Source organism: Perognathus longimembris, chromosome 20, assembly GCF_023159225.1.
Source record: "Perognathus longimembris pacificus isolate PPM17 chromosome 20, ASM2315922v1, whole genome shotgun sequence".
Taxonomy (NCBI): domain Eukaryota; kingdom Metazoa; phylum Chordata; class Mammalia; order Rodentia; family Heteromyidae; genus Perognathus; species Perognathus longimembris.
Window position 1 is genome coordinate 29,528,973 of NC_063180.1, and position 143,659 is coordinate 29,672,631.

The following is a 143,659-nucleotide window of genomic DNA, read 5'->3' on the forward strand; positions in this document are numbered from 1 at the left end:
AAGCCAAAACACATCTGTTTCTTTCTCATTCTCTCTCTCTCTCTCTCTCTCTCTCTCTCCCCCTCTCCCTCTCGCTCTCTCTCTGTCTCCCTCTTCTTCACTGTGTTTTTCTTTTTTCTTTTTTCTTTCTTTTTACCAGTCAAGGGGCTTGAACTCAGGGCTTGAACACTGTCCCTGGCTTCTTTTTGTACAAGGCTAGTAGTACTTTACCACTTGAGCCACAGCACCACTTGTGGCTTTTTCTGTATATGTGGTGCTTAGGAATCAAAGCCAGGGCTTCATGTATGCGAGGTGAGCACACTACCAATAGGCCATATTCCCAGCTCCTTTTTCAGGCTCTTTTAAACAAATGTACTTGAAGTAAAAAGTAAGAAAGGACATGCTAATATCTAAGTATCAATTATATCCGTGATATACCTCTCAGCCTCTTAAAAGGCCAAAGTACCCTGAGTATTCATTAGAATTATTGGAAAGAGCAGGAAAATATCAGGGCTTTAATTTTTTTTCCTTTCTTTTTGCTAGTCCTGGTGCTTGACCTCAGGGCCTAAGCACTGTCCCTGCTTCTTTGTGCTCAAGGCTAGCACTCTGCTACTTGAACCACAGTGCCCCTTCTGGTGTTTTCTATGTATGTGGTACTGAGGGATCAAACCCAGGGATTCACAAATGTGAGGCAAGCACTCCAGGCCATATTCCCGCCCAAGGGCTTTCATTTTTATAATATTTACAGTGTTACAAATGATCTTACAACTAGTGTTCAAATAATGAATATACAAATGTATTCAAAAACAGGATCTATTTTATATTCTAAAATATGTGTTATTTAGTTAGGGCTAACTGAAAACTGGAGTAACTAAATATAAGTTTTAGTGTTAAAATTATAACAGCTTCTAAACCCTGGTGATGACTCCATGATAGAGGGCTGCACCCCCACCCATGAGACTAGTTTCTTATAGTTTGACATTTAAAAATGTCGGGAGCACTTATCCACCTCTATACCTGGGTAGCAACCATGGTAATGGACAGTAAAAAATGATCATAGTCATAGACTATAGATATAACCATAATAGTAGTAGAAATGCCATGGTAACTATTGGGTTGGTTTACTTATGATTGAGTACTGAATTGTTTTAGCCCGCTCAAACTTGCTTAGTGGTAATGGGAAAACATGGTTGCAATTGTTAAAATAAAGTTGGTACTAGGTCAGCCTGACCGCAATATTCTGCTTCTGTAAATGGCTTGCTTAGCCCATTTGTGACTTGCTCTACCCCCAGCACTAACCCCCTGGATCAGTGCTACGTGACCACCTGTTGTCAATTCCTGATATCGAGGCCTATTCTCGATATCAAAGCCAAAATAGATAACTGAAAGGGTAGATAGCCAATAGAAATAGGACAAGACTTGCTTGCTAGATACCATCCAATCAAGTATCTGCCAAGTTGGAAATACCCTGCCCCTGTTGTAATCAATAAAAACCCTGTCTATCTGAGGGTTAGGGCTCTCAATCCAGATCCGCTGTGTCGGTGACAGTTGGGAGTCCAGGCTTGAGCTTGCAATAAAGACTCTCGTGTGTTTGCATCGGTATCGGCTCCTTGGTGGTCTTTGGGGACCGGAAATCGGGCATAACATTATAAACAAGTATTCTTTAAAAAGTACTTGTAATTCACATATGCCCTAGAAAAATGGGCAATCCATAGAATTATCTGTGTAATAGAAATATTATTGTCTTATATTCACTCTTGAAGGTCATGGGAATGGCTGAGACTCAGAGACCAGGCCCTTATGATGCAGACCTGCCCTTGTCCTCCCATGACTCCCAGAATTGAGCCCTGTGGTTCAGCTCTGCACGTGGCCACTGAGCTAGAGGACACACTCACCAGAGCCTCTTGGTGCCCAAGCCCCTGGGGCCACCCCTTCCACATAGTCTGCTCTCCACACCTGACTGCTAAGGAATGGGAGAGGGGAAACGACTACCAAATTCCAGGGCAGAGAACTTGGGACTTGGGGTGGCTCTGTCTCTTCTTCTTCCTCTCTCCTTCCTGTCTGTCCCAATCCCATCCCTGATGCCAAGGATTCATCTGAGACAGTGTGGGCTGCTGTTTGGAAGGCCTTAGGTTTCAAATTCCCCCGGGGCCCATCCACCAGACAGAAAAACAACACAAAATGGAGGCTCAGTTCAACAGGGCACTGCCACTGCCCAGCTTCTGTCTCAGTGGAGCACATAGCCACCTCCTCTTGGGAACCAGGAGGAAGAGGCCTGGCTGGAGCCTGCAGGGGTTGGGGATCCCAGGAACTGGCCCTTACTCTGTGTGTGGCTGGTTGTCAATGCCGCTTTGGGAGAGGCTGTTCTTTGGGCCCTGAGTCTTGTCTTGTCCACCCTCCTCCAACCTGTCTCCAGCCATCTAAGCCTCCTCCCCAATACTCGACTCCTGCTCCCTCCCTGCTGTGGATTTCTCTTCTCCCCCTATGCTTTCTTTTCCTATGAGATTGTCACCCTAAGAGAGGTCTTATTCCCCTGAGAGAGATGTCCAATTCCCATATCTCTGTTCACCAGTGGCCCACAGAGGCACTGTCATGTCTAGCCCCAGGCCAGTGGCAGGTGAGGCTCAGGGAAACCAGGAGGATGCCCTGCTCCTTTCCATCCCATCCACCAGCACTGAGGCCATGACAAAGCAGTGAATGTTCTGGCTGATGGATCCTGGGTGTGGCTGAGCAGTCACCTTGGCCAACTGCACATGCAATGCCCGCTCAGGGCGTGGTGATGGCTCCATGCCTGATGGTCACCTCTGTGGTGAGGATCACTTTTCTAGGCAAAGGAATGATGCACAGTGAGTTCAGGACATGGAACACCCTCATGGGCCATTCTGGCCTCTTTGACAGCACAACTACAAGGCCCATGACTTGGAACGACCTCCAGGAACAGCCAGCTTGAAGCCAGGCACCGGTGGCTCATGTCTGTCATTGTAGCTACTTCAAAGGCTGGGCGTCAAAGCCAGCCCAGGCAGGGTGCTCTTGACACTCTGAAACTCCAAAGAAGCACCCAAAAGCCATATTCTGAACATTGCTTAAAGTGGTAGAGTACTCGCTTTAGGCACATAAGCAGAGAGACAGTGCCCAGGCACTGTTAAAGGAATTTCACTTTGTTCGCTCTTTTCACATAGCAGATAGTAGTAGCTCCCTTGTGTTCCCGCCTCTGTTGTCAGCTCCAGTAGTACTTGCTGCCAGAGTCAGAAATGCTTCATGCTTCACACCAAAGATTCACAGAATTACTGTTTCCTACAACCTCTTAAAATTGATGTCCAGGGCTGGAAATATGGCTTATGTTAGAGTGCTTGCCTAGCATGCATGAAGCCCTGGGTTTGATTCCTCAGAACCACATAAACAGTAAAAGCCAGAAGAGGCGCTGTACCTCAAGAGGTAGAGTGCTAACTAACCTTGAAGACAAAAATAAGAAGAAGTCAGGGACAGAGCTCAGGTCCTGAGTCCCAAGCCCCAAGTCAGGCCAAAAATTTGATGTCCATAATATGTGCAAGGCAGCTTGACCTGATTTAACAGATACTCTTAACTGTGGCCCTATGCAGTGGCTTACACTGTCCACTGCTTTCCCTGTCATTGACAAGATGTACTCCAGCTCTTTGTGTCTGAGATTGTAGGACACACTTGGAGAGATAGACAGAGAAAGAAAGAGGGAAAATAGGGAGAGGGAGGTGGTGAGAGAAAAGTGATGGGGGCATGAACTTCCCCACCTTTGCCCCCAAGTTTATTGATTGCTACACCTCTGACCTGACCATTCTCATGGAAGAAGTGTCTCAAAATTTTAGGATGGTCACCCATCTTATTCGAGGATTTCAAAACCAAGTAGAACTTGTCCCTCAAAGTTTTTGGGTCCTGCTGGCCACAGGCAATGGGCCTGTCCCAGACCTGCACATCCCTCTTGTCTGGACTTCCTTTCTGCACTGTTAACAACCTTCTATAAACTGTGCCAACCAGCACTGGCTCTCCTGGCAATTGGAATCAAGAGTTGCATCACATATGTGGGGAAAATGGCTGAAGCAAGTCACCTGAACTGCATTGGTGTGATGAGCTCTCTGGTCTCAGGAATGGGAGGGGAAAGGAAAGGTGGGGTCTCCAATATGGGCCAACTCACTGCTTCTGATCTTAGGAGGAAAGCAGTAGCGATAGGTCAGGAGCTGTGGCCTCCCCAAAATCCAACCCCTGTTGGAAATAAAAGAGACCTTGGACCTAGTGCTGAGCTTCTAAAATGTCATCACTAAGGGGGAAAATATATTCCCACTGCACGTAACCAATAGACTAGGGTCTCCCTGTGACAGACTTGGATGTAGGATGCTTAGACCTGGCCATGTGAAGTGCATATTTATGTAAACAGGTGTGTCTCTTGCTAACATGGATGCACCAGCACTGCTGGAAGGAATCCTGGCTGGCAGGTCTTGGCTCTGGATGGAGAGCGTTTTCATACACACTTGTCACTTCACCAGGGAGCTGTACACTGGAGGATTGCTCCTCTCCTGTTGCTGTTGCCAGGCCTATTCCTCTTTTTTGCCTCTTTCCTTTGGTTAACTTTAGTGGTAGCATCAGAGAGTATAATCTGACAATATGTCATCATCATCATCATATGGGAGAGCAATGCGACTCACTCTTCACTAGTGGCAAAATCCCTGGCCTGGCATTTATGAAGATCACAATTGAGGCTCCTTGACAGGAAGTAAAATCAGGTCAATTTTAGCTCAATTTCTGAAGACTTCTATTATTTGCTTTATTGCACTGGGTTCTTTAAAATGAGTTAAAGTCACATTTTGGTTTCTCATTTATCATCTGGCTGCTTCAGGATAATAGAGATACTTAAAGCACAGGATAATTTGCTTAGGCTTTTTATAGCAGGAGAAATAAGCACAGTTTATTGTAGGCATATTTAAAGCTGAGAGTTGGGGTTGGGAATGTGGCTTAGCGGTAGAGTGCTTGCCCAAGCATGCATGAAGCCCTGGGTTCGATTCCTCAGCACCACATAAATAGAAAAGGCTGGAAGTGGTGCTGTGGCTCAGGTGGTAGAGTGCTAGCCTTGAGCAAAAAAAAAAAAAAATGAAGCCAGGGACAGTGCTCAGGCCCTGAGTTCAAGTTCCAGGACTGGCAAAAAATAACAATAAAAGCTGAGAATTGGATGTGGTGATGGAAGACCCAGTTCAGTGGATATCTTGGTAAGTGACACTCTGCAAAATCTCTTTTGTCCTCAGGAGCTTCGTTTGTGTGTGTGAGTGAGTGTGGCTGACGAGGCAGCGTCACTGCTTTGGAGTGGGTTGAGTTACCCTGAGGATCTTAACAGTTATGTAAGACTCCTGATTTATCTTCTGGGTTGTCCCCCACTTCGTGCTTTTCCAAATTACTGAATCTGATTGCTGCACATGTATTGTTGTAAGCGTGCACGGGTGAGAGGCACAGCCCCTCGTTCGTAATTTTTCTAACAAATCATGGCTTCCAAATTCCCACAGGATTTCCAAAAACCCTTGAGTTCAGAGCAGGGCCATCCCTCTCTCATACCTTCACCTGGCCAGATGAGGCATACTTTACCACCCAGCTCGTTTCTTGTATCTTCAGTGGAAGGACCAGGTGAAGAATACAACTGTCTGTTAAAATGACAGTGGCAGCCCATCTTGATCCTCTTGGAATTGTCTTAAAGCACTAGAGTCCTGGATCCTAGCAGTCTCATTGGTCCTGTGAAAATCAAGACCATTTGGCACCCTATACATCCCAAAGGCCTGCTGGTTAAGGAAGGATGGCTGACTAACATGTTGAAACATACCGGACCTTCCTGGTCATAATGTAACTTAAAAAGTAATTCTATGTTTCCCATCCACTTAAGGTTTACTTGAATAGGTTTTATGAAATTTTCAAAATGTTCTTTCCAACACTAAAATGGTTTTGATGTGAGCACCAGAATTGCTCTTCCCCACTGTGATCACTGGGTGGCAGTGTGGCTCTACAGGTCCTCCAAATGCTGGCTTGGCTTGGTTACAGGATTTTGGTTGGTTATGTCCCACATGTAATTTCAGCAAAGTGAGGTGATGGCTTGGTAATCATGCAGAAAGTTGGTGGGTTTGCCTCACTTCACAACTCATGCATTGTGCTTCCATTTGCCCACAGCATAGACAACTGCTACTGATGGCCTAGTGTCTGAATTCCAAATGGCTTTGTAGAGTTTCGGGTGCATGTCTGTTTCCCCTAGTAATAGGTAGTAGTCTTTAATCTGTTCTTTCCCACCTCCCCTTCTCTTTGTGTAGAGTCATGTTTACCCTCTGGTATTATTGTCCTATTTTCAGTGATCTAACTGCTTTTCATTTTTAGTTTTATCAGTTAGGACAACTTATGTATTAGAACCAGTGATTCCAAATTGACAGAGGATCCCATCAGGTGATCTTGAACTGAATAATGAATGCCTAGACTCAGATTCTGGATGTATACTACATAAAACTACACAAATACGTACTAAAAGATAGTATTTAAAGTGGGAAGAAGGGAGGGAGGGAGGGAGGGAGGGAGGAAGGGAGGGAGGGAGGAAGGGAAGGAAAACACTCCTTTGCTTTATCTGATCACAGTCCTTAAGTCTCCCAAGGTACTGTAATGCCTGGAGAATATGACTTGCCTCCTTAGGTCTCCTCTTGGGCATGCTTGTGTAAAGAGGCCTCGTCCTCTGCAACCTGGCTATTTCCTGGTTGCCTGAGTGTCCTGGGCCTTCATCAAGTCACCTCTTAACCACTAAAACCCAGCCCCGAGAGTCTAGGGGATGGAGTCTCCTCCCTGTGAAGCCAGCAGCTCCATACCTCCAGGTATGGTCTTTAACAGACACTCTACTCTTCCTTATTGTTGATGTTTGAAGCAGGGTCTTGCCATGAAGCCCAGCATTCTACATTCTTACAATGAGCTGCTCAGACAAGAAATTTCTCAATACTAGCTGCCAGATGGTCTTGCCTCCCTCATGTCTGGATCAAAGGAATGGTGCTTCATCCTGTTCATGAGAACCACAGGACACCACTCCACTCAGGGACCCTGGCTTACCCTGGATGTCCAGCAGAGTCAGGACATCTCTTTCATTTCTTGTTTTCTTCATCAAAGGTCGTGGGTGATGCCAATTAAGTCCCTACTTTGCCCTAACATCTTTAGAGTGATATTAACTGAGAATAGAGAGGCTTGGTTTTTGATTGCTTTATTTTTTAGGAGTATGTGGGATGTTATTTAAACAAGTTGCCCATTGATATTTCATTTTATGTTTATATTGAGAGACCAGTAAAGAAGGAATGTAAGTAATTATTTGGTGAGTTTCAGTAAGCACACAGCTAGCCTCACTGGTTTAAGCCCCAAATTACCATCTCTTCCTTAATAGCTACTTGTTTGGTGCTGGAGTTAACAGGACAATGGCCTTAAATGTCCTTTTTACTGAGATTCATCCAAACTTCAAGCCAAATCACAAACAGTTACATTTTCTTTTCCTTATAATTTCTTCATTTCCTTTAATTTTTTTCATTTTAAAAATCCTGGAACTTTAAAAATTTGTTTATATGCCACAAAGTAAAGTAAAATCAATCAATAAAAGGAACTGCCAGTGTGAATAAATGAAGTGGAGGGAAGCAAGTAACCCCAAGGATGCTGATATTTCCAGCCCAGCCCAAGTGAGCCATTGGCAGCCTGGGTTGAGTTCTAGGGGAGAAGTTGGTACTTGAGTACTGCCAACAGTGGGAATGATGGTATCCACAGTGAAGACCTTTGATTATGCTGCCTTCTATCTTGAAACTACTTGATGACTCTGTAGAGATATTGATTTTTAGCACTTAAAAATTTTGGGCGCATTTGATCTCAGTATGATGGGATAAAGATTGCTTTGTTCTTACAGCTCGTCACCAGGTGTTCTTTAAACCTATGACCAGTGCTCAGTTGTGACATTGACTGTTCAGAATGGACTTTGATGATGAAGACGGTGAAGGTCCCAGTAAATTTTCAAGGTGAGTTTATTTTATGTTTCTTAATGAATTCAATTGCCAGCAGTCTCACCTGATTGGAACACAGAGGGATTTACCATGTTTCGATACTAGGAAAGCCATTGCTTGTACTTGGACACCTTGGCTAATGTCTCGTTTTGTGCCAGTATTTGGCCTAGTGGCAGGTAAACTGTTAGCAACCCTGCCAAATCATAGTCTAGATGATAAAGCTTAGTAACAAACAAGGTATGGTGACACATGCCTGTAATCCCAGTACTTGGGAGGCAGAGACAAGAAGTTTGCCATGTTTGAGGCCAGTTTGGTCTATGTAGGGAGACTTTGCCCCACCAAACCCAAACCCCAAAGTATTTTTAAAAAGGAACATGTTCTTAATTCTGTTTGCTTTGTGGGTTAAACAACAACTTTAATGGATTCCCTTTTAAATGATCAAATTTAGAAAAAGGCTATCAAACTGGGTACTTTTTTTCTCCCCATATAATGGAAACTATGAGACACAAAGGTGCACCTCTTTAGTTTTGAGGTCCTCACTGACCACAGGACAGTGGACGTATGGGCTGTTCTGCATGCAGTCAACTTCACAGAAGAGTCCCTGGACATAGAGACCGGTGGCATTACAAATGCTGGATCCACAACGGACAAGGTGGGCCCAGTCCCATGGTTCCTGCTTTTTTTTTGTTTTGTTTTAAGGTATGTTAGGAAGATTGGCAGCAATGAGAGAGAGAAAGTTGAATTCAATTCCATCTTTCTTTGTACAGGTCCTATCTGCATCCAGCATACTTATGGAAGGATCTGCCTTGGTGTTCTACATTGCCCAAGCATCCCAGGCTTCCTATTCCTTAGTTGCTAATGAAGAGTTACCTCAGTGAAGTGGTCTTCCCCCTGCATTCTTGCCCCCACAGCTTGCATTGAAAAAAGTAGGGTTTTGTTGTTGTTTAATGGTACCAGGGTTTGAACTCAGAGTTCTTGCTTGCTTGCTGTGCTTGCTTGCTAGTTTTGCTGGCACGCTACTACTTGAGCCAAGCCTCTAGATTCACTTTTTTCTTTTCTTTTTTTTCTTTTTTTTTTTTTTTTACTAATTTTTTTAAAAGACAGAGTCTCTCAGACTTTACCCATACTGGCTTCAAACCACAGTCCTCCAGATCTCAGCCTCCTGAATAGCTAGATTTCTTTTTTCTCCCTCTCTTCTTCCTTTCTCCTCCTTCTCTTTTTCTTTTTTTTCCTAGTGCTAAGATTCAATCCAAGGCCTTGTTCTAAGCAAGCATTTATCACTTGAGCTATGCCTTTAGCCTGTCCCACAACAGTTATTTTTGGCTATGGTTCTTTCTATCCATGACCATAGAGGCTGTGTCATTTCCTCCCACAATTCCACATGGGCTATGCACTTCATTGCTTTCTGGGAATTGTAAGAGTCCCAGCTCGGTAGTAAATGTCTCGTCATCCCATAAATTTTACCTCTGAGAACATGTCTTTCCATTCTCTGATTCAGCTTTGGGTGAAACAGTAGAGAAGATATGGAGAACATTTCTAATGAGCTTGAGTTTCTAGAGGAAACTGCACAACACAGTGTGTATAGTTTTTCCCCATGCAGACAGGATCCCAGCTTAGGTGTCCCCCTTTTCTTAGGATGCATCTTCACAGCACAGAGGGCTTTGTTCCTGAAAAGGAGCTAGCCTTGAAAATGAGGCCACCTATTTTCCTTCTTTGGCTTGGTCTTGCCATACACAGCCTCCCTTTATAAGAAAACAATGGCATTGATTCTTCTGTGTCAAAATTCCCCTTGAGATAACATTATATTGCATGTTAACCTCCGGAAATGATGACCCAGAGGTCTCAGGACATAAAGAGGAAGAGAGATAAGGAGTGACATTTGCTTGACATTGAAGATCAGTGTCAGTGATGAAATAACAGAGCAGGGTTACAAAGAGTTCATTGTCTAGGAGCCTGAGTGGTTAGAATCAGAAACCCTACACTGTCACTGTCCATGAACCTGCCAGTGAGTCAGACTTCATATAGCCAGGGTTCAAACCTCAGCCTCTGTGCACCATATCCTTTCCTCTGCACTCTAAAAATAATAGAAAAAGCTAGATTGTGTGCAACATATGCTGTTACTGATAGTATAGGGCTGAGTTCATCAGACCCCATGGACTTCTGTGGAGGGCTGTCCCAAAGTCAGTGCCTTGTGTTTCAATATTTGATTTGAGAACCTGGTCCTTATCACATAGGAGCCCAAACATGGTTCCTGTCTTAGCACTGTTGGGCCTATCAGTAAGCCTCAGATGGAGCAGAGTAATAGCAGAGAAGCTCAGCTACCTTATCTCACACATGCACATGCACTTGCATGTGTACTTCAGAATCCTACGATCCCACATACAAATCTACATTCACACATGTACTCCAGAATCCTACTGTACCACCATGTACACACACTCATACATGTACTCCAGAATCCTACCATCCCACATATAGACCTGCATTCACTTGCACACACACTCACACACATACTCCAGAATCCTACCGTACCACACATGTACACACACATGTGTACTTCAGAATCCTACCATCCCACACATGCACACACATTCACATGCGTACTCCAGAATCATCACCCAGGACCACAAAGGCCTTCAGCCTGCTTCCCTACAGACCAAGGCCTGAACTCTGTCTCTGACACATCATCACTGCTGCCCTGGGGCTGTGACCTGAAAGACATGTCTCTGCTGTGTTAGCTGGAATTCGCAGGGACCTACCAGATGGCAGGGGGCTGAGGATTGTCTGGAATGAGAAAATGAGTGGGGACAACTCTGGGCCATTTGCAAGTGGGTAAAAAATGAAAAGAGCATATGGAGTCTGGGGAGTTAGGAGGACCATGAGGGTATCCAGAGGTTTGAAAGATTAAGAAATGAGGGTAGGGGACAAAGGCCAGAAGATTAAGGAAAACTCCAAGTCCACCAAGAAGACTTCTTAACGTCTTAGCTTGAGCATGGGACAAGTGTATTGGGTAGATGAGGTCATAGTGGTTAGAATATCACCAAGAGGATATTGAAGGGATCAAGTTAGAAATGTAGCTGTGGAGGGAGGGAAGCTAGGAGTAGCCTGGAGCCAGAAAGCCACAAGAGCTGATAATTGTGAGAGAAAGGACAAGGAAGCCAGAGACTGTGTGTGTGTGTGGGGGGGGGGGGTCAGGAAATAGTTGTTAGTGGCAATCCAACTGGTGGAGCAGGAAGTTGTGGTCAAGTTGTGGAAGTGGCAAAACTGGAAGAGGGTGCCTGAGGCCTGGGAGAGAAGGACCAGGCCCCAGGGAGAGAGAAAGGTTGGGTCTAGGCTGCCTCAAGCTGGGGCTATCTGAGTGCTTGGTTTCAGCCTGAGTAGCTAGTGGTGACAGTGCAAAGGAACCTTGAGGAAAGGATAGACAGATGGCCTGAGCTCCAGAGGAGGAGGCCTTCTTGACTAAGTGGCTGAAAGGAGTGGAGAGACCGAGTGGCCTTCCTTTCCTGCCTGGCCTCTACTGGCAAGCACCTGGTTCCACTTCCTCTGACGTTACCAAGACATAGGGTCCTAACCGTGGGTGGAGATGAACTCTCTCTCCAGCAGGACTGACTACACACCACCTGTCCCTGGCAAGTGGCATAGCCACACACTCTCCTTCCAAGGTCAGTGCAGCACTGTCCTCCTGGGTGGATGCTCATCCTGCCAGCACATGCCACAGGCCCAAACTCAAGCAGAGGCCAAAGCCTTCCACTGCACTGAGTGGTCCAGTGCCTTCATTCTTTTAGGGCTCATTGAGTCTATGGGTTGTCTAGGGAATCCCAAGATCCATTGCCTATAGTGGGTAGTGACATGCTGAGCATTGCTTCAAAATGGGGCCAGCCGACATCCCAGAACCACCCTCGGTTGTCAGAGTTACACACCAAAGTCTTCCTAGACTCCTGTTTCTTTGTAATATTTCATTGAAATTAAAGAGCAGAAACCTAAGATTGCAAATACAAGGAATCTTCTTTCTGGTCTCAGCCTCTGTTTCCTCCTCCTTTTGAATATTTCCCATCAGTCACCTGCAAGGGAGCATGCCATTAAGGCCCCTCTCAGCCACACCTCATTATAGCTATCTCTTTATGGTCTGGCCCTGTGTGATTTTCACTTAATCTGTGCCTTTAGGAGCATTTGGTCATGTTCTGCTGTGGGTTTCCACTGAGCAGGGCTAACTAAAGCCTGTGTGATGGAGGACAAGGATTGGGTGTTCCTTGTTTTCCCCAATCTCTGATGCTCCTCGGCCTATGTTTTCTGGTCCCCAGGCCTGCCCTTCCCTTCCATCAGGGCCTAGCTCTTTACCACCCTAGGTGCTTCTTCTTTGATCATCCTGATCCCAGAGTATTGTTCCTCTTCCCCACTGCCTTTCCCTCCATTCCTCCTACCTCTGCCAGCCCCTCTGCAGTTCTCTCCCTTCCTCTTAGTGGTTTAATCTGTGCCGTTTGGGGCACTTGATCACATGCTTTTGGTTTTCATTGTGTGAAGTATAAGTTTTACCTTTCCAACTAAAGCCCCTGTGCTTAGTGACAGCGCGTGGTTTTTGTTGTTGTTTGTCATTGTTGTTTTCTCTGCCACCTCTGGCCCCTCATGGATCCTACAGGGCTCAGGACTCTTTGCATGGAGGGCATGCATGCCACAGAGACTCGAGTCATTTCACTTCAGGGCCCCTTATCAGTTCACAGAAGACCCCCACCACACGTGAGTGGCATGCCATCAGGTTTGATTGGCATGATTGTCCTCGAGACAGGGAGGAGGATGGGTGTGAAATTGGTTAATGCATGCAGTGTGTGCAGGTTGTTCCTTTTTTGCTGTGCTGTCATTGTCATTCTCTGAGTACTCTTTTTTTTTTTTTTTTGGCCAGTCCTGGGCCTTGGACTCAGGGCCCGAGCACCGTCCCTGGCTTCTTCCCGCTCAAGGCTAGCACTCTGCCACTTGAGCCACAGCGCCGCTTCTGGCCGTTTTCTGTATATGTGGTGCTGGGTAATCGAACCTAGGGCCTCGTGTATCCAAGGCAGGCATTCTTGCCACTAGGCTATATCCCCAGCCCCCTCTGAGCACTCTTGACACTCTAAATCCTGTAGCAAACATGGAACATGTTTTTAGACCAATCTTTTCTCTCAAGTAAACAGCTTTACCTGCTGAACAGGGTTGGCTGTTACTGTTTTCCAAGACTAAAGGTAATAATCTCAGATGGAAACATTCTACCAGCCCTTCTGTTAGTTTTTAATCTTAACACATTACAGAGATTGGGTCCAGCAGTTCCCAGGAGTGCTTTTACAAAATTGGTTATTTATTGTTTAATAAGCCAGGACACACCTATTCTATTACAATGCTTCAGAAAATTTGCTGGGAATAGAATAAAAGCCTTCTTATAGCCTTATGTAAAGTGAATTTCTGCCATTACTAGTGTGATTAAATACCTAAAAGGAAATGGTAAGGCAATACAAATGCTCCTGTTTTATGATGTGGTATATCTTGCATAACCTATTTTAAGTTGAAAATGTGTTTAACACATCTGACCTACCAGATATCATAGGTAACCTAGCCTGATTTACACAGACTCAGAACACTTACATTAGCTTATAGTATGAAAAATCATCGAGCATAACACTTATTTACTAAAGCTCAAGTATCTCATGTGATTCATTGAATAATGTTCTGAAAATTTTAAATAGAACATTTGTATGGGTTCTTACCCATTAATGTATTATTAATGTATATTAAAGCACAATTTTATTGTGTTTATCACTTTTACAGCATTATAAAATCTTAAGCCAAGACTATTTTCTAGTGTTTCTTACCTTGAGGTATGTAAACCACGTGGAGTCAGTCAGTAATTGCATTCATCGCTATGTGTGCGTATGAACTTGTGTACAACCATGTATAGATTCATATGTGCCCACTGAAAATATCTTATTAGCTTGGCAAAGGATGGTGTATACATTTTTCATGCCTATTAAAAAGTCCATAGGTCCAGGGGGATAGTTACAAGACTTAAATATATAAAGTCTAGAACTAAAGACAGGGGATATCCGTTTCCACACACAGAGACAAGAGCCTGCAGAGGACTCAAGTGCTACTTGCCCAGCATGAATCCGCTTAGCTGTGCAGAGTTAAGGTCTGATTCACTTGGCATTAGTGGAGTGTCATTTACTCCCATTAGATGGTAACCTTGGTCTGATGCTTCTCTTTTCTTCCCTCTTGATTTTGTGCTTTATGGGAAGAGAGAATCATAGTGAGATTGAGTGGCGCAGACGGAACAAGATCACTCAGTACATCACGGTGCTCTCGGACATGGTCCCCACCTGCAGTGCCCTGGCCTGGAAACGGGACAAGCTCACCATTCTCCGCATGGCTGTCTCACACATGAAGTCCATGAGAGGCATAGGAAACAAGTCTACAGATGGTGCATACAAGCCTTCCTTCCTCACGGAGCAGGTACCTAGCCACCCACCTCTGATGGTTTCATTCGTGGAAAGACTACAGGTTACTACACTGAAATAAAATAGGTGGGAGATGAGGTTCAAGGAAAGGATGAAGCCAAGAAATTTTACACTCACTCTTCAGCAAGAAGCTGTCTTTAAGAGTGTCCTATCTTTTCATCTTTTGATTTTTATAATTCCCGTATACCTTGATGAGGTACCCCTAAAAGCTCTACTGTGCACTCAGCTGTGTGTTTAGTTAGTGCCGACCCAGGAAGAAGTTGCAGAAGCCACTTGTGTGCTGGGATGGCGGTGAGGGTTACCATCCTGTGAGTCATGGTAGTAGCCGTGGTGATGAGCAGCACCGCTAGCACTGGCAGGCATCTGCAGTGCCAACTGGGAGTTGTGCCTTATTCCTCTTTCTCTGCCTTGTTTCATTTGCTCCTTACTCTAGTCCAAAGAAGAAGTCCACTGTCTTCCTTACAGGCAAGGAAGTTGAGAATTACAGAGTGAGTAAATTAGCCATATTCAACTGACTGCCTGGTGAAGTGACTAGGTCTATTGCAGACTGGCTGGTGGGATACCAAAACTAGTTTTTATACCTGTATTGGCTTTGGAATAGTTGGGAAACACACGTACTGGCTTTGGAATAGTTGGGAAAGACACACATACACACACACACACACACAGAAGCACGCAAATACTCATGCAGGCACACACAAAATAGTGAGACAATGTTTGGGGAATGGTTTTACATTAGTCAGGAGCCTGTGTTCAGAGTCTTTGACCTTCCATGTGGTAGTCAAAGGGGCATATCAGCAAGTACTCCAAGCCCCTGTTTGCCCTTGTGCATAATGAACGTGAACCTTCTTGATTTTCTGATTTCTAGGGTGAGTGATGTGATAGATTTGAAACACTTTATGTGGTTGAAAGGGAAAAAGTGAAGTTATACGCTTGTCAGACATGTAGTTAGGAAGTGCTGAGTGTGTATAGTATAGAATTTTTGGTAGTGAGTGTTTGAGAAGACAGAATGTGAGGCCAAAGATGTGGAGCAGAAATGGCCCAGTTTTATTAGGGGGAACTGCTCAAGATGGATGTGCAGGCGCCACACGGTGCTCATGACAGGGAGGAGCAGAGGGAGTTTACAAAGTGCAGAGCCTCCGGGTGGCTAGTGACTCGCCTAGTGCCGAATCATCTATTCTCCTGGAGCTGAGAATCTACACAGGCCATGGGAGCAGGTTGGAAGAGCCAACATTTATTGCTGTCTGTTCGGTGGCAGACATTTTTAACAAGTGCTTTATCTACTTGGTCCCTTTTAAGTCCTTCCTGGTGGTCATGTGATCCTTAGAAGTCAAGAAGATATGGCAGTGGTTCCATAAGCCCTGAAAGGAAATGGCAGTTCAGAGCGTGGGTTTGAAGCCTGTCTCTACCTCTAAAAACAATGTCATGACAGACTCTAGATCCAGCAGATTTGCTGAGGAAGGCCACCATGTAGACTGAAAGATTAACAGCCAATGGGCAACCAGACAGAAATGTATTAAGCACTGCTTATGCAAGAGTAAGTAAAAAGTCCCGCCCCCCACTCTATATTTCTTTTTTTTAATTTAATTTATTTATTAATTGAACACAAATTTTTTGACAAGGTATTGTGCAAAAAGGGTACAGTTACATAGTAGGGCAGTGTGTACATTTCTTTTTTTTTTTTTTTTTTTGGCCAGTCCTGGGGCTTGGACTCGGCTTGAGCACTGTCCTGGCTTCTTTTTGCTCAAGGCTAGTACTCTGCCACTTGAGCCACAGCGCCACTTCTGGCCATTTTCTACATATGTGGTGCTGGGGAATTGAACCCAGGGCCTCATGTATACGAGACAAGCACTCTTGTCACTAGGCCATATCCCCAGCCCAGTGTGTACATTTCTTGTGATATCTTATGCCGTTTTTCTTTCCCTTCTCTAGGCCTGGTAGACCTGTATACAATATACAATGTATCAAGAACATATACAGTAGCCGTGTGGCCACGCCCAAGAAAGTTCGCCTAGAACTTTAAATGTAATGTCGATATTAGACAATATGTCAACAGTAGTCTTATATGAACATACATACATAGCTTTTGAGCTATTGTATTCCCCTGAGAGGTCAATTTTTGACCTTTATATGTTGAGTAATTGTTTGGTTTTAGTTACATACTGTTGGGGCGCTGCCCAATCCTGTGGGGAATACTATTTGACAACCAGATTTTTGTTTCACAGACTTAGTCTCTACTGTCTGTCTGTCTCCCTTTCTTAACAGTCATATATCAGGGAGATCATGCCCCTTTGTTTTCTGTGTTCTAGGCTTGTCTCACTCAACATTATTTGTTCGAGTTCTGACCATTTCCCTGCGAATAACAATATTTTACCATTCCTAATTGCTATGTAGTATTCCATTGTGTATAAGTACCATATTTTTTGGATCCATTCGTCTGTGGAGTTGCATCTGGGTTGTTTCCATATTTTGGCTATTGTGAATTGTGCCACGATAAACATGGAAGTACAATGTCTTTTTGAAATCTTGGGGTTTGCTGTTTAGGATAGATGCCTAGGAGTGGTATGGCTGGGTCATAGGGTAGGTCTATATTGAGCTTTTTGAGAAACCTCCATACTGTTCTCCAAAGTGGTTGTACTAATTTGCACTCCCACCAACAATGGGGAAGGGTTCCTCTTTCCCCGCACCCCCTCCAGCATTTGTTGTTGCCTGAGTTCAGAGTATAGGCCATTCTAACTGGCGTGAGGTGGTATCTCAGGGTTGTTTTTATTTGCATTTCCTTTACTACCAGGGATGTTGAGCATTTCCTCATGTGTTTCTTTGCCATTTTTATATCTTCTCTTGTGAAGTCTCTCTTTAGCTCCTTTGCCCATTTCCTAATAGGTTTATTGGGGTTGGAGGGGCTTAGTTTTTTGAGTTCTCTGTAGATGACAGATAACAGGCCTTTGTCTGTTGCTGTGCTGGTAAATATCCTTTCCCATATCGTTGGCTGTCTTTCTATTTTGGTGGCTATGTCCTTAGCGGTGCAGAAACTTTTTAATTTGTAGTAGTCCCATTTGTCAAGTCTTTCCCCTATTTGTTGTGCCCCTGGGACTATATTCAGGAAGTTCCTTCCTGTGCCTATAAGTTCTAGCGTCTTTCGTACTCTGTCCTTCAGTAATTTCAAGGATTCAGGTCTGATATTGAGGTCCTTGATTCATTTTGAGTTGATCTTGGTGCATGGTGATAGGCTTGGGTCTACTTTGAGTTTTCTGCATATGGCTGCCCAGTTCTCCCAGCACCAGTAGTTGAAGAGGCTATGTTTATTCCATTGTATGTCTTTAGCTCCTTTGTCGAATATCAGCTGGCTGTAAGAGTGTGGTTTAATTTCTGGATCTTCAATTCTAATCAATTGGTCTTCCAATCTGTTTTTATACCAATACCATGCTGTTTTTGTTATGATGGCCTTGTATTAGAGCTTGAAGTCTGGTATTGTGATACCTCCTGCATTGCTTTTTTTGCCTAGAATTGCTTTGGCTATTCTAGGTTTTTTGCTGTTCCATATGAATTTATGGATTGGTTTCTCTATTTCAGTGAAGAATGTGGCTGGGATTTTGATAGGGATTGCATTGAATTTGTATAACAATTTGGGCAATATGGCCATTTTCACTATATTGATTCTGCCTGCACATGAGCATGGGAGGTCTTTCCATCTCCTTGTGTCTTCTTTGATTTCCCTTATTAGATTTTTATAGTTTTCATTAAATAGGTCCATCACGTCCTTTGTTAATTTGATCCCTAGGTACTTTATTCTTTTTTTGGCTACTGTAAATGGAATTGTTTCCATAATTTCCTTTTCTGTTTGTATATTGCTGGTGTACAGAAAAGCTGGTGACTTTTGTGGATTGATTTTGTTTCCTGCTTCTTTGCCAAATTGGTTTATTAGGTGTAGGAGTTTGGGTGCTGAGTTTTTTGGGTCCTTCAGATATAAGATCATGTCGTCTGCGAATAGGGATAACTTGATTTCTTCCTTGCCGATGTGGATCCCTTTGATGTCCTCCTCTTGCCTTATTGCTGTGGCTAGGGATTCCAGCACTATGTTGAAAAGAAGTGGGGAGAGTGGGCATCCTTGTCTTCTTCCTGAGTTTAGGGGGAATTATTTAAGTTTCTCTCCATTTAATATGATATTAGCAGTTGGTCTGTTGTATATGGCTTTTATTGTTTTGAGGAATGTTCCATGTATTCCTGTTCTCTCCAAAGCTTTTAATAGGTATGGATGTTGTATTTTGTCAAAGGCTTTTTGGGCATCGACTGAGATAACAATGTGATTCTTGATTTTAGATCTGCTTATGTGGTGAATTACGTTGATTGATTTACAAATGTTGAACCATCCTTGTGACTGTGGGATGAAGCCTACTTGGTCATGATGTATGATTTTCTTGATCAGTTTCTGGATCTTGTTAGCTAATATTTTATTAAGGAGCTTTGCGTCTGTGTTCATTAGTGATATTGGTCTGTAGTTCTCTTTTTTTGTTGGGTCTTTGCCTGGTTTGGGAATGAGTATGATATTAGCTTCATAGAATGAGTTTGGGATTTCTCCCTCTGTTTCTATTTTGCGGAAGAGTTTGAGGAGTATTGGTATTAGCTCCTCACTAAAGGTTTTGTAGAATTCGTTGGTGAATCCATCTGGGCCTGGGCTTTTCTTTGTTAGGAGGTTCTTGATTACCTCCTGTATCTCACTGTAAGTTATTGGTTTATTTATTTGATTTATTTCTTCTTGGTTCAGTTTGGGCAGTTTGTACTTCTCTAAGAATTGATCCATTTCTGTAAAATTATTGCTTTTGCTGAGTAGAGGTTTTGGAAATAGCTCCTTATGATTGTTTGAATATCGTGTGTACTTGTTGTAATTTTTCCGGTGGAGTCCTTGATTTTACGTACATGAGTCTCTTCTCTTCTTTTTTTTGTAAGTCTTGCGAGGGGTCTGTCAATTTTATTTATTTTCTCAAAGAACCAGCTTTTAGTCTTATTTATTTGTTGAATGGTCTTTCTATTCTCAATCAGATTTGTCCTCCTAGTTGTTTTAGGTTCTGTCATTTCTTGTTTCTCCAGTTGTTTTAGTTTCATCGTGAGGTTATTCACCTGCTCTGCTCCCATTCTTTTAATGTGAGTGCTGAGGGCAATGATCTTGCCCCTCACTACTGCCTTACCTGTGTCCCATAGGTTTCTTTGTGATGTGTTTTCATTGTCATTGTGGCTTATGAATTCGTTGATTTCATCTTTAATTTGGTCTGTGGCCCAAGTGTTGGATAGCAGTGTGGGGTTTAGCCTCCAAGAGTGTGTATAGCCTCTGTGTTATCCTTTGTTATTGAGGGTTACCTTTAATCCACTATGATCAGATATAATACATGGGATGACGTCAATACTTTTGTATTTGCTGAGGTTCTTTGTGTGGGCGATGATGTGGTCTATTTAATCCTTTGAAAAATCTTACTTGAATCTGCCCCTCTGTGACTAAAGGTGAGGGACAAAATTAGAGCTGAGAGAGAAAGAAGCAGTCTAGCTGAGTTTTACTGCCTGGGTGTTCCTGCCTTGCTTTCACTGGTGATGATCATAATGTGTATTATTATGGAACTTGTACTGTGTGTCAGATTCTTCATAGTCTTCACATACATGCATTTATTTAACCTCACAAAAACCAGAAGCTGAGGACATAAACTTCCACGTCCAAATTTGCACTACAAGACGATCCTTCAGTCCCCTGCTCTTAGCCCCTTAACCTGAACCTAGAGAAAGAAGACAAAAATCCTCCCAGAAGATGAACCTTAGTGGGGAGGAGGAGATATATAGAAGGGTCTAGGAAGGGGGTGGGGCTCTGCCCCCTGGGACCTTCCTGTAGTCTTCGCAAACAAGTAAAGACATAAATGCATAAATGAAGCCATTTGACCTCCTTCAGTGACAGAGATCTCTCCACTTTCCCAGACATCCTGTTGCATTATTTTATTTTATTTTTTTTTTAAATTTTTTTATTTTTTTTATTAATTGGACATAAATTTTTTTACAAGGTGTTGTGCAAAGAGGGTGCAGTTACATAGTAGGGCAGTGTGTACATTTCTTATGATATCTTACAACCTGTTTTTCTATCCCTTGTCTAGGTCAGGTTGACATATATGCAATATACAATGTATCAAGAACATATACAGTATTCACAGACCTGTTGCATTATTTTAAAAACAGATTTATTCGGAAGATTTTCCTGACACTGAGAATAAAACTGCTGACCCAGTCCTTAGATCTGAGTAAGCACCTCGAGACACAGAACAGCAAAAATGCAAAATAGGGAAAAAATGAGCAAAATAAACTTTTCTTCTAAAAAGTGCTTTTAGTCTGCCCTTACCCTGGTTCCCCAGGCTGAAGATTGAACTCATCCCCAGTAAAGTGCTTGGAAACACTGACAAGGCCCCTCAGGCCCTGCTTTCTGTCTTCCAGGCTTTGGGTCCTTGAACCCCTGGGGAACTGAGATGCAGACAAGGTCAGACAGATTGGTGAACAGATGACAGGAGCCTTTTCCTCTGTTCGGCGATCCCTTACTGTGTTTTATATTTTATAGTAAGACTCCCAGTGCATTGTGCTAACCACAGTCTTCCCTCCCTCCCCCCCACCCGGAACTGAAGCACCTCATCCTTGAAGCAACTGATGGATTTCTGTTTGAAGTGGCTGCTGAGACAGGGCGAGTGATTTATGTGTCTGATTCTGTCACCCCTGTTCTGAACCAGCCCCAGTCAGAGTGGTTTGGGAGCACCCTCTATGAACAAGTGCATCCTGATGACGTGGAGAAGCTGAGAGAGCAGCTGTGCACCTCAGAGAACTCAATGACAGATTTGGTTGAGCTCCTTCTGTGAGGCTTTGACTTTAGGGGGGAAACCCTCTCAATACACATGCCATGAAACTAGAGGCCGTTAAAACTTCTGAAAGGGGGCGGAATACATAAATAATATTAAACATGATGAACATGATTGAACTCTGTGGAATGGACCTCAGAACATGTTGCCGTTTGTATGATACCATAGATGATGGAGGACAGTCCTGTGGAATCAGAGACTTGTACAACAAACATAGATAAGTGTGGTGTATACTAAGCCATGAGCTGGGACTGCTAGTGGATTTCCAGAGTCCCAAGAAGAGATGTGTTCTGTGTGGTTCAATTCAGCTAGATAGAGTTTTCTGTGTTCATCTAGTACTTCTCATAGATAAGCAGACACAGAGTTCACAGGTTGCTCCCTAATATTCTTGTCAAATTGAAACACACACTTTCATAACAGGAGTTGGAGATGAGTTCTATAAAGTATTTGTGTTCTGCTATGTGGATTGTGTCATTCTCCCCGACTAGAATCTCACTTCCAAGGAAGAGGAAGAAGGGATACTGGGCTGGCGATCAGCAGGTGTGTGGTGGCAAGCAGCACATGTTCACTGGCGATCAGCAGGTATACTGTAGCTGAGCTCAGAGAGTGGTTGAGGTGTTCCTGATGGAGAGATGGAGTGTTATGGAAAGTGGCAATTGCCTTCTTTCACTGAAATGCTAGAGAGATATTTGGATTATGGATTCAGAGTAAAGATAGAGAGGATATTGTGTCTGGAAGCAGAGATCATGTGAAAGCATGTGGAGGAAGGGATGGCAGATCGCTGAGTGACCTGAACACCTGCTCTCAGTGGGGATAGAGGGAAACTAAGAGGCCCAGCTCTCTGCTGGTGACAGCAGGGCCTCTGACTGAAACTGGATATGCCCAGAGTTTGGAGAGTGAGCTGGGAGCAACAGAGAAATTCTTGGCAGGGGCTGCCGGGGGGATAATCGAGGGAGACTGGTTGTCTCAGTCTCTCCTGGTGGCTGAACTTTGGAAAACCTTCATCCTGGTGAGCAGAAATGGGAGGTGTCTTGATAGTAACTCAGGTAAATGCATTGGAAGGAGTTGACTAGATTTCCCATGTGATGTCTTCCAGTCAACATTCATTTAGCCCTGAATTGCATTTCTCCAGAATTGTACTGATTTGGTTCAGGTAAGATCTCCCTGCACTCAGGGAATTGGATCCGCATTTTGGGTTACTACTACAAGTAATAACTTCAAAGTAGAATTGTTCAGCAGCAGAAGAGAGTGCCAGCAAAGGCCAATTTCCTTCTGTTTCTCCCTCTCTCCCTCCTTCCTTCTTCCTCCCTTTCTTATTTCCCTCCCTCCTTCCTTCTCTCTCTATTCTTCCCTCCACATTTCCCTTCACCCCTCCTTTCTTCCCTCTTTCTCTCTGTGTCCATGCTTCCCTCCCTCCCTCCCTGGAACTACTTCTTTTAACCACTTATTCTTCCATTCACAAATGCCTGAGGAAAGGTCATGGTGGGATGCAGTGTGCCTTAACCATCAGCCTCTCCAGCTCATCACTGATAAATGCTCCAAGTTACTGTGAATGAATGAAACCCCATTCCACCTCAGGTTCTTTGTGATAATTTTGAGAGTGCCTGAGCCAGTATGGTCCTCAAGGGCTTCAGCTGGAAATCGCCCATGCATGATTCACACGTTCCAATCAGCTGTGATTAAACTTTGCTATCTCCTTAGGAGCTTTGTCAAAGTCCAGAGATACTTTCAGCCTTGGATCACAGGATTTGACAAGGCTGTAGTCTGAGCACAGATAGGAGCTCGTGAGAGCTGGCCACTAGGGAGCCATTCTCAGCAAGCTCTGCCGTTTGCTTGCATACCTTACATTAGGCTATTTGCATGAGAGCTTACAGACATTTACTTCAGAGTACCCCAGCCTATTTGGGAGACGGGATATCTCTAGGACAATGAATGGTGGTTACTTTTATTTTCTTATTCAATCCTAGCATACTTATAATTAATTCACTTGCATTATGTAGTACTTCTTATCTACTACAGGGAATCCAGGCCACCCCAATGCACTTGCTCAGGACTTGGGGACGGCCCTGGCACGGGTGTTTTGTTAAGCTGTCTGGGTGATTCTGATGTACGGGAGAGATGAGGACCCTTAGTCCCCTGCCATCGTCACACTGCCAATAATGTTCTTGGGTCACCAACAGCTAGTTTGGCCAGCAGCTCATAGAGTATTCAGTTGTCCAGTGTATATGGATTGTGAATGGAATCAGTGCTGTGAAACTAAGGCAAATACACCCAGGAGCTCCAGGATTCTGTGTGATAGAATGCAGTGGTTCTGAGTATGTCCCTCAACCAACTGCATGACCATCATATAGGAACTTGCTAGAAGTGGAGATTCTACCATAGAATGATATAATTCTGCAGAAATGCAGAATCATAACCTCATCCCAGGTCTACTGATCAATTCACATTTTAGTAACAGTCCTGCGTTAGTTATATTTTTGTCACCAACATGTACCCAAGACACACCGTTTAAAAGGGGTGTTTATTTTGGCTCAAGGTTTTGGAGGTTTCAGGCCATTGTCGACTTCGGGCAGAATAGGGCAATGGGAGTATGTGGCAGAATCTGCTCACCTTGTGGCAGCCAGGAAGCAGTGACAGCAAGGGGCTGAAGACACCATCTGTCCTCCAGGTCACATGCCTAGTGACCCACTTATCTCAACTAAACCTCGCTCTACAGTTCTACCACCTCCCAATAGTCTATTAAGATTTGAATGGTAGAAGAAGGACCTGCAGTGCCCACATTATCACCCCAGGGAGAGCGAGAGTCCAGCCAGTGGACAGGCTGCTCCAAAAGACAGACAGCATTCTGTCATGGGAAATAGCTGGCAGTTGTCAACATTCAGTCCCAGCCTAACTGAAGCAGCTGGGTCTTCTTCATAACACTCTGCAGAAGAGGGAAGTACAACTGTGAACTTGAGCTGTGCAGTTGAATCCTTCAGGGAAAGAATGTGAAGCAGATAATTGATCCCATAGGGGTCCTGTGAACCATGCAATCCACCCTGCAGTATCAGGTCTGGAAAAAGATTATCTTTTCCCAGTGTCACCCATGAAGGTAACTTTATAGAAACCATACTTTCCGATCTATAGCTTATTTTCTTTAGAATACCAACACTTATTCTGGATTAATGCCAGGATGTGAAGTCCTAAGCACAGTCAGCAATCCATTTCTTGCCATATTAGGTAACATAGCAGCAAAACAAATCTGGATTTTCATCTCAGCTAAAAACACTGTTGACGAGTTTCTGTTGTTTGAAATAAAAATGAAACATTTTAATGGTAAGGAAAGCAAGTTTATTTGAGTTTGGTCCTTTGCAAATTGCTCAAGAGCATAGTAAACTCTCATGTTTCAGGGAAAAGCATTTAGAGCTGGATGTCAGAGGTGCCCGATAAATGCACGTGAGAGTGGAATCTGAGAATCCTGGGCGGTTGTTTTTACATCTTCTCACAGAGACTTTCCCACTACAACCCACAGCCTCCTCAGATCTGTTATCCCAGATGTTTCTTTGGAGCTAGTTCAGTTCTTTCTCTTAAATATTTATACAACCTGCCTTGTTTTGTCTTGCTACATACATAGCATGCTGATGACCCAGAATGTTTGTGTTTTTTGCTCATATTTTGCGTTGAAAGATATTTCACAAATCTGGACTTATTTCTAGCCCAGGCTACTAGGTTCTTTATCACAGCCGATAAAGGAGCCAGAGCAGGTTTTCACGTACTTTGCTGTCCTCAGCAGGGCTGGCTTCCTTAAACACTTGGAGAATTGCCAATGAGCTTAACACTGAGTGTGGAGAGTGAGACTGGGGTGGACGTGGTGACATAGGCAGTAAAGGAAGTGTAGGATCCCTGAATTTACAGTCAAAGGGGCCTGCTGACCAAAGGGCCCTTTACCCTGGATCATGACCAACCCCTGGACCTGGTAAGGGAGTTGAGAGATGGTAAGGCATCAGGAAGGTGGGCATTTATTCCCAGAGCAATCACAGGCCACTGAAGGTTTCCAATCAAAAGAGTGTCAAGGTACTCAGGCTCTAGTGACAGAGCTGGAAACACAGTCTTTTAGGCCCCACGGGCTTGGGAGCAGTCCTGCTTAGTAGGGCGTGGAGGTCATCAGGTGAGAATGATGCAGGCTTGGGTGGAATGGTGTATGTGCTTCTCTGCTGGCTGGAGCAGATGACCACAAACTGGGAAGCTTAAACAACAGAAATTTATTTGGAGGCCAGAGGTCTGAAAGAAAAGTGTCAGCAGGGTTGGTTTCTTTTGGAAGCTCTATGGGAGAGTCCGTTCTGTGTCTCGCTCCTAGACTTTGGGTGATGGCTGATGATTTTACATTCCTTGTAGATAATTTCCAATCTCTGCCTCTGTCGTTACATATTTTCCCTGTGTATCTGAGTCAAGATTTCCTTCTTCTACCAGTCAGTGCCATCTTAACCCAGTGTGATTTCATTTTAACTTTTATCTACAAAGACCCTGTTTCCAATGAGCTACTCACAGGTCCTGAGTGGGTACAGATTTTCAGGACACTGTGAAACCCACTATATGTGGTGACAGTGGAGTTGACCTGCCTTTTGTTCTGACTTATTTCACATCTGATGCTTGAGTTCTGTCTACTTCCCCCTGCCCTGGACCAGACCTGCCTCTTTGCTTTGTCTCATGGATAGAAGCAGACACTATCGAATCCAGGCCAAACCAATTTCCTGGGGAGAGCAGTGGAACCAAGCCACTGCTGAGGATGGATTGAAATGGGCAGCGGGCAGTGGGCCCCAGGGCAGGGCCTGAAGCAAGAGGGGATCGAGATGGGAGATGGTCCATGATGCCAGGGTTGGTGCAGGGGAAGCAGCATATATTTGGGAGTTCAATGGATTTTTCTTTTCTTTTGGTGCCAGTCCTGGGGCTTGAACTAGGGTCTGGGTTCTGTACCTGAGGTTGTTTTTTTTTTCTTGCTCAAGGCTAGCACTTACCACTTGAGTCACAGCTCCATTTCCAGCTTTTTTTGGTAGCTAATTGTGAGAGAAGTGTCTCACAGACATTCATGCTTGGGTTTGCTTTGCACATCGATCCTGAGATCTTAGCTTCTTGAGTAGCTAGGATTATAGGCGTGAGCCACTCACTGGTGCTCAGCTCAGGAGAAATTTTGTCTCAGCTCATGGCACATTCAAAAATGTAAGCATGTCTGGATTTTGCATGGTTTTGAGAATTGTATAACAGGGCCTCTGAATAATTACATTTCTTTCCATTCTGAGCCTTCCTTGGTGAGAGAAGTAATGGAGGTGCATGAAGTCTGCCCAAGAAGGGGCATGTAAGGAGTCATTTGCAGCCAGGGATGCAAATGAAACAGCTATGAGTATGGTATTCACTTCATTTGCAAGCAGCCAACTGGATTCTGCCCTTTGGCATTAGAGAACAAGATTCTGTGTAGCTCAGTTGCAAAGGCTCCCCTCTGTGGAGCTGGACTGTTATGATTCCTGAAGCTATCTGAGCAGGTTAAGGGTATTCTGCAAGATACAGCCTTCTGCAAGATTCAGACTCCTAAGAGCAGAACGTATTTGTCCTTACTAGTGAGAAAGGAGGAGCCTAAGGTTTTTTAACTTAGATTAATACACATATTTTCTATTCTATGAAAATGCATGTGAATTGGACTGGAGAATGCTGAATCTTGCTTTGAATTCCCATAGAGGTTTTTTGTTGTTTGTTCTTTGTCGGTTGTGGGGCTTGAACGCAGGGCCTGGGCACTGTCCCTGAGCCTCTTTGTGCTCAAGGTTAGCACTCTACCAATTGCGCTCCAATGCCACTACTAGTTTTTGAATAGTTAATTGGAGATAAGAGGACTTTTCTGCCTGGGCCAGCTTCCAAACACGGTCCTCAGATCTCAGCCTCCTGAGTAGCTAGGATTATAAGCATAAGCCACCAGCACCCAGCTAAATTCCTATAGAGTTTCAACCACCTAAAAAGAACCATTTATAGCCCGTTGTCAGTGGCTTATGCCTATAATCCTACCTACTCAGGAGGCTGAGATCTGAGGATCATGGTTTGAAGCCAGCCTGGGCAGAAAAGACTCTTATTTCCGATAATCTAATCAGAAAATGCTGGAAGTGGCGCTGTGGCTCAAGTGCCTAGAGTGTTAGCCTTGAGCACAAAGAGGATAGTACCCAGGCTCTGAGTTCAAGCCCATGACTGGCCAAAAAAAACCAAAAGAATCATTTGTGCATTTCTTTTTTTTTTCTTTTTAAAAAAAATTAATTTTATTGTCAAGGTGATGTACAGAGGAGTTACAGTTACATATGTAAGGTAGTGACTACATTTCTTGTTATACTTGTTTCCTCCCCATTTTTCTCTCACCTTCCCTCCCCCAACCCAACCTCCCCCACCCCAAGTTGCACAGTTAATTTCCAACATACTGTCTTGTGAGTGTTGCTATTGCATTGGTTCGCCCTTTATCCCTTAAAAAAAAAAAAATTTTTTTTTTTTGTCTGTTTGTTTTTTTGGCCAGTTCTGGGCCTTGGACTCAGGGCCTGAGCACTGCCCCAGGCTTCTTTTTGCTCAAGGCTAGCTAGCACTCTGTCGCTTGAGTCATGGTGCCCCTTCTGGCCGTTTCTATATATGTGGTGCTGGGGAATCCAACCCAGGGAGGGCTTCATGTATATGAGGCAAGTACTCTTGCCACTAGGCCATTTTCCCAGCCCCCCCCTTTTTTTAAAGTCAGAGTTTTGTTGCTGTCTTTGCCTGGGTTGACTTCCAAGTCACCATCCTGCTGCATGTTTTATTTGAGTTTCAGGTTTACAGGCAGGCAGCATCATACTTGGCAATATTATAAGTGTCTTAAGAACATCTGTTATTGGGTATTATTTATTTGTTCTTGCCTCATGTTTGCTAATTATATTGTTGTTGTTTTTTTCTCAAATTTTTATTATCAAACTGATGTACAGAGAGGTTACAGTATCATACATTGGGCATTGGATACATTTCTTGTACTGTTTGTTGCCTTGTCCCTCATGCCCCCCTCTTTCCCCCCTTTCCCTCCCCCCCCCCCGGGTGTTCAGTTCACTTACACCAAACAGTTTTACAAGTATTGCTTTTGTAGTTATTTCTCTTTTTTTACCCTGTGTCTCTCAAATTTGGTATTCCCTTTGAATTTCCTACTTCCAATTCATTTGTGCATTTCTTTTAAAGGCCAGGATTCACTTTGCAAATATCAGTCCTCTACATTATCATTTTTGTATTATGACTTTTCCTGGAACAAGGAATATCTAACCATTTATTACAACTTTGTAGATATATTTGTCTCTGGGCTCCAACACAGCAGTTTTCTACCTCAATGCACATCAGAATTCCTCTAGACCTTTTAGATGTTTTGATGCTGAGATGTACCCATTTACTGGAATTCACTTATCTTTAAAGAAATCCTGGTCCCTATATTTTTAAAAGCAATCATTGTGATTTCAACTTGAATCAGAGGCTGAGAACTTCTACAAACCTGCTGTGAGGGGCTGTGGATATGGCCTAGTGACAAGAGTGCTTGCCTCATATACATGAGGCCCTGGGTTCAATTCCCCAGCACCACATATACAGAAAATGGCCAGAAGTGGCACTGTGGCTCAAGTGGCAGAGTGCTAGCCTTGAGCAAAAAGAAGCCAGGGACAGTGCTCAGGCCCTGAGTCCAAGCCCCAGGACTGGCAAAAAAAACAAAACAAAAAACCTGCTGTGACCCTTACAAAATGCAAGGGAGAGAAGGGAAGGGAAATGAAAGGGAAAGATAACACAGGTACAGCTCCAACTCTTCCATATCTAGGACAGAGATTTTTGAAAGATGAAAACATTTTTTTAAATTTACTATACCAACAAGCAGAGTGTTGAAAGTATCACTAAAATAATCGCAGAATGCACAGCGTCAGCATTTTAAGGCCTGTTGGCACCAGTTCCTATTTCTTAATGAGATATCTTTTATCTTCCCTTTGATACTCAAAAAGTAAGTTGACAAAGACATTTGTCCTCCTTATATAAAAGAAACTATGGCAAATATAGCAAGAAGTAGTATTGTTTTTCGGCAGATACAATTATTTTTAATTACTTTGGAATGTTTGAAAAAGCATTGAGTCATTGCTTCCTGGAGGTAGGGTTTAGAGTCAGTAAGAGTCTCACGTGATAGTCATGTTATGCAAATGCTGTGGTTAAAAATAGCTTGATTGGGGCTGGGAATATGGCCTAGTGGCAAGAGTGCTTGCCTGCTACACATGAAGCTCTCGGTTCTATTCCCCAGCATCACATATATGGAAAACGGCCAGAAGGGGCGCTGTGGCTCAGGTGGCAGAGTGCTAGCCTTGAGCGGGAAGAAGCCAGGGAAGGTGCTCAGGCCCTGAGTCCAAGGCCCAGGACTGGCCAAAAATAAATAAATAAAATAGCTTGATTGCAACAAAACCCTCAGCATGATCAAGAATATTAAAATAGTTTCCTCTAGCTTTACCAACGAAATGTCCTCTAGCTTTATCTCTGAAATGTCATGACTCACACCAAATAATTAAATAGAAGTTTCATACAGCAGTCAACTTTCCTGTTCATTCCTTTTTCAGTAGAGGCTAATTGAGGAAAACATCTGCAACCAGTTTGCCTTTATTTTTGTAGATTCTTTTCTTCTACTCCAACACAAAGCCTCCTGTACCAGTCCTGTGCTCGGGCGATGATCTGTTGAATAGTAGATGGCTTTCAGTTTTCCCCTTTTGGGTGATGACATAAATTACTCTCCAGGGAACTATTTACAGTGTCATTCTGTGATCTTGAGCTGAGTGCACATATTTTGAAAGCCTAAAACCACAAGAGCTGTGCATTTTGGGGTCACCGGCACCAGCTCTTCAGTAACAAAGTTCCCTTCATGATATGCTGAGATGTGCCCACCTGGATTGAGCCTCTACAGCAGTAGAGTGGCCTCTGGGAGCAGAGACCTTCTCCTTTGCAAAAACATGTGTGTGTATGTGCTCAATTTGGAGTTCTCTTAGCTGTTCTGGTCACTGTTTTCAACAGTACAGCTCACCTTGTTTATGAGGCCTGAGACTCCCCAGACTTGTGGACTCCCTCTCCCCCCCACCCCAATGGTGGACAAAGAGCTGGACACAGATTCTGCCCTGGGTTTGAATCCTGATATCTCCTCTGGCCTGCCAGTGATCTTGAGCAGTTGATCTCTGACCAGTAGGCTGGCCTCCACTTCCCCCTCAAGGACGTTGTGAAGGCAGAGTCGAGACCATGTCTGACCAATGGGATGGCCTCCATTTCTCCTCAATGACGGTGTGAAGGCAGAGTTGAGACCATGCCTGACCAGTGGGCCAGCCTCCACTTATCCCTCTAGGATGGTGTGAAGGCAGAGTCGATTCTGTGTCACCCTCCTTCGTCTTCGGTAGAGCTCTCTAAACAGAAGTTGGAAGGGAGAAGTGGAGAGAGAGATAGAAAGGTCAGGGCAGGGTAGAAGAGAAACCAGGCAAAATATGGTTCAGGAGAGGGCTGACATTCAGGGATGGAGGTTGGAACCACACATTGAGTTAAAGTATGAGTCTGGGAAAATAGCTCTGAGCCATTAGCTGAAGCACCCACAGCAGCTGGAGGAGGGATCCTCACCTCCACTGGTGTAGGATACTCAGGAGGTCTGGTGGGACATCTGCAGTGTCTCCTCACCTCCTTTGCTCACTGAGGGAAGCTGAAGGGTTTCGCTGGTGTCTCTCAGGCTCACACACAAGAGCATCAGAGGTTTTCTCAAGACACCCGGACAAAGCAAGGGTCCAGAGCTGCATCTGGGTTGCTGTGGGTCCCTGGCCCCACCCCTACTCAGGGGTGGCAACAGCCTGATGCACACTCAAGGCCATTCATATTAATGAATGAAAGGAAACCTCTTACAAGAGGTAAAGACAACTGTCTGACTCAATGTCCCCAACTAAACTTATGTCAGCGTATGAGAAATGAAGACTGCAGAAGTGGACAAAACAGACACAGTCACCATCTGTAATATCGCTTCCAGTGTGTCTGTGAAACATGAACAAACAAGTAGCCAAGTGATGCATACAGAATAAAAGAGTGTGTTCTCAGAGAGGAGCCTGAGGTTGAAACAGGAACAGAAGATCTTAATTCCCATGTTAGAGGTGGTGGAGTAGAGTAGGAAAAGAGCTCTCTGAAGCAAAGGCTCTTCAGCTAAGAGCAGAAGGATATAAACGTATAAGGATTAGCAATTGTTGGCATCAAGATGATTCTCAGGGCTGGGGATATGGCCTAGTGGCAAGAGTGCTTGCCTCGTATACATGAGGCCCTGGGTTCAATTCCCCAGCACCACATATACAGAAAATGGCCAGAAGTGGCACTGTGGCTCAAGTGGCAGAGTGCTAGCCTTGAGCAAAAAGAAGCCAGGGACAGTGCTCAGGCCCCGAGTCCAAGCCCCAGCCCTGGCCAAAAAAAAAGATGATTCTCAGCCATAAGAATAACCCTGTGGCAAGATGGAATGAATGAGTCTGGAGAGGAGACGGCTACTGTGGGGCATGATGAGGGACACTAGCCAACCAGCGACACTTCCAGCAGAGGCCCATTTTGCACTTAGAATTACTCACAGTGTGAAAAACAGTCCCTGAAAGGATGTTAGTGTCATTTTTTAGTATATTAAGACCTGTCTGGTTGCTAGAAAGGAAATGTGTTTTTGGAATCTTAAGAAGAAGGGGGAACTAATATTCATATACTATGTGAAGTGACTTCACAGATATTTCTCATTTAATATTCACAGCAGGCTTTTAAAATGTTTTGACTTTGGAATGCTATCAATTATTCTAGCACAGTCACTGAAGTCACTCCTTTCTCCACTCCATGCCTTTGTGTATCTGTGTGTGTGTGTTTGTGTGTGTGTGTGTCTGTCTGTCTGTCTGTTTGTGTTGGTCTGTTTCTGGACCCTGAGCTCTTCTATTTATCCTTGGTAACTGCAGCCTTGTCCTTACCAATGTAGGGAATGATAGTCCTCTACTTTTGTTCTTTTCCACTGTCAGGGATTCCTTCTGTTCTGGTCACCATCCTGGTGACATGTATTAGAAGTTACTCTTTGACAGGTTAATGGCTTCAGAAGAGAGGGTGGATCTGCTACTCTGATTCTAATTGAAGCAGACACTCTTCTGGCATGCCTGCCTCCTCTGTGAGCTTAGTTCTCAGTTCCTGGGCTGCTTCCCTACTCTTCTCTACACATCATGCTTATTACCTCATTTTTCTTTTGCTTCTCTTGTGATTTCTAGGAGAATTTCTCAAACCTCTAATTCATTGAGTTTTCAGGAATATTACTATTTATTACATCATTTTGGACATACAGCCTGTTAGGTTTTTAAAGTAGGTAGCCGGTAAAGGAGAACGCCACGCGGTATTCAGGCAGGAAAGAAAATTTATTACCGAACTGCTGGCCTGTGGCCAAGATGATCCATGGCCGGAGAGAAGGAAGAGAGAGAGAGAGAGAGCGCGACCCCCACCCAGCCCTGCTTTATTTAGGGCAGGGGCAAGGGGTGTGGCCAGGTGGATTAGGAGGTGACCTCAGGGAAAGGGGAGGTAACTGCCTCCAGGTCTGCAGGTTACCCAGGTAACTGGGTGGAGACTTAATGAGGTGGGGGCATCTGCATGTAGCCCTCAGGGAGAGAACCTAACACAGCCCTCAGATCATGAGGTGATCACTGTCTTTTTAAAATTTTTATTTATGAAAGGTCTCACATTTGATAAAATAATTTTGTATTTCATCTTATTGTCTTCTTTCCTGTAATCTGTAGAGTGGGATTGTATTCATTCTAACCTTTCAGACATCTTCCTTTCTTTTAGTATACTGGATCTCTCCTTCATTTATTCATCCTAGATTTCTAGTGCTTCCCAAAATTGAGATGTGTTGGGGATTCATCTTTTCCTTAAGGGGGGAAAGGCGATGAGAGCGCTCCGGAGATGCCGCCCTTCCCCCAGCCCTGGGGCAGTGTGGAAGTGAGCCACACCTATCTCCTTCTGGGTTGGGAACCAGAAGGGATAGCTTTGAGACCATCCCCCACCTTGCGCCAGTGAGCATGTGTGCCCCCTTTTTCACGGGCTTTCCCAGAGGGCGGTATTATGGGAAGTGATGTTAGCCCATGAGGGAGGTCCTTGGGAGCTGCTCTTGGATGGACAAGGTTGCCAGCCTGCTCAATCCTGGTCATCATCATTATATTACTGTAAGCCCCTCCCAATTAAATCAGATTGCTCTCCGAAACGTCTCCGAGATCCATCTGCGCCTGGCTTCCTTGGTGGGTAAGGAGGGAGGAAAAGGGGATCTCGTTTGGCCACGTGCACTTTAGGCTTGCCCATGTCCTTTCACTCCACCTTGGCTGCCCGCTGGTCAGGTGCCCAGGGGAGAGGGTGAAAAGGGGAGCACTGATGAGGGAGTAAGCTTAGCATCCCCACACCAGGGGAGGTAAATCTAGCCCGGCAGAGATGCTTTCAGTTGTGTGCATTTCTTTGAAACAGAATGCTTTGGGGTCCAGGTCCAGGTATCTGGGGGCTGCAGCCCCCAGACTGTGGGGTGGCTGTGTGCAGAGTGCTTCTGGTTGCCTGCAGATGGCAGGAGTTTCCCCACCTCTCACAGGAATGCTGCCCACAGCAGCCTTTGCTTCTCTCTACTCTTGGTTGACTACTCTAAGATGCTGTGATGTGGACCCTGGCCTCCCTTGGCTCAGGTCCTCTTCTTTATTGCTCCTGTGCTTCTTCATTCTGTCTCCAGTTTGTTTATCTGGAGACTTTTGTTAGGGAACTGTTGTATATCCTTCCCAGACAGCCCAGTCCTTGGGCATCTAAAGGGGATAAGCTCTAGAAGCTCTGGGAGTGGCTGGCCCTTATCTAAAATGGCGTCCTGTTTGCATACAACCTATACCATCTTCTGTATTTTTTTTATTTCTTTTGTTTTTGTTGCCAGTCCTGGGGCTTGGACTCAGGGCCTGAGCACTGTCCCTGGTTTCTTTTTGCTCAAGGCTAGCACTCTACCTCTTGAGCTACAGTGCCACTTCTGGCTTTTTTCTATGTATGTGGTGCTGAGGAATCGAACCCAGGGTTTCATGTATATGAGGCGAGCACTTTACCCCTAGGCCATATTACCAGCCCTTCCCATATATTTTAAGTCACCTCTGAGATCCTTGCATTACCTAATACAGTGTAAGTGCTGTGTGCTGTAGTTTGAATCTATCTTAAGTACCCATCAATGGGAGACTGTGTAAAAGGCTGAGTCTGAGGATGGTGTTGTAGAGCTCAGACAGGTTTGGTAACCATGATCACTTAGGGAATGGGGGTCTTGTTTCAAGGACACTTCAGGCAAAGTTAGCTCCATCTGAAAAACAAACCATGAGAGCAAGAACTGTATAAGTGGCTCAAGTGTGGTGGAGCACCAAGTTCCTAAGTTCAGTTATGCATGCATACACACAGAGGACACACACAAAGGACACACATACATGGGACACACACACACACACACACACACACACACAGAGGAAAGGAGAGGAAAGTCTTCAGAATATTAGAAGCATGCTCTTGGAGAGGACTGTGGAATTCCAGTCCCCCTGCTCTTGCTCTCTTTACTTCCTGGCCATGAGTTGAGTAGATTTCCTTCCTCCTCTTGTCATGATGTACTGTATGTCATGCCCATCTTGTCATGATGTACTATAGCCCCAAAGCAATGAAGCACACTGATCATGGACTGGAATTTTCAAAACCATTAGCCAAAATAAATTGATTGTTTCAGGTATTTGTTATAGTGGTAGAAGGCTGATGGTTACACCATGTCATGATTGTTAAATTGTATTTAGGAAATAGTGACAAGAGGAAAGGCTGCCCATGTGTATCACAGATGCATTTTTACAAGTACTTTAGGTCCATGAAGGTGCAGATGTGGATCCGTGAATGCGGAGAATGACTTGCTTCTGTCCCTTCCGTGTACACTGGATTTTCAGAAAACCTTCAGTGTTTCTGCCATTCAGCTAAGGTCTCTTCCACTGCCACTGTATAGGGACAGACTTTTCTACTAGTTTTGTTTGTTTTTACATAATTGTATTACCAAACTGCAAAGGAAAGGAGGAATGACTTAAATTTGCCTTCCTGAACTCCCTGTCAGCCTGGCCTCCTGCCGAGCATCAGCCAGCTCATCTATAACCCAGTGGAACACTCACCCTTAATATCAAAACGCTTAGCCTTGCCTTTCTGGCATTCTTATAGCATGATCCCTGAGGAAGAATGTGTTTCTTTAAATCACGCTCCAGCATATTCTAAACAAGATGAAGAATTTGTACTTTTGTCTACAGATTAAATAGCAGAAGATATGCTAGTCATGAAGAGAATGTGATGTGTTGATTTTATAATGAATAGCAGATTGGAAGGGTATAGGAGGAGGCTTTGGAATAAGAATGCAGGAGCGAGTTCTGGGGCTTTGCTGGGTGCTGAGGTCGCCCAGTTGGCTGAGTGGTAGAGGTGGCCCGGCTTAATGCCCAGTACTGGGGCTCTCTGTGCCTTGGATATAATGTCCAATCACCCCCGATGTGCCTGTCTTGGGTCTTCTCATCACTCATGAGAGACCATCTCTGGTGCTCCCTGAACACAATGGCTGCCCTCCTATCATGCGTTGCCTCACTGCCTGCCCACTTGCCTAGTTAGTGCCTCAGTAGCACTTTTTCTAGATGGTAGGGAGAGGGGAGCAGGCATTAATTCTAATAATCAACCCCCTTTGCCAGTTTAAATCAGTCCCATTCAACCAACTTCTTTCTTTTCTTGTTCCATGGCCACAGACCGGACTCCTAACTTAAACCTAGCACTAGCTTCCTTGGTCAAAAAGCAAGATTTAGAGTGTGTTTTCCCCATAAACATGTTCCTGTCTGACCACAGTTCCACCAGTCTTGTCCAGGAATATGGCACTGCTCAGTAAACACTGTGGTTTCCGTAATTCCTTCTTTCCAGTGTGTGTCTCATATGGACTGGCACTCTCCTGATAGCGGGGCCCCTCAGTCCCTATGTGGGCCATCCTCTTTCTCTGAGTGTCATGGATGGATGTCACTAGATACTAATGCTCACTTTGTGCAAGCCGGGAAGTCCTAGAAGAATAGTTCATAAGCATGCCTTTCCAATGCCCATGCCTGTCTACTGGGCAGGAACTTGCCAGTCATCTGTGATAGTGGGTAGTAAGGGTAAGTTTGTCAATGAGAGGATAGTTTAAAAATCCAACCCCTCGCATCTACTCAAAGCTCTGACTGGCAGTGAGAATTTTAAGCTGATACATCTGTTCAGGAAAGAAAGCTTGTAGACCTGAGATTCTGTCCTTATTGAGATCTGTTAAAGGCCTGCAAAGGTAATTTTTTTAGGTCATCAGAGATCAGTTCCCCAGCCAGTCAGGAAAAAGCTTTTACAAACTAGAATGTTAAAAGGCACAAATTAAACCTGAAGTCACCTATCTGGGCTTCATATTAAAAGAGGGCAAGCGTTGACTGTCAGATGCACATAAAGAGACTGTGCTGAAAATCCCTCTGCCTAAGTCAGCCAGACAAGTCAGAGTTCCTGGGAACAGCAGGCTTTTGCCGGCTGTGGATACCTGGGTTTGCTGAGATGGCCAAGCTTCTATATGAAGCCACCAAAAACCTCCCAGAATTTCATTGGACTGAGCAAATGCAAAAAAGCCTTCTAGAAGCCCCTGCCTTAGGCCTACTTGACATGAATACCAAGACAGGGGGCTACTGACAGCCGAAGGAAAGGCCATTAGAAACAAGCAGGGGATTTTAAGACTCATCTGAGCCCTATGGGAACCAGCAAAGATTGCCATTATGCACTGTCCGGGTCATCAAAAGGGAGTTGATTCAGTGACTAGAGGGAATAATCTCGCCGACCAGGCAGCTAAGGAAGCAGCCCTTCAGCCCAGAGCAGAAGTATTGACTCTAGTAGACCCAGGACCACGAGCTTTGCCTCCTGTGCCCCAGTATTCCCAAGAAGACTTGGAGTGGATAAAGAAAAATCCCATGGCCCACAAAACCCCAAACAGAGAGGGAAACAATGACTGGTGGAAAACTTGTGAAGGGAAACTTATCTTGCCACAAGGGCTGGGTAACGGGATCCTTAAGAGAATCCACCGAGAATGCAGGACTTGCTCCAACACTCCAAAGTAAAAATTAGACAAGGAGACCAACTTATTGAAGATATTGTTAAAAATTGCAAGGCCTGTCAGCTCACCAATGCCTTCAATCAACAAGTTACTAAAGCAACCCCCCTCCATGGGGATAGGATAGGCCAGGCATGTATTGGGAAGTAGATTTCACAGAAATTAAACCTGGAAAATTTGGATACAAATATTTGCTAGTTTTTGTAGACACCTTTTCAGGATGGGTTGAAGCCTATCCAACAAAGCATGAGACTGCGAATGCAGTGGCTAAGAAGATCCTGGAAGAAATCCTACCCAGGTATGGCTTCCCATCCACCACTGGGTTGGACAACGGACCGGCCTTCACCTCAAAAGTAAGTCAGGGAATAGCTGCTGCACTGGGGACGGATTAGAAATTGCATTGTGCTTATAGACCCCAGAGTTCAGGACAGGTAGAGAGAATGAATCGGACTCTAAAAGAGACCTTGACTAAATAGGCCTTAGAGACTGGCGCAGACTGGGTGTCACTCCTTCCTTTTGCTCTGCTTAGAGTAAGAAATTCTCCCTATCAGCTTGGCTTTACTCCTTTTGAAATAATGTACAGGTACCCCCCGCCCATTATCCCTAGCCTTCAGACTGAATTGCTTGCTGATTTGGATGATGCTGAATTTTTGTGTAAACTCGATTATTTGCAGCTTGTGCACAAGAATATGTGACCCCAACTTAAGGCATTATATGATTTTGCTTGTCCCTACCCCCCATTTATTCAGACCAGGGGACTGGGTGTTCGTCCGAAGGCATAACCCCAAATCCTTAGAACCATGGTGGAAGGGACCCTAGACGGCATCGCCACTTGGGTTCATTGCTTCCACGCCAGGCCAGCTGACCTCTTTGCCCTGGACAATGACTACCGTAATAGAACATGGAGGTCTCCAAGCACCTGACTCAGCCGCTTCGCCTTCGCCTCAAGAAAAGAAAGTTAGGGGCTGGGGATATAGCCTAGTGGCAAGAGTGCCTGCCTCGGATACACGAGGCCCTAGGTTCAATTCCCCAGCACCACATATACAGAAAATGGCCAGAAGCGGCGCTGTGGCTCAAGTGGCAGAGTGCTAGCCTTGAGCGGGAAGAAGCCAGGGACAGTGCTCAGGCCCTGAGTCCAAGGCCCAGGACTGGCAAAAAAAAAAAAAAAAAAAAAAAAAAAAAAAGAAAAGAAAGTTAGACTGAATATTGTTATAATTTTCTTTTTGCCTTCTTTCCTTGCTACCCTGGCTAATGTTGACGTTAACCCTCACCAGCCTTTCCAATTATTTTGGCAGCTCACTCCAAAGTGGGGTGACCCCCTTATTTTAGCTGTGTGTGGTGGGTAGGACGAGGCCCGAGTTGCAGCTCGCTTAAATAAAGCCTTGCATTTCAGAATGTCTGAGTCTCGGTGGTCTTCTTGGTGGTGGTTTCGCGACTTGGCATAACACAGGCAACTACAAGGTTGTCAACAGGAGATGCTTCACATCTGCTCCCTTAGGAACCTGGTGGCCAGACTTACTTATGTGATCCGGCCACAAGCAACTGGGATGTGCCAGATCACTTGGACCCAAACCTGAATAAGCGACTTCCCAAGTGTGATGAGCAGGAGTCCTGTCCAGTTTGATGTGTGCAGTCCCTTGGTAAAGTAGACTAAGGTTATAGGTTCCTGGCTAGGTAAGGTCAACGCCCCTCAGTCAGCCTGAAGAAGTTAGAGAAGATGGATGATCTTCACCCATCAGCCCCCCTTTAAAACCGAGGGACCAGAGTTGTTTTTGGGAAGATGAGGCAGGATAAACTAGAGGCATGCAAAACCGAGGTACAGAGACTGTACTTGTGAGAAATGGTGACAGGCCCTTTGAGCCCTATTGGCCCATGCCTTATCTCTATATCATCCCCTAGACATGCAAGCCATTGAAATGGACAGAATGGAGCCATGATTGGCTCCCAGGGCACCAAAGAAAAAAAGGGGAAATGAAGTGCCAGAATTTTAAGTCAGGCCCCACTTTACCACGCAAACCCCACTTTACCACATGAACCTGAGATAAGCAGGCCCTGTGAGCTTATTAGGGCCCAGCCGGTCAAGAACTCTAACCTCTGGGAATGCTTAACTCTAACCGCCCCCAGAGTGCCTCGAGCCCTGAGCCAATCAGATTTGTACCTGTGTCCTAATCTTGCTTGAACACCTGATTGCTGTAACTTTGTTTTTGCCTTTATAAGCCCTGTGTAACCACAGCTCGGGGCTCCCTCCTAACTTCCGCTGTGTGTGGTGGGTAGGACGAGGCCCGAGTTGCAGCTCGCTTAAATAAAGCCTTGCATTTCAGAATGTCTGAGTCTCGGTGGTCTTCTTGGTGGTGGTTTCGCGACTTGGCATAACACAGGCAACTACAAGGTTGTCAACAGGAGATGCTTCACATCTGCTCCTTGACCCCTTAGCTAGATCTGCAGAGCTGGCAGCATTCATAGGGGCCCCTGTTAAAGGAATGGCTCTCCACGACCTGGGGTTCGCTGTCCTCTGTCCTGCATCTGCCCTCTCTAGGTTGGGGAGTTGGAATTGGTCCAGAAGGCATAGGTGAAACCCCCTTCACCTCCCCTTAAGTCACACAACAGCACCCGGACAACAGCACATGAGGGTGGAGCCTCACTGCCTGCTTCCTGTTCACCTGGCGGGGGCACACTGGGTCTTGGAGTCATATGGCCAGCACTCTCGCAGGAGCACCATGCCATCAGCCAGCGAAGTTGAGCAGGGTTGTCCTGCAGTGTTTGGTGAATGGCACCAGTGCCTATCCTTGCTCAGAAGCATTCAGTAGTGCTCAGGCAATACAAATTACTCTCTTCTTCTTTCTCTTCCTCCTCCTCATTTTTGAGATAGGCTCTCCCTTTTTGCCTCAGACCAGCCTAGATCTGATCCTCCGATTTACAGTTTCTGTGGTAGCTGGGATGACAGGAATATGCCACTATGCCCAACATTTTCTATTGAGATGGGATCTTACAATTTGTTTTTCTTATGCCTGCCTGGAACCTCAGTCCTCCTGATCTCAGTGTCTGTGAGATGTACTACCATGGTCAACTACTGGCTGAAATGGAGCCTTGTGAACTCCCGTATATCACTATTACAATAACAATAAATAAAAATATGTGTATATATTTTTAATAAAAAGAATATAAGGTTTAATAGAATTTACTTGTGACTTCCAGACCATGTGGGAGGAGCTGAGACAGGGTGAGGAGAAGTTAAGATTCAAAGTTCTGTGAAAAACAAAGGAGCCCAATAGCTTAGCAACTAAAGGAGCTGTTGATACGAGGCTTCTCATGTGGTGAAAACAGTTTCACAGATATTCTTTCTTTAGGAATGGCCTTGGCCCAGTGAAAGAGGGTGAAGCTCAGTACGCCGTGGTCCACTGCACAGGGTACATCAAGGCCTGGCCGCCTGCAGGTAAGAGAATGGCAGGTGTATTACTGGGAAGCTGAATGCTGCTCACTTCTGACCAAAGAATGTGTGCTCCTAGAAGAGACTGGAAATGACTCTTATTTTCTCTGGTAGCTAGAACATAGCAATCTTTGTCAATGGAAAAAGTCCTGCTACCTGAAGCTAAGATTTCCAAAAAGAGCTTGTATTTAGTGGCTGGGTTCTGCTGTGGAGATGGAGCTTCTAAAACACAAGGCCCTCTCCGTGAGTGATGTGTATCTGTCCATGCCTGACATGTACAGCCTGCCTACAGGGAGCATAGCTAATGCTACTTCTGCTGTGGCAAATGTTGCTTCCTGATGTTCTAAGCACATACAACACTCTTCTGTGCTTACTGTTGAGAAACCTCCAGACCAAAGACATGTTGTGTTCATCTTCTTACCCTAGAAGGTAGCTCAAACTGGACACAGATTATATATCCAGAGAAGACTGAGGAGTGGGATGGAGGGAGATGGGGATGTCTTGCCTTGACAAAAGAAACAGTCAACCTAGAGGGATGGATATATGAAAGAATTTGTTGCCAGAGTTTCTGAGGAGTTTGTAGAGCCCACTTTCCCAGAGGTCTTTTTAAACAGCTTAAAGATACATACACATTTGGCCTACATGAGGTGGCTGAAATAAAGTCATGGCCCTCTTACATTAGTAAGAAGTATCTCTCATGCCTGACAAGGGAAGGAGAGAGATGTTTGGCTTTGCTTCAGTTTTACTGTCACCAGAACAAAAACTCACTTGTCTGTTCATGAGGTTATGGTGGGGGTGGGGACATCTAAAATCATAAGCCCTGGTAGGAAGTGCACCTGCCATTCCTGGGATGCAAGGAATCAAGGTTTTCTCTTTCCTGTAACAGCTCTGCCCTGGGCTTGTCTCAGGTCAGAGTAGCACAAAGCTTATAGCTTGTTCTTGCTGCGGATGCTCCATCAACCCCAGGAAACTTTTCCTTCATATACAGAGAACTGGTGTTTACCTGTCTCTTTCCTGCTTGTTGTCAGGCCCAAACCATGTATTTCAAAACTGTCTCACAATTACCAGCTGCCTGGTTCCCAGTGCTGATATATTCTTCTCCCTATTTATTTATTTGTTTATTTATGTCACTGGGGGGCTTGAACTCAGGGCCTGGGCACTGTCCCTGAGCTTTTATGTTAGTGTTGCACCAGTTTGAACCACAGTGTCATTTCTAGTTTTCTGGTGGTTAACTGGGGATAAAGCATCTCTCCTACATTCCTTGTGGGCTGGTTTTGCACTGTAATTGTCAGATTCCAGCCTCCTAAGTTGCTAGGATTGTAGGCATGAGCCACCGGCACCTGGCAGTTCTTCCTGTTTTAGAATCTGGCAAGTTTCATTGTAATTTAGGAAGAGCTAGAAAGCCCCAGTTGTACTTCAAAGATTTGCTGTGCAAAATGGGGAAATATCTCTGAAATGCAAAATATTTGCAGATCAGTATCTTAAAATGCATCTTCCAGGATCAAAGAAACTTTGCTAATTCTTCTCCTAGCTCATGGTACACAGATGCATATTACATTCTCTAAGAATGGTTCAGTAATGGAAACTCTTTCTCTTTGTTTAAGCAATGTGTACTTACTTTTTGACCCAGCAGTTCCACTCTGGGAAACTACCTAAAGAAATACACATGCACAAGGTTTTACATTGTGCATTATTTCTGATTGTAAAAGAGTGTCTGGCACATTGACACAATCAGGTACTATGCAGTTATGGAAAAGAATTGAGGAAGATTTAGGTCAAGAATAAATATGAATGGACTCCAGACATATTCTTAGTTGTAAAAGCAAAGAGTAGATTTTTGTATACTACTCTTTGTAGAAAAACAAATGTGCTATAAGCAAATATACATCTATCTGCTCATCGTACAAAAGAAACACAGCAAGGATAAAGCCAAAACAAGATAGATTGGCTACCTGCACACAGGTTGGAGAGAAGAGGGAATATGTAGTAGGGAGGGAGAAAAAGGGACATTTTTTTCTGTCTCTCAGAACCATAGTGATGCATGGTAACCTATTGATAAACTTATGAGACCAGCATAGAAATATTGATGCTTGGTTGGAAGCAGTGTGAAAGGAAGGCTTCTAATTATCAGCACCTACCCAGGTGTGAAAATGGAGCACTTGTTTCTCAGCAGTAATTCTAGCTACAGATGTCCAGGAACCTTGCACTATAAAAGGCTCCAGAGCCCACTCCCTTCTGGACTTAAAGGAAGACTCTTCAGACTAGTCAACAAGGAATGCTTTAACCAATTCCTTCCTATCCTGAGTACTAGTTTTCAGTGCTGAGTAAGTGTAACTTATCTATTTCTCCTCCCGAACCCTTAAAATCCTTTACTTTCCTCGACAAGACAAACACAAGCTATCTTCGCCTACAGATATGTAGGCCCCCTTTACTTTCAGTAGTTCTTTGGCTTTTTTCCTCCTCCCTTTTCTTTTTGCCTCTGATGGTGTTTATTTTATTTTCTGTTAACAGGAAATTAAAATGTTTATATGACTTGGGAGAACCACTTAGGCTTCTTATTGAAGTTTCCTTCCTAACTAAATGTCTTGACAAAATTGTGAAAACATACATATGAGCCACTTTAATTATATCTTCCTTCATTGTTTCTGCATCATTCACATAGGCAATGATGGTGACCTTGAAACTGTCAAAAGACATCAAGCAGAGAGAAGAACAGGAAGTGGGAGAGGGGCTGTGAAGGTTATTGGCTAGCTTCCCTGCTCAGAACAGCAGCAGTGAATCTGGATTTGGGGTTGCACAAACTGAAATCATGAGCACTTACCCTTTCTGCTTGCTTTGGGCAAGCTGACGATGTTGGCGTATCTCATTGTAGGAATGACCATCCCTGATGAAGATGCTGATGTGAGACAAGGCAGTAAATACTGCCTTGTAGCAATTGGGAGACTCCAGGTAAGGAAACCCTTCGGGTTATTCCATCTCAAATGAGGCCTTCTTATGGCCAAGGGCAAGGACTGTGGATTTGATGCCTGTGGACTCAATATTCACTGGAATTTGTGTGTCCCTCTGAGATAGGATGAGGCCAAATGATGAGCTGTTAGCAGTGGAGGTCTTGCTGTGTTGATTTTTTTTTATTAGTCCATCACTCATCTCAAGCTGTTTTCTGCAGTCTAGTTTGTCTACATCACACATCCCTGCTTAATCACTCTCGGTGATTCCCCAGGGCCTGTGGGATAAAGACCAGGTTCATTGTTCAATCTCATCTTCCTTTCTCACCACATCCTAGTCCTTGTGGCTTAACCCACACTCCCCGCCCCCTCTGTGGGTATCCACATAATGTTGCTTCTCCTGTCATTTATTTGTCCTTCTTTTAAACTTCCTTTTCCTCCTGTGTACTTTTATCTGCTCATCCTTCAAGACTCAACAAAAATAACTCCTGATGTTTTTAACAAACACCATTGACCCCTCCCCCATGCTCTGCTAGCACTAAGTTCCCACTTTGGGGGTGGGGGCTCTCACTACCTGTTTGCCATAGTTGATTGAGGGCTTGCTCATTTCTTGCAAGGTTCTCCAGAGTAGGGAGTAGGCCTCTTGTGTCCTGTGGAAACCCAGTACATTCAATATCTGACTCATGCAGTCAATAGAATTATTCAGTGTTTTCCATGTGACCCTTCCCCAGACTGACGAGAGGAGTATAACGAACAGTTCTGAGGGCACTAGTCTTCCATCCCCTGCCTTCCCAAGCTTGACCATTTTGTTCAGACAAATAAACAAGCAATTCCATTCATGTGAGACAGGTCCTAGGTACTCCTCACTGATGGGTAAAAATAAGAATATTTGGACGGTAGAGCAGGTACTTAAAAGTGGTGGGGTAGCGTGAAGGGGAAAGGGGCAGATGAATGAAAAGGAGAAGAGGGAGAGAATGCAGTCAAGAATCTTATGTATATCCTACAAAATTAATAAGAATAAGGGGAGGGATGGGTGAGAGTGTTGAAAGGGTGACATTGATCAAGATACATTTTATCTGTAAACTGCTTTGTTAAGTGGCAATTCCTTTGTACAACTACTTAAAGATGACAACAAAAAGGAAAAACAATGGGTAAATTTTGTCTGGAAACCTATACTTTCCAAATATTTTAACCAGTTATGTAAGTTCCTTTGCTGTCTTTTGTGAAAGGCGAGGCAAGGGAAGGGGAGGGTATAAAATGTTTTAAGGTTTAACATGCAGCATCTCTTTTAACCTCCCAACCACTCTAGGACGTGATAGGTTCCATTATTCCCATTATCTAGACATGTAAATTTTTCAGTGGCCCCAGTGGCAGGCAAGGGCATCCACAGGAGCTTCCGGAACACTTGAAAGCTGGCTGAACACTCTCTGTGCCAGTGGCCCAGAAGTTCAAGCCACATGCCTTATTCCCACTCTCTGTCTCTGGCCTCCCTCCTTCTCCGTCTCTGCCATTAAGGTCTCAGCTGTGGACTCCCCTGTTCCAGGTGACCAGCTCTCCAGTGTGTATGGATATGAACGGGGTGTCGGTGCCCACAGAGTTCTTGTCCCGGCATAACTGACGGGATCATCACGTTTGTGGACCCAAGATGCATTAGCATGATTGGCTACCAACCCCAGGTCAGTATGTAATTTCAATTACATACTGTTTTGACTAGAGGCAGTTAACTAGAGACTTAACTTTTCTTAACATGTATTTATCTCATTTGAGATATGGCACTGTGACATTTTGAAGAAACACCATAAACACCACAAAGATCCATGTGCTTTGGATAGGGTGACACCTTTGCAAAGCAAGAAAGCTCACAGTAAACATCTGCACTACTGCAGATTAACTTGTCATCTCTTTTTTCTAACCATTCTGGCTCTCCAGCTGAGTTTTTTTTCACACACCTCAGTTCAGATCAATCCATCTTTATTACAAAGCTTACCAACATGAAGTAGTCTGCAGAACCTTGCTAAGATGCCCGTTTGATTTTTGCTTAATCCTCTTTATTGAGGCACCTTTACAGGTCTTTGCTGCAGATTCTTTTTAGCAAATTGGTGGCTTGAGAAACAGGAAAAGGCAAGAGTAGTTAGCATCAAAGAACTGAAACAACTAAATGTAACAGGAGAGCTGAGCCCTGTGCCAGGCCTGAAGACAACTAGCTAGGGAGGGCCCTTGGGAGGCAAGTTTAATGTCAACATGTACAGAATATTGGGTGACTTTATCAAGCAAGTACTGGTTTTCTTAGGTTTAGTTTTGTACAGTGCAATTTTGTTAGATTGCATCATTTTTTTTTTTTTTTGCTAGTCCTGGGGCTTGAACTCAGGGCGTGAACACTGTCCCTAAGCTTCTGTGTGCTCCAAGCTAGCACTCTACCACTTGAACCACAGCACCACTTCTAGCTTTTTCTGTTTATGTGATGCTGAGGAATTGAACCTGAGGCTTCATGCATGCTAGGCAAGCACTCTACCGCTAAGGCACATTTGCAGCCCCAGACCACATCATTTTTGTGAGATACATGTTAAAATATTTTGAGGAGAAGTGCTATGATCTCTGCAACTAACTGCCAGATGGCTCAGCAAGAAGCCCATACATATGTGGACACGTGAGCTTATATGCTTACATGCAAGGGAGAAAAAACACACACTGTGCATGTATGTCTACGTGCATGGAGAACAATGAAATGCCAGAGTAACAAAAGTAGACAATTCTTCATTCTACATGAAGAACGTACAGCTGTTTGTCATACTTTAGGTCTGTAGAGACCTAAATTTTGGGGCAGTTAAAAAATAAAAGCTTTTTGAAGAAAAGAAAAAGACCTGTATTCTGAGGAACAAACTTTGAGAAATATGGATATGAATGTTTTAATTACATGTATATTTTCATTTTATTTATTTATTTTTTTACTGTGCTGGGGTTCGGGCTCAGAACCTCACACCCACTAGGTATATGTTCTACCACTGAGCTATACCCCAGTCCTACATATGTGCTTCACACTAGAAACAGACCAAACCCAGAATATGAGAGCCCTTCACCCTGCATTTCTTGTCATGCACATCCTGAGACTTCTAGGAGAGTGTTGGCGGTATGTTACCAGCCAGACTCTCCCGTGTCTGCACGTGCTCTGCACATGCTCATGGGACTTCCCTTTGCTGTGGAGTCAGTTCACACTGGAACAGCGTGTGTTCCTGCGGGCTCCAGTGAACAGTTAGCTTACGCCTTGCTGCCCAAAACTTTAACACATTTGAAGCTGCCCTTTCACCGTTTCTGTTATTCTCTGTCTCATCATGAAACACTTCTGTTTTGGGGTAAGGATGAATAAAGCCTTAGATTAGTACAGGTAGATAGCAAAAAGATTTTGAATACCATGGTTATTTTATGATAACCTCATTTCCTCAGCTACAAGACAGCTAGTTTCCACATTTAAGCAATTTCAGTTTTCATAGGCCACACATCTATCCACGTGATATGCTTGTGCTTTCTTTTTTTGTTTGTTTGTTTTTTTGTTTTTTTGGCCAGTCCTGGGCCTTGGACTCAGGGCCTGAGCACCATCCCTGGCTTCTTCCTGCTCAAGGCTAGCACTCTGCCACCTGAGCCACAGCGCCCCTACTGGCCGTTTTCCATATATGTGGTGCTGGGGAATCGAACCGAGAGCTTCATGTGTAGGAGGCAAGCCCACTAGGCCATATTCCCAGCCCCCATGCTTGTGCTTTCTTTTGATGTTTATTAAAATATATTGATGGGGCTGGGGATATAGCCTAGTGGCAAGAGTGCCTGCCTCGGATACACGAGGCCCTAGGTTCCATTCCCCAGCACCACATATACAGAAAACGGCCAGAAGCGGCGCTGTGGCTCAAGTGGCAGAGTGCTAGCCTTGAGCGGGAAGAAGCCAGGGACAGTGCTCAGGCCCTGAGTTCAAGGCCCAGGACTGGCCAAAAAAAAAAAAAAAAAAATATATATATATATATATATATATATATATATATATTGATGGCAGTTTGCCTCTCCAAGGCAAACAAAAATAAAATTACATTCTGAAACCGCTGATCCTGGTGCCTTAGCAAAATTAGTCATTGTTATGGAGCATGAGTAGAAGAAGACAGCTCTGTGGTGGCTCCCAGGGAAAACTGGTGGTCATTGCTTTATTAAAAATCTGTGTGGGAACCGAGTTGCTGGTGGCTCACACCTGTAATCTTAGCTTCTGAGGTTGAGATCTGAGAATTGTTGTTCAAAGCCAGCCCGAGGCCAGAAAGTCTATGAGATTTATCTCCAATTAACCATCAAGAAGCCATCTGTGGCTCAAGTGGTAGAGCACTAGTCTTGAGCACAAAAGTTCAGGGACAGTGCCTAAGCTCTGAGTTCAAACCCCAGGTCTGGTGCACACCAAAAAAAAGCTACCCAAACCCAATACTTGTGGTGGGGCAAATTTAAGATGGACACATAAATGAACACCTTTATCCCTTTGTGAATAGATAAAAAATGGGATTATTGACACCTTTTTTATTTAGGATCTTCTGGGAAAGGACATTTTGGAATTCTGCCACCCTGAGGATCAGAGTCATCTGCGTGAGAGCTTCCAGCAGGTACTGACTGATTGTGGCTCATACGTAGCTGTGCCAGGCATGTGTGTGCATGGCTAGAGAGACCTGATTGCCTCCCTAGATCACACAGCAAGGTGGTAACAGGGTGAGGACTGGAGGTGCTAGGAGGCCTGGTAACATCACCACCACAACCTCCAGCAGCCCATTGGCAACACTGCCACATGCCCCTTCATCCAGCAGCATGTGAGACTATAAACAGTCAGTGCTGTCAGGACCTAGTTGGTTTAGAAAATAAAAAGAAGGAACCTGATCCCACTTGGTGGCCAGTCAGCAACTCTTGCTCTGTGAGCAGGGGCCTCATTTCTCTGGTCGGAGGGAAGCCCAGGCAGGGATGCCCAAGAGCAAGGCCCCAGCCTGGTTCCAGCTGGCAGCAGCCATGCAGCCTCAGGGATGTTGAGGAGCAAGCCTGGCCATGGCCAGAGGAGATCGTGTTTCTTGGGCTCTGGCCACCAGCAGGCAAGGTGGGGGACCAGTGTTGATAAAAAGGAAGTGGCTTGTTTTTACAAAAGCATGGAGAGGGCTGTGTCAGGTAAGAGTCAGCTCTTGACCCTGGAGTGGAGCAAAGGCACTTAGTTGCCTGGACGAGAGACCTTGGAACATGAGTGAGTTGTGAGGAAGTTGAATTTGGTGCAGTGACCGTATGCTGGCATACCCGAGTCCGGGAAACGTGTGTTTTTTCAATTCCCTCTCTGGATCAGTTTACTGAGAAGTCAAACAGAAGAGCTGAGCCAAGGGAAACTTAGGGCAAGCTCTGTTCCCACCCCTCTCCTTTTGGCTCAGATACCTTCCATGTGATGGCCGTGGTGGTGGTGGTGGTGGTGGTGGTGGTGGTGGTGGTGGTGGTGATGATGCGGATGATCTGGGAGGTGAATCTGCTTTCTTGAACAGTGTTTTTTGTGCAGGATGCCTCAAATGCATGCCCGGTCTCAAAGGGGAGCAAAAAGGAGGCACTGCCCCCAGTTAGGCTCGTTCCCTGGCTCCCCTCTTACAATCTTTGGCGGCGGCATCCTGCTGGCCTTCACAGCCACACTGCCTGCCCTGGGCCTCCTCTCCCTCCAGGCAGACGCCATCCTCACCTCCTTCCTACCCCGACTTCCTCCCAAATGTTTTCCCAGGTGGTGAAGCTGAAGGGCCAAGTGCTGTTGGTCATGTACCAGTTCGGCACCAAGAACCGGGAGTGGATGTTGATCTGCACCAGCAGCTTCACCTTCCAGAACCCTTACTCCAACGAGATTGAGTACATCATCTGCACCAACACCACTGTCACGTATGTGCAGCCTGTTCCCTCTGCCGGCCCCTCCCTCCGCTGCCCCACCCTCCAGTGGTCCTGCCCTCTGCTGGCCCTTCCTTCCACTGCCCCGCCCTCCACTGATCCCACCCTCCATTGGCCCTGCCTTCTGCTGGCCCCACCCTTTTCCCCCCTAATGTCCCTGCCCTCCACTAGCCCTGCCCTCTGCCCCTTCTGCCCTCTACTGGCTCCTCCCTCCACTGCCCCCGCCCACCAATGTCCCTGCCCTCCACTAGCGCTGCCCTCTGCCGGGTCCTCCCTCTGCTGGCTCCTCCCTCCACTGCCCCAGCCCTCCAAAAGCCCTTCCCTCCATTGGCCTTGCCCTCCACTGCCCCCGCCCACCAATGTCCCCACCTTCCACTTGCCCTGTCCTCTGCTGGCCCTGCCCTCTACTGGCTCCTCAGTTTTCTGGCCCGGCCCTCCACTGCCCCCACCCTCTACTGCCCCTGTCCTCTGCTGGCTCCTCCCTTTTCTGGCCCCGCCCTCCTATGGCCCTGCCCTCCACTGGCCCTGCCCTCTGATGGCTCCTCCTTCTGCTGGCCCTGCCCTCCGCCAGCTCCTCCATCTGGTGGCCCCGCCCTCCTCTGACCATACCCTCCATGGGCCTTGCCCTCTAATGGCCCTTGTCTCTGATGGCTCCTCCTTCTGGTGGCCCAGCCCTCTGCTGGCCACTCCTTCCACTGGCAATTTTGTATCCTTGCAATATCCAAAGCTGTGGGTTCTGTTTGGTGGCCCTCCCAGGCCCCATCTGCGGCCGAATATCCCTATAAAACTAAGGAGCATGAGGAGATGGAGTTCCCCATGGGGAGAAGTGCTACTCTCTGTTTCTCCTTATTTCCCTTCAGAGTTGTAAGAGCCCAAAGTCTAGAGTGCCACTCTGACAAATAGGGGCTGGTTCAGCATGTCAGTTGCTTTGAGACTTTATTTTTGCACAGCCTGGCTCCTGTGCTTTCTTCATATCCCACTTCTCTTTAGGGACTCGATCCACCAGTCCTGTCCTTGCATCTGCTGGAACCAAAATCCTTGTTCTTGTGATGGCATTGTTCCAAAGTGGTCTCAGGTTCTCATAGGACAAGTGCCTATTTTACTTTCTTTCTCTTGTGCCCATACTATTTTGAGCTTCATCTCAGGGTTTTCTGTGTTTTCACTCACCTTCTCCTGCAGCTTTTTGCAGGTTAATTGGAGATAGGAGTCTCACAGACTTTTCTTCTTGGGCTGGGCTGGCTTTCTTTCTTTTTTTAACTGTATTTTTTTTGTCTTTTCTTTTTTGGTACTGGGGATGGAACCCAGAATGTTGCACTTGCTAGGCAAGTGCTTTGCTACTGAGCTACATCCCAGCCCCTGGGCTGGCTTTCAACCTCTGATCTTTCAATTCTCGGAGCTCAGCCTTCTGAATATCTAAGATTACAGGCATGAGCCACTAACACCCAGCATGAATGTGTTTTCTTAAAGCTCAATTATGCCCTGTCACATTTGAGTCTTTTCAAACTGTTCAATCACTGCCCGTTCTTAGTAATAATTTCTTGGTAATCTGTTAGTAGTAGGCAGAAGGCAGACTGAAAAGGTGGGTGCAAAGAAGGAAAAGGAAGATTGCATTCCAGGTCCTGGCAGAGCTTAGAGGAAAAACCATGCTCCACTACTTAGGGAAGCAACACCAGAGACAGCCCTGAAGTGGGGCCTGGAGGCAAAGTGACATGTCTTCCTCATAAAACCAGTCCCTGCTGTGATTTTCTTTTTCTGAAAACTGGAGTTATGAGGGTATTACAGATGAGAATCAGTAAGGGGCTGAGAGACTACTGAGTCACAAGCCCTACACTTGGGAGTCGTTCCAGCCTCTCCTTCACCTGCACAGAAAGGTAACCTGGCATAAAATCAGAATGGTCAGCACCACCTCATCCACCACACAGAAAGATAACCTGGTACAGAGCCAGAGCTGCCAGCACCACCTCCTTGTGACATCCCCCCTCTGCCTCCTCCATCATGCCCTAATGGAGGCCTTGCTATCATACAGGCTCTTAAGTAGTTTCCCTATCTTTCATCAGGCCCCCGTTGAACCAGCCAAAAGGCCCCAGGAGCATGCCATGCCTGCCCTTGATCAAATCATTCCCAGACCTCTCAACTGAATGAAGTCACCCAGAGTCCTTCACAGTAGGCAGATATAGCTCAGCCTGCAGTGGTGTTACTATCTGCTCTCTGGTCAGCAAGGCTTTCTGAGCCCCAGATGTCTCTGCTGACCAGATCCAGGTTACTCCCTGGGGTACAACTATAACTGCTTCTGAATGCCCCCTAATGGCTTTTGTTACTCAGAGTGAGTAAAACCCTTTATCCAGGGAGCATCAGGGGTGACTGACAGCGTCTGCTTAGCACTCTGTATCTCACCGGCAGGAAGCTGAGCCGGATGCACTGGTTTCTATTCAGAAACCATCATCCCCCACTAATGGAGCACAGCACTCTGCTGCGGTGGGACCATGGCTGCTGTCAGCTCTTTCTCTCTCTGGAATGTGCATGCATATCAGGGTTTATTTTTCTGCTAGTTACACGAAATGTGTAAAATCTCTTCTCAGGATGGGGAAGCCTGGGGTCGGCATTTCTTCCACATGCACTCAGCTACAGAATTGGAAACCCAAAGGCTGTGGGAGAGAGATGCCTACCTCCAGACCCAGAGAAGTATGGGTGAGGTGCTAGGGATTGGTCATCCACGCCTGAGACCTTAATTTCTATTTCCCATAAGAAGCTGTACCTAGTGTAGAAGCCCAGAGAGAAGCAGACATGGAAGGGGCCTCCCAGCCTAATACCAAGGCCATGATGTAGCCATGCAAATGAGAAGCATGCACATTTCCTCCCTGAAGCACCAAGGTGTGCTGGACAAGGGAAAGGGATAGCCTGTGCCCCACTCATCTCAGGGCATGGTCCCACACAGTGGTCCTGTCTACTCTCTTAAGTTCTGGACTTGGTCTGGGCTCTGCTAGCCCAGAAGGAATGGTGGTGGTTAGTTCCTGGGAAAATTCTCTGAGAAAGGGGCGGGTGGGCGGGTACAAGAGAGCCCATGTCCTCCTGCTAAAAGAGTGAGTTCAGTGCTCCAGTCCTACAAAAGGGGGGAAAAATAGAAGGAGCAGCTTCTTTTCCCACTGTGGTATATCTCAAGATGCTGCCTGGCTGAGCCCAAAGCAGTGAAGTGAGAGATGCTGAGGAACAACGCTCAGGACATCTGAGGTTCTCTAAGAACAGAAGGGAAGGTACAAGGTCTACAGACAGAAGGGATTGGAACTCAGTGCCTCGTGTGCCATGGCTAGCTGTGTCAGCCTGGTAACTCGTTTAAACTCTTAGAGCCTCAGTTGCTTTATCTGTTAGAATATTACAGAAATGTAGAAGCTCTACACATGAAATAAGATATAAGATGCCCAAGATATAAGCAAAAAAATAAATCAATAAATTAGGATCAAGAAGTGATAGAGATGGGCTGGGGATATGGCCTAGTGGCTAGAGTGCTTGCCTCCTATACATGAGGCCCTAGGTTCGATTCCCCAGCACCACATATACAGAAAATGGCCAGAAGTGGCGCTGTGGCTCAAGTGGCAGAGTGCTAGCCTTGAGCAAGAAGAAGCCAGGGACAGTGCTCAGGCCCTGAGTCCAAGCCCCAGGACTGGCCAAAAAAAAAAAACAAGAAGTGATAGAGAGCTATTGCAGAGTGATAGCTTTTTTTCTCTTGATTATATGCCTTCTTTTTAATGTTTTGGTTGTTGTTGTTGAAGTATCAATTTGTTTTTTGTACCAGTCCTGAGATTTGAACTGCAGACCCAGGTGCTCTCCCTGAGCTTTTTTGTGCAAGGCTGGTATTCTTTATCACTGAGCTATACAGCTCTACTTCCAGTGGTTAGGGGAAATTAATTAGAGATAAGAGTGTCACAGACTTTCCTGCCCCAGCTGGCTTCAAACTGAGATGCTCAGATCTCAGCCTTCTGCGTAGCTAGGATTACAGGCATGAGCCCCCAGCTCCCAGCTCATCAATTTGTTATGAAAATCATTTTCAACCCCTTGTTTGATGGTGCCACCAGCATATGCTTAGACTCCAGATAGGGAATCATAAGCTTCTAGCTCTGTTCTTTCCTTTTCCCTGGGCTTTCACACCAGAGTAGGGGCAATCATGTGCTCAGGCAGAGCCTCACTTTCCTTGTGTGCCTCAGGATCAGCACCTGGAGTTGCTTGTCTGTTGAAATCTGTCTTCTCTTCAGCTCCGTGAAGGCAGGCATCTCAGGTGTTCTGAATCATGGCTGAGTCTCCATGTGCTGTGTGATTTCACTTGACTCCGTATGGTTCCCTGCACAGATGTCTTCCCTGGGTGGAGTTCTACACAGAGTGCTCACCAGATCCTCCACCTCAAGTTCCCCCCACATGGATTCACCTGGTGTGTTTAGAATTGATGAGGTCCCTTCTATGCTTCTCCATTGAAGGGTCTGCATTGTAGGACCCGATCTCCCTTCAAAGCAACCTGATTTGCACATTTTAAGACTTCAGACTTCCTCTGTAAAATCTTATTTCCCCCAAGTGAAGCACCCTGGCACCTTGAAGAGGGAATGGCCAATTCTGATCCTGGCTCTGCCAGAACTGCTTGTCAGCCAGCTGGTCTTGACAACCACCTAACTTCTTTAACCTCAACTTCTTAACCTTACTATGTGGGCAAAGTAACCACCATGCAATTCTTGTACAGTTGTAGTAGATGATGCAAACTCCTGCCAGTTGTAGATATGAATTAACTGAAGCCAACTGTACGTTCTGCATTAAACCCAACTGCTTTTTTCAGTTTTGTTTTTAAAATATATTTTTTAGGGCTGGGAATGTGGCTTAGTGGTAGAGTGCTTGCTTAGCATGCATGAAGCCCTGCATTCGATTCTTCAGCAGAAAAAGCCAGAAGTGGCACTGTGGCTCAGGTGGCAGAGTGCTAGCCTTGAGCAAAAGAAGCTCAGGGACAGAGCCTAGGCTCTGAGTTCAAGCCCCAGGATGGCAAAAAAAAAAACAAAAAACAAAATAATCAACAAAAATCTTTTTTCTTTTTTTAGCATGATACCTTTTATCCTTCATGAAATGAAATCATTGCCCACTGTGACTTTGGGGAGCAGGTAGGAGTTCTGACTTTAGCTTATTCTTTCCTCTTTTGTTGCATAGGCAGCTTCAGCAACAGCAGGCGGAACTGGAAGTGCACCAGCGAGATGGGTTGTCATCATATGACTTATCCCAGGTGAATTTCTGGGAAGTTCTTCCCTATTTGGAATGACCTCCAACCCCAAGGACTGGGACTCAACAACCCCAAGAACTGGGACTCAGCTTAGCCCCGAGCTTGAGGCGAGTTCCTTCGCCCAAGGGCACTGTGTCCCATCCGCCCTCTATAGAGAAGTGAGTCCTGGTCCCCTGGGACTCCTCAGTGTTCAGGTGAGGCATGGACGGCAGGACCTGGGAAGGCTGAGTACTGCGATCTAAAGGGCTGATTGGAATTGCAAAGACCACGTGTGAACGCTGCTACTCGTGTGCTCACAGGCCAACAAAGTAGACACTGGACCTTTTTGGTGGTCTGGCTTCCTATCCATTTCTACTGCCTTCGGCCCTGTGCCCTTTCTTGTCAGTTTCCCCTTCCTGTAACGCTCTGCTCCCCCTATACTACAGTGTCTCTCCTTTCCTCCTTCCATCTTCTCTAGGCTTCTATTCCCACTCACTCCTCCAATCATACTTCCTACTTCTGATGGTTTCCATACAGAGACACTGCCACATGTTCGTATTTGACCTTGTTCCCAAATTAAACTTTCCTGATGCTTAGAGAAAGTTGAACCTTTTCCATTTCTCTCCAAGAAGGCAGTCAGCTCTGGGATCCTTTTGGTGACTCCTGGTTCATAGCCCCTCCCCGACTATCTTTGGCCATCATAGAGAGAAAACTCGACCCTGTGAGCACCATCAGGCCTGTACTACCCTGACTCCAACTGGAGGAGCTCTGCCAAAGGAGCTCTGTGCCGGAATGATAGTGTGCCTCACAAGTGGCTTTCTGCTGTGTTTTAATACGCCCACAGGTCCCTGTCCCTAATCTACCTTGCTGGTGTTTGTGAGGCTGGGAAATCTGTGGAAAAGGCAGATGCAATCTTCTCTCAGGAAAGAGACCCTTGGTTTGCTGAAATGTTTGCAGGCATCAGTGCATATAAGTTTCTAGATGGCAGTGGTTGTAAGATAAGAAGGTTTACAGTTGCTTGCAGGGCATACGGAGGCAACCACTTTTAGTGAGAGAAGCTGGAAAGATGAGTTTTGAGTAACTGCAGAGCAGGCCCATTGGCTTATGCCTATAGTCCTAGCTACTTGGGAAGCAGAGATTGGAGAATCAAGGTTCAAGGTCAGCCTAGGCATAAAAATTCATGAGACTGAGTCACCTCGGGAGGAGGACGTGGAAGAAGAGAACACTGCTGGGCAAGCGGGACGGAAACCGACTGTAACCCCATGGAGCTAAGCAGTGTGTCGGGGTTTGAAGATGGCTGGGAGCTTAATGGTTTTGAAGGAACTGATGTGAAGGACATGCGGCTAGAAGCAGAAGCAGTAGTGAATGACATCCTCTTTGCCGTTAACAACATGTTCATCTCAAAAAGCCTGTGCTGTGTAGACGACGTGGCCTATATCAACGTGGAGACGAAAGGAACAGATACTGCCTGGAGCTCACTGAAGCAGGGCTGAGGGTAGTAGGTTATGCCTTTGACCAGGTGGATGATGATTTGCAGACGCCCTACCATGAAACAGTCTACTCCTTGTTGGATACGCTCAGCCCCGCCTACCGGGAAGCATTTGGCAATGCGCTGCTTCAGAGACTTGAAGCTTTGAAAAGGGATGGACAGTCATGACCAAGCTTCTTCCTTTAAAGGGGGCTGTTGCTGGTTACGAATGTTAACAGAAAACTTGAAATTCTTGCATATGATCAACGGTAGAAAACACATCCCTGGTTTTGTAAGTTTAATCATTTGCTTCAAATTTAGGCTTTTAACTCAGAATATGATTGACAAATGAGTTGGCTCAGTTTCTGATTCATCAAGGGAATTGTGAGGCCATGGCTAAGACACCATTATTAACATTCAGATTCCTTTATATAATTTCTCAGCATTTCAAACCCTAATCAGTGTCTCATTCTCTTACCACAGGGCTTTGAAGCTGCCAGCACTCTCTTTTACATAGGAAATTCTAGATTTGCACAGTAATATAGGAATTAGAATTACCTAACGTCAAACCTGGATTCAGCCTGCTAAATCAGGGGTTTACTACTTACTAGCTTGGACTGACTTTGTAGTGATTATTTTGCTACTAGCCTTATTGGAAACAAACGATCAACTAGTTTCCCCTGCACAAATTTTGGAATTCACTAGTTCACTTAATCTGCTTATATTAGTAATACAGAATGACAAAAGTGGATTCCTTGTCTAATAATTACTTACTAGTTCTTAACTAATAGTAAGTGAAAAAGGACTGAAATAGTTCTGCATTCCTTGTTTGCAACCACCGGCCAACTAAGCAGAGGACAAACCGTTAGCAAATGAATGTAATAATTACTTGTTTCAAAGATACCTAAGAACATGAGCAAATACAGGAATAGGCTCCATTCTCAACAGAAAGCATCCTCAGTGTGTATTATTTCAAAGAAAGAAGCTTCTGGTTTTCTAGAAGACAATATTTTGGCCTGTGTTGATTCTTATTCTGAATGTTTGTTTACATAATGTACAGTATATATATATATATATTCAGAAAGTATTTTTGCTTCAGCATTTCCTTTCTATGATGTGCTTTGGTACTCCCACGGGACCTCTCCCTCCCAGGTAGAGGGGCAGCGTCCCCTCGCAGTGCTCAGTGTACAGTGTCATATGAGTGCATTGTATGGATTTGAAACCAAAGGATGAATGAAGCATTCAGAGACTTCATAATTGAAAAAGAGATACTCTGTATTTTATATTTTGTTATAAGTACTGATATTTATAAACTTACTAAACCATACCATGCTGCTGTATATTTTTAAATATATGATGAACAGTGAGGACTGAAAAGTTGTTTTTCAGTCACCTAAAGCAGCCGCTGTAGCATTGTTGAGCTAAAATTTTGCATCTGGGTGCACCTTAATGAATATGTCACTTGCAGATCTTTTTAAAGTTATTTGACAGTAGCCAGTTTTAGCCTCCAAAGATCTTGTAGAAGCTCGGGATGTAGCTCAAGATAGAGCACTTCCCTAGCATGCTGGGACCCTGGGTTCAATCCCTAGGACTAGAAAAAGGAAAAGAAAAAGAAAATGATGACCAGAGCAAAGTCAAGGGTTGAAGTTGGTTTGTGTCAGTGTTCACGGGACCATGTTCTCTGGACCATTGGGTTTATATGGTCATGCATGTTCATCTTCCACACTGTTGTCAGATGCTTAACTGTTCAGAAATGAAGTTTAACTTCAGGTTGAACTCTCTCATGCTTAAACTCAGGCTAAGTATAAATGATATTTGTAAAGTTTGAATAAAACCCTGTTTACTCACTTTTGAGTTAAGTATGAAGAAAAGCAATTGTTCACTTAAAATTGAAATTGTTCATTTTGTGATAAATAATTGATTCCAAGAAAAAAAAATTCATGAGACTTCCATGTCTGGACAGTGCATTGGCACACCCTGTCATCCCAGGTGATGTAAGGAATCACATGTAGGAGGATCATAAGATTACAACTCAGGTTGTGAAACCCTGCCTTGAAAATAACCAGCGTTAATAAGGGCTGGAGGTATGGCTCAAGTGGTAGAATGCCTGCCTGCAAGTATGAGGCCCAGAGTTCAATCAACAAGACTGCCATAACAATAATATATTGTTTTTAAAGGGGGGGTCAGAATGGAGCCCTGAATCTCATTTCTAAAATTTAAGGGGCTAAGATAAATGAACTCTCTTAATCCATTGTGCAGTTTAGTTTTATTGACAAAGACACGCTTCTGTAATATATTGTAACCTAAAACAAATCATACAATCAATAGGTAGGCCAATTAATTGATCAGATGGTTCTTAAAAGAACTACAGGTGGCCAAAAAATACATGAAGATATGCTCAACAATCTTAGCCATAAAGGAAGTGTAAATCAAAATGGCATTGAGATTCCATGTCAGCTCCTATTTATACCCCAAACAGAATGACTGTCATCAAGTAAATAAAGAACAACTATTGGAGCCAGGCACTAGTGGCTCACGCCTGTAATCCTAGCTACTCAGGAGGCTGAGATCTGAGGGTTGTGGTTCGAATCCAGCCCAAGTAGAAAAGTTCATGAGACTCTTACCTTCAATAAACCACTCAGAAATAGCTGGAAGTAGTGCTGTGGCTCCAGTGGTAGAGCAGTAGCCTTGAGGACAAAAAGGCTCAGGAACAGCACCCAGGCCTTGAGTTCAAGCCTAGGACTAGCAAACAAACAAAAACTACTGGCAAGGGCTGGGGATATAGCCTAGTGGCAAGAGTGCCTGCCTCATATACACGAGGCCCTAGGTTCGATTCCCCAGCACCACATATACAGAAAACGGCCAGAAGCGGCGCTGTGGCTCAAGTGGCAGAGTGCTAGCCTTGAGCGGGAAGAAGCCAGGGACAGTGCTCAGGCCCTGAGTCCAAGGCCCAGGACTGGCCAAAAAAAAAAAAAAAAAACTACTGGCAAGGTGCATGGGGTTTGGCAGGGTATGGAAGGTATTCTATTGTTTGTGGGCATGTAAATTAGTATAGCCACTATGGAAATCGGTATGAAGGCGTCTCAAAAACTTCAAGAAATAGAATTCCTATATGATCCTGTTCTACTACACCTAGGCATAGATCTGAAGGAAGATAAGTCAGCAAATAGTAGAGATGCCTTCATACTCGTATTTGTTGTTTCACTGTTCATAATAGCCAAACTATGGATCAACCTAGGGACCCATCAACTGATGAATGGATAAGTTATATATATACATATACAATTTATATATTATATATTACCTATGGTATGTTATATATAACAGACTATTGTTCCATTTGTAAGAATATGGATGGAACCGGAAATCATGTTAAATGAAATAAGCCAAATTACAGGAGAAAATATTTGCATATTCTCTCCCATATGCAGATTCTAGACATTAAAAACAGACTGGCCTGAGTGTAAAGCAGGGACTGTTTGGGAGTGTGAACTCATAGGAGGGGTAAAGTTAAAGGAGAAGGTAAAAAGAAGGATAACATGATCAAGGTACTTCATGCACAAGGTTGAGCATAGAAGAATGAAAATTTGTTTTAAAAATAGAGGCAAAGTAAGAATAATTAATTTAAGGTGAATTTGATCAAGGACTATTATATGCATGTATGGAAATATCACAGTGAACCCCCTTTTTTAGTGTACATTAATTTTAAAGGAAAAAATGACACTACAAGTTAATCTGAAACAAAGAACTATTGTTTTGAAATAGCAATATGAAATAAGAAAGAATATAGTAATCCACCATCCTACCACATGCACGTAATCATTTTTAACTTAAATTAGGTCCCATCTTTTTGTACACACAGCAGCCAGGTCTGAGCCTAGTCAGCCAGTCCAAGCTGCAATTCGATGCCTGTCCGAGGATGTGGGCCTCTGGGTTGGTCAAGAGCACTGGGCTGGGGTTCCAGCTTACCCCAGGCCCTGCTTTCATTGCCTTTGACCTTGGACAAAGCAAGACATCCGTTTCCTCACGTGGTACCAATGATAGCAGACATGTCGATGCTGTTTGAAGGTTAGTCCCTTCCTAGCCACTTTGCTCATATTGGCACACTGAGTTCCCACCAGAGACCTGTGAAGACTGGGATTATCATCTTCTTTTTGTAGCAGAGGAAGGGCAAAGCCATGCCTAAAGTAGCACTTGTGGTATGCACAACAGGGCTTAGGTCCAGGGCCTAGGAACTGAGGGCCGGAGTGGGTCCTCTTCTTGTTACCCTCTGGGAGAAGGTCTCTGTGCCTATACCCTTGCACTGAGACCTTCCCAGAGCCCACAGGGCTGGAATGATCACAGAGAATGATGTCTGAAGAAATATTTTCATTCAGTATTCCCATCTCCCCAACTCTTGGAGGCCCTGACTCCAAGTGGCTTGTAGCTGCCCCAGGGAAACAACAGCCTGTTACATCTTCGTAGATAGGAGGTCCTGGGAGATAAGATGCCTAGATGCAGGCAGACGCCTCTGGCCTGCTACATCCACTCTGTACTTATTCTGGACAGCCTTCCCCATGTCTGCAAGCAAGGGACTCACTTGCAACTCCCATTTTTCCTAGTGGAGAAGAAGATGATGAGCTCTTCCTTGGCACCAGGCACCCAAGGGAGCCCATTCCCCTCCGGGCACTCAGGCAAGGCCTTCAGGTATACATCAGGAACTGGGAGGAGTGAGAAGATCTACTGCCCCCGGCCCCAAGACCTTGATCTCAGAGTTCTGTCTGGTAGCTGCAGGCATGGCGCTGGTTCCTGTTCTGTGGATCTCAGAGTCATGTCTGGGAACTGTAGGCAGGACACGGGTTCCTGTTCTGCATTCCTGGGCAGAGCACAGGGTTCTGGAGGTGTTGGCATTGCTCCAAGAGCCTCCGTGAGGTGCCATAGAAGATTGGTATTACTTACTTGTTATCAGAGCAAAAAGGCAGAAGTCAGTCTTTTCTGTAGTGGTACTGGCTGAGGAGGAGACAGACTGGTCTCTAGCCAAGACCAAGGTACAGTAGAGCTGAGAGAAGCTGACAAAGTAGAAGGAAGCATCCTTGGTTCACAGAAATCACAGCCAAATTTGAGAAAGAAAGGAGCCTCAGCCTAAAGACCACTGAAGAGGTTTGAGGGTGCCTAGCCACTTAAAGGCACTGGGGTGCCCTGGAGATCACCAAAGGGATTCCCATGCCATCACTGGAGGCTAGGCCTGGTTCCACTTTCTTCTAGGGAAGCAGGAGCATAAACTAGAGAGAGTGGCGAAAGGAGAGCCCCATGCCTCCTAAAGCCCATGACCAGAGCCTAAGCAGAGCCTCCAGATGCAGGAAGGGACCAAGGTTAGTTAGGCAGGTTGGTTGGCAGCCCCGGGGGATGGCCCTACCAACAGACTGTCTAAGAATAGGCTGCTGAAGATGCATCTATGGCCCAGAGGCCCTGGGTAGTCTGATTTCTATTCTGAGGTCTTAAGTCTCCCGAAGAACAAGTTCTGCTGTTGAGAGAGATGGATGTGTAGGGAGCAGTAGAGACTGAACTGTAGGAGGCTGAGGATAGAGCATAGATGTGGCAGGACTACTGAGCAGCACTAGAGGGCGCCATTCTCCATTGTTTCACTGCCCCGGGGGTGGGGGGGCGGGCGGGGGGGGGGGAGTGCAGACAACTGGCCAGCCAGGCCAGCTGGCTGCAGGGACTCGCAAACCAGCTGTTCCCTGGGGGCAACTGCAATTTCTTCTTTTCTAGCTCCTCAGTGGTTCATGTGCCTGGAGTGAACGATATTCAGTCCTCCTCCTCAACTGGGCAGAACATATCCCAGATCTCCCGGCAGCTGAACCAGAGCCAAGTGGCATGGTCCGGGAACCGTCCACCCTTCCCAGGACAGGTATGGGCACCCTGGGGATAGAACACCCAGCTCTGAAGATGGGTCGGTGCTCCCAGCTGGAGCCTACATCTCTAACAGCAGCTTGTCACTCAGGAGCAGCCACCGTAATTCAGGCACTGTGAGAACAGGGACCCTGCCTTTTCACTATTTCTGATTTCAGCATATCTTTCTCCCTGCAGCCTTGCCCCAGGGAAGCAAACAAGAAGGGATCAGACCCTTAGCCACTCCAAAAGAAGGAGCCCCCTTGTTACCTCTGATAACCAGGAGTGCCTGTAAGAACACAGCCACGTGATATACCAGCTTCCTCCTAGCTGCTGGGAGGATGGGTATCTATTGGCTGAGAAAGCTCTTGGTATTCATCATGCTGAGGCTGCATAGCTTCAATCCAGGGGACCCAGGATTCTATAGCCATGGAGTAGGGAGTAATTTCAACCACACCCACCCTGCAGATCCAGGTCCCCATATCTGGGCTGATCCCAAACCCATGTGCAGCCAGCCAGGAGAGGCAGGGAGTGTCACCCTCGATCCACAGCAAAGTCTTCTTCTGTCTGCTGTACCTGCCTGGACAAGCGGCAACCTGAAGTGTTGACAGCCTGTCTGGGGAGTTGGTATGGAGGTCTGACACTGATATTTCCTTCTCTTTGCTTATCCTGCCTGTAGCAAATCCCATCCCAGTCCACAGAAGTCTCCCTTTGGGATTGGAACGAGCCATGCTTACCCAGCAGACCCCTCTTCCTACAGCCCTCTGTCGAGCCCCGCGACCTCCTCGCCGAGTGGGAGTGCTTACTCCAGCCTTGCCAACAGGACTCCAGGGCTTGGTAGGTGGGGAATAAGGGAAAGAACTCCTGGGAGAGCCAGAAAAACAAGCTGATTTAGAAGCTGAACCCCAGGCTCCGAAAGTGGCTGGGCCAGGTCTGGAAGTCTCCAAGGGACCTCTCCTCTCCTGTATTGCAGGAGGAGGCCTGCGATGCCCCTAAGACACTGGACGCTTAGAGACTTTGTCTTTGTCGTCCTCCAGGCACAAGGACTGTATTTCTGTTCCCTGAGTGCTATTTCAACCCCTTATGGCCTTTGGCAGGGGCTTTTAGGTACCCTCATTTTAAAACCCCATAGTCTTGTTTCAGAAAAAATGAGAGAATATAGGGACAACCAATTGTGTCACTAGCACTATAGAGTTCTCTTACGTTTTTATTACAAGGGGACCCTATCTCACCTAAGAACTTCTTTCTCCATTTTGCTCTTAAAGCCTCAGGCCATAAAGGGTTCTGCACAGGTCTCAGGAGCCCTTGCCAGCTGCTCACTCTCTGTGGATTTCATGAGTCCTTGGTGCTGCTCTGAGGGCCCCGCTTCCACTCCCTAGGTTGTGGTAGACACGTTACACATTTGAATTCTCCCAGGAGGAGTCTAGTCCACTTCCTCCGGGCTGTCCCTGGGAGACATCCAACAGCAATGAGGGTCCAGGGCCTTTCTATACAGAACCTGTTGTCCTCAGATGGCCATGAAACGGGACTCAAACATCCAAATTTCCATTTGTGAAGTTGAAAGTTTCCATGGAGTGGTTCATCCATCAGCCTTATTCTAAAATGCCATACAGCAGCCGACACCCAACACGTGGGATTATCAGCTGCTCCCTGGCCCTCTTCAGCACCCCTACGGAAAGCAGGTCCTGGGCACAGCATTTCCTGACCATTTCTGAAGTGTGACAGCTCCTTGCAAGACAAGCCCTTGGCTGGTTGTCTTCAGTCAAATCCCAGAGCTTGTGGAGGTAGCAGAGGTGATCCCGGCCTCTCCACTGGACTGGCTGGAGCAGACAGGGTGTGGAGCCATGCCACACAAACTTGCAGGACATCCCCTAGTTGGCCAGGAGCAGATACCAGGGCCAGAAAGCAAAACATGTCACTTTGCACAACGCTGCCACAGCAACTGAACTTGACAGGCTGGCTTTGTCAACTTGAGTCCTCATGCTGAATGGGAAAAGGGCCCTCCTAGGTCTCCTTCCTGTCTGTGAGCCATATGATCATTAGTTCAGGAGCTTCAAGAATCAATCCAAAGGGGCTGGGAATATGGCCTAGTGGCAAGAGTGCTTGCCTCCTACACATGAAGCTCTGGGTTCGATTCCCCAGCACCACATATATGGAAAACGGCCAGAAGGGGCGCTGTGGCTCAGGTGGCAGAGTGCTAGCCTTGAGCGGGAAGAAGCCAGGGATGGTGCTCAGGCCCTGAGTCCAAGGCCCAGGACTGGCCAAAAAAAAAAAAAAAAGAATCAATCCAAAGCATGTCTTCCATTTCCTCCCACTGAGCTCCCTTGAGTTGTGAAACTGTGATCTTTATGTTCCCAGTAGTCGCTTCACTTTCATCTTGACTCAGGTCACAGCAAAACCTAGTCATGTGAGATGTAGTGTCTAGAGGCAGAGCAGGAAACCATACCAGCCACTGATGTGAGAACTGAAAGATGTAAGCCTTTATTTCCCTCAGTAGCTCAGTAGGGAAGGTATGTGTCAGGACCCAGGCAAGAGACAGAAACCAGGCCACTGTTTTGAATAGGAAAGCTTAAAGGCTTTATGATGCATCAATGGTGGCGAAGGAAGAGCCGAAGGAACACAACAATAATGAAAGTTATTGGGTTATAGGGTTGAGGTTACATAGACAGGAATGGAGCAAGAACTTGGAAGACAAAACCCTTTTGCACTAAGTCTGAGGTTCAGACTGTGGAGAAGGTGCATCTGCCACAGGATGCACTTCCCGGAAGCCCAGGGCTGCAGCTGACCTGAGACAATGTCTACACCATGACTAGTCTCAGAATTCACCAACCAGGTGGCTGAGAATTCCACCCAAAGTGAACATGAGGTCCAAGTGGCATTGCCGCAAGGCAGGGGTGGGCTGGTTTGCAGAGATTAGCAATGTGGCCCTGCTGTGAGGCAGACTGTAGGAGGAACACAACCACCAGAACCGGGAAGAGACACGCTCCCTCCACGCCTCTCTCCAGTCCAGGTGTGCTTTAGAGAGGATGGAAATAATTCATCCTTCCAAAGTGTCTAAAGGTTCTTCCAGCGAGAAATAGGATGCATAATAAGAGAGGAACCAGGGAGAATGCAACTTCAGCTATATAAAACGTTTTGATGGAGCTGGGGATATGGCCTAGTGGCAAGAGTGCTTGCCTTGTATACATGAGGCCCTGGGTTCAATTCCCCAGCACCACATATACAGAAAATGGCCAGAAGTGGCGCTGTGGCTCAAGTGGCAGAGTGCTAGCCTTGAGCAAAAAGAAGCCAGGGACAGTGCTCAGGCCCTGAGTTCAAGGCTCAGGACTGGCCAAAAAATAAAATAAATAAATAAATAAATAAATAAAACGTTTTGATAATCTAAAATGCTCCAGTAATCTGAAATATGATATGCCTATCTCTCTCCTAGATCTTGCCACCAAGATTCAGCCCTTATACTAGGGCTTGAACTCAGGGCCCCAGCACTGTCCTTGAGCGATTGTGCTCAAGGATAACTCTCTACCACTTGAACCACAACTCCACTTTCAGCTTTTTTTTTTTTTTTTTTTTTTTTTTTTTTTTTTTTTTTTTGGCCAGTCCTGGGCCTTGGACTCAGGGCCTGAGCACTGTCCCTGGCTTCTTCCCGCTCAAGGCTAGCACTCTGCCACTTGAGCCACAGCGCCGCTTCTGGCCGTTTTCTGTATATGTGGTGCTGGGGAATCGAACCTAGGGCCTCGTGTATCCGAGGCAGGCACTCTTGCCACTAGGCTATATCCCCAGCCCCACACTTTCAGCTTTTTAATGGTTAATTGGAGATTAAAAGTTGCACTGATGGGGCTGGGGATATGGCCTAGTGGCGAGAGAGCTTGCCTCGTATACATGAGGCCCTGGGTTCGATTCCCCAGCACTACATATACAGAAAACGGCCAGAAGTGGCGCTGTGGCTCAAGTGGGAGAGTGCTAGCCTTGAGCAAAAAGAAGCCAGGGACAGTGCTCAGACCCTGAGTCCAAGCCCTGGACTGGCCAAAAAAAAAAAAAAAAAAAAAAACCCACCTTCTGCTGTACCATTCGTAAGGAAATGGAAAGACCTGGGGGGAAAAATGATATTATGTCCAATAAGCCAGACCCAGAGAAACAAAGGTTGCACAGTTTCCTTCATTTGTGGTAGATAGAATATACCTATAAACCTATAAGTAAACACATTGGGCCACATGCAAGTGGTTTACAAATGAATTAACTGAAGCATAATAGACTCTACAGAGAGCTCTGATAGTATACAGTAATCGTTTAGAAAGACTGGGTCAAAGCCCAACAAATTTGACACCAGGAAATGGGCAATGGGTGCATGGGGTGGGGGGGGGCAAGGGAAAGACAAATGAAGGGGGGAAGGAGCTCCGAATGCAGTCAAAAATTCCTTGTATATGCAACAAAATTAAGAAAAGTAAGGGAAGGGATAGGTTGAGGGGACATGACCCTGGTCAAGATGTGTTGTATTCATCAACTGCCTTGTTAAATGGCACCTTTGTATAACTATTTAAAGATAGTTTTAAAAATTAAAACAAAAAAGCCCACATATGCTAGATGAAAATCAGGGACACTTGCCTTCCAGAGGAGCTGGAGAGAAGCCTCATGGTGCACTGGAGAAACAGCACCAAAGCAGCCATCTCTGAGTCACCGCAGCAGCTCATGGAAATGTGTTCTCTCATTTCCTCATGTTCCATTGCTCATGGGCTGTGCATCTGTGATTTATTTTCAGAGCACACTTTGGAATTTGACAGACTTTGATTGCTGGCCTACTACACAACTGAAACCATTTGCCATTTCATAGATGATAAAGCAAGTGACACTTTACACTAAAAGGGCTATAAAAGAAGCCGCCTGTGAAAGAGACAGACAGATGTCAAACCTGCTGACAGCACAGTCAGCAGACTCTCAGAGCCTCTTCCACCAGGCCAGTGTAGAACCCTTAGATTGCGCCAGGCCTTGTTATAGAGTTGAATTCTGTGCACATCCTGCTTAGAGGTGGCACTGGTGATGGGGATTTTGATGCTGGTAGAGTACCTGCATCCTACTGAGACCTAGCTCATGTGTACAGCGAAGGCTGCATGCATCAGGGCAGCTCCAGCTGCTAGTGGGCCCTGTCCAAGACCATGAGTGCCAGCTATTCTAGGACAGAGTGGGAGAACCAGCCCAGGAAAGCACCATGTGCTAATGAGATGCAGTGTAGGGAGGGGCCTGCACTGCATTGCATATCTTCTCTACCTTCTTCCATCATTTAAAGCAGAAGAGCCCAGGCCTGGAAGGGGTCTTCTGTGAGGGCCTTTCTCATCTCAGAGATAGAGACTCACCAGGCTATCTATTTCAGAGGGATAGGTCTCAGGTGACTTTCTCACATTTCTCTGTTTTATTCCTGTTCATAGCATGTATCTCCATTCCATTCTATTCCATTCTATTCTTCCTTTTTGTTATCTCTCGCTGAGTAGGATACAGTAGTCTCAGCCTGGGTTGTTCTTTGAGCTCAGACTGACACCTACTGCATAGCACCCGTTAGTGGTGCTGGAGTGAACATTTCTGATGACACCCTGGGTAAGTTGGCATGAAATGTAGGAGTTAGGCAAAAGAAAGGAGGTAACCCAAGCAAGGGAGGACTGGGAGGTGGGCAGAAAGGAGGTGACACACTGAGGAGAGATGATTGCTCCAACAGTGGCTGGGGCGGAGCTGGGGTGAGGTATGGAATGAGCAGCGAAGCAATTGAGATGAACAGAGGCCAGATTTTATACTTCTGTGTTAGGCTGCAGGATGTGTGTCTTCTTGGACCTCACTAGTGGAGTGTGGTGTGACGGTTGGCTTCAGTCTCTCACTTTACCAGTGTGAAAATCACTTTCATATGTATTTTCTCGTATGACCCTGGAAGCGAGAACTTACCCTCCACAGAAGAAGAGGCTGAGTGCCTAGAGTCATGTATATGAGACACCTAGGATCACTTGTGTGCTGTCAGTATTCTGGTGTCAGAGGGCCAGTTGAAGAAGGCAAGACCGCCTGATACAGCTGTCCATCTAGAATGGCAACCAGGACAGAGCTAAAGATAATGGGGATGGAAGAAGTACCTAGGCCAAAGGTCCCCGGAGGAATATCGGTGACTGATAAGTTAGTGGAGTGAGTTTTTCCTGTTTTGTTTAATGAGCATTGATAGAACACATGGGAGCTCCTCCTGGATTCTGTTAGTTTGCATTTTTAGCTCATTTAATGCTCACAACAACTACCTAAGAAAAATCATTTCACAGACAGAGAAGCTGGTTAGATACACAGGGAGGTTAGATAACCTTGGTGAGGGTCACAAAGTTCTCGGTGGTAGAATGCTGGAGTCCCTGGTCTCCACTGGTCCTTTCTAGCTGACAAATGGTGGTGCTCATGACTAAGACAAGGGCTTGGAGAGGTGGAAGCTTGAAAGAGGAAGTTTGTATCTAGAGCTGTGTAGAGTTAATATGTCTGCGAGATACCCAGGAACCAACATGGGCTCTTCTAAGACAGTTCTGGCCATGTTAAGTGGAATGTGCTACTTGCTAAACGTGGTGAGGAAGACCCCATTCAAGGGACCCATGCCATCAGATCAGGGTCTGTCCTGCACTGCAAGGAAGCTTTGTAATGGGGAAAGATACTAGGCTCCCACACCAAGAAAGCAATTTTCTTAAAACTCTAAATTACTTTTTTTTTTGGGGGGGGGGCAGTCCTGGGCCATGAACTCAGGGCCTGAGCACTGTCCCTGGCTTCTTTTTGCTCAAGGCTAGCACTCTGCCACTTGAGCCACAGCGCCACTTCTGGCCGTTTTCTGTATATGTGGTGCTGTGGAATTGAACCCAGGGCCTCATGTATAGGAGGCAAGCTCTCTTGCCACTAGGCCATATCCCCAGCCCCAAGAACTCTAAATTACTAAGAAACATCAAGGTTGAAGAGAATTCTTGTTAGACTCGGGAATAGAATGCTTGCTGAAGTTGGATTAGGGTGATAACGCATTGAGGTAAGGAATTTTTGCCAAAATATACTAGCTAGCTTCCATGATCCTCACAAAATACCTGAGTTAATGATAAGTATTATGAGTAATATAACTGAATGATAAAGTGAAAAGTATATTTTGGCTCATGCATTCAGATGTTTTAGTCAAAGAATGAACACACCTGTGAACTGGCCTTGGAGTGGTAGATGGCAGGGCACACCCACTCACCAAAGGAGCCAGGAACCAGAAGAAGGAAGAGCTCAAAGTCCCAGGATCCCATTCACTGTGCCCTGGGGCTTCAGGTCCTCCTGTTAGGCCCAGCCTCACGAAGGTTCTACCACCTGCCAGTAAACACCCTTAGAACCGAGTGTTCAATTTCTGTGGGAATCTTTCCCACACTCGGCTCTCCAGGGGCAGAGAGGAATCCAAACAAGAGCAGAGACCTCAGAAGAGGCTCACTGAAGGTTTGGTCCAATGAAATGGGCACCTTGTCATTTTCAGCTTGGAGTCCCAAAGAGGGGGGACTGGTCAAGATGAGACACAAGATGGAAAAGCGCTGAAAAGTGTGTGTTACACTCAGCCAACAGAGCTTGCCCTGCAGCACAGATTACAGCAGCTGCAGTGCCTGAGGGCAGACCTCAGAGACCTCAGACAGGCTGACCTCAGAAAGGAAGCAGAGGTGCAGACCCCAAGTGTGAACAAGGTTGTCTGGCCACAGATGGAGACAGACAACAGGACCTCCAGGGTTAATGAAGGGCTCTGTTTGATTTCTTCCTAAGATGAAAGAGATGTCTGTCATGGTGTTAAATACTAGAAGAAGTAGACATTAGAAGTTGCTGGGTGGGAGAAGGCTAGTGGATGCAAAATCTTCCCACCTCGGAGGGGGGGGGCATGTAGGGGTGGATGTCATTTCCTCTACTGACATGAGAACACGATGGAGGACAGAAATTGGGGCAGGGAAAGAGAACACTTCAGCAACAACATGTAGGCTTCTGACTTGGATTTCCAGATTGGTGGTGATGTTTGTGCTGGTGTTTAGGACATGTTCTAGAAGGAGTGAGTGAAGCCACCTTTGGGGTGCAATCATCTGCTGGTGTCATAGATTTAACCAGCAAAGGAAGTGAAGGTATTTCTGGACGTGCAGATGTAGGGTCACCAGCACCCAGTGTCATTTCCAAAGCTTCCGAAGTAATACAACTGCATGAGGGATGGAGGAGCAGAATGAGAAAAAGTGAGAGTCCAGAATGGAGGCCCTGAAGAGTGACCTACCTGGCAGGTGGAGAAAGAGCACAGAATGCTGGGTAGGAAGCCCAGGGTAGCAAAGGGTTTTGAGAAGGGATCCGTGTGGACGTGTAAACTCCAGCAAAGCAGTTGGATAAAGTAAAGGGGGAAAATGTGTTTTGGATTTAGCCATGAGGAAGTCATTGGCGACCTTGGCAGTCACTGCAGGGAGTCGGGGAAGAGACAGCCAGAATAGAGTGACTTGAGGCTGTGGAATCTGGCAAAGCAGAGCCAGCAAGTGTAGATTGTTCTGGGAAAAAAGAAAAGAAAAGAAAAAAAACCCAAGACATTTTGAATTGTATGGATTTCATCACTCTGCAAGTTTTCTGCCAAAGAATGTTGGGAATGCCAAGAAACAAACAATTGGTGCAGCCCCTCTTTTCCTCATGCGGTGGAGCCTTGGAAGGCTTCTCCCACCTCCCCAGTTCTGTCTCCGGATCTCAGGCAGAGGCTGGTGGTAATGACCTTCTCTCTTTCAGGCCATATCCTGGACCTGAAGACGGGGACGGTCAAGAAAGAAGAGCAGCAGTCGTCCATGCGGATGTGCCTGGGTTCCCGGCGCTCCTTCATCTGCAGGATGAGGTCTGTTGGAGACAGCAGTGCCATGGCTGTGGCTGGTGTGCTCCCTCTGATCTGCCATGCAGAGCCGGGCGGACCTGGCCAAGGTCACAGGGGGAGATTGCATTTCTCTCCAGTGACCTCAGCCTGCTTGGTCCATTGTGCAAGTGTGTCCTTCTTCTTCCCATCTGTTATCCCCCTCTTTTCTGCCCATTCTTCGATCCACACCTGGTTGTTCACAATTCTCCTGACTGTTTCCGTGTCCAGCCTTTCCCATCAGGGCACACCCCTACCTCCTAGTTTCTCCCACCGCCCAATAATGCTGTCAGATTATGTGTCCATCGCTAGGTTAATCCATGGATGAGATCAGAGCCCTCATGATCCACACCCCAAACCCTATGATTAGACGCTGGAGCCAAGCCTTTTAGAGGACATTTGAGCCTTATGGGGAACAGTTCATATATGAACCATAACAACTCAAAAAGTCTTAAAGACTGAGGCTGCATCACTTGACCCCAGAGTGGAGCTCAGCAGGAACTGCACCTGCAGGCAAAGGCACAAGGCCATCGTCTACCTCCCTCTCCTCCCCCTCCTTCTCCTTCTCCTCCTCCTCTTCTTCTTCCTCCCTGGCATGTAACACCCAGCTTCTTCTTGAGCCCCAGTCTACAAGACTAGAAGATTCTGCACTGGTCTTAGTTTAGCCCCAAATCAGCCTTCACTATCTGACCTCTCCTTTCTGTCAAGCTGCCTGACCCCCGCAGGGCTCCAGGAGGCCCAGCACAGTGAGCCACTGGCCAAGGTTAGTTTGATGCGTTTGCTGTGAGGCCTGGGACTGCACTTTGTGTCTCCAGGCAACTACAAGGTTGTCAACAGGAGATGCTTCGCATCTGCTCCTTGACCCCTTGGCTAGATCTGCAGAGCTGGCAGCATTCATAGGGGCCCCTGTTAAAGGAATGGCTCTCCAGGACCTGGGGTTCGCTGTCCTCTGTCCTGCATCTGCCCTCTCTAGGTTGGGGAGTTGGAATTGGTCCAGAAGGCATAGGTGAAACCCCCTTCACCTCCCCTTAAGTCACACAACAGCACATGAGGGTGGAGCCTCACTGCCTGCTTCCTGTTCACCTGGCGGGGGCACACTGGGTCTTGGAGTCATATGGCCAGCACTCTTGCAGGAGCACCATGCCATCAGCCAGCGAAGTCGAGCAGGGTTGTCCTGCAGTGTTTGGTGAATGGCACCAGTGCCTATCCTTGCTCAGAAGCATTCAGTAATGCTCAGGAAATAGAAATTACTCTCTTCTTCCTTCTCTTCCTCCTCCTCATTTTTGAGATAGGCTCTCCCTTTTTGCCTCAGACCAGCCTAGATCTGATCCTCCGATTTACAGTTTCTGTGGTAGCTGGGATGACAGGAATATGCCACTATGCCCAACATTTTCTGTTGAGATGGGATCTTACAATTTGTTTTTTCTTATGCCTGCCTGGAACCGCAGTCCTCTTGACCTCAGCGTCAGTGAGATGTACTACCATGGTCAACTACTGGCTGAAATGGAGCCTTGTGAACTTTATGCCTAGGTTGTCCTTCTAATCTTGGCCCTAAGAGTAGCTAAGACTATAGGCATGAGCCACCACCTCAAGCAGGAATAAATTCTTAATGGCATCATCCAAGCAATTCCCTTGCAAGTTCATTGCTTGGCAGTGTCATGTATACACTTCTGTTATCTGTATAAAATGCCATTATCAATTAATGCCCTGTATCAATTAAATTCACTTAGTCCTCTCTCTGCCCTGGCATTTCTCTAGATGTACTCCAAATTGCTTGTTGAAGTGCCTAGCCCACACTGCCTGATCTGTGGGAAGCAGCCTTCTCTGCTGATAATGCAACTTAATTTCAGCAGGACACTGGACACAGTCCATGGGAAAAGAGCAGAGATCCTGCCAGCATACCTAGGCAACAAAGCCACAGACTGAGCCTACTGTGAAAACCTTTGAAGCTCTGGCAGCTTTCCGAAATCCCAGAGTGAAATGGCACTCTTACCTTTGTTGTGTTGCAAAGTAAGATGCCTCGGCTGGAACTTGCCTTGCAGTTGGAAAATGAAAATTCACTTACCAAGTGGGCATAACTACCAGTGGCCAGAGCCTGGCCACTGTGCAGGCTTTGGATGTTTGCTACCTGGGATGCTGGAAAGGTCATTGAGAAGGTCCTAACAGAGTGGGAGTGCTGCTGCTTCTCCCCTAGCTCCCAGAGAGGGCCTCACGGAAAGGTTTGGTTTTACCCCTCCTTGTGTCTTGCTCCCACTCTCTCCTCTGCCATCAGCAGGCTTGCAGCTGTCTAGATGATTCTAGGATCAACACACACAGGAAGGAAGGGAGAGCTTCCAGAGGTGTGATGCTGAAGCATGAGAAGATGCTACCGTTCATCAACTGGCAGCATCTGTTTTGAGTAGGTGTCTTTGTTCAGGCCTGAAAAGACACTACTACTGTCATCACCCACCCCCTTGTTTCCTGAAAGCCACTGTGTTACTGAAATGGGCTGTAGGACTCTATAGAGCTGGACTTCTCTGCACTCTCTGTGTAGGAGCGATGGGGTAGGCCCTAAAACACTTTGCAAGTGGATTTAAAGTAGATCAACTGATTTTCCCCTGATGCCAATCGAAATTCAAAGGCCTGCAGGCCTGCTCCTTCACTTTGCAGAGTTTTGGCCACAGGTCTCGCCTGAATAGATGCGTAAGCATCCATTAAGGCCCATGAACTTTCTAGCAGCAATGTGTGTGTGTTGTGAACTTACCTGGATCTCTGCTCACTCTAATCTGTCAAATCTTAGGTGTGGAAATGCTCCCTTGGATCACCTGCCCCTTAACAGAATAACCACCATGAGGAAAAGGTTCAGGTCAGCACCCTCCTGATATGTTCGTGGGACTATGCAGGTTGATAGTGTTGGTGTCCTAAACCGGGGAGTGGCCCAACTTAAAGAGGGCTGAGTTTAGGGAGAACCAAGATTGTGCTCCAGGGAGGCAGTGGCTGAGGCAAGAATGTGACATTGACTAGAATGTGCCTATCAATCTACAAGAAAACACTCTGGATGGTAAAAGACCAAATGTTCCCCAGGTCGTGATAAATTATACAGATCTCTAGACATTCACCAAGTGAGGCCAAAGGATGATATTCTTAGGAAGGGATCAAAAAACTCTTTTCCTGTGTGCATAAGAGCATATACAATAATATTTATCAAAATGAACTCTAAGGGTCTGGGAGTATGGTCTAGTGGCAAGAGTGCTTGCCTCGATACATGAAGCCCTAGGTTCCATTCCTCAGCACCACATATATAGACCAGCCTGGCAAAAACAAAACAAACAAACAACAAAACTCTAAGAAATGGAAAACAGGAGGTTTGGGTTTTTTTTTTTCCCCTTTGTTGCTATTTTGGTTTTCCTTATCATTTGTCTTGTTTGTAAGTTTATCTATCTTTGGGAGTGGAAGGGGAAATGGAGGAACAAAGGTTAAACAAATGCTGCAGGGCTGGGAATATGGCCTAGTGGCAGAAGTGCTTGCCTCTTATATATGAAGCCCTGGGTTCAATTCCCCAGCACCACATATATGGAAAATGGCCAGAAGTGGCACTGTGGCTCACGTGGCAGAGTGCTTGCCTTGAGCAAAAAGAAGCCAAGGACCTTGCTCGGGCCCCAAATCCCAAGTCCCAGTGCTAGCAAAAAAGAAAAAGAAATGTAGTCATTACCTGATTATGTAACTGCAAACCCCATGTATATCACCATTACAATAACAATTAATAAAAAATTATATATAAAGAGTATGAGGTTTCATAGAATTTACTTGTGACTTCCAGACCGTGTGGGAGGAGCTGAAACAGGGTGAAGAGAAGTTAAGATTCAAAGTTCTGAGAAAAACAAGGGAGCACACAACCTTCTGAGTAATTAAGATGACAGACATCAGCCTCCGGTGTCTGGCTTCAAGCTGTGTTTCTGGAGGTCCTGTCAAGTCACAGGCCTTGTAGTCGTGCTGTCAACAATGAGGCCAGCATGACCCATGAGGGTGTTCCATGTCCTGAACACACTGTGAGTCCTGCCTTTGCCTTGAAAAGTGATCCTCCACACAGAAGTGACCATCAGGCATGCAGCCATCTCCACGCCCTGGGCGGGCTGTGCATGTGCAGTTGGCCAAGGTGACTGCTCAGCGATACCCAGGACCCATCAGCCAGAACATTCACTGCCTTGTCAGGGCCTCAGTGCTGGTGGATTGGGGATGGAAAGGAACATGGCGTCCTCTTGGTTTCCCTGAGCCTCACCTGCCACTGGCCTGGCATGACAGTGCCTCTGTGGACCACTGGTGAACAGAGATAGGGGAACTGGAGATCTCACTGACCTAGGGGCAAGGACACACACGCTGCAGCCAGCAGGGATGGCAGCAACCTCAGTCCGGATTCCCAGAGCATCAGTTTCCTTGGCTAGGTGTGGGCACAATGGAGCCAGCCATACTCAGCAGCTTCCTCTAGGAGAAGTGGGTGGGAACCACAGAGCCGGTTCTGTAAAGGTCTAGTTCAAGGAGTGAGAGCTGTCACCACAGAGAACACTACGTAGTTTGGGAAGAAGAAAAGGATTTCAGTGTCAATGAAGATGGCCACCTGGAAGCAAAGAATCCCAGCTGGCACTGACTGCTGACCACACTCAGTACACTCAGCTGTCCTTCGGCTGTCTAGTTGCATTTTCCTTCTCCTGGCCCTGGGACTTGAACTCAGGGCCTGGGCACTGTTCCTCTGTTTATGTGCCTAAGGCCAGTGCTCTACCACTACAAGCACTATGCAGAATGTGGTTTCTGGGTGGCTCATTGGAGCTCAGAGTGTCAAGAGCACCTTGCCTGGGCTGACTTTGACACACAGCCTTCTGAGTAGTTAAGATGGCAGACATCAGCCTCCAGTGTCTGGCTTCAAGCTGTCTGTCTCTGGAGGTCCTATCAAGTCACAGGCCTTGTAGTTGTGCTGTCAACAACAAGGCCAGCATGACCCATGAGGGTGTTTCATGTCCTGAACTCACTGTGTGTCGTGCCTTTGCCTTGAAAAGTGATTCTCACCACAGAGGTGACCATCAGGCATGGATCCATCACCACGCCCTGAGCGGGCAGCGAATGTGCAGTTGGCCAAGGTGACTGCTCAGCCACACCCAGGATCCATCATCCAGAACATGCACTGCCTTGTCCTGGCCTCAGTGCCTGGTGGACTGGGGATGGAAAGGAGCAGGGCGTCCTCCTGATTTCCCTGAGCCTCACCTGCCACTGGCCCGGGGCTAGACATGACAGTGCCTCTGTGGGCCACTGGTGAACAGAGATATGGGAACTGGACAGCTCACTGACCTAGGGGCAAGGACACACACGCTGCAGCCAGCAGAGACGGCAGCACCTCAGGCTGGATTCCCAGAGCATCAGTTTCCTTGGCTAGGTGTGGGCTCCTCTAGGGCCCTGATGGCACATGAGCGTTTGTGGTGCTGAGGTAAAGCAGGGAGGACAGGATGTCAACAAGGCTGTAACTGGCAGGTGTCCTGGCCCATGAGAGAATGAAGAGGAGTAGGGATGGTCCCTGGTGTGAAGTGCAGGCCCTTCTGTCTGCCTGCCACCCATGTGCTGGAATAGAAGGATGACCTCTAGTCCTAAAGCCATACCAGTCTTGAGTGTCAGTGTGACTCCAGGAGGGTTGTGTGTGAAGATGTGTACAGACTGTGCAAAGGCAGCTTGCCCACATTTGGGTGTTGTTGGTGTGTAAGCTGTCTTCTGACTTCCTGCAGGTGAGAGGCCATCTCCACACACCAGGCCCTCCCTGTGCATGTGCAAGCAGGAGGCTACCCATCCGTTCCCACACTTGAGCTAGGGAGGAGGGGTGTCCCTATGATCTCTCTTAGGGTCTCTACCTTATAGGACAAGAAAACATCAGGGAAGGCGAGAAAACCACAGCGGGAATGGAGCAGAAGGAGTTGTGTGTATGGAAGGAGGCCTGGATGGCTGGAGACAGGTTGAAGGAGGGTGGACAAGACAAGACTCAGGGCCTGGGAATGGCACTCACTGCCCATGCCGAGCCAGTCTCTCCCCAAAGCGGCATTGACAACCAGACGCACACGGAGCAAGGGCTACCTCCTGGGATCCAGGACCCCTGCAGGCTCCAGCCAGGCCTCGTGCTTCTGGTCTCCAAGAGGAGGTGGCTATGGGCTCCATTGAGACAGACGCTGGGCAGTGGCAGTACCCTGTTGAACTGAGCCTCTATTTTGTGTTGTTTTTCTGTCTGGTGGATGGGCCCTGGGGGCTCTTTAGCCCTGAGGCCTCCCAAACAGCAGCCCACACTATCTCAGATGAGTCCTTGGCGGCATCAGGGATGGGAGGTGGGACAGACAGGAAGGAGAGAGGAAGAAGAGAGACAGAGCCACCCCAAGTCCCAAGTTCTCTGGCCTGGAACTTGGTGGTCATTCCCCCGTCCCATTTCTTAGCAGTCAGGTGTGGAGAGCATACTATGTGGAGGGGAGGGCCCTAGGGGCTTGGGCACCAAGAAGCTCCTGTGAGTGTGTCCTCTAGCTCAGTGGCCACATGCAGAGCCGAGCCACAGGGCTCAATTCTGGGAGTCCTGGAAGGAAACGGGCAGGTCTGTGGCACAAGGGCCTGGTATCTGAGTCTCAGCCATTCCCATCTGCCTAGGATCCCCAAGAATGCCTACAAAGGATTTCAAGCAGCATTTTCTAGATGGCACAGCAGAAGCCTAGGGCTTGCTCAAGTGGCATTTAGATTTTTTTGCTAGTCCTGGGGCTTGAACTCAGGCCTGAGCAGTCCCCAAGCTTCTTTGTGCTCAAGGTTAGCACTCTGCAACTTGATCCACCCGCTTCTTCTCGCCTTTTCTATATATGTGGTGCTGAGAAATCGAACCCAGGGCTTCATGTATACGAGGCAAGCACTCTTGCCACTAGGCTATATTCCCAGCCAACGCCTTTAGTTTGTTTTTTTTTTTAAATCTAATTGTTAGATCAGCAAACTTATTTTCTTTTAAGCCGTTCATGTGAAAGCAGCTTGTTTTTGTTTTGTTTTGGTTGCCAGTCATGGGGCTTGAACTCAGGGCCTGAGCACTGTCCCTGGCTTCATTTTGCTCAAGGCTAGCATTCGACCTCTTGAGCCACAGTGCCACTTCTGGCTTTTTTCTATATATGTGGTGCTGAGGAATTGAAACCAGGGCTTCATGTATATGGGGCAAACACCTTACCACTAGGCCATATTCCCAGCACCACACATTTAGTTTTGTGTGCCGGCTCACCATGAAATTGTTCCCTGCCAAGGGAGAGCATGAGTAACGTGGGCCATTTCCTGTTCTTGGTGAGATGGGGACTTAGGAGCCCCAACATCTGATGACCTGGCAAGAAGTAGCTGGAATGGGATCCCCAGGGATCAGGGCCAAGTGGCTTTGGAGCCTCTGAGAAATACAATGTCACCTCCAGGGTCCCATCTGGGTGGGGAGACACAGTGTGCTTAGGACACCACATGGATTGATCTCCCTGAAGGTGGACACCACTGTCAGGGGCTAGGTTGGGACACTGAGCTGGAGGTGGGCTCACCCTGGCCAGTGGGGGTCTGGGCTAGACCCATCCAAGGCGTGAACAGGGAGGGCCCTCTGCAGAGGTGAGGTCAGAAAGGCTCAACTGATGAGCTGTGGAGCGATGACCTCACAATGGCTCAGAGAATCTAGAGCCCTGGTGCTTCCGGGCACCAACAGTCCATACAAGCCACAGACTGTGCACTTGTATGGATCGTGACTATTGAAAAATGTTTGGTTGTTGTTGGCAAATTCGTCGAGGCTCAGGCCTGAATGAAAGGCGGAGAGGCTGCTTGGCGCGTGTCTGTCCATGCTGGCTGCGCCCTGGCCTCTGCCGTCGCCTCCGGAGATTGTTCCGGAGGACAACACAGGTGACATGGGGCAGGGAAGGGCGGGAAACTGTTGGGCTGACTCACCAGGCTCCCTCATAGGCTCTCCCTGCCGTGTGTGTGTGTGTGTGTGTGTGTGTGTGTGTGTGTGTGTGTGTGTGTTTCTTTTGTGTGGGTTCTTTTCTCTTAAGGTACCTGAGTCAAGTGAGTGGTGATGAGTCTTCTGGTCGTATTATCAATCACACTTGACCTGTCCCTCCATGGTCACCCTCTAGAATGAAGATGGCTTGGCCCCAGGCATGGAGGTGGCCTGTGGGTCCGAATTCTTCAAGGCAGGCACACCGGAGGAGCATGTAGAGCGCTTGGTGCTTGCCCAGTTGACCCAGGACTCCATCTTTATCTATAACTTCTTAGACACCTACAGGATGTTTCAGGACACCCAGGAGGTCCTGGATCTACTTTTCCAAAGGTGAGTGCCAACTGAAATGGGATGGGGTTTCTCAGCTGCACTGGGAGCCTTGGGAATGAGTGTGCCTAGAAACTCACTCTCTGGCAGTTGTCTTTCTCTGGGGAATCGAGCAGGGAAGTCCTTGGAGAGGCCGGGCCTGGCTGGCAGCTTCCATTGTCCCATGTGGGGCTGCGGGCTCTTCCCTTTGACTCTGTTTGAGGCCTCCCACAAAGCAGTGTGTCTCATTAGCAAGAAGGAAAGCAATGTTTGCTGGGCGAAGGGTGTCAACCTAGATGTAGACAGACCAGGCATGTCTAGGCCAGAGGCAAGACACCCAGGAGGTCCTGGATCTACTTTTCCAAAGGTGAGTGCCAACTGGAATGGGATGGGGTTCCTTAGCTGCACTGGGAGCCTTGGGAATGCAGTGTGGTGGGTGGAGTGTGCCTAGAAACTCACTCTCTGGCAGTTGTCTTTCTCTGGGCAATCGAGCAGGACAGTCCTTGGAGAGGCCGGGCCTGGCTGGCAGCTTCCATTGTCCCATGTGGGGCTGCGGGCTCTTCCCTTTGACTGTTTGTTTGAGGCCTCCCACAAAGCAGTGTCTCTCATTAGCAAGAAGGAAAGCGATGCTTGCTGGGTGAAGGGTGTCAACCTAGATGTAGACAGAGCAGGCAGGTCTAGGGCAGAGGCAAGACACCTGGACTCGTCAGTTGATCAGGGCAGGAGCTGCTTGTCCTCATGCAGGGCAGAGATAGCAAGTAGCTCGAATAGTAGGGCCGTGATGCAGGCAATGAGCTAAGAGATGGGAGAAGAGCAGGATGTGCCAGCTGTCCTGGGCTGGCCAGTGATGCTTAAATTCCTCCACAGGTTCAGGACTTTTGATGCCCCCATGGGCTCCTCAGGACAGCCGGCTGCCCTTCCCCACTGCAGCCAGGAGGTCATTCCTCGGGACCAGCTCTGCTAGTGAGTGGAATTTGATTGCCAGGGAAGGCCCATGCCTCCACAGTGCTGACAAATGTGTGTGTGTGTGTGTGTGTGTGTGTGTGTGTGTGTGTGTGTGTGTATTTGGCAGGGTGAGGCTTGGCTAACCGAGGAGCCCTCTGCTCTTGTACTTGTCACCAGAGATTTGGGTTGCGGGCTCCATCTGTGGGAGGAGGAAGACTCTAGGAGCTGGGTACTAGTATAGAATACCAGTGGAGTCTGAGGCTCAGCACAGAGCCCTATGAGAATCCATCCTCAGCACAGCCCATGTCATCCAGGCTTGCCCAGCTCTCCTTAAGGTCCAGCTTAGGTCAAGGGACATGTGTCCTTGGACAGGTCCCCGGACACGCTGTTAGGAGTCTGGATGACACCTCAGGGCCACCCTGAGGCACATCAGCAAGTAGAAGGTGTGGAGTGTGTAGACAGCCCATGTGGGTTGCTGGGGAAGGAGGCAGAGGAGTTTCCAAAGGAGGTGTGCCAGAACCCTGTGTGTGCCAGGCAAGACAGCAAGCCTTTTTGGAGTCTAGCGTATAGAGGCCCAGGGGAGAGAGCAAGTAGGTGGTGCAACTTGCAAAAGAGGACAGAGCTGTTTCCAGCTGTGGGTCTTGCAGCGCTCCTTGCAGCTTGTCTGCAGGCCTGGCCTGGGATGGCTTGGCACTGGTGGCACAGCTCAAAGGTGCTCGTGTTGGCAAATACTGGTCTCTGCCAGGACTTTGAGCAACACAGGGGGGTAAAGAAGACCATGGGAGGTGCTGACCTTTTTTGAGACTCTGCTTGCCACCCATGTGCCTCCAGTGCCATCTCGGGCCTCATAAACACCTGGCTGGATCATCGCCCCCAGGACTTCTTAGAAGCTGCCCAGCATCCGTGCCTCCAGCGCCTCTTGGTTCATCTGCAGCTCCATATGTGTGGCTCCGAGGTGGAGCGCGGTGTCTCCCATCTCCTGGCGCAGTTGGGGATCCAGGAATCCATCCAGGGCGAGTCCATGGGTGCGGAGCCTGCTTCAGAGCTGTGGGTGGATGATTCAGGGCAACCCAGGGAGCAGGCTCCCAATGGAGCCCTGGGACAGGAGCAAGACAAGCATGGGCCCAGCTTGAGCTCTAGGATATGGGGAAGATGCCATGCTGGGAACCCCCAGGGTGGCGGGTGTTGTGGGACTCCTCAAAGACTGGGCTGCAAAACAGTCGTGGAGAAGATCTTGTGTCCTCCTGCAGCTCCAGCAGCAGCCCCACTGGTGACTGTGACCCCGACTCCTGAGCTGGATTGCGCTCCATGTCTGAAGGTGGCCCCCAGCACGCTGGGTGGAGCACCGACGGCTGCCCAAGCGGAGGCCCCTTCAGCCTTGAATCCAGCTTGCAGGCCTCTGGGAGCCCAACCAGCATGTGTGGATGAAGAGCCACGGGCCACGCCGGCTCTGCTGCCACGGCCTGAAGGGGCAGGAGCAGCCCGCGGGGAAACGTCATCATCCCTCACTGGGGCTTCGGAGCTTAGTGGCCAGGGACCAGCGGCGGCCAGTGCTGAGCTCGAGCCCTCCTGCTCCGGGGCTCCTGGGTTGAGTGTAGGAGAAGCAGCAGTGGGTGCTGGGGAGATGCAGCCCTGCTCCAGCTTGTCGCCTGTGCTCGGGGCCCAGCCTGCAGCAGAAGCCATCGCTGAGGCAGAGCCAGCATCCACCTTGGCTCCCCTTCTAGGCGATAGTTCTTCAACCTTCAGTCCTGAGTTGGAGCTGCTTCTGTCCTTCTCTCTGTTGCTCTTTGTCCTGGGAGCTACAGCTGGGCTGCTCTCTGGATTAGTAGTACTAACTCTGCTGCTCTGTGCCATGAGAGCTGTAGGCTCTTGTGTCCCATCGGAGCCAGCTTCCCCCATGGCTCGGGGCCCCGGTGCTGATGGAGCTCCAGCATGGAGTGCTGCCAACAGGGAGCCGTGTGCCAGCTGGGCTCGCGTGCTCTCTTGCAGCCAGCCGACCTTTAGTGCTGAGCTGCCAGTGTTCCTGATCCTGGCCCTGGCGCTGCTTCTCTCCGGAGGACCCGATCGGCTGCTCTCAGCTGTGGGAGTACTCATGCTGCTGCTCCATGCTTTCAGAGCACTCAATTCTTGTGCCAAATCAGAGTCACCTACCAGCTTGGCTCTGGTGCACAGTGCTCAAGGAGCAATGGAAAGTAGCGATGACAAGGAGCCCAGTTTTCCCTTGTCTCCTCGTCTCAGTCTCAAAGAACCAGACTCCAGTGCAGAACTGGAGGTGCTTCTCACCCTAGTTCTGTTGTTCTACCTTCTTGGAGCACCAGCTGTGGTGCTCTTTCTGGTTGGAGTACCGGCCATGGTTCTTGCCGTGGTCGGAGGTACAGCATGTCATGCAGACTTGGAGCCATCGGCCACCTGGGCTCAGGTGAACAGTGTAGATGGAGCTCCAGCCTCCAGGCCTGCCGCAGAGCCACAATCTATCTCGGCTCCAGGATTCAGTGTCGGAGACGCAGCCCCCAGTGCAGAGCTGGACGTGTCTCTGCCCCTGGCTGCGATGGTGTCTCTGGTGCAAACACCAGTTCTGGCATTGTGTGTTGGAGCAGCACTATATATTGTGCTCCTCCTTGTAGGAGCTCCAATTTCCCACACACCGTCATGGAGTGCTCGGATGGGGCCAGATTCCACCATGGTTTCAGATCTCAGGCGTGAGGACACAGCAGCCTCCGGGGACGAGAGGGAATGCCTGAGAAGCTCGACTCCGGTGTTGGGCCTGCTTTCAACAGCAGCAGGCAATGCCTGTGCTCCAGGGCTCGCTCAGGACAGTGCAGCTGCCTGGAGACCTCAGCAGGTGTCCCATAACTGCCTGGCCATGGTGAAGGAGCAGGCTCCCTCCGCTTCTGGCCATTCGCAGCTAAATTGGGCAGCAGCTCCTGCCCAAGAACCTTGCCACCGTCCTGTGGTGGGCAGAGAGACTGGTCCCGGCCAGGAGGTGGCTCCTGCCCTGATTGCAGTTCCCGACGTGATTTCGAAACAGCTCACCAGGATGGATGTGGTGAGGGGTTGGGTTGGGCTGCATGTGGGGGGTTGGGATTCCTGTGCCCTCTGCTGCCCAGGCCCGAGCTTCCTTTCCCTGGAGCCTAAGGATTCTTGCCCCAGCCCCAGCCCCAGCACACCTGGCACCTGTCTGTCTAGGACCATTTGGTTAAGTGCAATCCCTAAAGAGGCGAGCCCTGCTCCCCTGCCAGGAACTGTGTGGAATCAAGCCGTGGAGCAGAAAGAGAGGCAGGCAGCATAGAGCTCAGCCTAAAGTACCAGGCGCAGGTGGTCTCCTCTCTCCCTCAGCAGGCACCTGAAGTGAATGTGATGGGAGCTAAGGCCAGGGATGGGAAAGGGTGCTAGTTTTTGTGGTAGGACTTAGACCAGTGGTTTTGGACACAGACATGTGCTGGCTGGGCCTGGGCGAATGAAGTTTTTCTGGGGTCAGAAAGGCATTTGGGAAGACTGAGCGCACTTGGGCAAGCACGCTGTCTCCTTCCCACCTTAGTTCCCTTGGAGTCCCTGTGGGGCTTGGTGTGCTGGGCAGTCAGCACAGCAGATCCGGAGAATCCCAGGGGCTGGGCTGTCCTACTTCCTGCTCTGAACTCCAGAGCCATGTGTCTTTCTCTGTGTGTGTGTGTGTGTGTGTGTGTGTGTGTCTGAGCGTGCGCGCGTTTGTGTGGGGACAGGGATCCCAGGCCTCGGCGTGGGCACTGTTCTGTGTGACAGAGCCTGGTGACCCTGGCCTTCCTCCACAGGAGCTCTTTGAGAAGGCGGAGCCCGTCCAGTGTATGCTCTACAACTGGTCCCAGAGGTACAACAGGGGCAAGCTGCACCTGGCCCCCAGCATCCGGGCCATCTTGATACACTTTAACAACGTCGTGTCCTTGGTTCCAACCCTCTGTCTTGGGGACCTCAGCATGAGCGCTTCAGTCAGGGCCGGTCTGCGGGAATTTTGTATCCAGGTGGCTGAGGTAGGGGACGGGCTGTCCGGTCTCTGGCCTCTCACTGTCCCTTCCAATCTCTCTTTCCTGTGCTTCTTGGAATTGTGCTCAGGTGCTGTGTGGAGCACAGTCCCACCTTGCTAGGCCCATGCTTGGCAGAGCCAGCCAGTCCCAGGTCACCCCTGGCTGGCTCTTCCCCCTGTCCTGCTCCTCAGCCTGTAGTGTGGGGCCCCAAAAGCTGCCTGGGTGGCCCTAGCTCCCTCCAAGCCCTGCCACTCCAAGCATGTCTCTCTTGTTCAGGGTAAGCAGCGGCGGCAGTGCCAGCAAAAGCTCACACAATCTTCCTCCCCAGGGTTGCTATGTCCTGAGGAACTTTTCCTCACTGCACACCATCACGTCTGCCCTGCAGAGCAGAGCCAACCGGCATCTGCACAGGTCGTGGCAACTGGTCTCCAGGTAGGTTGCTATTCAACCAGGAAATGCCCTGAGGGTAAGCATGGTAGAGAGCACCTTCCCTAAGCTGGGGTCCCAAAGTCCAGGCCATGAAATGTGAATGGCACACTTGCTGCCTTGGCACAGCTTAGGCAGTCCTTGGCAGGCTCAGCCACTGAATACAGGCACACACACACACACATACACACACACAGACTCGTGTAAATCCAGTGACACACAGACACATGGTTATCAGGTTTTCTGTGGTGGCCAAACATCTGTGTCTTGTTGAAATGAAAGCAGCACTGACTAGTGGAAGTGGGATAGCATAGCTTTCTGCCAGGAACAAGAAACTGCTCATGGTCCAAGGGTCTGGGCACTCAGCAAAAGGTTTTGGACACTCTTGTGCTGCTCTGTGGGAGGCCTGCTGCCCATTCAAAATGGAGTCCAACGGCTTCCTCCCACACCTTCCCAACTGTCACCTTCACTCTGTCCCTCCTGCAGGAAGGACTTGCTCACATTCCAAAAGCTGGCTGAGATCACCTCTCCTGAAAACAACTACTCTAACAGTAGAGAGCTGCTACTGAAGGTATGCTATGAGGAGGGGAAGGCAGAGGGCAGAGGTGGAGAGGGTGCTCATGCTGAAGGGGTGTGGCCACATGGTTGCCCTTCTCTTGGGGGGAAAGGCAAGGAAGGATATGACTGACAGGCACTCATGCAGGTCAAGAGCCCTGGAGTCCTAGGAGGCCTTTCTGGTTGGGAGATAGAAGGGAAACATACGGTGGTCCAGGGAAGCAGAGAATCTCCCGGACTGGGGACTGCTTCTACCACCCACATGTTGCCACATGGGCTATAGGCCCCAGAAACATGGCTGCCTTTCCCCACATTAGGCTGGCTTGCGTGCAGGATGCCTCCACTGACTCCTGCCCCTCGTTGTTTTGACACATTGTTCAGAAGAGGCCTGCTCTGCTAGGGGCATTTCAGGGGTGCCTCTTGGCCAAATGCATAAGGGCCCCCTGAGTTGGGGTGCAAACACCCAGAGCAGCCTTGTGCCAGCAGAGGCGCTGTGGGGCTCTCAATGTATCCACAGAGCTGATGCTGCTCATGCTCAGATCCCAGCTGAGAGGTTCCCAGCCCACAGCAGAGGCTGTGCACAGCCCAAGGCCTTGACAAACAGGGCTGGCCAAGCACTGCTAACTCTTGCCTCTCAACCTAACTCCAATTCTGACAAGAGGATATGGGAGGATTGGTGTTCCAAGCTAGCCTGGCATGGAAAACTGGGAGGTGTTCCCCCAAAAGGGGAAATGGAGCTGTGGCTCAGGTGGTAGCCCAGCCACTAGGAGCTTCAACCTTCAAAGGACACCCAGACCCTGAAGTCTCGCAGTGGCAGTGAAAACAAATTAGGAAAACAAGCCCCCAAAGATACAGGTGAGAAAGGAACCAAGTCCTGGTTCTTCTTTCCTGACTTTCCGGAGCTCTTCCCATTCAAGAACAGCAGAAGGCTCATCCCCTCCCATGCTGGACACACTCATGTGCACAAGTAGGTCCCGGGATGTTCCTGTCCCAGCTGCGCTGCACACAGGTAGAGAGAGCTTCTTGCCATAGCCCATGGGCCTGGGCTGCGGAGACAGGGAAAGATATTGCAGGATTCAGGAACCCCATCCTACTCAGCCGAGGAGAGCCAGGACGTTGGGGTCAGGAAGGATTCTGGAACGCCATGGCACTCTCCCTTTGTGCCCACCTCACAGGAGGACCCTGACCCGCAGAGAAATGCTAGCTGAGTGGACTCTACTCAGAAGCTCATGGGCCCCTTCCCTACAGGCCTTGAGGCCACAGGACAGCCCAACAGCCTTCTGTATCCTTCAGTTTTCTACTGGAAAATAGGAAGGGCTACACAGCTCCCAAGGCTAACCACCCAGGTTGGCTTGTGTGCTGCCCCCCAAAGGAGAAAGCAGTGAACCCTGTAGAGTTCTGAGGAGGCACTGGCCACCCCCCATGCCAGGCAGGTCAGCACCCATGGAAGCTGGCAGCAGACGACCCTGTCTAGTCTTCAGTGCCAGGAGGCGAACTGTGCAGTTGAGGAAGCAAGTAGAGGAAGCCCGGTGTCCAGGGGAGATGCCCAGCAGTGAATGCTGGGGCCAAGCCTGAGCTAGAATTGGTCAGCTTGGCCGTAAAAAGTTTGGCCCTGCACAGCAGCCAAATGCATAGCACGAGGAACACACTGGCACTAGGAGGGTGCACAAGACAGAGCCCTCACTCACAACATGCTTGATCCTGGCAGGAGGCCTTCATGTTGGCTGCCAAGGAGAAGCTGCTCAAACGACGTTCGACGGAATCTCAAAAGATGGTGAGTGACTGAGACCTCGGCCAGGATGCCTCACTGAGAAAACGCTAGCCTTAACTAGCTCACGCCCTTGGAGCCTTGGAGCTCATGCCCGAATGCGGCAAGCAGAAGGGAGGATCACACTGTGGGAGATTGGAGCCCTGATCAGTGAGCTGTCAGATGGGAAGGAGGAAGCAGAGCCAGCAAAGCCAGGGCTTGGCAGAGTCTAGAGGGTGGCTGGTTGGCAGAGGTGGGCTACTACCCTTTGGGCTCTGCCCAAAACAGCCTAGAGCTGGACCTGTACTGTTTGGAGTTGCAAGCAGCAGGGAGGGGCTGTGGACAGAGGGCTCACAGGTTCTCCAGGACCCTGTGCTGTGGGAGGCCCTGTGCAGATGCAGGCTGGCTGAGAAGTCCGCTGGGATTGGGGAGGGGTGGGCCCTGGGTGCTGACCATCACTCTGCCAATCCTACAGGTGATGAGCAATGGCATTATTCCCTATCTGAGAATCATCCTGAAAGACTTTATCCTGATTCAGGTGGACTACGAGAACATCCAGGATGTGAGTAGCCAGGACCTAGCTGGCCGCTTGGAGCTGGCGTCCTGAGTCTGGCACTGCTGGTGGTCTCACGGCCATCCACTGAGCTTAGTGCAATGTCCCTGGGAGCAGGTGCCACCCACAGCCGCCTGACCCCTGTGCTGTGGACACAGAGCCCAGCTGGGACTTCAAGTCCCATAAGGGAGGATCTGGGGCCCAACCAGGAAGCAGATTTTCTAAGACAAACAACCTGTGGCCCAAGCCAGGCCTTTTCCCCTGAAGCCACAATGTCACTCCTAGCACAGAAGGGTCAGTCCTCACACTGTCTGCACCTGACTGCACGCTGGGTCCCCAGCCCTGCCCTGTGCAAGTTGGTCCTCTTTCTGTGCATGCACATGGGATCCCATGGCTAGAGGAGGCCCTGCTCAGAGGTCCTAAGGGCAGAAGGACCCCATTCTAACTGCAATGCCCTCTGCCTTGTAGGTGGCGAGAAGGAAAGTGAAGAAATTGAACAAGGTGATCAAGGTGGCTGCCCAGAGAGAACCAGCAGGGTGGTGCAGTCAGGCCTGCCCCTCTGCTCTTTCCTCCTGCGGACAATGTCAGGATAGAGAAGTCCTACCCCAGGGAGGGTGGGTTGTGAGGTGGCACCCAGGAGATTCCCCGCTGGCAGGATGGAGTGTGAGGACATGGCTGTGAGGTCCCCAGCAGCCTTGGGAGGCTCAGTGGAGGTTGGGTGGCTAGAGCAGCAGAGGAGCTGGGACCCTTCCAAGACAGCCTCGCCCAGCCCTGGCCAGCCCAGCCCTGTCACTGCCCTTGTGCTGTCCATGGCCAGGAAAACGAGATCATCAAGCAGATGAAAGAGCAGCAACACAGTTGCAGCTTTTATAATATTCGAGTGGACCACCATTTTACTGAGTGGTTCAGGGGCCTGGAGCGGCTCAGCAAGGATGCCAGGTAGGTTGCCACTCTCTGGGGCAGGGAGAGGGGCCGTCCCTAGGAGGGAGTCCAGAGGGATGGAGTTGTGTACCTGAGTGAGGGGGATGGGACTGACACTCTGGAGGGCCTAATGGCAGGTGGGCCACCAAGCTCCAAGCCCAGGCCAATTCTGGCAGGGAGCTGTACACAGCACTTGGTCTCCTCACTGGCTCATTTGTCTTAGCTATGAGCTGTCCTGTGCCCTGGAGCCCTGCAGGCCGACTCGCTGTCCAAGCAAGAAGCGCTCAAGTGTTGGCAAGTCTAGGAAGAAGTAAGTGGATGAGCCCTGGCAGTCAGGGGCCAGGGCAGATGGGGGGGGGGGGCGCTGGGCAACCCGCTGGCCCCACAGGCTGGGCTGGGGTTGAGTTTCCCCAGCTAATAGCAGCCCTGTTGCTGGGCTCAGAGGCTCAGCTCTCTGGGCCTCACTGTCTTCCCCTACCAAGTCTCTGAGATCCATCCCTGAGAAGGGGTCAGATTAAGGAAAGCAGTGATTGCCAAGAGACTGGACTGGGGGCTGGGGATATAGCCTAGTGGCAAGAGTACCTGCCTCGGATACACGAGGCCCTAGGTTCGATTCCCCAGCACCACATATACAGAAAACGGCCAGAAGCGGCGCTGTGGCTCAAGTGGCAGAGTGCTAGCCTTGAGCAGGAAGAAGCCAGGGACAGTGCTCAGGCCCTGAGTCCAAGGCCCAGGACTGGCCAAAAAAAAAAAAAAAAAAGAGAGAGACTGGACTGGAGCCACGTGCTAGCAGGGTACTGGGAGTGGGAGCTTGGACTGTGCTTGGGGCTTGCACTCCAAGAACCTCTCTAGTGCCACCATTCACACAACACTGCCTTCCCTTGCAGTGGCGGCTCCCAGCCAATCCAAAAGACCTTTCCCCAGAGGACAAAGAAGCATAAAGTGCGCTTCAGTCTGCCTCCCACGTAGAGAAAGGGCCAAAACCTTTACTATCATCTTGGTCTGGCTGGACCAGGGCTAATCACCACAAACCTACAGTGGCCCAGGCCACACCGCCCCTACATTCACCTCCAATTCTGAAACCCTCTCAATCCTTCATCCACAATCCTATTTTAAGTGAAATATGGCAGCCTTGCCTATTAGAATGTTACAAAACAAAAAACACAAAAATCAAAAAAAGAAAAAAACAAAAAGAAAAAATCAAAAAAACTCAAAAACCAAAAAAGAAAAAAAAAAACCACAACAGAAACAAAACAAAACAAAACCCCAACTCTGCTGGCAGGAGGCAACTCTTTGTAGGAAGGTCACTGGAGCACTTCCTGGAGGGAGATAGGATCAGCTTCTTGGAAGAGTCATGGAGTCACAGTGTGTTGGGCTTCCTCTAGCCCTGCTGACATATCTGATGTGGTTCCCTGTATCACAGAGCTGTTACAAAGCACTCTGTGCTAGTGGTGTGAGCAAATGTCTCATTCAGGAGCTATGCCAGGGCGGGCCTGGACAAGGAAATTGTTCCTGCTCTAAAGAGTGTACGCTGTGCCTTGGGGCACTTTGGGACAAGTGCTGGGGTTGTGTTGGTATGTGTCATCCTCAGAAGTAAAGTGACACTCCTCCCACTTCAAGAGCACAGTAGAAGAACTGTATGAGCCTATCCCCTCTCTCTTCTGTGCTCTCACAGAAGGACACACCCAGTTGAATTGAAACATTGTTTCCTTCCCTAGTGCAGAAGAACTTTCAGAACATGAGAACCTGGTTTCTGTTTTAGAAACTGTGAACCAGCCTCATCACCCAAATGTGTTTGTTCCTAAAAATAATGTCCATGGCCCCTTATTCCGGTAACAAAGAGCACCTGTTTACCGTGGTCTAGTTTGATGACCGCATGTCCATACCTCAGTGTAAAATATCCTGTGAGTCCATGGGAGCATCCAAGTACCGCTGGTTTCATAATGCCTGCTGTTAGTGCATCGGTCCTGAATGCTTGGACTACAGAAGTAAGACCGTTAAGTGTATGGACTTTATGTTTCAAAGAAGAAAAATGTAAATAGAAAGCATCTTAGAAAGACATTTGTACGCATGAGAGTTCCTCAGAGAATCGACCTGTGGCATCAGAGTGCCAACAGGTTATGAAGATGTCAAGAATCTGGATTGCATTACCTTTAAGGTATGGTATATCCAGGGATGTCTTCAGTTACACAGTTATAACTGCTCTTGTTCTTTTTTTTTTTTTTTTTTTTTGGCCAGTCCTGGGGCTTGGACTCAGGGCCTGAGCACTGTCCCTGGCTTCTTTTTACTCAAGGCTAGCACTCTGCCACTTGAGCCACAGTGCCACTTCTGGCCATTTTCTGTATATGTGGTGCTGGGGAATTGAACCCAGGGCCTCATGTATACAAGGCAAGCACTCTTGCCACTAGGCCATATCCCCAGGCCCGCTCTTGTTCTTTATTCCCCACCAGTAACATAGCTTTACCTTTGGACACTTGTATAACTTTGGTCATAAAGGCAACAGGTACACAGCGAATTCCTAAAAGATCTGAGTTTGTAACATGAAGCCTGATGATCTTTTCTTTGGTATTGAAAAGCTTTCTGTCTTCAAAATTATACCATTAAACTGTTAACATGAGCAATGATTTCCTGACCTGCTACTGAATGTCATTCTTCATTGTTGCCTGGTAGTGTTTATGTACTCTGTAAGTATAGTACATATTCAAATATATTACCGTAACAGCTCACATAAAAAATTACCCTAGGAAATTTAAGTTAAACATCTTTACTTTGGTTTTAGAAAGCAAAAGCTTATTATATTTATAATTAAAAAATATGTAGTAGAATCTATCCCGTACTACATATGCTGACAGTGCTTTAGTGAAAATTTGTCATCCGCTTCCATTCCCTTCCTGAAGTGTGGATATAGATAATAGTCATCCCTATGAATTTCAAGGTACCTACGCCTTTTTTTATACTTTATTTGTTAATTAAACAAAATTTTTTGACAAGGTGTTGTGCACAGGTGTACATTTACCTAGTAGGGCAGTGTGTACATTTCTTGTGAATCTTACACCCTGTTTTTCTTTCCCTTCCCTAGGTCAGGTAGACATATATATATAATACACAGTGTACCAAGAACATATACAGTAGCCATGTGGCCTACGCCAAAGAAAATTCGCCAGGGGTTTAAATGTAATGTTGACAGTAGACAATATGTCAACAATAGTCTTATATGAATGTACATACATAGCTTTTGAGCTCCGTGATCCACTGAGAGGTCTATTTTGACCTTTATATTTTGAGTAGTTGTTGGTTTTGGATACATAGTGTAGGGTCGCTGACCTACACCTGTGGGAAATACCATTTGACAAGAAGTTTTGGTTTCACAGACCTGGTCTCTACTGTCTCCCCCTTCCCCCTCCTTAATAGTCATATATCAAGGAGATCATGCCCCTTTGTTTTCTGTGTTCTAGGCTTGTCTCGCTCTACATTATTTGTTCAAATTCTGACTATTTTCCTGCGAATACCAATATTTCATCATTCCTGATTGCTATGTAATATTCCATTGTGTATAGGTACCATATTTTTTGGATCCATTCATCTGTGGAGGGGCATCTGGGTTGTTTCCATATTTTGGCTATTGTGAGTTGTGCAGCGATAAACATGGAAGTGCAGATGTCTTTTTGATATCTTGGGACCTGTTGTTCAGGATAGATGCCTAGGAGTGGTATGGCTGGGTCATAGGGTAGGTCTATGTTGAGCTTTTTGAGAAACCTCCATACTGTTCTCCAAAGTGGTTGTACTAATTTGCACTCCCACCAACAATGAAGAAGGGTTCCTCTTTCCCCGCACCCCCTCCAGCATTTGTTGTTGCCTGAGTTCAGAGTATAGGCCATTCTAACTGGAGTGAGGTGGTATCTCAGGGTTGTTTTTATTTGCATTTCCTTTCCTGCCAGGAATGTTGAACATTTCCTCATATGTTTCTTTGCCATTTTTATCTCTTCTCTTGTGAAGTCTCTCTTTAGCTCCTTTGCCCATTTCCTAATTGGTTTACTGGGCTTGGAGGGGCTTAGATTTTTGAGTTCTCTGTAGATGACAGATATTAGGCCTTTGTCTTTTGCTGTGCTGGTAAAGATCCATTCCCATATGGGTGGCTATGTCCTAATTAGCTGTGCAGAACCTTTTTATTTTCTAGTAGTCCCATTTGTTGAGTCTCTCCCCTAACTGTTGTGCCCCTGGAACTCTCTATTCAGGAAGTCCCTTCCTGTGCCTATAAGTTCTAGCGTCTTTCCTACTCTGTCCTTCAGTAGTTTCAAGGATTCAGGTCTGATGTTGAGGTCCTTGATCCATTTTGAGTTGATCTTGGTGCATAGTGATAGGCTAGGGTCCACCTTGAGTTTTCTGCATATGGCTGCCCAGTTTTCCCAGCACCAGTAGTTGAAGAGGCTCTGTTTATTCCATTGTTTGTCTTTAGCTCCTTTGTCGAATATCAGCTAACTGTAAGAGTGCGGTTTTATTTCTGGATCTTCAATTCTAATCCATTGTTATTCAGGTCTGTTTTTATACCAATACCGGCTGTTTTTGTTATGATGGCTCTTATAATAGAGCTTGAAGTCTGGTATTGTGATACCTCCTGCATTGCTTTTTTTTTTTTTTTTTGCCTAGAATTGCTTTGGCTATTCTAGGTCTTTTGCTGTTCCATATGAATTGATGCGTTGCTTTCTCTATTTCAGTGAAGAATGTAGCTGGGATTTTGATGGGGATTGCATTGAATTTGTATAACAATTTGGGCAACATGGTCATTTTTCACTATATTGATTCTGCCTACCTATGAGCATGGGAGGTCTTTCCATCTCTTTTTGTCTTCTTTGATTTCCCTTTTTAGATCTTTGTAGTTCTCATTAAATAGGTCCGTCACGTCTTTGGTTAGGTTGATCTCTGGGTAATTTATTCTTTTTTTGGCTACTGTAAAAGGAATTATTTCCATAATTTCCTTTTCTGCTTGTATATTGCTGGTGTTCAGAAAAGCTGCTGACTTTTGTGGATTGATTTTGTAGCCTGCTACTTTGCCAAAATGGCTTATTAGGTGTAGGGACTGAGTTTTTTGGGTCCTTCAGATATAAGATGATGTCATCTACGAATAGGGATAGCTTGATTTCTTCCTTGCCTATGTGGATCCCTTTGATGTCCTCCTCTTATTGCTATGGCTAGGGACTCGAGCACTATATTGAAAAGAAGTGGGGAGAGTGGGCATCCTTGTCTTGTTCCTGAGTTTAGGGGGAATGATTTTAGTTTCTCCCCATTTAATACGATGTTAGCAGTTGGTCTGTTGTATATGGCTTTTATTGTTTTGAGGAATGTTCCATCTATTCCTGTTTTCTCCAGAGCTTTTAATAAGTACGGATGTTGTATTTTGTCAAAGGCTTTTTGGGCATCGACTGAGATAACAATGTGATTCTTGATTTTAGTTCTGTTGATGTGGTGGATTACATTGATTGATTTACGGTTGTTGAACCATACTTGTGACTGTGGGATGAAGCCTACTTGGTCATAGTGTATAATTTTCTTGATCAATTTCTGGATCCTGTTAGCTAATATTTTATTGAGGAGCTTTGCGTCTGTGTTCATTAGTGATATTGGTCTGTAGTTCTCTTTTTTGTTGGGTCTTTTCCTGGTTTGGGGATGAGTATAATATTAGCTTCATAGAATGAGTTTGGGATTTCTCCCTCTGTTTCTGTTTCACAGAAGAGTTTGAGGAGTATTGGTATTAGCGTCTCACTATAGATTTTGTTGGTGAATCTGTCTGGGCCTGGGCTTTTCTTTGTTGGGAGGTTCTTGATTACCCCCTGTATCTTGCTGTACTTTATTGGTTTATTTAATTGATTTTTTTCTTCTTGGTTCAGTTTGGGCAGTTTATACTTCTCTAAAAATTGATCCATTTCTGTAAAATTATTGGTTTTTAGTGCAGTCTGGAATAAACAGGGAAAATGCCCAGATATACTAAGAAATATTATCTTTTGGGTGAACTGGTTTAGAAACAATTTAGTTGGAACAATGGGGCATATTTATGAGGATTAAGAAGCAAACACAAGGGGCTGGGGAGATGGCCTAGTGGCAAGAGTGCTTGCCTTGTATACATGAGGCCCTGGGTTCGATTCCCCAGCACCACATATACGAAAATGGCCAGAAGTGGCGCTGTTGCTCAAGTGGCAGAGTGCTAGCCTTAAGCAAAAAGAAGCCAGGGATAGTGCTCAGGCCCTGAGTTCAAGGCCCAGGACTGGCCAAAAAAAAAGAAGCAAACACAAAAAAAATCCAGCTGTATATCCTGTCCTGCTTTTTCTATTTGAGCCAGAACAATACTGGGAGGCCTTCTATATGGGCCAGTGTCTGGGGACCTTGCAAGTGGGAAACACAGAGAACATCTTGCTTATGTAATTTGCCAGTCTACCTTGAGCTTACACATACATATTGTTTATTTGTTTCCTTAATTAATGTATGCAGACATTTCCTTTGTATGTTGACTTTTATTATTATTATTTCCATTTTGAATCTCTGGAAAAAGGCCTGAGGCCTCAGACCTTGTCTGAGGTAATACATATTTCTAAAAAGGCAAAGTCAACATTTTGATTTGCAAATTAACTCTCACAAGATACTTCTTTAATACTTAACATTTAAATTCATATTATTGGGAGAGCTCTTTTAGATTTACTTACATGTAGATTATTATCATCTTCATTTCAATGTATAGGTTAGTTACTTCTTTTCTAAAACTTGATGGCATTCACAGTTGCTCAGAATCCTTTTTCAACTCAGAATTTGTGGCCATAGCCTCTAGACCATCAGTATGGAAGACTGGCCTACAGAAATATCTCAGTGGTACTATGCTTGCTTAGCTTGCCCTAGGCCCTATGTTCAATCCACAATCCACAAGAAGACAGACATAGAAACAAAATAGAATATATGTATATATGATATATATATATACATATATATTTTTTTTTCTTTTGGTCTTGGAGCTTGAACTTTGGGACTTGGGCACTGCCCCAGAGCTCTTCAGCTCAAGGCTAGAGCTGTACCACTTGAGCCACAGTTCCACTTCTGGTTTTCTGGTGGTTAATTGGAGATGAGAGTCTCACAGACTTTCTTGCCTAGGCTGGCTTTGAACCGTGATCCTCAGATCTCAGCCTCCTAAGTAGCTAGGATTATAGGCATGAGCCACCAGCACCCAGCTTGATGTGGCATTTCTCACAAGAATGTCTTGCAGTCCTGCAGGTCTTCATGCTAAACTTTCCTGATCTTACTAGAAAGATTATCAAAACACTTTTTGTCTCAGTTATGCATGCAAAGAAGATAACAATTCTGCCAATGTGATATGAATGACTCTAAACCTACTCCCGACTCCAAGCTTCACAACCAAAAAGCCATAGAATACTGTAATAGCACTTTACTTCTAGATTGTTTTAGGAAGTGTCTTCAAGTAGTCACAGTTAAAGATGATCATTGACACCAGTAATGAGTTTGACATACTACCTCCTAGTGGCAAAACCATGGTCACAGCCAGTGTGGCTGTAGGCCAAGAGAGACGATCCAATGGGCTGGGCCTTTTATATTGTCAAATTCAGAAACAAGTCACTACTGTACAACTCTTAGAATGCCCAAAATCTAAAATGCTAAAGAAAATGCAGAGTGATATGGAGAAACCAGGTGTTCTATACTGATTGGTTCTGAGAACCGAAGTAGTGAGAGAAGCAGTGTGGCCCCTTGTAAGGCAGCTGGGCAGCTTGGAACAAACTAAACCTACCTCTAGCATATGACGTTCAATATGGCATTGGTCTAAAGAAGTGTGTGATCTCCTGTGCACAAAAACTACACACAAATATTTATAGCAGTGTTATTCATAACTGCTCAAAGCTGGAAGCAACTAAAAACTATTGTCATTAAAAGACATGTAAGAAAATTAAATGAATATTACTAAGTTTTAACAAGGTGGGGGAGGTGGGAAATCAGTGGGTTTTAAATTATTTTTTGGAATGGTTTTTAATCAAATGTTTGTATTTTAAAGAGTTGAAACGACTGTCCAGAAGCGTCCAGCTGCGAGCGCCGACTCTCCACTCCGCCGCCGTCCGCACCGACACTCAGCTCACCTCACCATGGACGATGACATTGCTGTGCTCGTTGTGGACAATGGCTCCGGCATGTGCAAAGCCGGCTTCGCCGGTGACAATGCCCCCCGGGCGGTCTTTCCCTCCATCGTAGGATGCCCAAGGCACCAGGGCGTGATGGTGGGCATGGGTCAGAAGGATTCCTACGTGGGTGATGAAGCCCAGAGCAAGAGAGGCATCCTGACCCTGAAGTACCCCATCCAGCATGGCATTGTCACCAACTGGGACGATATGGAGAAGATCTGGCACCATACTTTCTACAACGAGCTGCGTGTGGCCCCCGAGGAGCACCCCGTGTTGCTGACCGAGGCCCCCCTGAACCCCAAGGCCAATCGTGAGAAGATGACCCAGATCATGTTCGAGACCTTCAACACCCCAGCCATGTACGTGGCCATCCAGGCTGTGCTGTCCCTGTATGCCTCTGGCCATACCACTGGCAGTGTCATGGACTCCGGTGATGGGGTCACCCACACAGTGCCCATCTACGAGGGGTATGCCCTCCCCCATGCCACCCTGCGTCTGGACCTGGCTGGCTGGCACCTGACAGACTACCTCAAGAAGATCCTGACCGAGAGAGGCTACAGTTTTACCACCACAGCCGAGCGGGAAATAGTGCGTGACATCAAGGAGAAGCTGTGCTATGTTGCTCTGGATTTCGAGCAGGAGATGGCCACTGCTGCCTCCTCCTCCTCCCTGGAGAAGAGCTATGAGCTTCCTGATGGGCAGGTGATCACCATTGGCAACGAGCGCTTCCGTTGCCCTGAGGCTCTTTTCCAGCCCTCCTTCCTGGGCATGGAATCCTGTGGCATCCACGAAACTACCTTCAACTCCATCATGAAGTGTGATGTGGACATCCGCAAGGATCTGTATGCCAACACAATGCTCTCTGGTGGCACCACCATGTACCCTGGCATCGCAGACAGGATGCAGAAGGAGATCACAGCCCTGGCACCCAGCACGATGAAGATCAAGATCATTGCTCCTCCTGAGCGCAAGTACTCCGTGTGGATTGGTGGCTCCATCCTGGCCTCCCTGTCCACCTTCCAGCAGATGTGGATTAGCAAGCAGGAATACGATGAGTCCGGCCCCTCCATCGTGCACCACAAGTGCTTCTAGGCTGACTCTTACCTAGCTGCGATACACCCTTTCTTGACAAAAAAAATACCTAACTTTGCGCAGAAAACGAGATGAGATTGGCATGGCTTCATTTTTAAAAATTTTTTTTGTTTCTTTTGGCGCTTTTGACTCAGGATTTAAAAACTGGAACGGTGAAGGTGGCAGCAGGAGCAGGAGCAAGCAAACTCAAAGTTCTACAATGCGGCCAGGACTTTGACTGTACATTGTCTTTTTTTTTTAATAGTCATTCCAAATATTGTGAGATTGCATTGTTACAGGAAGTCCCTCGCTCTCCCAAAAAGCCACCCCAGCCTCCTTCCTGGGAAGGAGGGTGATCTGTCAGCCCTCCCTCTCCCAGTCCATTCAGGGGAGAGAACATTGCTTTCATGTACATGGTGTAATGCGATATTTTTTTAATCATCTTAATGCTTTTTTAAATTTTGTTTTCTTTTGAATGGTCAGCCATGGTGACCCTCCCTTTTTGTCCCCCCCCCCCACATGAGATGTATGAACGAAGGGAGTTGGTTGAGGTGTGAAAGTGGGCAGGACTCCCCCTGTACACTGACTTGAGCCCAGTTCAATAAAAGTGCACATCTTGAATACAAAAAATAAAAAAAAAGTTGAAACATTTTTAGTCTTATAATAGAGTCATAAAAAATAGTAGAAATAACAATTCCTTCAACTCCAAATATTAACATTTTGCTGCATTTTATCTCTCTGTATGTATCTGCACTGCATTTTTTTCTGATTCAGAATAATTGAAGGCACTATACTCTTTTCTGCTAAACACATCAGAGCTCCATCTTATATAGTAACCACATTATGATTAAGTCAAGACATTATCATTGATATAATGACCTAAGTACAAACCATATTCATTTGTTTCCAATTATCTCATAAATGAGTTTTATTTGAAAAGAGAATAAAGAATTCTGGTTCAGGGCACAATCAAGGATCACACTTGCATTAACTGCCATGACTCTCTGCCTTTGTAATCCTTTTTCAAATAAAGACTGTCTCTACTTAAAAAAATATGGATCTTAGTTTTAGGGCAATTTTAGGTTCAGAGGATAGCTGAGTGAGAAGTACAGAGAGCTTTCATACATCCCTGGACAGCTTCTCCCAGTACCAACTACATCAGAAACATACGCTGAGTACAACTGATGACCCAACATTGATACATTATCATGCTGAGACCACAGTTTACATTAGAGTCCACTCTTGTCCATTTGATAGGTTGTTCAACTGTATGACACTGATCTATCATTATATGCCAGACAGAATATTTTCACTATCCTAAAATCATCTGTTCTCAACTTATTCCTCACTGGGTCCCCACATTTTCTTGACCATATCTGATCATTTTACTCTCTCCATAGCTTTGCCTTTTTTTTTTTTTTTTTTTTTTTGGCCAGTCCTGGGGCTTGGACTCAGGGCCTGAGCACTGTCCCTGGCTTCTTCTTGCTCAAGGCTAGCACTCTGCCACTTGAGCCACAGCGCCACTTCTGGCCATTTTCTGTATATGTGGTGCTGGGGAATCGAACCCAGGGCCTCATGTATATGAGGCAAGCACTCTTGCCACTAGGCCATATCCCCAGCCCCATAGCTTTGCCTTTTTAAAAAATGCCTATTTGGGGGACCACACAGTGGGTAGATGTTTTAGATTAACTTTTAAAAAAATTAGTAATATGCATTTATTTTTTTCTCTTGTCTTTTCATGACTTAACAGTTCTGCACAATAACAGCAATAGTTATATTAGACCATTAGCTTAGAGGATTAAGGGTGTCATACCAGGTGTGGTACCACAAGCCTATAATCTCAGCACTTGAGAGGCAGAGGCAATGTGGATCAAAGATTCAAGGGCAGCCTAGGCTACATAGGGAGACTGTTTCAAAAACATAACAGAGCACCAACCCTGGGTCATTTCTAGGGGCTTTGCACTCACACTGTGCTAGGTCTCACCTTGAAAATTAACAGCTTCCTTTGACATTTAAGAGTTCTAGGTTGTTTAGAGGTTGAAATTCCTAAGCCTGTTAACTGGTCACAGTCTACCAACTCTCATAATTAGCACAAGACCACTGTATTGTGTAAGTGCCATTCTGTATTCAACAATGACTAACTGATCCATTTCAGACTGTTTACTTAAGAAGAGGGGTGCATTCATCCACAATCAATGCTTCTGGGCATTTAGCATATTGGGTACCAAGAAAGTGAGATGCAACAGGAATGGATGTGAATGAAGGCACAACCCATTCCTCTGTTCCTTCTCACTGCTCCCCACCCCATCCCTGACACCAATCCCGGCACTGTGGTGACTCTTAACTAAGTCTTATCTGGTCATTGAGCTTCATGACCTTGAAAGGTCATTTCTTTACCCTGAGCTTGGGAACTCTGAATTGGATGATAACAAAGGTCCTTTCTAACTCAGAGGTTCAGTGATTGGGGTAAGACAAAATGTCGCCTTCCTTGTGAATTTCAAACATAATGATTCTTTACCCCAAATCTCAGCAAGGGACAGATGCCAGACTATGAGAAGTGTCCCAATTTCTAGAAGTTACCTGCATGCTAGATCAAAGATATGTGTAGAGTACCAGTCAGAAAAATGGACAGGCAATACAACTCATCAGCAGACATGCAGGGCTAAATATTTGTGTCCAATGAAAGTCGTGTTCAATAATTTTTTTTTTAGAACGTTAAAAGTGTATTTGGAGACAGCATGAGTACAGGTAGTGGCTGAAATAGTTGGTAAACTGATAGGTAAATAACAAGACAGGAAACTTGCTTGCTTCTTAGAGATGTAGAAACCTGTAGAATGAAAAAGGAGGAAAAGTAATGGTGGGTGCCGTGGGTATGAATAGGTCCCCAAGAAGGGACTCTAGGCAGTAGAAACACTTGAGATGAAGTTCTGTCATCTTGAACCAGGATAGACTAGGAAAAATGAGGTATGGTAAACGGCAGCCAAGAATGTAAAAACTCAGCTTAAAGTAAATAAAGGAGAATGATTTTCACCCACGAACTTTTTAAGATTAAGGGATCAGAGTTGTTTTAGGGGAAAATTAGGCAATATAGACCAGGGAAAATAAGGTGAGTGGCAGCTAGGGATTTAGAAAGTGTATTTAGAAGCATAGCACTTGCACTCCTTTGTAAGCTGCAGTACTAACACAAGAAGAGGAAAAAATCAAGATTAGCTTTCTCAATCTGACCTTGCCTGCTAGCCCCAGACATTTAGTGTGCTCTAAAAATTAAGAAAGGATATATTAAGAAAGAAAGAAAGAAAGAAAGAAAGAAAGAAAGAAAGAAAGACATGTATCCTAGAGAAGCAAATACTTGGGAAAATGGCTTCTCCTGGCACAAAGTGCTTACCTCAAAAGATAAACATGTGGGGCTGGGGATATGGCCTAGTGGCAAGAGTGCTTGCCTCGTATACATGAGGCCCTGGGTTCAATTCTCCAGCACCACATATGCAGAAAATGGCCAGAAGTGGCACTGTGGCTCAAGTGGCAGAGTGCTAGCCTTGAGCAAGAAGAAGCCAGGGACAGTGCTCAGGCCCTGAGACCAAGCCCCAGGACTGCCAAAAAAAAAAAAAAAAAAAAAAAAGATAAACATGTATGGCAGGACACATTCTATCTCAAGGATAAACAACCAGTTTTAAAATATATGGCAGAAGGCATTCTTTCCTAAAATGGATACCCAAACATAATGGCCAATTTAAAGTATAGTCAGTCTTGGAGCCCCTGAGCCCAAGTGGTAGCAGTGCAACACCAAGAATGATTAGAACAAAGAATAAACGCCAGTCTGCACAACTTTAAGTTAGACCACCTTTATCACATGATATATATCCTGATGTCAAAGAGCCCAGTGTGTGTCCTCCCCTCTGAAAGCACCCACACTCCGTTAAGAGAGTGCCCTTGCCTTTCTGCTTATCTGGTTTTTGGGGATTATTTTGTCTGCTCATGGTCTGCTTGCCTGCTTACTTAACTCAATAAGGCTCTGTCAAGTTTTCTTCCCATTGTGACTTTTGCAGAAATTCTTATTCTGCGATCAAAGTCAAGGAGCCCAATGAAGAGTCCCTACTTTCAGAGGGAAAGTTTACAAACCCTCACCTGCATCCAGTGACAGTCCCTTGCACTTTCCTCAAGAAACCTTCAATCGAGTTGCACTAAGTACAAGTGGGCACTTTGAACATGTTGCCCTTGCAAATATTTAGGAGAGAGACTTAGCTCTCATTTTGGCTTGATACTGCAGAAAGCATGGACCATGTACTTTGTTATGGGTTAAGAGTTTAGGCCCCACCTGATATTTCAGTCAGTTGATATCTCCTTGTCTCCATCTGAGCCTAGCCTATCTTGTGGCTGGATGCACAATGCTTTATTTTTTCCTTGCAGTATCTTCCCTTCCTACACTTCCACACCTCATTCATGTATCCAAAGTCGAGTTTTCACTTTTGAACAATGTTGGTCTCCTAGATCCCTTTGTTAAGCAGTGACCACCGGCTGGAGACACCATTTCAGAGTCAGTCTCAGCCTCCAAACATGTGCTGCTTCGTGAGATCAGGGTTCATAGGGGCTTTCTCTTCACTGTAAGCCCACCTCCTAGCTTCAGGCTCAGCACAGAGCCACATATTCAATGTCTATGACGTTGGTAAGCTGTGACATTAATAGTGACAATTATTATAGGACGACAGTACTTTTGACAAAGATCTCTCTCTCTCTCTCTCTCTCTCTCTCTCTCTCTCTCTCTCTCTCTCTCTCTCTCTCCTCTCTCTCTCTCTCTCTCTCTCTCTCTCTCTCTCCTACCCTTCCCCACTTTATTCTGTGGAAAGACTTAAGACAGTGTGATACTTTTGCAAAAACGTCCACGTTGAGGAGCCACCTTGCCCAATCTCACAGAGCACCTCTGGTGGGGTCAGCTTCCTCGAAGCCTTGATCACCCACAGGGATTCTGGTGGGTGGTGGAAGGGAAAAGAAATGCCTCCAAGTCCTCAGCACCCTAGCTTCACAAAGATACGCAGCTAAACACACTTCCAAATCCTCAGATGGGCCGTGCACACAAGGCTCTTCGCGCTATGACCTCAGGGGGCCTACAGGACATTGGCCCTGGCAAGCAGGAAAGCTCGCCGCCTCTCCCCCAGCCCGGCCGCTCCGAGTCCCCGGCTCGGACGCGGGAGTGCCCCGGGAGCTGGGTGTGCCCGCGGGCGGGGCGGCCAGGTCTTCGGCCCCGCAGCCCGGCGGCGGCTCGGTCGCCCGGTGCTAAGCGGGCAGCACTGGGGCGTCTTTGTTCCTCCGGCCGTCCCGAGTGCCGGCCTGGCCCTGGACCTGAGCGGGGTTCCCCGCCGCCCGCTCTGCCCCGCCCCCGCACAGGTGACCGCACCCCTTCACGGCGTGTCCCCCGGGACCTGGGTGGGAGGCAGCGCTCCCGGCCCGAAAAGGGGCGTGTCCGAGGTCCCCGGCCCCGGCGGCCAGAGTACCTGAACGGGCTCCGGGGTACGCGGCCCGCGAGCTTCCCCGCCCACCCGCCCGGATCCCCTGCCGGCCCCGCCCCGTTCCGTCTGGGGCCCTGCCGGCGGGGTCGCGGCTCCCAGTCTGAGCGGGGGTGGGGGGAGGGTCCCGCCGCCCGCAGCGCCAAGTCTCGCGGTACCACGGCTAGGACCCCCCGGAGTCGCAGGACCGCGCCTCCCCCGTTCGAAGAAGGCTGCGCGGGGGAAGGAGGCCGAGGCTGGGGCCGGGACCGGGCCGGAGGCGGGGACGGGGACGGGGAGCGGCGGAGAGCGCGGAGCCGCGGCCGGCTGCGGTGAGGACCGCGGGGAAGCCGCCCGCTAGCGCCCCCCTCTGTGTGCGCGGACGCGGCGCTGGGTCTCCGCCGGTCTCCCCGACGCCCCGCGCCGCCCTCGCCCCTGGGGCGTTGGGCCTCCGCAGCAAGGTGGCAACCCCGGCGGCCGTTAATCCTCCGGGTGAGTAGCAGCTGCGGGCCAGGCCCGGCCTGGAGCCGGCGGCGCAGGTCCGAGCGCAGCGCTCACTGCGCGCGCTGGGCGTCCCGGGTTGACCGGCGCCGGCTGTCCGTGGGCGCCGCAGCCCGCGTCTCCACCCCGTCTCGGCCGGCGTCGGCCCGGTTCCTGCCGGCTCGGGCTGGGTCCCGCGGGCGGGCGGGCGGCAGAGCCCGGGGTTGCAGGCGCGGGGAACTGCAGGGCCCGCCCGGAGCCCCTGCAGCAATTCCGACAGTCGCCTTTGCCCCGCGCTTCCCCGTCCGATCCCCGCGTCCCCGGAAAAGCGCGGGGTCGTGGCCAGAGTGAGTGTAGATGATGGAGGGAAAAGTTTGGCGCCGAGAGGCAACAGGATGGAGCTCCCGGGGTTCCTCCTTCTCGATCTTTACAACTGGCCACCGTGTGTCCAAATTCTTCCCGGGCTGGACAAACGGTGCGGCCCGGTCCTGTCCAAGCGCCGGTGGTGCGCACCTGTCAGCCTCGCCGAGCAGCTTGAAACATCTGCTCAGCCATCGTCTAGTAGGAATAATTAACTTCTTTTGGAATGATAGCAAAGGAAACCCCATTTTAGTTGTGCAACTTCCATGTGCTGCGAGCACTGCTGGAGAGTTTTGGGTGTTGTGCCTGTAGTGCTGTGGGCATGACAGGCTGCTAAGTCAGGGACGGAGCTCAGCACTCAGGAAAGTTACACGAGAAGGAGGTACTGTGCCTTGGGAGACAGTGTTGAGTGAGAAATCACAATGTCTGGCAGTGAAAACTTCGGGCATCCTGTCCTTCTGCACTAGTCAGGGAAAGCGTGTGTGATTTGCCTAGACCTTACAGGACTGGAAGGCTGAGGACCTTTGCAGGTGCAAGTCATGAGGGCTTGCTTCCCAGTATCAGTCGCGAGGTCACCAAGGGGGTCGGTGCACCACTGGGATGTTACAGAGATTTCACATCCAGGTTCATGGACGTGGCCAGGCTTTAGGACCTCTAAGCGCAGGTATGATGGACTTTGTCTCCTTGCATTAAGAGAGAGACTATAATGATGAAGAGCAGAGAAGTTCCACTATCACTTTCTTTCTAAAGGAATAACTTGCCAGCCATTCTCATGTAAGTTAGACAAAAGGTAGCAAAACTAGAGGTGTTGAGGCAAGGTTTAAAATGAGACAGGTGATACTGAGGTGAGGTTTAACAAGGGTGGCTTGAACACAAGACAAGGAAAGCACCGTTGGCTATGTGGAGTCCAGATTTGGCACTGGTTAGATGTGATATAAGGACAAAGGAAGAGGCCAAGAAGACAAAGAGGCAGGTGCCTATGGTGTGGACAAGGAAGGAGGTCCATTAACAGAAACAGTTGGCTCTCAGTTGGGTGGTTAAGCGACTTCCACCTGATTCCCTTTTTAGAAATTAACAGAAAATTGATCGATTTGAATGTAGTGAAAGTTGGAAAGACAAGGTTAATGAAGATATTTTGGTGCAATATAGGCTTACACTGGAAAGGGGAATACAATTGAAGTGATGGCATGATTTGTGTACTCTTACATCACTGTTGCAAACTGTTCTGTCCATCCAATTGGCCCCGTGCTGCATGGAATGAAGATGGAGCAGCTGGGGGTGCTGATCACATCAGTGTCTGGTCTTGGGGGCTTGATGTTTCACAGGACTTGGCCATCGAAGCCCTCATTCTCCCACTCAATACTTGTTCAGCTTGACATACTGGAGATCTTGGCAGGGTGAGTGTTTATCAGCTGAAAACCCTTTGAGGCGATCACCTTTTCTCTTAGCCATCTTCATTTTTTTAAAAAAACTGGTTCCTGTGGTAGCAGGATGCATAGGGGTGTGTTGTGTTGTTCTGGCCACACGTGAGTGTGCAACTTAGAATTTAGTTTCAAGGAACATTTCCAAAGAAGGAGATTTCATATTTCACTAGTAATGTACAACAAAGGAATGCTTGACTCCTGAGCTAGCCACTCACTCTCATCAGCAGAAATCACATGACATTTCTCTAAATTCTTCCTCATCCTCTTACTCCCACCCCCTCTCTAGATGGGTTGTTGCTTTGCACAGAATAAGAGCTTAGTAAATACTGCTAAATGAACTGAGAGGACCCAGGACTTATTTCTGCTACTACTTTGAGCTCAGGAACAAAGGCTGCTTCCCAACCACCCATTCGTTGTTTTCCCTAGCTGATCACTGCACATCAACCAACACATTCATTTGGGGGGACACTACTCTGCAATACAATGGTGGTACTCAGAGAGTTTGGTGATAGAGTTGAAGATGGGTCTTCACATCCTCACGTTGCTCAGTTGGTGTGAGCCAGGTTTCATAACTCCCTACACTGCTCCATCTAGTTCTCCGGTGTTGGATTTAGATTAGAATTCTACCAGCTACTCATGGTAGAAGTCCCTAGAGGAAGAAGAGATTGATTCCCAAGTGTTCCCCTGGGTCTTGCTTCTGTGCCTCCTGTGGTTGAAAATACTTCCTGACTTCCGGGGTCATTTCTAGTACTTACAAGGGTCTATCTCCAGTACTATGGTATTGGTAGATTTTCTCTGTTCTGTTTGTCCAGGGATGACTCTAGACTAGAGAATTCTTTCTTCCTGTCTTATGTGTTAGCTCTTTCTTGCCCATTCTGTGTGCTCCCATCACTGTGATGTATTTAACCATGAGCCATTCTCTACAACCAAGCACATGGCAGCAAGCACACTCTTAAAACCTCCTGAACCATTAGCTAATTAAATTTCTTTTTGAAACAAGTGAAAGACTAGGACAACTCCATCTTGTTTGTGTTAAGCTAAGAATAAACCAACCGGCCATAAAAGCCCATTTCCCGAAACCAACTGGCTATAAAAACCCCTTTCCCGGATGGCCCAACTGGTTTGGGAATGTTCCAGATACTTTGACCACCCTGGAATGTTGTCAGACCAATTTTTAGAGAACCCCTAGCCCCGAGTCAATCAGATTTGTCCTTACACCCCAACCCTGCACCTGGCTCATGTCAATCAGATTTGTCCTCACAACCTAATCACCTGGTTTATGTAACTTTGTGATTTTTTCCTTTAAATACCCATGTAAAACTCTGCTCGTGGCCTTCCTCCTAACTTCCGCTGTGTCGGTGGGTAGGACGAGGCCCGAGTTGCAGCTCTCTTGAATGAAGCCTTGCTTTTGCATTTTTGAACGTTTGGTTTTCGGTGGTCTTCTTGGTGGTTTCCTCGTGACATGGGCATAACACAAGCTTCCCAGTTTCAGATATTTTGTAACAACAAAAAAGGGACAAATACAGAACTTTATAGCATGTCATCATTTTAGCTTGTCTGTTTTCTCTTAATAATCTGCATGTAAGTTTTCTCTTTTTTTTTTCTTTTTTGCCAGTCCTGGGCCTTGAACTCAGGGCCTGAGCACTGTCCCTGGCTTCTTTTTGCTCAAGGCTAGCCCTCTGCCACTTGAGCCACAGTGCCACTTCTGGCCGTTTTCTGTATATGTGGTGCTGGGGAATTGAACCCAGGGCCTCATGTATACGAGGGAAGCTCTCTTGCCACCAGGTCATATCCCCAGCCCCAAGTTTTCTCTTTTTAATGAACTGATGGTTCACTCTTTTTAGTGCTTAACAAATTTTTACCATTAACTTGTGCCAGTGGCTCACACCTGTAATTTTAGCTACTCAGGAGGCTGAGTTCTGAGGATTGTGGTTTGAAGACGCCAGCCTGGGCAGGAAAGGCCATGAGATGCTCACTTGTCTCCAACAAAATACTCAGAAAACCCCATAAGTGGCGTTGTGGTTTAAGTGGTAGAGTGCCCTGCTAGCTCTATACCTCCTTTCGTGTAGAGATCCTAGGCCTATTTGCCCCCTCCGTGTGGTCCCCTTTCGCTCTCATACATATCTTCTGGCCAGTAGGAAGTAATGCAGGAGCTAGGGCCATGGAAATGCTCCAGACCTGGTGTGGCCTTGAGAATGCCCTCCGCGCCCCCCCCCCCCCCCATACTTGCCAAGGAGGCCGGGTATGCATGGACACCTCAGAGCTTCAGGAGCTTCCCACAGAGGTGGAGACTACAGTCTCCCAAGGACCAGGTCTCCAGGGTCTCCAGTGCCATTAGGAGACATGTGCTCTCAGAGGAGAGGCAGGGCTGGTTTGGCTGCCTCTTCAGCTTTTGGACCCTGAAAGAGGTTGGGATGACTAGCAGCCAAGCAATCCCAGGTCTTAAAGGTATAGCCATCGCTTACAGTAGAGCACTTTCCTTAAGCGCAAAGAGGCTCAGGGACAGCACCCAGACCCCCGGTTCAAGCCACGGGACTGGCAAAAAAGAACAACAAAAATATTATTAGATGTATCTACCAAAGGGCACACTGGTTGTTTCTAAGTTGTGGTGATTATAGCTGCTATTTTTTTGACCAATATTTACTGAGCAACAGCCATGTGCTGGATTCTGATATCGTTTCTGGGGTTGTGATGATAGAAAAATTGGTACAGCCACTGCTATCAGTGTTAAATAGTCACAATGGAACCATGTTATAAATAATGTCAAGGCTGTGAAGAAATGATTCCTGGGATTGAATAACCAAAGGTCCTAGTTTACATTAGGATTTGGTAAAGGCCATTTGAAGTCAGCAAAGGCCTCTGCAAGGAGTTGATATTTAAGTCAAGCTCTCAGGAATGAAGAGAAACATTGTAAGTACAGGGAGGAGATCCCGCAAAGGCCTGCAGATGGGCAGAGGTAGGCAATTTAGAACCATCAGAAAGGACAGTGTGGCTAGATGATGTGAGCAAAGTAAGAAAGCATGGTTTAGGAGTTCCAATTTATTGCTAAAGGCAGTGAAAAGCCATTTAAGAACAGAGCAAGGGAAAACATGGTCAGTTATGCACCTTGTGATCCTTCCTGTGGCTAGTATGGGCAACAGATTGGAGGGAGGCTCTGGAACAGCAAGATACAGTAAGGTGCCCATGAGAGAGGTAGATGCATATTGTGTGTGTGTGTGTGTGTGTGTGTGTGTGTGTGTGTGTGTGTGTGTGTGTCTCAGTGTGTCAGTGACACCATGTTAACTCTTTCGGCCCCAGTGAGGTACTGTCCTCATTTGAAGGGGGCCCTGTCATCCTTTGAAGTTGAGCAGGGCATATCTTCCTTAGGTAGAGTCATACTGCCCTTATGGTAAAATGTTGTAGAGTCATTCTGACCTTAATGGTAAAATGTTGCTGAGAGGTGAAGTTTGAGCCATAGGCTCTGTCTGAGTGAGTGTCCGAGGCTCCACCTTGGCAACTGAGTGGCTGGAGGCAATGGGGAAAGGCAAGGTGTGAAGTGGTCCCCTCCCCAGTCCTAAATAAGGCATTGCCCCAGGGTGGCTAGCCCCTTATCTGGCCAGAAGCTTCTCCTCTAGCTTGCCCTGAGGCCAGAAGTTTAGCAAAATAAAGTTCTCTCTTCTGCTTGAATATGGCATGGTGTTCTTTCTCAGCAGCTACCTACTTTAATAAGCCTTACAGTTTGCCTGAGTTGAAGCCAAGATTGTTGGGAACTCTAACAGCACTTAAAAAGTCAGTGGAGGGGCTGGGGATATGGCCGAGTGGCAAGAGAGCTTGCTTCCTATACATGAGGCCCTGGGTTCAATTCCCCAGCAGCACATATACAGAAAACAGCCAGACGTGGCGCTGTGGCTCAAGTGGCAGAGAGCAAAAAGAAGCCAGGGACGGTGCTCAGGCCCTGAGTCCAAGGCCCAGGACTGGAAAAAAAAGAAGTCAGTGGACTTGTTAAATGACAGAAGGGTGTTCAGGAAGGGTACATGTAGTTCTGCAGTTCTCCTGTATAGGCAGTGCCCCCCCCCCCACCCCCACATGCCTTATCTAGGGCAGAGGTAGGTGTGGCCAAGTGAGAGGAGGTGGCTCCTCTAGTTATGCCAGTTACCTAGGTAACAGGTACTGTGGAGACTTTAGACAGGAGCTTGGGAGGCATCTTCATGGAGCCCTCTGGGGTAGATCTTACTGGGAAATTCTTGGTTGTGACAGCTCCAGGAGGTGGGTGTCCTCCAGGCTTGGGTGGACAGAGGCCAATGTTGCTCTGTCCATGGGCAGGACATGATATGTGTATGATGTATATGATGCCCCTCTGGTGGAATCACATGCCACTAGAGCTGAGGTTGGTGAACTCTGATTTATGGGGACAAAGCTTTCTCAGTACTCTGGGCAGTGATAACTGCAAAAGATACCAAGCAACCGGTTCTGCCACGGAGTCTATGACAGTGTGTGGTCCATAATAAAACATCAAAGCTTTAAACAACACCAGGCTTTGTTGTTAAAGACCTGCCTTGCTATGTACCCAGGTTGGCTTTAAACTATGGCTCTTCCTGCTTCAGCCTCCCGAAGGCTGGCATTCCAGGTCTGTGTGGCATATCCAGACTAAGATGGTGCTTTTGAGATATGTAAGCGTGAAATAATTTCAAGAATCTTTTCTTATTTTTAGGGCAGGTGGTGTTTCTATAATATCAGCAGTTTGAAATGAGGCATAGTGTGGAAATTGGTTGCTATTATCTTACGTGCTTGATGGATTCCAAGTTCCCCAAGGCCTAAAATGAGTGAATGTGATCAAGGATCACAACTGTGGTCTTTTTTTTTTTTAATCATTTCACACACACACAAAATAAATGTCTTTGAATTCAGCTCAGCCAGTCTCCTTGAACACAGCCTCTGTTTGCCTGCATAAAAGGCTTCAAGCTTAGTGCTGGGGTTTGGACAGAAACATGGTTTGGATCTGTGGATAATGAATCTTTAGGAGGGGGCTCTGCAAATTTATTCAAAAGACCAGCCATTGTTAGTAAGCAGAAGGGGTTGTGAACTCCAGTTCTTTCCTGTGGGCAAAGAAAGAGCGCTGAGGGTATGGTTTGAGGTGTGTGCCTTTTCCTGATCAGCATCACAAAAGGCAGACCTGTTTTCCTGCTGCCTGCTGGGTTTGTGGGGAACTACTGCTTCTGCAAAGCTTATATCTCCTTCCTTTGCGCCTCCCCCTAGATCCCCAGTGGCAGCAAATGGTACCACTCACCATTCATTGGCCTAGGCCAGACATTAATTATTTTAATTGCCTAGCCACCTAAACAAATATTAATTGAATGCTAACTCTGTGCTCACAGTGGTGTGCAAACCTAGGCGTGGTTTTTTTCTTTCACAGAGCTTTATTGGGTGGTTATAGAGTCAGCCATTTATTAAGTAGTCACAAGCACAAGATACTGTCACTCAGGAATGGATGGGGGAGGATAGCCTCAGCTTCACAGTTCCCATGCAGAATCACTGAGACCCACTCAGGAAAAGCGTTTCATGGTGTCTCACAAAAAGGAGAGTCTCACAAGGTGAACATTTTAGAAGGACTTATTTTAGTATTGAGAGGAGTATTCACCCAGACAAAAAATGAGCAGACTAGAGACAAGCAGCACAGCAGAAACAAGACTTTTATGACTCTTTGATGACCATCTTGCAAGAATTGTCTCTTGGCAGGCACTCCTACAAGAGGTTGCCAGGAGCAATGTATTCCCTGACCACTTCCTCCCTCCTTTCCTCATTAATCTGAGTATTCACTCATGGATTGTACACTCTTTAACATCATCTAGCTTACATTAGGCACCTTCTGAGATTGAATTTTAGAAGGTGGTTCTGTCTCCCACCCCCACTCCTGTGGAAAGACTTTGTATGTGCTTTCTGGCACATACTCATTTTATTCTGGCCCACTTCCCCCCCCCCCCCATTGTTTCTTTTTTTTTTTTTTTTTTTTGGCCAGTCCTGGGCCTTGGACTCAGGGCCCGAGCACCGTCCTGGCTTCTTTTTGCTCAAGGCTAGCACTCTGCCACTTGAGCCACAGCGCCGCTTCTGGCCGTTTTCCGTATATGTGGTGCTGGGGAATCGAACCTAGGGCCTTGTGTATCCGAGGCAGGCACTCTTGCCACTAGGCTATTTCCCCAGCCCCCTCCATTGTTTCTTAAACACACACAGACACACACCCCCTCACCCCCTTCCAGTGTAGTATTTGCCTACTACATTTATTTAGGGAAGTTGGGAAGTGCAGGGACTTCACTCTAGTCACATCAGTCAGTAATCTGTCACTTTGCAATCAACTTTTCACTCAGGGTCACGCGTCTTACCCGGAAAATGGACAAAGACTGACTATTTTCTACAGTAGAACACAGGTAAAGTAAGGAAAATATAGAATGATTGTTTCCCAAACAAAAAGGTTATTTTCCTGGGCCTGAATTTAATTGAGGGTTATAAGACACATTAAGTTGTGGTGCCTCCTTCAGTTGTGCAGTTTCCTCTCTTTTCTTTCATGACAAGCACAGGTATTTATGAAATGCCCAAAATTCGAGACACCCCCCCCCCCATGACCACCAAGAAGCTGATTCCGATGCAAAAGCAGAGAGTCATTTAGCAAGCTCTAGCTCAGACCTACGCCAACAAGGACACAGCTAAGATGGACACAGCCAAGATGGACGAAGGCCCCAGCACAGATTACACCGGGTTTCTTTTTTGTTTTTTGTTTTTTGTTTTGGCCCATCCTGGGGCTTGGACTCAGGGCCTGAGCCCTGTCCCTGGCTTCTTTTTGCTCAAGGCTAGCACTCTGCTACTTGAGCCACAGCGCCACTTCTGGCCGTTTTCTGTATATGTGGTTATCTGAAAAGAATTAGTCTTTCTGCAGTTAACAGAGTAATACCAAGTATTCTGTGCAAAGTATACTTTATTGACATTAATATTCATGTGGAGTCAAACAACAGTATGTGGCTATATTTAAAATTCAAAGCTGAAAGTCAAGTGCAGAAGGACAGAAGTAAAGAAGAAAATTTGGGTGAATGTCTGAGTGTCTGTCTGTAGATTGGTACTTTTTTCGTGGAGGGTGGGACAAGTGTAGGAATAAGAAATGTCCCCAAAGACAAAGCCATACAAACACAAAGCCACGTATGGAGGGAAGCTTCAAGAGAGGCTGCAGGAAAAGAGAGAGGAGCAGTGATTGACAGAGAAAGTAGAAAGGCTGCGGGAGAAGGGAGGGGGACAGTGACTGACAGGAAAAGCAGAGAGCAGTAGAGGAAGGAAGACAAGGGGAGGGGATGTCTGGCCTCAGGGAAATGGATTTAAACAAGGGCTAGAGTAAAAATAAGTTTTTCTTAAAAGATGCACGATCTAAGCAGAGACAAATAATAATAAATCCTAAAGGTTGTTTATTGTTGTGAAAACCAGTCTAAGAAACAACTGCAGCTGGGTGCTTTTAGCTCAGGTCTGTAGTCCTGGCAACTGAGGAGGCTAAGATGTGAGTTCTGTAGTTTGAAGCCAGCCCAGGCAGGCAAGTCTGAAGCTCTTATCTCCAATTAGCCAGCCAAAAGGTGGAAATGGAGCTGTGGCTCCATGGGTAGGTAGAATGCCAGCCTTGAGCACAAAAGCTCAAGGACAGCACCCACACCCTGAGTTCAAGCTCCAGGACTGGCAAAAAGGAAAGAAAGAATTCCACAAGATGTGAATTAGGATGTACTACAACCATCTTTTATTCTGCTTTTTGTTATTATTGTCCTACATCCTTTTTTTTTAAGCAAAAGAGATGTGCCTTTAGTGTTGATTTTATATTGCAAATATAGATTTGATGGTGACTTGTATAATATGATCATTGATCGTACACCACAAGTTCAGAAATGATTTCAGAAGAGGGATTGTCTCTTATCTTTTGAAAGCCTAGTCATTCATTCAGAATATATTAGCTTCCCCATACTATGACAAAATACCTAAGAAAACAACTTAAAGAAAGAAAGGTTTTATTTTGGCTCACAGTTTCAGAGGTGTCATTGGTTCATGGTCCCTTGGGCACGTGACTTTGGTCCGATGGAACAGTAGCAATCTCTGCGGAGGTCAGAGCTAGCCTACCTGTGGGATAGGGATGTTTGCAGAGGCTGACATAGCTGTTAAAGCCTAGAAAGGTCTTAGATTCAAACTCCTACTCTAAGTTTTTTTTTTTTTGCTTGCCTTTCCTGTATATAGTGCTACAAAATCCCATCCCAGGGCTGGGGATATAGCCTAGTGGCAAGAGTGCCTGCCTCGGATACAGGAGGCCTTAGGTTCGATTCCCCAGCGCCACATATACAGAAAACGGCCAGAAGCGGCGCTGTGGCTCAAGTGGCAGAGTGCTAGCCTTGAGCTGGAAGAAGCCAGGGACAGTGCTCAGGCCCGGAGTCCAAGGCCCAGGACTGGCCAAAAAAAAAAAAAAAAAATCCCATCCCAAAGGGGCTTTTGGAGAATTGTGTGCCTGGTCCTCCATCTAGAGGAGAAGAGGACTCTTCCTTGCTTTCACATCAAGAAAAATACTTCATGTTCTTTCATAGAAACTTATGAATAACAATCTAGACATTTAAAAAGTGTATTTATTGCACTTGTACAAAAATCTGAGTATCTGATTTTTCAGAACCTAAGCAGTTAATCCTTGAAATTTTAATGCAAATAAATTGATCACTATGCAAGACAGTTTTCATGGCTGAATCATAGTCCACAGTTAAGGTAAACAGATCTATGATGACATTTTCTGAGCAGAATACAAATGCAGCAACATCCTCCCAGAGGTTCCTGCCGTTTCTTCTACAAGGATAGCATATTCTTCTAGGAAGGTGCTGGCCACAAGAAAGAAAGATCTTTATTTAATCCTTCTGAAAAGGTAGGGCTGTGATATTTGATGTGCTTTCTGTGACAAGATTATTCTAAGAGATAACAATTGAGGAGATCATTTTTCTTCCGTTAGCTGCCTCTCTGTCCTTCCTCCTCTGCTATCCATAGAGAAAGCCTTTTGGGTTTTGATGTGTTTGAATGATCATTGAAATATACTGTGTGGTGATATTGTGAAAGTTGGCATGTAATTAATTTTTTCCAATGTACATATAGAAGAGTACCTTTCTTATTTGGATTCACAGGAAGTTGTGGGGAAAACAAAGTGTCTGTTTTCATTTTCTCTCTCTCTTTGTAATGCTCTCAAGCTTCACATTTTTCCCCCAGGTTTTTCCTGCCTGTGCTATATTATAGGAATTCAACAAAATACATCTGAATTTGAAATGTGAAACAATCTGTAGCTAGATGCTGTCATGAGCCAGTTCTGTTTTCTGTATTATAGTGAAGCTTGCAAAATCCTTAGCTTACACGGATTGTAAAATGACCTCAAAACCTCACCGCAACTTTGCCCAAGCACAAGCAATCATTGTCCCTTGTTTGAGGAAGGAAGTACAGCTTCCCAGGTGAGGGGACATTCATGTGAATACAGGTTGGAAGTACAGCTTTCCAGGTTGGGGCCGACCGGGACCGGAGGCGGGGGGGGGGGGGGGGGTTGTTTGTGTTTTACGTCTGACTGCTATGAACACAGATATTTCTGATTTTGTGTTTGACACTGGTTGTCCTGAGGGTCCTGAGCAGAGATCATTTCAAGATGGTTGTATTTGTGATTGGGGGAATGATTAAATCTTTGGAAAGTTGTGATTGTATACAAGGCCAGAAAGCTCCTTGATGGGAAATGGAAAGAAAGCTTACCCCTCAAAGGGGCTTAGGGAGCAATCAAAGTAAAGCATGTAGGAGAAAGCATCTTTTTTTTTAATGTTGTGATCTAGTCCTCCAGAGTGTGGCCCCCTCCCGGAAGCCTCTGGGTGTTCCCATTGATCCCCATCACTGTGTCTGGCCTCTTTCACCTTAGGTAGTGCTCAATGTAAAATTAACTAGCCACACATCTGTAGGAAACTCAGCTCCCATTGAGGTTTTCCTTCTTGGGCTATTGTTCAGCTTCTGGTTGAAAATAAGAGCTTGGCAAATGCTACTTATAACCAAACGGAGCCCATATTCTTCTAGCAACCTCAGCAACAGGGAAAAGCGTCCCGGTGAACCCATTTCTCAGTTGGAGTGGAGACACAGAAACAACAAAGTCAGAGCCAGCACTAGGCCGCCTGAATACTTAGTGGCCTGCTGAGGATGTGGCTTCCGAGGGTCTGATACTGAGCATGCTGGTTCCGCAGATGTAAATGTACAATTGGCCCAGCCGTATTTTAGTTCTTTCTCTAGAATTTTTTTGCCCTGTATAGTGTAGGAGGATCAGGTGACCACTGTTTTAGTTTTTTTTTTTTTTTGTATTGTTTTGTTTTTTAGGATTTTCCCTTTTAGGGCCCTGAGGCTAACACATTCTTTTTTTTTTTTTTTTTTTTTTTGAGGTGGTGACATCATCTCCTTTTTCTTTGTGGCACCACTGCTTTGGCCCTGTCATCTTTTACCTGGTGCTGTGAGCTTCATTGATTCCCAGAAGTACAAGTACCATGAGAGTGAATCTTAAGGAACCAGATCCTGAACTGTGGTGGGGATGGAGTGCAGGGGAGCTGGTTGGAAACATTGTTCCTTAAGAGTTGACATTTGAGGGCTGGGGTTATAGCCTAGTGGCAAGAGTGCCTGCCTCGGATACACGAGGCCCTAGGTTCGATTCCCCAGCACCACATATACAGAAAACAGCCAGAAGCGGCGCTGTGGCTCAAGTGGCAGAGTGCTAGCCTTGAGCGGGAAGAAGCCAGGGACAGTGCTCAGGCCCTGAGTCCAAGGCCCAGGACTGGCAAAAAAAAAAAAAGAGTTGACATTTGAATTGTTTTTAGGTGACTGTGAGGAGATGAGAGGGTAGAAGAGAGAGGTTTCTTGATGGAGAACATTATATGTTCAAAAGCCTCGAGGTGGAAAAGAACATTGTGTGGTCAAGAAATGGACAGGGTGGTGTGCTTGAGAGGTGGGCAGGAGAGGTGGGAAGCAGCTGACCACTCAGGAGCTCCTTGATCACATGAGAGATGTGTGTATTAAGTTCAAAGAGAATTAATGCACTGGAAGAGGATGGAAAGGCTTGCCTTGTCCAGTCTAGGTTCCAATTGGAATGAATGAGAGGGGCAAAGGTAGAGTAGGAAGACTAGTTCAGCAGCCAGACAGTCCAAAGGGCGAGGAGACTGAGAGGTGACAGCAGCACTTGATGGCTGGATCTGGGATTCATTTGCAAAGAGCCAATATGGCTATCACAGATTTGGGTAAGGTCACAGGGAGTAACTCCAGAAATTACTCTGCACAGGATCCTCTGGAGTCTGGAAGAGGTGCATCAGCTGGCCAAAGAATCCTAGAAGGATGGCCAGAAGATAGAAGGCAAGGATATGGCACCTAGAAAACCAGTACACATAATTGAGATACAGGCGTAGGAAAGCCACATCCCTAGAGAATATTGGATAGGAGACCCGTGTCTGGCAGAGAAGGGAGAGTAGGAGAATGACATCTCACAGACAGATAAGGAGGCAGGGAGAACCACATCTTAGAATAGGTGGGGCAGAGATAGCTACATCCAGAGAAAAGGTGGCAGGAGAGCCTTGTCCCCACAAGTTGGGTAGGAGTGTGATTAGTTACTCTTACCAAATACAGCCCCAGAAATGGTGACAGCTGTACTGGCTAGTACTGGTGTGAGTAAAGACCAAGTCTGACTATTGAAGGCAAAGGGGAGAGGTGCAGAGGGAGGCCTGAAACACAGAGGCAGCTCCATGATGCGGTTTTGGTGCCACAGTTTCAATGCTTGTGCAATGGTAAAGTCTAAGTCTATTTTGAAGGTGGACTTGCATTTGATGTGTGGTGTTGTCATTCTAATGTACTCCTATTTCTGTGTATCAGTAGACATCCCTCGTCACTGAAAGTGGCAAATACTCATGGTACAGGAAATCCTTGGCAAAGCTCCTGTCCCTTGCCCATCCCAACCAAGCCCTTGCCAGGCTCATTGTAACTTGGTCTTTTGGAGCTGGATTAGAGAGGGGATGGAGACCTTGTTGAGAAATTGGGGTTCCCTCCCTGGCCCACTTGCACCTCCTGATGTATGTTTGGATAGCAAGGTCCCAGGACTGTGACAGGCAAGTGTGCTCTTCCCTGCCCAATAGCACTCGGGAATGGAATCACTTTCAGGGTGGAGTGTATGAGTGTATGTGTGTTTGTGTGTGTGTGTGTGTGTGTGTGTGTGAATACAATGTGTTGGTATTGCGTATTTGTGGTGTGCTGCTGTATGGTATGCGTTGTTTGTGATCTCTGTGATGTGTATTTGTGGTATTCGTGTGTGTTGCTGTGTGGTGTGAATACATATTGCGAAGGCTTGAGGGGTGGTCAGTGGAGATAGAGGCTGATGGCTCAGCACTTCTCTGGGTGACTCAGGGCCTGGTCCACTGAGCCCTCCCTGAGGTGTGGGTGGCCTGCCCAACCTTTATGTCAGGGTTTTTTGGGGGGTGGGCTTGGCTGAGGCCCTCATTTCTGGTTGACAGGCTAGTGCAGGTACTGTTTTTATGTCTTGGTCACAGTATCCCCCTGTGAACACTGCAGGAGGAACCAGGAAGGTATTCATCCTTTCATCTTTCCTGCGTGCTGTGAGCTAAGACCAGAAAGACAAAACCCACAAGATTGACTTAATTATTTGCCCTGAACCCCAGGCATCACTATAAAGATGTACTGGTACTAGTTGCTTTGATCCTTATAGCTTCAGGAAGTATAAAGTATCCCCATTTTACAAATAAAATATAAACAACACACACACACACACCCCATACACACGTACATATACATCCACCCCTTGGTTGTTTTCTCTCTCTCTCTCTCTTTTTTTTTTTTTTGGCCAGACCTGGGCATTGGACTCAGAGCCTGAGCACCATCCCTGGCTTCTTCCCGCTCAAGGCTAGCACTCTGCCACCTGAGCCACAGTGCCCCTTCTGGCCATTTTCCATATATGTGGTGCTGGGAAATCGAACTGAGAGCTTCATGTGTAGGAGGCAAGCACTCTTGCCACTAGGCCATATTCCCAGCCCCCCTTGACTGTTTTGAAAGACATTTTTCCGCTGGGGGGAAGTTGTAGGGAGAAAGTAAACTACCATTGCCCAGTATTCTAAATGAATGACCTTCCATCCAATAGAAGCTGTATGATACAGGTTTTGTTCTACTTTGTGGATGAGGCCTCTGAAGCTACGTGAAATTAAGCCCTTGTTGACCACAAGTACTTAAGACTCCACAGCCAAATTGGATGACCCAAAGAGTGAACACTTCCCATGTTCCCCACAGCTTCTTCCTCTAGGCTGTGGTCTAGAATCTTACTGTGAAGACATTTCTTGTTGCAGCTGAGGTGGAGTCCACCAAGGTACCCAAGATCTGCCTGAGAGGTGAGGACCTCTTAGTGGATGACTAGACATATGAGAGCCTGCTTGTCATTCACTAGCTATATGGCCTGGTACTGAGTTCATTGTCCATAACCAGGGCTGACTTCATATCTACTTACTTCATGGATGGCAAGATATAAAGTACACTAGGAAAGGGAGGCGGCAGGGTGTCAGAAACATAGTTACCATCCAATGCAAATCCTACTTTAGACAAATTTCATCATCATTATTAAGCCATTCCATTCTATTCTTTGACACTGACATTGAAAATGATTTCCCTCTGCCTCCATCACATTCATTCATTCCTTCTACTTCTTCAGCTGCACGTGGCTTTCTATACTATGTCTTTCATATGAAGCAGCTTAAAAATATTTGTTTTTTATTTGTAATCATTCAATCAACACATTAAAATAACCCTTGGTCATTGAGGAAAAACAGATAGGATGCTCAAAGAAATAAAGAAGAGGCTGGGGATATGGCCTAGTGGCAAGAGTGCTTGCCTCGTATCCATGGAGCCCTGGGTTCGATTCCCCAGCACCACATATATAGGAAATGGCCAGAAGTGGCACTGTGGCCCAAGTGGCAGAGTGCTGCCTTGAATAAAAAGAAGCCAGGGACAGTGCTCAGGCCCTGAGTCCAAGGCCCAGGAGTGGCAAAAAAATAATAAAATAAAATAAAATAAAGAAGAGCTTTTGGGGAAAAAATTAAACATTTCTGGGATTCCTCTCATAGAATGGCCACATTAATGTAGTTCTGCCTGCCTGTATTTTTTCCTGTGTATATGGCAAGCACACACACACATACACACACACACACACACACACACACACACACACACACGTCTCATTGTCTTGCGAGGCCTGCTAAGTTATCCTCCATGAAGGCCATACTTGTTGACTGTGGCTGTGGGGTATGATGGTGAGCTTTTGGTCAGCCTGTAGGACTCTGAGGTTAATGGTCAGGCTTTCCTGTACTTTGTTTCAAAGTAAAATTTAGAAAAACCCTAGAGCATATTAGCAATGTGCCACAGAATGAGCTCTAAGAAATGCGTTGCCTTTCCCTACTTGCCTGACCATGGAACCCTTTTGCCTGGAGAATCTTAAAGGTTGCTGTTCTGTGGAAATTGTTTCAGGAAGTGATGACTCTTTTCCCCCTTCTTTTTTGTTCTAGCAACACTTCTGTCCTTCAGTTGTGGGGCATGAGAAACATCATATGCTTTAGCTTCTATTTCAAAATATGAATTCATATTTCTTATTAGAAATAGATGATAAGGTTGTGGATTCATTGCTGTTTATACTAACTAGCTGTCACAAATTCAGAACAATGACTGCCTAAAGAGGACAGAAATAGTCTCAGAAAGGGATTATCTTTCCCTTGAGAACTTTTCAATGTGTACTGGTTAAAAAACGAAGTGTAGCTCTTCGAGTCCTCAAAATCTTGTGCCCATAGAAGAGTGGCTGAATGAAGCTTTTGCTTATTAGTATTGTAAAATTCCTCTTCAACAGCACTTTTAAGTAGAATAATTCCAGTTGAACGTTGCTTGTGGTTATTAAACATGGGGTCCCTGTATGTAACTGTGGAACAGATCTCATGTTACCCTAGTTTCTGCCAGCCATCACCCATCCCAGCATGCACCCTCAGTGTTGCTCAGCAGTGTTTCTCCACTGGAAAGGGCCCTATTCCCATTATGAATTATCTTATTCCCATCTTGAATCATCCTACTGAGAGTAATTTTTATAGATTGTGGCTTCCCTTCAACTCCCAATCAGACTTGAGCTAAGGAAAACAAACATTGTGGAAGCTATTCCCCAGAACTACTAACAAAACCAGAGAAGCTGCTTGAGGTGGTCATCCTGCCATGAATGGTTTGAGAGTTCAGGAACTCTCCAGAAACTGGCTTTGAGATGAGAGGTGCTTAACGTGCTCTTAAAGAACTTCCAAGTGTCTGGCTTGTAAGCAATAATAATAAACAATATAGGAGCCAGTAGCTCATGCTTCTGATACTAGCTGCTTAGGAGACTGGTATCTGAAGCAGACAAATCCTAGACTCTTCTCTCCCATTAACCAGCAAAGAGCAGGAACTACATGTGTGGCTCAAATGGTAGAATGCCATCTGTAAGCACAAAACCCAAGTGTGAAGCCCTGAGATAAAGCCCCAATACTGGTGTGTGTGTGTGTGTGTGTGTGTGTGTGTGTGTGTAAGAGAGAGAGACAGAGACAGACAGACAAACAGGACCCCCCCACACACACACACCATGGTATATGTTACCCTCATCCAGTATTTGACATCCTTGTTTAATACCCATTCTGGAGAGGCCTTGGCTAGGGAGCACTGGGGTATTCAGCCTGATGTAGTCACAGGTTTCCATACACCCTGACAACACAGGTGCTTTCAAAGCCCCAGACTTCACTATCCTCATTGTGTGTGAAGGAGCGACACAGAGCTCTGACTTTCAGAGCTCTACACTAAGGTAGGAGGCAGCCTTTCCACTTCATGTAATAATCGCCAAGGCACAATGGCAGGGCATTCATGGACACCACCACAAGGCACTGGCTCATGGCAGGTACCAGTGTTTGGTACCTGTGCAGCTGTACCTCTCAGGCTGTCCACACTGCCAGATTCTTAGACATCTTACCTGCCTTCAGGTGATCAGGAGGCAGTTGTGGAAGCTGCTAAGCTATAGTGATTCTTTTCAATGATGGTTTAGAGCACTGAGTTTGGGAGTACTGCCCAAAGGCCTCATTTCCAGAGAAGAAGTCCAGGGTAGGAGAATAAACTCACCAGACCGTGTGTGTAGTGACAGGCCTGGCAGCAGCACACCTGAGCCTTGGACGTCCCACCTTGTCGAGGATACTGGGTCCCCACAGCAGCTATCGTTGTTACTGTATTTTTCTGGCATTGACAAAAACCGTTTGTCTTTGCTGAATTCCAGAAATGGCCTCAGACATCCCTGGATCGGTGACCTTGCCCGTTGCCTCCATGGCGGCCACTGGACAGGTGAGGATGGCAGGGGCCATGCCTGCTCGTGGAGGAAGGCGGCGTTCCAGGTAAGCAGCCTCAGAGTTTCCACGAACCGGTTCCAGTAAAATGTTGAGCAATGCCCTTGACCTATTAAGAAAGTGTTGTGTTCCCTGCCCTCCCTCCCAGAGTAGAAGCTCAGAAGTTTGCATCCTGTTTAGATTTTGCAAGATTCCTAAGTATGAACATGTTTTGCTTAGCCTTGCCACCTAGCTGGGGACTTGTGTTTGCTTATCCTTGTGGTGACAATGTGCTGGTGATCCTGCTGGGCCTCGTTCAGACCATCTCTCTGAAGGAAGGAGGTCACCCGTAACCTGCCTGAGCCCTAGAGTCAGGTTTGGCAGCTGAGCTCCAGCCATGTGGCTGCCAAGGATCTACCCTCTGGCCCTTCATCCTTTCCTCTTTTCTGGATATGTATGTGCAAGAATATCTTTGAAAAAAAATTCAAGATGCATTGTATGTATAAATGAGCTTGTTGAGGCTGGATGTTGGTGGCTCATGCCTGTAATCCTAGCTACTCAAGAAGCTGAGATCTGAGAATCATGATTCAAAGCCAGCCTGGACAGGAAAGTCTGTGAGACTTATATCCAGTAAACCACCAGGAAGTCAGAAGTGGAACTGTGGCTCAAGTGGTAGAATATCAGCTTTAAATGAAAGAGCTAAGAGACAGCACATAGGCCCTATGTTCAAGCTGTAGGATAGACACACACACGCACACACACACACACACACACACACACACACACACACAGAGATAACATGTTGAATTGAAACACTTTGTACTGGTACTTAAAGATAATTAACTTAAAAAAATCCTGACTAGGTAGGTGGAAAATGAAAACATTGAAAAGAAAAATTTCAAGTGCTGGACCCCAGCATCTGAAAGCCAGCTTGCATTAAATGCTGCTCAGATAATAAAGTTGATAACAATGAGAGCTATTCATTGTATTGTCACACTTGAAACAAACAAAAACAAAATCTGCATATAGGGATGAGAATGTGGCTTAGTAGTTGAGTGCTTGCCTAGCATGCATGAAGCCCTGGATTCGGTTCCTCAGTACTACATAAACGGAAAAGGCTGGAAATGGCACTGAGACTCAAGTGGTAGAGTGCTAGCCTTGAGCACAAGAAGCTCCAGGGACAGAGCCCAGGGCCTGATTTCAAGCCCCTTGACTAGCAAAACACACACACACACACACACACACACACACACACACACCCTCCCCCCCCCCTCAAAACAGGAGGAAAAACAACCCTGCATATATTCATGGTTAATTTTTGCATCTATATACAGAATGTAAACCCAAACCAATCAACAGAAGTCCTGTGGGGGAAAAAAAATGACAGATATTTTCAGATTGATTATATCATTCAACCCCTTTCCTGCACTGAATCCATTTTATTGTCAATTAAATATTTGATAAGTAGAACTCCTCCTGAAGTCAATTCAATTTGTTTTTTCAGTGCAATTTTTGATCATTCATAGCTCTTAGGGCTGCTACTGTCCAGTTACATAGGATTCTTCACAGTTTAATACTTAGGGGCTAGGCCTATTTTTGAGTGGTCAGCCATTTTTTGACAGAAAATATCTCCACACCAATGTGACCCTCCCTCCCTTCCTCCCTTCCTTCCTTTCCTCCCTTTCCTTCTTCCTCTCTATCCCTATCCCTTCTCTCCTCTCCCTCTCCTTCTCCCTTTCCCTCTCCTTCTCCCTCTTCCTCTTCCCTCTTCCCTCTCCCTCTCCCTTCTCCCTCTTCCCTCTCCCTCTCCCTCTCCCTCTCCCTCTCCCTCTCCCTCTCCCTCTCCCTCTCCCTTTCCCTCTCCCTCCCCCTCTTCCCTCTTCCCTCTCCCTCTCCCTTTCCCTCTTCCTCTGCATAATAGTGCAGGAGGTAAAAGAGATAGGCCTCTGCCATCCTACCAAATGTAAGGATGAGGTATGGCCTTTGAAGGCAGAACAATAGTTTATTTTTCCTGAGGAAGCCTATCTTCATTCTCGGGGTCTATGTGCCTGCTCACATCTCCGTGTCAGACAAAGTAAGCCATCCAAGATTCTACTTGCTAAGCCTCTGTGACCTAGGGATATAGCCATGTCTAAGCTAAAAAAAAAACCCAAACTCTTTTTACAGAGCTGTTGCCATAGTAACACCTGACATTTTTACAGTGTTGAAATTGTAATTGAAGCCACCCCACCACTGCTTTAGAACCTCTTGATAACAGCTCTCATTCACTGCCTAAACACTTAGCTCAGTATCAAGGAGCTCCTCATGGAGGTCACAGTGGACAAAAAGCAGATAATCTTAACTGTGGCCCTATGCAGTGGCTTACACTGACCACTGCTTCCCTGTCATTGACAAGATGTACTCCAGCTCTTAGTGTCTGGGATTGTAGGACACACTTGGAGAGATAGACAGAGAAAGAAAGAGGGAAAATAGGAAGAGGGAAGTGATGCGAGGCATGAATTTCCCCACGTTTGTCCCCAAGTTTATTGCTACACCTCTGACCTGACCATTCTCATGGAAGAAGTGTCTCAAAATTTTAGGATAGTCACCCATCTTATTCGAGGATTTCAAAACCAAGTAGAACTTGTCCCTCAAAGTTTTTGGGTCCTGCTGGCCACAGGCAATGGGCCTGGCCCAGACCTGCACATCCCTCTTGGCTGGACTTCCTTTCTGCACTGCTAACAACCTTCTATAACTGTGCCAACCTGCACTGGCTCTCCTGGCAATTGGAATCAAGAGTTGCATCACATACGTGAGGAAAATGGCTGAAGAAAGTCACCTGAACTGCATTGGTGTGATGAGCTCTCTGGTCTCAGGAATGGGAGGGGAAAGGTGGGGTCTCCAATATGGGCCAACTCACTGCTTCTGATCTTAGGAGGAAAGCAGTAGCAATAGGTCAGGAGCTGTGGCCTCCCCCAAATCCAACCCCTATTGGAGATAAAGAGACCTTGGACCTAGTGCTGAGCTTCTAAAATGTCATCACCGAGGGGGAAAATATATTCCCACTGCACATAACCAATAGACTAGGGTCTCCCTGTGACAGAATTGGATGTAGGATGCTTGGACCTGGCCATGTGAAGTGCATATTTATGTAAACAGGCGTGTCTCTTGCTAACATAGCTGCACCAGCACTGCTGGAATCCTGGCTGGCAGGTCTCGGCTCTGGAGGGAGAGCGTTTTCATACACACTTGTCACTTCACCAGGGAGCTGTACACTGGAGGATTGCTCCTCTCCTGTTGCTGTTGCCAGGCCTATTCCTCTTTTTTTTTTTTTCTTTTTTGCCTCTTTGCTTTGGTTAACTTTAGTGCTAGCATCAGAGAGTTCTGCATGATGACTATGATCTGACAATATGTCATTATCACCATCATCATATGCGAGAGCGATGCGGCTCACTCTTCACTAGTGGCAGAAATCCCTGGCCTGGCTTTTATGAAGATCAGAATTCAGGCTCCTTGACAGGAAGTAAAATCCGGTCAATTGTAGCCCAATTTCTGAAGACTTGTATTATTTACTTTATTGCACTGGGTTCTTTAAAATGAAAACGTAGGAGTTAAAGTCATATTTTGGTTTCTCTTTTATCATCTGGCTGCTTCAGGATAATAGAGAGACATAAAGCACAGGATAATTTGCTTAGGCTTTTTATAGCAGGAGAAATAAGCACAGTTTATTGTAGGCATATTTAAAGCTGAGAGTTGGGGTTGGGAATGTGGCTTAGTGGCAGACTGCTTGCCCTAGCATGTATGAAGCCCTGGGTTCGATCCTCAGCACCACATAAATAGAAAAGGCTGGAAGTGGTGCTGTGGCTCAAGTGGTAGAATGCTAGCCTTGAGCAAAAAAAAAGAAAAGAAGCCAGGGACGGTACTCAGGCTCTGAGTTCAAGTTCCAGGACTGTCCAAAAAATAATAATAAAAGCTGAGAGTTGGATGTGGTAATGCAAGACCGAGTTCAGTGGACATCTTGGTAAGTGACACTCTGCAAAATCTCTTTTGTCCTCAGGAGCTTCGTTTGTGTATGTGTGTGAGTGTGGCTGATGAGGCAGCATCACTGCTTTGGAGTGGGTTGAGTTACCCTGAGGATCTTAACAGTTATGTAAGGCTCCTGATTTATCTTCTGGGTTGTCCCCCACTTCGTGCTTTTCCAAATTACTGAGTCTGATTGCTGCACATGTATTGTTGTAAGCGTGCATGGGTGAGAGGCACAGCCCCTCGTTCCTAAATTTTCTAGCAAATCATGGTTCCCAAATTCCCACTGGATTTCCAAAAACCCTTGAGTTCAGAGCAGGGCCATCCCTCTCTTATACCTTCACCTGGCCAGATGAGGCATACTTTACCACCCAGCTCGTTTCTTGTATCTTCAGTGGAAGGACCAGGTGAAGAATACAACTGTCTTTGTTAAAATGACAGTGGCAACCCATCTTGATCCTCTTGGAATTTTCTTAAAGCACTAGAGTCCTGGATCCTCGCAGTCTCATTGGTCCTGTGAAAATCAAGACCATTTGGCACCCTATACATTCGAAAGGCCTGCTGGTTAAGGAAGGGTGAACTGAGTAATGAGTGCCTAGACTCAGATTCTGGCTGTATAATATATAAAACTAGACAAATGCCTACTAAAAGATAGTATTTAAAGAGGGAAGAAGGGAGGGAGGGAAGAAGGAAGGAAGGAATGAAGGAAGGAAGGGAAAGGAAAGGAAAACACTCTTTTGCTTTATCTGATCCCAATCCTTAAGTCTCCCAAGGTACTGTAATGCCTGGAAAATATGACTTGCCTCCTTAGGTCACCACTTGGGCATGGTTGTGTAAAGAGGCCTCTTCCTCTGCAACCTGGCTATTTCCTGGTTGCTTGAGTGTCCTGTGCCTTCATCAAGTCACCTCTTAACCACTAAAACCCAGCCCCGAGAGTCTAGGGGATGGAGTCTCCTCCCTGTGAAGCCAGCAGCTCCATACCTCCAGGTATGGTCTTTAACAGACACTCCACTCTTTGTTGTTGTTGATGTTTGAAGCAGGGTCTTGCCATGAAGCCCTGAGTTCTAGGTTCTTACAATCAGCTGCTCAGACAAGGAATTTCTCAATACTAGCTGCCAGATGGTCTTGCCTCCCTCATGTTTGGATCAAAGGAATGGAGCTTCATCCTGTTCATCAGAACCTCAGGACACCACTCCACTCAGGGACCCTGGCTTACCCTGGATGTCTAGCAGAGTCAGGACATCTCTTTCATTTCTTGTTTTCTTCATCAAAGGTCGTGGGTGATGCCAATTAAGTCCTTACTTTGCCCTAATATCTTTAGAGTGATATTAACTGAGAGTAGAGAAGCTTGGTTTTTGTTTGTTTTATTTTTTAGGAGTATGTGGGATGTTATTTAAACAAGTTGCCCATCGATATTTCATTTTATGTTTCTATTAAGAGACCAGTAAAGAAGGAATGTAAGTAATTATTTGGTGAGTTTCAGTAAGCACACAGCTAGCCTCACTGGTTTAAGCACCAAATGGTTTAAGCCCTTAATGGCTATTTGTTTGGTGTTGGAGTTAACAGGACAATGGCCTTAAATGTCCTTTTTACTGAGATTCATCCAAACCTCATGCCAAATCGCAAGCAGTTACATTTTCTTTTCCTTATAATTTCTTCATTACCTTTAATTTTTTTCATTTTAAAAATCCTGGAACTTTAAAAATTTGTTTATATGCCACAAAGTAAAGTAAAATCAATCAATAAAAGGAACTGCCAGTGTGAATAAATGAAGTGGAGGGAAGCAAGTAACCCCAAGGATGCTAATATTCCCAGCCCAGCTCGAGTAAGCCATTGGCAGCCTGGGTAGAGTTCTAGGGGAGAAGTTGGTACTTGAGCATTGCCAAGTGGGAATGATGGTATCCACAGTGAAGACCTTTCATTATGCAGCTTTCTGTCTTGAGACTACTTGATGACTCTGTAGAGATAATTGATTTTTAGCACTTCAAAAGGTTGGGCGCATTCGATCTCAGTCTGATGGGATAAATCTGGCTTTGTTCTTACAGCTCACATCACCAAGTGTTCCTTAAACCTATGACCAGTGCTCAATTGTGACATTGACTTTTCAGAATGGAATTTGATGATGAAGACGGTGAAGGTCCCAGTAAATTTTCAAGGTGAGTTTATTTTAGGTTTCTTAATGAACCCAATTGCCAGCAGTCTCACCTGATTGGAACACAGAGGGTTTTACCATGTTCCGATAGTGGGAAAGCCATTGCTTGTACTTGGACACCTTGGCTAGTGTCTCGTTTTTTGCCAGTATTTGGCCTAGTGGCAGGTAAACTGTTAGCAACCCTGCCAAATCCTAGTCTAGATGATAAAAGTTTAGTAACAAGCAAGGTATGGTGACACATGCCTGTAATCCCAGCACTTGGGAGGCAGAGACAAGTTTGCCATGTTTGAGGCCAGTTTGTTCTATGTAGGGAGACTTTGCCCCCCCCCAAACCCAAACCCCAAAGTATTTTTTAAAAAGGAACATGTTCTTAATTCTGTTTGCTTTGTGGGTGAAACAACAATTTTAATGGATTCCCGTTTAAATGATCAAATTTAGAAAAAGGCTATCAAACTGAGTACTTTTTTTTCTCCCCATATAATGGAAACTATGAGACACAGAGGTGTACCTGTTTAGTTTTGAGGTCCTCACTGACCACAGGACAGTGGACGTATGGGCTGTTCTGCATGCAGTCAACTTCACAGAAGAGTCCCTGGACATAGAGACCGGTGGCATTACAAATGCCGGATCCACAACGGACAATGTGGGCCCAGTCCCATGGTTCCTGCTTGTTTTGGTTTTGTTTTAAGGTATGTTAGGAAGATTGGCAGCAATGAGAGAGAGAAAGATGAATTCAATTCCATCTTTCTTTGTACAGGTCCTATCTGCATCCAGCATACTTATGGAAGGATCTGCCTTGGTGTTCTACATTGCCCAAGCATCCCAGGCTTCCTATTCCTTAGTTGCTAATGAAGAGTTACCTCAGTGAAGTGGTCTTCCCCCTGCATTCTTGCCCCCACAGCTTACATTGAAAAATGTAGGGTTTTGTTGTTGTTTAATGGTACCAGGGTTTGAACTCAGAGTTCTTGCTTGCTTGCTGGCACTCTACTACTTGAGCCAAGCCTCTACATTCACTTTTTTTTTTCTTTGTAACTAATTTTTTAAAAGACAGAGTCTCTCAGACTTTACCCATACTGGCTTCAAACCACAGTCCTCCAGTTCTCAGCCTACTGAATAGCTAGATTTCTCTTTTATCTCCCTCTCTTCTTCCTCTCTCCTCCTTCTCTTTCTTTCTTTTTTTCCTAGTGCTAAGATTCAATCCAAGGCCTTGTTCTAAGCAAGCATTTATCACTTGAGCTATGCCTTCAGCCTGTCCCACAACAGTTATTTTTGGCTATGGTTCTTTCTATCCATGACCATAGAGGCTGTGTCATTTCCTCCCAGAATTCCACATAGGCTATGCACTTCATTGCTTTCTGGGAATTCCAAGAGTCCCAGCTCTGTAGTAAATGTCTCGTCAACTTTCACCTCTGAGAACATGCCTTTCCATTCTCTGATTCAGCTTTGGGTGAAACAGTAGAGAAGATATGGAGAACATTTCTAATGAGCTTGAGTTTCTAGAGGAAACTGCACAACACAGTGTGTATTGTTTTTCCCCATGCAGACAGGATCCCAGCTTAGGTGTCCCCCTTTTCTTAAGATGCATCTTCACAGCACAGAGGGCTTTGTTCCTGAAAAGGAGCTAGCCTTGAAAATGAGGCCACCTATTTTCCTTCTGTGGCTTGGTCTTGCCATACACAGCCTCCCTTTATAAGAAAACAATGGCATTGATTCCTCTGTGTCAAAATTGCCCTTGAGATAACATTATATTGCATGCTAACCTCCATAAATGATGACCCAGAGGTCTCAGGAGATAAAGAGGAAGAGAGATAAGGAGTGACATTTGCTTGACATTGAAGATCAGTGTCAGTGATGAAATAACAGAGCAGGGTTACAAAGAGTTCATTGTCTAGAAGTGTGAGTGGTTAGAATCAGAAACCCTACACTGTCATTGTCCATGAACCTGCCAGTGAGTCAGACTTCATATAGTCAGGGTTCAAACCTCAGCCTCTATGCACCATATCCTTTCCTCTGCACTCTAAAAATAATAGGGAAAGGTAGTTTGTGTGCAACATATGCTGTTACTGATAGTATAGGACTGAGTTCATAGGACCCCATGGACTTCTGTGGAGGGCTGTCCCAAAGTTAGTGCCCTGTCTATCATCAGACCTTGTGTTTCAATGTTTGATTTGAGAACCTGGTCCTTATCACATAGGAGCCCAAACATGGTTCCTGTCTTAGCACTGTTGGGCCTATCAGTGAGCCTCAGATGGAGCAGAGTAATAGCAGAGAGGCTCAGCTACCTTATCTCACACATGCACATGCACTTGCATGTGTACTTCAGAATCCTACGATCCCACATACACATCTACATTCACACATGTACTCCAGAATCCTACTGTACCACCATGCACACACACTCATACATGTACTCCAGAATCCTACCATCCCACATATAGACCTGCATTCACTTGCACACACACTCACACACATACTTCAGAATCCTACCATACCACACATGCACACGTGTGCTCCAGAATCCTACCATCCCACACATGCACACGCATTCACATGCGTACTCCAGAATCATCACCCAGGACCACAAAGGCCTTCAGCCTGCTTCCCTACAGACCAAGGCCTGACCTCTGTCTCTGACACATCATTACTGCTGCCCTGGGGCTGTGACCTGAAAGACATGTCTCTGCTGTGTTAGCTGGAATTCACAGGGACCTACCAGATGGCAGGGGGCTGAGGATTGTCTGGAATGAGAAAATGAGTGGGGACAAGTCTGGGCCATTTGCAAGTGGGTAAAAAATGAAAAGAGCATATGGAGTCTGGGGAGGGAGGAGGACCATGAGGGTATCCAGAGGTTTGAAAGATTAAGAAATGAGGGTAGGGGACAAAGGCCAGAAGATTAAGGAAAGCTCCAAGCCCACCAAGAAGACTTCTTAACATCTTAGCTTGAGCATGGGACAAGTGTATTGGGTAGATGAGGTCATAGTGGTTAGAATATCACCAAGAGGATATTGAAGGGATCAAGTTAGAAATGTAGCTGTGGAGGGAATCAGGGAAGCTAGGAGTAGCCTGGAGCCAGAAAGCCACAAGAGCTGATAATTGTGAGAGAAAGGACAAGAAAGCCCAAGACTGCATGTGTGTGTGGGGGGGGGGGTCAGGAAATAGTTGTTAGTGGCAATCCAACTGGTGGAGCAGGAAGTTGTGGTCAAGTTGTGGAAGTGGCAAAACTGGAAGAGGGTGCCTGAGGCCTGGGAGAGAAGGACCAGGCCCCAGGGAGAGAGAAAGATTGGGTCTAGGCTGCCTCAAGCTGGGGCTATCTGAGTGCTTAGTTTCAGCCTGAGTAGCCAGTGGTGACAATGCAAAGGAACCTTGAGGAAAGGATAGACAGATGGCCTGAGCTCCAGAGGAGGAGGCCTTCTTGACCAAGGGGCTGAAAGGAGTGGGGAGACCGAGTGGCCTTCCTCTTCTGCCTGGCCTCTACTGGCAAGCACCTGGTTCCACTTCCCCTGACGTTACCAAGACATAGGGTCCTAACCGTGGGTGGAGATGAACTCTCTCTCCAGCAGGACTGACTACACACCACCTGTCCCTGGCAAGTGGCATAGCCACACACTCTCCTTCCAAGGTCAGTGCAGCACTGTCCTCCTGGGTGGACGCTCATCCTGCCAGCACATGCCACGGGCCCAAACTCAAGCAGAGGCCAAAGCCTTCCACTGCACTCAGTGGTCCAGTGCCTTCATTCTTTTAGGGCTCATTGAGTCACTGGGTTGTCTAGGGAGTCCCAAGATCTGGTGCCTATAGTGGGTAGTGACATGCTGAGTATTGCTTCAAAATGGGGCCAGCCGACATCCCAGAACCACCCTCGGTTGTCAGAGTTACACACCAAAGTCTTCCTAGACTCCTGTTTCTTTGTAATAATTCATTGAAATTAAAGAGCAGAAACGTAAGGTTGCAAATAATACAAGGAATCTTCTTTCTGATATCAGCCTCTGTTTCCTCTTCCTTTTGAATATTTCCCATAAGTCACCTGCAAGGGAGCATGCCATTAAGGCCCCTCTCAGCCAGGCCTCATTACAGCTTTCTCTTTATGGTCTGGCCCTGTGCGATTTTCACTTAATCTGTGCCTTTAGGAGCATTTGGTCATGTTCTGCTGTGGGTTTCCACTGAGCAGGGCTAACCAAAGCCTGTGTGATGGAGGACAAGGATTGGGTGTTCCTTGTTTTCCCCAATCTCTGATGCTCCTGGGCCTATCTTTTCTGGTCCCCAGGCCTGCCCTTCCCTTCCATCAGGGCCTAGCTCTTTACCACCCTAGGTGCTTCTTCTTTGATCTTCGTGATCCCAGAGTATTGCTCCTCTTTCCCACTGCCTTCCCCCCATTCCTCCTACCTCTGCCAGCCCCTCTGCAGTTCTCTCCCTTCCTCTTAGTGGTTTAATCTGTGTCATTTTGGGCACTTGATCACATGCTTTTGGTTTTCGTTGTGTGAAGTATAAGTTTTACCTTTCCAACTAAAGCCCCTGTGCTTAGGGACCGAGCCTGGTTTTTGTTGTTGTTTGTCATTGTTGTTTTCTCTGCCACCTCTGGCCTCTCATGGATCCTACAGGGCTCAGGACTCTTTGCTTGGAAGGCATGCCATAGAGACTCGGGTCATTTCACTTCAGGGCCTCTTATGAGTTCACAGAAGACCTCACCACACGTGAGTGGCATGCCATCAGGTGTGATTGGCACAGGGAGGAGGATGGATGTGAAACTGGTTAATGCATGCAGTGTGTGGAGGAAGTTTTGCCTGAGGTTGTTCCTTTTTTGCTGTACTGTCATTGTCATTCTCTGAGCACTCTTGACACCCTAAATCCTGTGGCAAACATGCAACATGTTTTTAGACCAATCTTTTCTCTCAAGTAAACAGCCTTACCTGATGAACAGGGTTGGCTGTTACTGTTTTCTAAGACTAAAGGCAATAATCTCAGATGGAAACATTCTACCAGCCCTTCTGTTAGTTTTTAATCTTAACACATTACAGAGATTGGGTCCAGTAGTTCCCAGGAGTGCTTTTACAAAATTGGTTATTCATTGTTTAAGGACACACCTGTTCTATTACTATGCATCAGAAAATTTGCTGGGAATAGAATAAAAGCTTTCTTATAGCCTTATGTAAAGTGAATTTCTGCCATTACTAGTGTGATTAAATACCTAAAAGGAAATGGTAAGGCAATACGAATGCTCCTGTTTTATGATGGTGTATTTCTTGCAAAACCTATTTTAAGTTGAAAATACATTTAATACATCTGACATACCAGATATCATAGGTAACCTAGCCTGATTTACACAGACTCAGAACACTTACATTAGCTTATAGTATGAAAAAATAATTTAGCATAACACTTATTTATTAAAGCTCAAGTATTTCATGTGACTCATTGAATAATGTTCTGAAAATTTTAAATACAACATTTGTATGGGTTCTTACCCATTAATGTATTATTAATGTATATTAAAACACAATTTTTATTGTGTTTATTACTTTTACAGCATTATAAAATCTTAAGCCCACGACTATTCTAGCGTTTCTTACCTTGAGGTATGTAAATCACACATGGAGTCAGTCAGTAATTGCATTCATCTCTATGTTTGTGTATGAACTTGTACACAACCATGTATAGATTCATATGTAACCACTGAAAATACCTTATTAGCTTGGCAAAGTATGGTGTATAAATTTTTCATGCCTACTAAAAAGACCATAGGTCCAGGCGGATACTTGGAAGATTTTAATATATAAAGTCTAGAACTGAAGACAGTGGATATCCATTTCCACACACAGAGGCAAGAGCCTACAAAGGACTCAAGTGCTACTTGCCCAGCATGAATCCACTTAGCTGCGCAGAGTTAACCTCTGATTCACTTGGCATTAGTGGAGTGTCATTTACTCCCACTAGATGGTCACCTTGGTCTGATACTTCTTTTCTTCCCTCCTGATTTTGTGCTTTATAGGAAGAGAGAATCACAGTGAGATTGAGTGGTGCAGATGGAACAAGATGTCTCAATCTATCACGGAGCTCTCGGACATGGTCCCCACCTGCAGTGCCCTGGCCCGGAAACTGGACAAGCTCGCCATTCTCCGCATGGCCGTCTCGCACATGAAGTCCATGAGAGGCACAGGAAACAAGTCTACAGATGGTGCATTCAAGCCTTCCTTCCTCACGGAGCAGGTACCCAGCCACCCACCTCTGTCATTGCTGGAAAGACTATAGGGTTACTACACTGCAATAAAATAGGTGGGAGATGAGGTTCAAGGAAGGGATGAAGCTAAGAAATTTTACACTCACTCTTCAGCAAGAAGCTGTCTTGAAGAGTGGCATATCTTTTCATCTTTTGATTTTTATAATTCCCATATACCTTGATGAGGTACCCCTAAAAGCTCTACTGTGCACTCAGCTGTGTGTTTAGTTAGTGCCGACCCAGGAAGAAGTTGCAGAAGCCACTTGTGTGCTGGGATGGCGGTGAGGGTTACCATCCTGTGAGTCATGGTAGTAGCCGTGGTGATGAGCAGCACTGCTAGCACTGGCAGGCATCTGCAGTGCCCACTGGGAGTTGTGCCTTATTCTTCTTTCTCTGCCTTGTTTCATTTGCTCCTTACTCTACTCCAAAGAAGAAGCCCACTGTCTTCCTTACAGGCAAGGAAGTTGAGAATTACAAAGAGTCAGTAAATTAGCCAAATTCAACTGACTGACTGGTGAAGTGACTAGGTCTATTGCAGACTGGCTGGTGGGATACCAAAACTATTTTTTATACCTGTACTTGCTTTGAAATAGTTGGGAAACACAGGTACTGGCTTTGGAATAGTTGGGATACACACACACACACACACACACACACACACACAAGCACACAAAAGCACGCAGGCACACACATAATAGTGAGACAATGTTTTGGGAATGGGTTTACATTAGTCCGGAGCCTGTGTTCAGAGTCTTTGACCTTTCATGTGGTGGTCAAAGGGGCATATCAGCAAATAGTCCAAGCCCCTGTTTTCCCTTGTGCATAATGAACGTGAACCTTCCTGATTTTCTGATTTCTAGGGTGAGTGATGTGATAGATTTGAAACACTTTATGTGGTGGAAAGGGAAAAAGTGAAGTTATATGCTTGTCAGACATGTAGTTTGGAAGTGCTGAGTGTGTATAGTATAGAATTTTTGGTGGTGAGTGTTTGAGAAGACAGAATGTGAGGCCAAAGATGTGGAGCAGAAATGGCCCAGTTTTATTAGGGGGAACTGCTCAAGATGGATGTGCAGGCGCCACACGGTGCTCATGACAGGGAGGAGCAGAGGGAGTTTACAAAGTGCAGAGCCTCCGGGTGGCTAGTGACTCGCCTAGTGCCGATCATCTATTCTCCTGGAGCTGAGAATCTACACAGGCCATGGGAGCAGGTTGGAAGAGCCAACATTTATTGCTGTCTGTTCAGCAGCAGACATTTTTAACAAGTGCTTTATCTACTTGGTCCCTTTTAAGTCCTTCCTGGTGGTCATGTGATCCTTAGAAGTCAAGATATGGCAGTGGTTCCATAAGCCCTGAAAGGACTTGGCAGTTCAGAGCGTGGGCTTCAAGCCTGTCTCTACCTCTAAAAACAATGTCATGACAGACTCTAGATCCAGCAGATTTGCTGAGGAAGGCCACCCTGTAGACTGAAAGATTAACAGCTAATAGGCAACCAGACAGAAATGTATTAAGCACTGCTGATGCAAGGGTCAGTAAAAAGCTCCCCCCCCACTCTATATTTCTTTAATCCTTAGAAAAATCTTACTTGAGGGCTGGAGATATGGCCTAGTGGCAAGAGTGTTTGCCTCGTATACATGAAGCCCTGGGTTCAATTCCCTAGCACCACATATAATGAAAATGGCCAGAAGTGGCACTGTGGTTCAAGTGGCAGAGTGCTAACCTTGAGCAAAAAGAAGCCAGGGACAGTGCTCAGGCCCTGAGTCCAAGCCCCAGGACTGGCAAAAAAAAAAAATTAGAGGGACAAAATTAGAGCTTGAGAGAGAAAGAAGCAGGCTAGCTGAGTTTTACTGCCTGGGTGTTCCTGCCTTGCTTTCACTGGTGATGATCATAATGTGTGTTATGGAACACGTACTGTGTGTCAGGCTCTTCATAGTCTTCACATACATGCATTTATTTAAGCTCACAAAACCTCCCAAAAACCAGAAGCTGAGGACATTAACTTCCACCTCCAAATTTGCACTGCAAGAAGATCCTTCAGCCCCCTGCTCTTAGCCCCTTAACCTGTATCTGGAGAAAGAAGACAAAAATCCTCCCAGAAGATGAACCTTAGTGGGGAGGAGGGGATAGAAAGAAGGGCCTGGGAAGGGAGTGGGGCTCTGCCCCCTGGGACCTTCCTGCAGTCTTTGCAAACAAGTAGAAACGTGAATGCATAAATGAAGCCGTTTGACCTCCTTCAGTGACAGAGATCTCTCCACTTTCCCAGACATCCTGTTGCATTATTTTAAAAACAGATTTATTGGGAAGATTTTCCTGACACTGAAAATAAAACTGTGACCCAGTCCTTAGATCTGAGTAAGCATCTCGAGACACAGAACAGCAAAAATGCAAAATAGGGGAAAATGAGCAAAATAAACTTTTCTTCTAAAAAGTATTTTTAGTCTGCCCTTACCCTGGTTCCCCAGGCTGAAGATATTTGAACTCATCCCCAGTAAAGTGCTTGAAAACACTGACAAGGCCCCTCAGGTCCTGCTTCCTGTTCTTCTAGGCTTTGGGTCCTTGCTTGGACCCTTGGGGAACTGAGATGCAGACAAGGTCAGACAGATTGGTGAACAGATGACAGGAGCCTTGTCCTCTGTTCGGTGATCCCTTACTGTGTTTTATATTTTATAGTAAGACTCCCAGTGCTAACCATTGTGCTAACCACAGTCTTCCCCGCCCCCCCCCCCGCCCCCCCGGAACCGAAGCACCTCATCCTTGAAGCAGCTGATGGATTTTTGTTTGTAGTGGCTGCTGAGACAGGGCGAGTGATTTATGTGTCTGATTCTGTCACTCCTGTTCTGAACCAGCCCCAATCAGAGTGGTTTGGGAGCACCCTCTATGAACAAGTGCATTCTGATGACGTGGAGAAGCTGAGAGAGCAGCTGTGCACCTCAGAGAACTCAGTGACAGGTTTGGTTGAGCTTCTTCTGTAAGGCTTTGACTTTAGGAGGGAAAACCCTCTCAGTACACATGCCATGAAACTATAGGCCGTTAAAACTTCTGAAAGGTGAGGGGATACATAAGTAATATTAAACATGATGAACATGATTGAACTCTGGAATGGACCTCAGAACATGTTGCCGTTGTATGATACCGTAGATGATGGAGGACAGTCCTGTGGAATCAGAGACTAGTACAACAAACATAGATAAGTATGGTGTATACTAAGCCATGAGCTGGGACTGCTAGTGGATTTCCAGAGTCCCAAGAAGAGATGTGTTCTGTGTGGTTTATTTCAGCTAGATAGAGTTTTCTGTGTTTATTTAGTACTTCTCATAGATAAGCAGACACAGAGTTCACAGGTTGCTCCCTAATATTCTTGTCAAATTGAAACACACTTACACTTTCATAACAGGAGTTTGAGATGAGTTCTATAAAGTATTTGTGTTCTGCTATGTGGATTGTGTCATTCTCCCCGACTAGAATCTCACTTCCAAGGAAGAGGAAGAAGGGATACTGGGCTAGCGATCAGCAGGTGTGTGGTGGCAAGCAGCACATGTTCACTGGCGATCAGCAGGTATACTGTAGCTGAGCTCAGAGAGTGGTTGAGGTGTTCCTGATGGAGAGATGGAGTGTTATGGAAAGTGGCAATTGCCTTCTTTCGCTGAAATGCTAGAGAGATATTTGGATTATGGATTCAGAGTAAAGATAGAGAGGATATTGTGTCTGGAAGCAGAGATCATGTGAAAGCATGTGGAGGAAGGGATGGCAGATCGCTGAGTGACCTGAACACCTGCTCTCAGTGGGGATAGAGGGAAACTAAGAAGAGGCCCAGCTCACTGCTGGTGACAGCAGGGCCTCTGACTGAAACTGGATATGCCCAGAGTTTGGAGAGTGAGCTGGGAGCAACAGAGAAATTCTTGGCAGGGGCTGCCTGGGGGATAATGGAGGGAGACTGGTTGTCTCAGTGTCTCCTGGTGGCTGAACTTTGGAAAACCTTCATCGTGGTGAGCAGAAATGGGAGGTGTCTTCATAGCAACTCAGGTAAATGCATTGGGAGGAGTTGACTAGACTTCCCATGTGATGTCTTCCAGTCAACATTCATTTAGCCCTGAATTGCATTTCTCCAGAATTGTACTGATTTGGTTCAGGTAAGTTCTCCCTGCATTCAGGGAAGTGGATCAGCATTTTGGGTTACTACTATAAGTAATAACTTCAAAATAGAATTGTCCAGCAGCAGAAGAGAGTGCCAACAAAGGCCGATTTCTTTCTGTTCCTCCCTCTCTCCCTCCTTCATTCTTCCTCCCTTTCCTACTTCCCCTCCCTCCTTCCTTCTCTCTCTATTCTTCCCTCCACATTTCCTCCCTTCACCCCTCCTTTCTTCCCTCTTTCTCTCTGTGTCCATACTTCCTTCCCTCCCTCCCTGGAACTACTTCTTTTAACCACTTATTCTTCCATTCACAAATGCCTGAGGAAAGGTCATGGTGGGATGCAGTGTGCCTTAACCATCAGCCTCTCCAGCTCATCACTGATAAATGCTCCAAGTTACTGTGAATGAATGAAACCCCATTCCACCTCAGGTTCTTTGTGATAATTTTGAGAGTGCCTGAGCCAGGATGGTCCTCAAGGGCTTCAGCTGGAAACCCCCCATGCATGATTCACACGTTCCAATCAGCTGTGATTAAGCTTGGTATCTGCTTAGGAGCTTTGTCAAAGTCCAGAGATACTTTCAGCCTTGGATCACAGGATTTGGCAAGGCTGTAGTCTGAGCACAGACAGGAGCTTGTGAGAGCTGGCCACTAGGGGAGCCATTTTCAGCAAGCTCTGCCGTTTGCTCACACATCTTCCATTAGGCTATTTGCATGAGAGCTTACAGACATTCACTTCAGAGTACCCCAGCCTATCTGGGAGATGGGATATCTCTAGGACAATGAATGGTGGTTACTTTTATTTTCTTATTCAATCCTAGCATACCTATAATTAATTCAACTTGCATTATGTAGTACTTCTTATCTACTACAGGGAACCCTGGCCACCCCAATGCACTTGCATAAAAAAACAACAACAACAGAAAACCCCAGAAGAACCATTTGTGCATTTCTTTTAAAGGCCAGGATTCACTTTGCAAACATCAGTCCTCTACATTATCATTTTTGTATTATGACTTTTCCTGGAACAAGGAATATCTAAGCAACACATGTAGACCATTTATTACAGTTTTGTAGATATATTTGTCTCTAGGCCCCAACACAGCAGTTTTCTACCTCAATGCGCATCAGAATTCCTCTAGACCTTTTAGATGTTTTGATGCTGAGATGTACCCATTTACTGGAATTCACCTATCTTTAATGAAATCCTGGTCCCTATATCTTTTAAAGCAATCATTGTGATTTCAACTTGAATCAGAGGCTGAGAACTTCTACAAACCTGCTGTGACTGGTAGAGGAGGCTTTGTGTTGGAGTAGAAGAGCAGAATCTACAAAAATAAAGGCAATCTGGATGGAGATGTTTTCCCCAATTAGCCTCTACTACAAAATGCAAGGAAGAGAAGGAAGGGAAGGGAAATGAAAGGGAAAATAACACAGGTACAGCTCCAACTCTTCTATATCTAGGACAGGGACAGGGATTTGTGAAAGATGAAAACATTTTTTTTTAATTTACTATACCAAGAAGCAGAGTGTTGAAAGTATCACTAAAATGGGGCTGGGGATATGGCCCAGTGGCAAGAGTACTTGCCTCATATACCTGAGGCCCTGGGTTCAATTCCCCAGCACCACATATACAGAAAACGGCCAGAGGTGGCACTGTGGCTCAAGTGGCAGAGTGCTAGCCTTGAGCAAAATGAGGCCAGGACTGGCCAAAAAAAAAAAAAAAAAAAAAAAAAGCTTGATGGCAAAAAATTCCTCAGCATGATCAGGAAAATTAAAATAGTTTCCTCTAGCTTCACCAACAAAAAACCCATTTCTCTCTGAAATGTCATGACTAACACCAAATAGTTAAATAGAAGTTCCGTACAGCAGTGAACTTTCCTGTTCATTCCTGTTTCAGTAGAGGCTAATTGAGGAAAACATCTGCATCCAGTTTGCCTTTATTTTTGTAGATTCTTTTCTTCTACTCAAACACAAAGCCTCCTCTACCAGTCCTGTGCTTGGGCAATGACCTGTTGAATAGATGGCTTTCAATTTTCCCCTTTTGGGTGATGACATAAATTACTCTCCAGGGAACTATTTACAGTGTCATTTTGTGACCTTGAGCTGAGTGCACGTATTTTGAAAGCCTAAAACCACAAGAGCTGTGCATTGTGGGTCACCAGCGCCAGCTCTTCAGTAACACAGTTCCCTTCATGATACGCTGAGACGTGCCCACCTGGATTGAGCCTCTACAGCAGTAGAGTGGCCTCTGGGAGCAGAGACCTTCTCCTTTGCAAAAATATGTGTGTGTATGTGCTCAGTTTGGAATTCTCTTACTTAAGCTGTTCTGGCCACTGTTTACAACAGTACAGCTCACCTTGTTTGTGAGTCCTGAGACTCCACAGACTTGTGGACTGCCCCTCCTCCACCCCACAATGGTGGACAAAGAGCTGGGCACAGATTCTGCCCTGGGTTTGAATCCTGATATCTCCTCTGGCCTGCCAGTGATCTTGAGCAGCGTCAGGCTCTCTCTGACCCGTAGGCTGGCCTCCACTTCCCCCTCAAGGACATTGTGAAGGCAGAGTCGAGACCATGTCTGACCAGTGGGATGGCCTCCATTTCTCCTCAATGACGGTGTGAAGGCAGAGTTGAGACCATGCCTGACCAGTGGGCCAGCCTCCACTTATCCCTCTAGGATGGTGTGAAGGCAGAGTCGATTCTGTGTCACCCTCCTTCATCTTCGCTGGAGCTCTCTAAGCAGAAGTTGGAAGGGAGAAGTAGAGAGAGAGATAGAAAGGTCAGGGCAGGTTAGAAGAGAAACCAGGCAAAATATGGTTCAGGAGAGGCCTGACATTCAGGGATGGAGGTTGGGACCACACATTTCACAGTTTGTCCTGTTGGAGGATGGGAGCATGCTGGAGTCTGTAGGTCAGAAAGTACAGAGAGGAACCACAGGGTTAGAGATGTGGCTCAGGTGGTAGAGTGCCAGTCAGTGTGTGAAAGTATCAGATACTGAGTTTGAGTGTGAGTCTGGGAAAATAGAAAGCTCTGAGCCATTAGCTGAAGCACCCACAGCAGCTGGAGGAGGGATCCTCGCCTCCACTGGTGTAGGATACTCAGGAGGTCTGGTGGGACATCTGCAGTGTCTCCTCACCTCCTTTGCTCACTGAGGGAAGCTGAAGGGTTTCGCTGGTGTCTCTCAGGCTCACACACAAGAGCATCAGAGGTTTTCTCAAGACACCCTGACAAAGCAAGGGTCCAGAGCTGCATCTGGGTTGCTGTGGGTCCCTGGCCCCACCCCTACTCAGGGGTGGCAACAGCCTGATGCACACTCAAGGCCATTCATATTAATGAATGGAAGGAAACCTCTTACAAGAGGTAAGGACACCTGTCTGACTCAGTGTCCCCAACTAAACTTATGTCAGCGTATGAGAAATGAAGACTGCAGAAGTGGACAAAACAGACACGGTCACCATCTATAATATCGCTTCCAGTGTGTCTGTGAAACATGGAGAAACAAGTAACCATGTGATGCCTACAGAATACAAGAGTGTGTTCTCAGAGAGGAGCCTGAGGTTGAAACAGGAACAGAAGATCGTAATTCCCATGTTAGAGGTGGTGGAGTAGAGTAGGGAAAGAGCTCTCTGAAGCAAAGGCTCTTCAGCTAAGAGCAGAAGGATATAAACGTATAAGGATTAGCAATTGTTGGCATCAAGATGATTCTCAGCCATAAGAATAACCCTGTGGCAAGATGGAATGAATGAGTCTGGAGAAGAGACGGCTACTGTGGGGCATGATGAGAGACACAAGCCAACCAGCGACACTTCCAGCAGAGGCCCATTTTGCATTTAGAATTACTCACAGTGTGAGAAACAGTCGCTGAAAGGATGTTAATGTCATTTTTTTAGTATATTAAGACCTGTCTGGTTGCTGGAAAGGAAATGTGTTTTTGGAATCTTAAGGGGGAACTAATATTCATATACTATGTGAAGTGACTTCACAAATATTTCTCATTTAATATTCACAGCAGACTTTTAAAATGTTTTGACTTTGGAATGCTATCAATTATTCTAGCATAGTCATTGAAGTCACTCCTTTCTCCACTCCATGCCTTTGTGTATCTGTGTGTGTGTGTGTGTGTGTGTGTCTGTCTGTATCTGTGTCTGTGTCTGTGTCTGTGTGTGGTGGTCTATTTCTGGACCCTGAGCTCTTCTATTTATGCTTGATAACTGCAGCCTTGTCCTTACCAATGTAGGGAATGATAGTCCTCTACTTTTGTTCTTTTCCACTGTCAGGGATTCCTTCTGTTCTGGTCACCATCTTGGTGACACGTATTAGAAGTTACTCTTTGACAAGTTGATGGCTTCAGAAGAGAGGGTGAATCTGCTACTCTGATTCTAATTGAAGCAGACATTCTTCTGGCATGCCTGCCTCCTCTGTGAGCTTAGTTCTCAGTTCCTGGGCTGCTTCCCTACTCTTCTCTACACATCATGCTTATTACCTCCTTTTTCTTTTGTTTCTCTTGTGATTTCTAGGAGAATTCCTCAAACCTCTAATTCATTGACTGAATTTTCAGGAATATTACTATTTATTACATCACTTTGGACATATAGCCCTCAGATCATGAGGTGATCAATGTCTTTTTAAAATTTTTATTTATGAAAGGCCTCACATGTTGCTAAGATAATTTTGTATTTCATCCTATTGTCTTCTTTCTTGTAATCTGTAGAGTGGGATGGTATTCATTCTAACCTTTCAGACAGCTTCCTTTCTTTTAGTATACTGGATCTCTCCTCCATTTATTCATCTTAGATTTCTAGTGCTTCCCAAAATTGAGATGCTTGCAGTCGTGTGCATTTCTTTGAAACAGAATGCTTTGGGGTCCAGGTCCAAGTGTCCCCAGACTGTGGGGTGGCTGTGTGCAGTGCTTCTGGTTGCCTGCAGATGGCAGGAGTTTCCCCACCTCTCACAGGAATGCTGCCCACAGCAGCCTTTGCTTCTCTCTACTCTTGGTTGACTACTCTAAGATGCTGTGATGTGGACCCTGGCCTCCCTTGGCTCAGGTCCTCTTCTTTATTGTTTCTGTGCTCCTTCATTCTGTCTCCAGTTTGTTTATCTG

The 143,659-nt window shown here is 46.5% G+C and overlaps 2 protein-coding genes and 2 pseudogenes across 2 annotated transcripts; all 4 read left to right on the forward strand.

Moving 5' to 3' along the window:
• The first annotated feature begins 6,544 nt into the window (after positions 1-6,544).
• On the forward strand, positions 6,545-74,295 carry LOC125368185 (aryl hydrocarbon receptor nuclear translocator 2-like). The gene is given in 19 exon segments (XM_048369038.1): positions 6,545-6,836; positions 7,959-8,006; positions 14,252-14,513; positions 21,223-21,344; positions 40,870-40,955; positions 43,822-43,898; positions 45,438-45,508; positions 45,510-45,570; positions 48,445-48,519; positions 49,653-49,804; positions 54,989-55,061; positions 55,882-55,902; positions 55,904-56,024; positions 61,107-61,191; positions 62,257-62,395; positions 63,056-63,072; positions 63,074-63,213; positions 71,131-71,233; positions 74,025-74,295. Coding segments are annotated over 18 exon segments (1,734 nt in total). The 5' UTR covers positions 6,545-6,836; position 7,959; the 3' UTR covers positions 74,107-74,295.
• LOC125338890 lies at positions 56,104-56,786 on the forward strand (annotated as a pseudogene).
• Positions 74,296-90,027: 15,732 nt separating the features above from the next.
• LOC125368186 lies at positions 90,028-90,730 on the forward strand (annotated as a pseudogene).
• A 6,006-nt stretch (positions 90,731-96,736) lies between these two features.
• On the forward strand, positions 96,737-98,363 carry LOC125339041 (actin, cytoplasmic 1-like). The gene has a single exon (XM_048330116.1). It carries the CDS (start codon positions 96,825-96,827, stop codon positions 97,950-97,952), a length of 1,128 nt encoding a protein of 375 aa, XP_048186073.1. The 5' UTR covers positions 96,737-96,824; the 3' UTR covers positions 97,953-98,363.
• The last annotated feature ends 45,296 nt before the right edge of the window (positions 98,364-143,659 follow it).

What these genes read in the sequence shown, in the direction of transcription:
- LOC125339041 (XM_048330116.1), top strand. Translation starts at nt 96,825, where the DNA reads ATGGACGATGACATTGCTGTGCTCGTTGTGGACAATGGCTCCGGCATG.